Genomic DNA, 144179 nt, shown 5'->3' on the forward strand with positions numbered 1-144179 from the left:
GTCTTTCCTTTTCCAAAAGGGCTTACTGTATTTCTTCTTCTGATTATAATTATTATAATTAAGGTCTTTCCTTTTCCAAAAAATTAAGACCTTACTGTATTTCTTCTGAATATTATTATTATTAAGGTCTTTTCTTTTCCAAAAGGGAAAGACCTTACTGTATTTCTTCTTTTTAGTATTAAGGTCTTTTCTTTTTCTATAAGGAAAGACCTTACTGTATTTCTTCTGATTATTATTCTTTTTGCTCCGCCAAACTTTGACAAAATTTCCCTCCGTAACCGTAAGCCATGTCGCTTTCATGTTCACACTTTGTATCGGTGTCATAAATACCTATCTGGAACTCACCCTGAGTCGTAAAATTTTGTCGGTCAGGAGTTATTCCTCCGAAACCTAAACACCTTGTTATCATTCAAACACCGTAACCGTAATAGGTACAAAAAAACCGAAGGGTGAAATTTGTTCAGGACCAGACCCTGGTTCTTCGGTACATTTGGATTGAAAAGATTCAACGACTCATTGGTAGGGTTATGCCCTATGAAAATTAACCGATGTCGGTTGGACACAAAAACTGAAAAACCGTATGTCGTAGCCACCTAGGATCTTCACCAATGATCATCAATTAATGTAACTTTGAAAATGCCTCAAGGTCAAATTTGTATGTTGACCTTGACCTTTGACCTTACACCTTGTTATGGGATAATCCCAGAAACCATTATACTTACAGAAGTTTTGAATAGTGGAAAATGTTTGGGTCAATAAGGCGCAACTTTGTTACATTTGACCAAAGAGATTTGACCTTTCTGTAAGGGGCATAACCCTGTTTTAGGTTTCTGGAAAGGCAAAATCAGCTTTTACTATATAACCAAAAGCCCTAGACCCATGGGGTCTTCAGCAATGACATATGGGACCAATGACCTTGACAAAGGTCATAAGGTCAAAGGTCATGGTCATGTCCCAGATAACGAATTATGTGTTTTTGACAATATTTAAAGGATTTTAGTGTGTTTTAAAGGTTTTTAGAGTTGACCTTGACCTTTGACCTTACAAATTTTTATAAGATATCTCAAAAACAGTTGATCTTACAGAAATAGTAAATAGTGAAAAATGTTTAGGTGACTGAATCGCAACTTTTTTACATTTTGACCGAAGAGATTTGACATATTCGTAAGAGGCATAACCCCTGTTAACTGTTTCTGGAAAGACAAATTAGACTTAACTCTTGAACCAAAAGGTCTAGACCCATAGGGTCTTTTAAATTGACATTGTGTTCCAATGACCTTCACAAAGTTGACAAGGTCAAAAGTCAAGGTCATGTCTTAAATGGCGAATTTGTTGTTTTTTGTCATATGATTACAGTTGTATGTGTGTTTAATAATTTTAAAGGTCTTTCCTTTTCCAAAAGGGAAAGACCTTACTGTATTTCTTCTGATTATTATTCTTTTTGTTCCGCCAAACTTTGACAAAATTTCCATCCGTAACCGTAAGCCATGTCGCTTTCAGGTTAACACTTTGTATCGGTGTCACAAATACCTATCTGGAACTCACCCTGTGAGTCGTAAAATTTTGTTGGTCCGGAGTTATCCCTCCTAAACCTAAAAACCTTGCTATCATTCAAACACCGTAACCGTAATAGGTACAAAAAAAACCGAAGGGTGAAATTTGTTCAGGACCAGATCCTGGTTCTTCGTTACATTTGGATCGAAAAGATTCAACGACTTATTGGTAGGGTTATGCCCCTATGAAAATTAACCGGTGTCGGTTGGCCACCAAAGCTCAGAAACCGTAAGTCGTAAACACCTAGGATCTTCACCAATGATCATCAATTCATGTGACTTTGAAAAATTCCTCAAGGTCAAATTTGTATGTTGACCTTGACCTTTGACCTAACACCTTGTTATTGGATAATCTCAGCAACCCTAATACTTACAGAAGTGCTGAATAGTGGAAAATATTTGGGTCATTAATGCGCAAATTTGTTACATTTGACCGAAGAGATTTGACCTTTCTGTAAGGGGCATAACCCCTGTTTTAGGTTTCTGAAAAGACAAAATCAGCTTTCACTATATAACCAAAGGTCCTAGACCCATGGGGTCTTCAGCAATGACATTTGGGACTAATGACCTTGACAAAGGTCACAAAGTCAAAGGTCAAGGTCATGTCCCAGATAGCAAATTATGTGTTTTGACCTTATTTAAATGATTTTTAGTGTGTTTTGAAGCTTTTTAAGGTTGATCTTGACCTTTCACCTTAAAACTTTTTTATTGGATATCTCAAAAACGATAATACTTACAGAAATCATAAATTGTGAAAAAATGTTTAGGTCGGTTCGGAGTAATCCCTCCGAAACTTAAAAACCTTGTTATCATTCAAACACCGTAACCGTAATAGGTAGAAAAAACCGAAGGATGAAATATGTTCAGGACTAAACCTTGGTTCTTTGTTACATTTGGATAGAAAAGATTCAACGAATCATTTGTAGTGTTATGTTCCTATGAAAATTAACTGATGTCGGTTGGCTACTAAAACTCAGAAACCGTAAGTCGTAGCCACCAAGGATCTTCACCAATGATTATTAATTTGTGTGACTTTGAAAATGCCTCAAGGTCAAATTTGTATGTTGACCTTGACCTTTGACCTTACACCTTGTTATGGGATAATCTCAGCAACCTTAGTACTTACAGAAGTTTTGAATAGTGGAAAATAATTGGGTCACTAAGGCGCAACTTTGTTACATTTGACCGAAGAGATTTGACCTTTCTGCAAGGGTCATAACCCCTGTTTTAGGTTTCTGAAAAGACAAAATCCGCTTTTACTATATAACCAAAGGTCCTAGATCCATTGGGTCTTCAGCAATGACCTTTGGGACCAATGACCTTGAGAAAGGTCATAAGGTCAAAGTCAATGTCATGTCCCAAATAGCAGATTATGTGTTTTTGACATATTTTTAGGGTTTTAAGTGTGTTAAAGAACATTTCAATGCATTCTACGCCTATTGAAACATATATTTTACATTACGAAAAGGAAAGACTTCTTAATTGTTCAAGAACAATTGACATTTTAATTATTATTTTTTTTTCCTTCCGCCTAATTTTTTTTACTTCGCTGTTTGGTTGTTTCGCAATATGTCGCTTAGATATTTTTTATATGATTTCGAACAGTTAATACGCTTTTGAAACTGACACCGCTTAACCGATTACTTTTCTATGTAAGAATTTTCTCCCCGAACACTGTTTTTCTTGTTATTTCAAAAACTTGGCAACTGTATAAGAATACAACAAATTTAATTTACCAAATTGCTCGTTATATCCTCAGAATATTTTGATGAATTTTGACGGAACCTATCTGAAGACTCCATATGAGAGTTATTCCACCTTATGCATTTGATATAAGTGATTCGCATTTCAAACTGGTAAACCATAAGTTATAGAGACCTAGGGTCTTTTGATTCGAAGTCCTTGGTCAAAAAAAAGAAAAGAAAATAAGGTCAAGGTCAAAGGTCAAGGTCATGTTCTAAATTTTGATTTTGGCTTGTTCTCACTTATTTTCAAAAATTGTAAAAGATATCCACAAAGTATTTTTAAGGACTTGTCAGTTGCGACATGTCGTAACTCGTTAATTTTATTTGAAAGGGTACGAAAACATTTAATATGAGTTTTTGCTCCGTTTATATCTAATATTAGTTGTATGGTAATATAACTCATTAACAATATATAGAAGAGACCTAGAGTCTTTTGATTTGAGGCCCTTGTTTCATGACCTTGAAATTGGGGTCAAGGTCGAAGGTTGATTTGACGTTCTAGATTTTGACCTTTGCTTTTACTTTTAATGTATGCATGATAAAGCTATGGGACTTTGTGCATTAAGTTGCAAGCCATATGACCTTGAAAAAATAAACAGGAAATGACCTTTCGTAAGCCGGAAGTAGTTATTTTTTGTACTTATTTAATTTAAAAGTGCATAGAACCATATATTTTAGGAATCAGTGTCAAGTAAACTATCAAATGATACCGTAAGTGACATTTTTCAAACCAGAAGTAACAAATTATCTCCCTTATTTCAAACAAAAATGTACAGAATCAATATATTTTTAAATTCAACATACAATAAGCTATATTTGACACTGAGAATTACATTTCTATCCAAGTTTTAATATTTTTCACATCAATATATATCGTTTCCGGTGGAAAGACCTTCAATTGTTCTCTGAACAATTGGTTTTTAATTGTTATTATTTTTTTTTCTTCCGCCTACTTTTTTTTCTTTCGCTGTTTTTTTGTTCCGCAAGATGTCGCTTAGACATATGGTATATGATTTCGAACAGTCAATACGCTTTTGAAACTGACACCGCGTAACCAAAAACTTTTCCATGTAAAAGTTACCTCCCGAACACTGTTTTTCTTGTTATTTCTTATACGTCGCAACCGTATAAGAAACCAACAAATGTATTTGACAAAATTGCTCGTTATATCCTCAAAATGATTTGATTAATTTTGACCGAAGCTGTATAGAGATTCCATATGAGAATTACTCCCCTTTTGTATTTGATATATGTGAAATTTACTTGTAGCTGTCAAACCATTAGTAATAGAGACCTATGATCTTTTGATTTGAGGTCCGTGGTCCATAAAAATGAAAATGAGGTCAAGGTCAAAGATCAACGTCATGTTCAAAATTTTGATTTTGCCTTGTTATCACCTATTTTCATAAATCTTATAAGATATCGACAAGTTTTTTTTACAGAATTGTTAGTTGCGACATGTCGTAACAGGTAAATTTGAGTTGAAAGGGTACGGAGACATTTAATGGGAGTTTTCTCCCCTATTATATTTAAAATCACACGTATGGTGATACAACTCATTTATCATATATAATTAAGACCTAGGGTCTTTTGATTTGAGGTCCTTGATTTATGACCTTGACATCGTGCTCAAGGTCATAGGTAAATTTAACGTTCTATATCTTGAACTTTGCTTTTACCTCATATTTATATATGATAAAGCCATGGGACTTATTGCATTAGGCTGCATACCATTTGACTTTGAAAGAGTCAACCGGAAGTGACCTTTTGTAAACCGGAAGTAGCTATTTTTTGTACTTATTTAATGTAAAAGTTTATAGAACCATATATTTTCGGATTCAGTGTCAAGTAAACTATTAAACAATACCAGAAGTGACATTTTTCAAACCGGAAGTAACAAATTATCTCCCTTATTTTTATTTTTTGTATAGATACCATATTTTTTTTAAATCAGCGTAGCGTACAATAAGCTGTCATTTGACGCTAGAATTGACCTTTAAAACCAAATTTTAATATTATCATATCAAAATAGATCCTTACTGGTGGAAAGACCTTCTGAACAATTGGTTTTAATATTATTTTTTTTTCTTCCGCCTGCTTTTTTTTCCTTCACTGTTTTTTTGTTTCGCAAGATGTCGTTTAGACATATGGTATTTGATATCGAACAGTTAAAAGGGTTTTGAAACTGACAACGCGTATCCAAAAACTTTTCCATGTAAGAGTTACCTCCACGAACACTGTTTTTCTTGTTATTTCTAATACGTCGCAACTGTATAAGAAACCGATAAAGGAGTAGGTCCAGTAAGACCCATTTTGGTCCCAAAATAAAGCAGTTTTACAAAATTGTTAGAATGTAAACTTTTAGCTATTTATTGGAAAGTAGAATTCTTCTTTTACATAAATATGGGCTGTTTTTGACAATACAATGCACATGTATCGGGTACTAGCATCATAAAGTAATGCTAAATTACTGAAATCTTCACAATTTTAGCATTTGAGTTAAATTTTAGACGGTTTCCGTCTTAAATGGAAGTGGCCGCATTTGTGTTCATTCTCAATATTTAAATGTAAGTTGTATTTGATGATAAAACATAACATATATAAAGGTTGAGAATGAACACGGATGCGGTTACTTTCATTTTTGACAAAAACCATCTGAAAAGTGACATATTATGGCATATTTGATATATTTTTAATATTTAAGCTTGAATTTGAGCGTCTTTAATGACTAAATCTGTTCAAATCTTTCACATAAGCTAATTGAATCGACTGAAGTAGACACTTAAGTGTTTAAAAAGTGTTCAGAATCTTTCATCAGATGAACCTGAAGTTTGAGGCCAAAATCGGTCCTTACCGGACCTACTCTTTTTATTTTACCAAATTGGTCGTTACATCCTCAGGATGATTTGATTAATTTTGACCGAAGCTATCCGGAGACTCCATATGAGAGTTATCCCCCCTTATGCATTTGATATAATTGATATGCATTTCTAACTGGTAAACCGTAAGTGAAAGAGACCTAGGGTCTTTTAATTTGAGGTCCTTGGTCCAAAAAAAGAAAGAAAATAAGGTGACGTTCAAAGGTCAAGTTCATATTCTAAATTTTGATTTTGTCTTATGTTCACTTATTTTCAGAAATTGTTAAAGATATCCACAAAGTATTTTTACAGAAATGTTAGTTACGACATGTTGTAACATGTAAATCTTTGTTGAAAGGGTACGGAGACATTTAATTGGAGTGTTCTCCCCTATTATATTTAAAATTACACGTATGGTGATAAAACTCATTTATCATATATAATTAAGACAGAGTGTCTTTTGATTTGAGGTCCTTTGTTTATGACCTTAGAATTAAGCTCAAGGTTATAGGTAAATTTAACGTTCTAGATTTTGACATTTGCTTTTACCTCATATGTATACATGATAAAGCCATGGGACTATTTGCATTAGGTTGCAAGCCATTTGACCTTGAAAAAGCCAACCGGAAGTGACCTTTTGTAAACCGGAAGTAGCTATTTGTTTGTACTAAATTAATGTAAAAGTATATATATATATAGGAAGATGTGGTATGAGTGCCAATGAGACAACTCTCCATCCAAGTTAAATATATATATATAGAACCATTTATTTTCGGAATCAGTGTCAAGTAAACTATCAAACAATACCGGAAGTAACATATTTCAAACCGGAAGTAAAAAATATCTTCCTTACTTATATTTTTTGTATAGAAACCATATCTTTTTGGAATCAGCATACAAAAAGCTGTTATTTGACGCTGGATTTGACATTTAAAACCAAATTTTAATATTTTCATATCAAAATAGATCCTTACTGGTGGAAAGACCTTCAATTGTTCTCTAAACAATTGGTTTTTAATTATTATTTTTTCTTCCCCTTAAACTTTATTCCTTCGCTGTTTGTTTATTTCGCAAGATGTTGCTTAGTTATTCACTGTTGACAAGCGGATGATGGTAACTGAAGTTACCACGATCCAAATATGGCGTGGAGGAATCCCCATAAGATCTTTCCCTCTTAATTTCTTTGTTTTTACATAAATGTGGCTAACATTACTCAGCCGTCGTTTGGTTATTAAAATTTGCAATGAGTCTGTAAAATATTAACCTTAAACAGCTGTCCGTTACTGACAAAATTGAACACAATAAAAATGCGATGATGATGGTAACTCCAAGATGGGATGATGGTAACTGTCGATCAAAATAGTTAGGAGATGATGGTTATTTTATATTACTCGAGGTTTCTTTTCGATCATACAGTGTTTAACATCACTATACATGAAATGAAACACAATAACACATCTTAACTGACACCACTATATTGGAGTATAGACCAATACTAGCACAAGAGATAAAAATGTGTCGGGGGAAACAAATTAAAATGTTTTGTAAAATGAAACATTCTTTAATGCAACAATTTCACAAACAGTGTTGTTATACCAACTAAAAAACTACAAATGAAAATTCAAAAGACTAAGCCTTTAACAGATTTATTTGCAATTCCTGTTTTTTGTCAAAAATGAATAGATAGATATAGTTTTATAAAAAAAAAAAAAGGTTTTAATTTGAGGTTATGAAGGATAAATCAAAAGTTAAATCTATTTCAAAAAATGCTAGCCATAAGAGTATGGCTTCTTAGGGCATCACAATATGGGGTGGGGACTTTTTCGGGACTCCGAGATTAGGCGGTTTTAAGCTCAGAATTTCGGGATTGATCCTTTTGGGATACGTGAATTCCTATTACAAATTTCAGGATGTCGGAATTGAAATTTCTTTAAATTCGGGGCCTCAAAATTTTTAGCTTTTAAGCTCGGGATTTCGGGATCAGACCCCATCCTCCCCTCCTCAATATAGTAGGTTTGGGAAACAGAAACAGGAAATAAACATATAATTGTGTTCGGCTTTAAAGTGAAACCAGAGAGGAATCTCTGGAAAACATTTCATACCATTCAAACTTGTCAGACACATATCCTTTAAATCGACATCATATTAATTACAATTATTAGGCATATATGTCAGTTAAATTCGCAAATTCCTGAAACAAAATGTAAGCCCCCAATCATTTCATATTTTTTATTTTCTAAAATCCTTGCCGGAAAGGTATTTTTTCCCCTATTGATATCTCAAAATCACATCTCCACACATCCTCATTTATCAAAGCATATAGTGAATAGAAGGAATCGTTTACACATTTTATGTTTTACAGAAGTAAAACAGAAATTCTAGATGTTCTGTAATGAATATATTAAAAGCAATTATCAATTTTAAGGACTTTAATGGTGCAAATAAATAATTTTAAATGAGTGTAGACCAGTGTACAATATATTTTTTTTTTACCACAATCAAGCTTCTTTCACTTTCGTTGGTGACTTCCATAGTATTGTCTTTTCGATAATATACAAATAATTCAATGGTGAATATATATTATGAAATTGGTTATATATAAAGATCCAGAGCAATACTCAGTGGCGGATCCAAAAAGGGGGGTGCCGGGGATTAACTTTGTCTTTTTCATGGGACAAATTGACAAAAAATGTTAAGTAAATAAAGTACTAGCACCCCCTTTTTTCTGAGAAACCCTGGCCAGCACACCCCTCCTTTTTTCACAGTGTCTGGATTAGCCCCTGATACCGATACGTAGTACTCAACTATGGGTCATTATATAGGACGTAATACGTAACGTTAATTAATTTAAGGCATTACGTTTGCGCGCATTACCATTACATTTGCGCGCAAAAATCATTACTTTTGCGCGCAGTTTTTGATAACATTTGCGCGCATTTATTTGACAAGTAAACTCAGGTAAATACAGGTAATAATACTTTATATATCCATATATCACGGCTACTTTAATTTAGTTTGTCGTTTTATACAACCTTTTGGCAAGTTACCACAATCCCAGAAATCAGTTACCACGATCTTTCAAAAATAACATGAACAGTTACCATCATCAACGTACTTTTTTCACTCTCTATTTTCTAAGTAATGGACAACTGTTTAAGGTTAATATTTTACAGACTCATTGAAAATGTTAATAACAAAACGACGGCTGAGTAATGTTAGCCACATTTATGTAAAAACAAAGAAATTAAGAGGGAAAGATCTTACGGGGATTCCCCCACGCCATATTGGGATCGTGGTTATTCAGTTACCATCATCTGCTTGTGCACAGTGGTTATTTGGTCTATAATATCGCAAAATATAAATTGTACTTTTTTATATTAAGTTTAATATATTAATTAAATAATTAGGTCCAAGAAATAAATCTAGATAGCTGTGTTCATATCAATATTATTTTTTATAAATTACCCTCCTTTTTGAGTATACAGAGTTATTTCCCTTGCATGGACAACTTTTGGTTTAGTTTTGATTGGAAATCAGCGTGATAGTTGAAGACTTTTGCATTATACAGCCAGTTTATTGTTATTTAAAGATAGTTTATCCACTTGCCATTGCACATCAGATAGTAAGGATACTGAATAATGAGGTTTAACAATAATCAATATATGTATTTTCAACTAAAAACATACATAGGAATCCTCCATGCAGTAGTGGCAGTTCACTTCGTCTGCTATTCACAGTTAAGGTTTTAGAAAAATAACAACATGGCAATTAATTCCCTTGTCATCAATTCTTCCCTGTCTTCCATCCCATATTGATACAAGAAGATTCCCCTACCCCCTTTCCCTGACTGCCACTTTCCAAGTTGAAAATTCTATTTATTATTAGAAAAATACTATTACTATAACATAATAATATACTATATATATTATAATATAACTTTCAAAATAATATTAATATGACCCTAATTTTCAGACTGTATTTAAGTTAACTCTAAAGATATTGTATACATATTTGTGTGTGTGTGTGATCACATTAATTGAATTGTTGAAATTTTCCCCACATATATGTTCTAAATACAATGGTATAGTTAAACACGTGAACGTAACGGACACTACAGCTATCTACACATAAAGACTGTTAGAGGATTATCGAGCAAAAAAACTTGAGATAATACCGGAGATGGTAAGTCTCAAACCATATTAGTTCTGTTCAAGATTCGTTTTGCATGAAGTTGCACCGGAAGTGCAATTTTTTAATATGATTTCAGCATGATCATGTATAGGAATACATGAACTAATCAAGTTTACCTTGGAGCTTACCACATTCTGTATTGATCAGTATTGAAGTAAATTCATGTAGAGAAAAAAAAAACACTAGCAAACACCATGCAATGTAATAGATATCATGAAATAATAATTATATTATATCTGGTAAGCTGCAAGTCATACTAACAACTAATGCTTGATACAGCGAAACCTGTCTAAACCAAACCCTGAATAAACCGGAAGCCATGTTCTAAAGTCCCTTCATCTCAGATTCAATGAATTTTGAACTTCAGTCCTGAATGAGATTGGTTTACAGATTTCACTGTATAAATATTGTAACTGATATACAGATATGAATTTACTTTACTTTTATACATACAAGTATTTACAGTGATCTGACATAATCATTTTGTTTGAAATTTCTCAAATAAAGATAAGGTTATATTTATTTTCATTGTTTTTCAGTGCAACAGGTATTTTAGACCTATAGTATAATTGTTGGAAGGTTGTTTTTTATTTTTATGTATAAGCATTCACTATACATGCTATATAAAAATAAGCATATTTCATTAAATAGAATGTTAATGAAAAGGAACATTCTAAAATTATCATGATTATACAAAGACAGATGACATATTTCAAAACTTTTCTCGTCTCTTATGGTACACACACATATACATTTGTATATAAAGAGTAGTATTCATATTTATATTTCGTTTCTTTACATTCAAATGTTTATAAAGTTTTACTTTACATTTTCAATATACCAACTAATGTTCTGAAGAAAGGAATTGGGTGCAATATATAAAGGTATCGTCATGTTATGTGACTTTGGACGATAGAATTTCATGTGAGTGGTTGACATTTCATGCTTTATGCTTCTATTTCGACCAAAAAACTTAACACGGAGGATTGAAATTGACTAACAAGATGTTAAAGAAGCAACAAAAACAAAACTATAACCCAAATGATTAAACAAATATGTTTTATTATTTTATAAAGAGAGGAAACAGTTTTTCTAGAATAGTAAAAAGTTACCTTTTTGAAAATTTGCTATTTCTTCGTTGTTATGTGTATTGATAAAAGTGAAACTGTTTTGAAAATGTCTTCACAATGCCTTTAAAATGAGGTAAAGTTTTCTTAGATCAGTTGATTTAAAAAAAAAATAACTTTCCGTACCTGCTATACATAATAATTTATAAACTACAGTCTACAGCCAAGAAGGCTAAACACAAACACTTGTTTCTAATTTCGGATGTCGACTATCCATATATAATAAAATATAGTCGACCTCTCAATGGACTGAAACAACTTTTGAGAACAGAAAAACCCCCCTTTACTGGTACATCGATATGCTCAAAACTCGGAAAAAAATATTATAAACCGGAGAACTGATAAATGTTACCCATAAACTATTTTTCAAGTCTAGGAAGATCTAAACTGGATCCATGTTGTGTTCACTTATCACTACATTAAAATCAGGTACTGCCTAAATCCCTTGGTCAGCTTTCAGTCTACATGATTTAATAATTGAGACAAGACATCACTTGATGTGTTTATTATGTATTATACTGACAATGCAGCCTTCGCGGGGTGCAGGTAGTTTCATAACCTGGTCGTTTCGTACTTAGTCGATTCGTAACTAACTTGGTCGTTTCGTACCTAGTCGATTCGTAACTAACTAGGTCGTTTCGTAACTGAGATGTTTCGTAACCGTTTAACAATATATAATAATATGAGTTGTAGGTTACAAAAAAATGTTTCAATTAAAAATGATTAAAAGATTTATTGATGTATATATATATGCGGACCTGTTTCTGTATTGTGTTGAGTTACAATTTATGACTGTCTTAAATCAGCAAAGACCCATCGAAACAACATCTGATACAAAAATTTAACAATACTTTTAGATATTTGGATGATATATTGGCTCTCAACTCTGAAATATACACAAGAAACTAAAATTAAAAATCACACAAGACTAACAAATGGCAGAGGCTCCTGACTTGGGACAGGTGCAAAAATGCGGCGGGGTTAAACATGTTTTTGACCACTTCAGTATGTATACTAAAGAAATTTATCCTGTTGAACTAACTTTGAATAAAGCTACATTTGGTAATACTAATAATGAACACTGCCCTTTCCTCGATCTTGATATCTATATCATTAACGGGAAACTCAATACCAAAATTCATGATAAAAGAGATGATTTTTCATTGCCTATAGTTAATTATCCATTTTTAGATGGTGACGTTCCCTTGTCACCATTTTATGGTGTTTATATATCTCAACTTGTAAGATTTGCCCGTGTATGTAACAACGTATTAGATTTTAGCGAGAGAAATATGTGTATTACTGAAAAAGTATTACACCAGGATTTTCGATAGCACAAACTAGTTAAAGATTGCATATTTTGGCTTCAATATTAATTTACTTATAGGATCTTTGCATCGGAAATAAACACATTTATTATAAAATCAGTTGTTGGCATGATACGGCTTATGTTCTTCTCATATATTTTATGATGGTATAATACTAAACCCCTAACGGGAGGGATTGTACTTGATATTCATATGATGAAGACATAATCTTTCAATCAGTTTAATTGAGATCTGGAGCTGGCATGTCAGTAACTGCTAGTAGTCCTTTGTTAATTTATGTATCATTGTCATTTTGTTTAGTTTCTTTTGTTACCTATTCTGACATTGGACTCGGACTTCTTTTGAACTGAGTTTTACTGTGCGTATTGTTGTTTGTTTGTTTTTTCTACATTAGCTAGAGGTATATGGGGAGGGTTGAGATCTCAAAAACATGTTTAACCCCGCCGCATTTTTGCACCTGTTCCAAGTCAGGAGCCTCTGGCATTTGTTAGTCTTGAATGATTTTTAATTTTAGTTTCTTGTGTATATTTCAGAGTTTAGTGTAAAATTCGGCTGTTGTCTGCTCTTTGGTTGGGTTGTGGTCTTTTTGACACATTCCCTATTTCCATTTTCAATTTTATATCTATATTTATTTGTTAAATAATTGTTTGCACATAATTTGACACTTTACAAGTACAGTTTTTAACACATACGAATAGAACAGAAGAATTTAAATTTTCCAATATCAATTAGATGAACCCTGTCTTTATCAGAGTATTTAGTCTTTTGCCAAACACCACCTAGAGTCCTAACCGAGGACAACTCTGATTTATATTATTGTTATTACAAATCAACGTTGTTACGAATCGACCAGGTACGAAACGACCAGGTTACGAAACGTCTAGCATTCCCTTCATGCTTAACTTTTGAGTTCACAAGCCAGAAGCTCAATTTATTGAAATTTTAGTTGGATTCTGTTGGCTTGTAGAGAAGAATTTAACAAGCCTGAAAGCAATTTTACAAGCCAATGCCGAAGGACTTGTGGTAACTGGTTAAGAGTGAAGACTGTGACAGGAACTAAAACAAGAAATTAGCACATTCCTATCCCTACTGAGTTCTCAAGGAAGTAAAAAGATACCAGCTGAATTTGTCAAGAATATGATGAACACACTCGTGGAGGCATTTATCAGTGCTGCCACCATTGATTTCATTAACAGATAATTACTCCAACTGTCAATAAGTCAACTGTGACCGCCTATAGGGACAACTCAGAGAAAGTATTAAGAGGATTTGAACTATATAAATTATGAAATGATATATTTTACATGGCAACTTCATTTCGGCATGTTACTGAATTCTCAAAACATAATAAGATAAATATTGTATTACATGAATACAAATTTTTATTTATCTTTATAAATTTATTATAAAACTTAAATGATGCAAAAAATAAGTCTAAGTTGAATTTGCTTTATTTTTTTTTAATTCTTTATCGGACCTTCCATAATGCCAACTATAACTAAGTATTTACATAAATTTTGTGCTGTTTATATGTTCAACATCAGTAATGTAACAAAACAAAAAGGGAGAATCTATCATAACATTACGAACATTATTTTCTCATACAGCTTCAAACATCAGAAATAAAAATACAACACTTATTTATCGATAAAGATGTATCTTCATAGAACGACTGAGTTGTCGTTATTTATATACTCGAAATTGACATTAAAACTTTATCAGAGACTTCTCATCTGACACATTCTTTTTCCTTAAATCATTTATTTCTTCCAAAGTCTAACTGTATATACTTAGTCTGAGTTGTCATTATATATATAATAATGATTACAGACAGTCTGAGTAGTCTTTTTTGGTGACGGTCTGAGTTGTTTCCAGACCTACTTGTTTTGCAATCTTTATTTACATATATATATATATATATATATATATATATATATTAACAAAACGCATTTGACTAACAGGTCGAACAACAAATGTTCTTAAACCCTGCTGACTGCCATTGGCGATTGCCAAATAAACGGATCACCGATGTAATAAATGGATCTTAATTGTAAATTTAACACTAAACAGAAAACAATAAACTTGCGGAAAAGATGATATACCGCAAACAAGCAATCGCCAATTCACCGTTTAAAGTATTTCACAGCTATAATGATTCACAGCTATTAGTCATTTGCATGAGATCAATTTATAAGCTATATGAATATTCACTGAATTCATACACAAAGACAGTCAAGATTGCTTATTGGGCATTGAAATCTTGTGTAGCAATGCAGTTTGCATCTTTATTGGGTGGCAAGACATTGAATCAAGTAATTGAATAACTTATTTTTGGTAATTCCAAGAATTATTTGTTTAGAGTGTTAAGGTGCTTATAATGCGTATGTATTAATTCTGAGCATAATCCGTCTTGAATGTACGTGAAATATATGAATTCGGATGTAAACTTATATTTTTGGCTCTATAAATATTTACTGCCCATTTGAAAGAACATAGTGGCATATTACATATAGAAAGCAAATTTGAAACTTTGTTTTATTGTTTAGGAATGAAAATACAAACTTCTAATCAATACGCTTAAAAGAATAGTAGCAATTAATAAATCTTTACCGTTTTCATTGATTATGATTAATGCAGATCATTTTGATTACATTGTTTATTGAATTCTACACATTTCTTAACGGATTCCCTGATTTCTTTATTCTGGCTGAATTAAAATAGATGGTGAGTAAACTAAGAATTTGGCATCTGTAATCCTTTTGCCTGTGCATTCATATTCAGTTAGGAATTCGCCATTCACAGACAGACTAATCAAGTTTTCTGCTAGAGGTCTAACTTTCAGCTGGGTTCATTCACAAAAAAAGTTTCCTAGACGCTGTTATCCACAATCTTTTTCTCATGACCCCATTTTTTTTGATTGTTTTCATTTTGAAGTGTATTCAAAACAAGAGACTGCGATGGAGCTCTTGGATTGAAATGCAAAATAATGCCGTTCTGTTCGTCTTTAGTTTGCTGGAAGTTAATTGAATATCCGCTAAAATGAAAACAAAAAAAAATTCAGAAGGGCTCTTTGTATATATATATATATAATATCATGATACTCATATGAACGTAAAAATGTTTTACAAATTAATCCAGTTTTTCTCGATGTTAAAAATTCATAAATACACACTGGAAAAATACAATAGCATGATATATGAATTTCAGCTGGAGAAACAATTAAAGAAAGAAGCAGTATATTCCAATTCGTAATTAAAGGGTATAGAGTTCAGCTCAAGTACAGCATGATGCGACGACTCGATTTCCTAAAAACGTCCTATCAAATAAAATCAAAACACGCTGTACGTTGTACACAACAACTGCGTATACTTACTGAATTATAATACAAAGTCTTAAAGACCGAATTGGTCACCCGTCGTACCGAAGTTTTCAAATAAAGAGTTCGAAATTTCTTCCTTACCTTTTTGGATACATATGATGAATTAGAATTATATGATGAGGCATTTTATGAACTGTGTGCCATGAAATATGCTGTTACACGCAAAAGTGCCACTTCGATCTGTCTTTCCGGCGAATCGGTGCAGGTAGTAAGTTACAATTTACGTCCCTTTGGTGACACTTTGTACACATTTGCACTAATATTATGTCGGTCCTATTGTGTTTGTGCACTATGCTGTTATTTACAAGTAAACATCATTAAAATAGTTATATATCTTTTGCTAAATATAATTGATTATGTCTTTATTCTTCTGGTATATGTAAAACATTTTGATAAACTTATTTGCTCATTTTTAAAAGAGTTCCGGGAAATAGGGCTATGCAGCTACACTTGTACATAATATGTTATCCCAAGAGTCCCTTAAATTTTCTACATTTCTTTTGACAGTTAAAAATAACAATAATACCGAACTTTCAAAGCAGAAATTGCAAAAACTCAAACAAATGGAAAACAATAGTCATATTCCAGATCTGGTGCAGTCTACACAAGACTCATCAGTGACGCTCAGATCAAAATAGTTATAAAGCCAAATATGTACAAAGTTAAAGAGCATTGAGGACCCAAAATTCCAAAAAGTTGTGCCAAATACGGCTAAAGTAATCAATTCCTGGGATAAGAAAATCCTTAGTATTTCGAAAAATTCAAAGTTTTGTAACAGGAAATTTATAAAAATGACCATATTAATGATATTCATGTCAACACCGAAGTGCTGACTACTGGGCTGGTGATACCCTCGGGGACGAAACGTCCACCAGCAGTGTCATCGACCCAGTGGTCTAAATAGTTGTCAAAGGTACCAGGATAATAATTTAATACGCCAGACGCGCGTTTCGTCTACACAAGACTCATCAGTGACGCTCAGATCAAAATAGTTATAAAGCCTAATAAGTACAAAGTTGAAGAGCATTGGGGACCCAAAATTCCAAAAGGTTTTGATAAATATGGCTAAGGAAATCTATTCTTGGGATAAGAACTTCCTTAGTTTTTCGAAAAATTCAAAGTTTTGTAACAGGAAATTTATAAAAGTGACCATATAATTGATATTCATGTCAACACCGAAGTGCTGACTACTGGGCTGGCGATACCCTCGGGGACAAAACGTCCACCATCAGTGGCATCGACCCAGTGGTGTAAACAGTTATCAAAGGTACCAGGATTATAATTTAATACGCCAGACGCGCGTTTCGTCTACACAAGACTCATCAGTGACGCTCAGATCAAAATAGTTATAAAGCCAAATAAGTACAAAGTTGAAGAGCATTGAGGGCCCAAATTCTAAAAAGTTGTGCCAAATACGGCTTATTTAATTTATTCCTGGGATAAGAAAATCCTTAGTTTTTTGAAAAATTTAATATTTTGTAACAGGAAATTTATAAAAATGACCATATAATTGATATTCATGTCAACACCGAAGTGATGACTACTGGGCTTGTGATACAGCGGGGACGAAACGTCCACCAGCAGTGACATCTACCCAGTGATGTAAATAGTTATCAAAGGTACCAGGAGTATAATTTAATACGCCAGACGCGCGTTTCGTCTACACAAGACTCATTAGTGACGCTCAGATCAAAATAGTTATAAAGCCAAATAAGTACAAAGTTGAAGAGCATTGAGGCATCAATTATATAGAAAATGGCGGTTTCATCCTAGATTTATAGCTACAATGATCTTTCACTAGCTTGTATTGCAGTCGCAAAATATTTCAATATCTTGACAATAATGTATTTAATCACCCTATGGGCAGAGAACATGGGTAAAAATTAACACAGAAACTGCATAATGTCATGGCTAGCAAAAATATCCATAGACACTGGAGCTCGACAGGGTTAACATGTAAATTGTAATGGCAAAACTACTTTGTATATATTCAAGTGCAATAATAATCAAAGCTTCAAGAATTATTTTTAATTGATTAGGAATACTCATCTTCTCAATTCATGAATATAACTGATGGGTGCGTATAATCATTATGAATGTGTACTTCCGGAATGAAAGCTGATCAGCTCTAGTTAAAGGGTTGGATATATGGAAATAGTTCATAAACACACATCATGCAAATAGCAAAATAAATAAATGAATAATTCTAGATAGATAAAATGATCCAAGTAGATTAAAAGGACAGTGAAGTTGACTATAGAATATAATTGTAATTGGCCATTACGTTTTAATATCAAAGCAATTTTAAATCTGTACTTTTTAATCACAAAATCAGCATTAAGATATGCATACCCTGGTTTCTCCGCTTCTTCTATAACTTTGCAACGACCCTTTATTATGAAGTCCTTGTCTACATCTAATTTGCGATTCCAGTGTGCAAGTTCCGTCTGAAAATAATTCATATATAAGTTATCGAACCAAGCAGAAAGAGAGAGAGAGAGAGAGAGAGTAAATTATTGCTATTATAAAAACATGTCAAACAGATTTAAAACACGATCACTATAAACGTAATAAAATGTGTAAGGGTAACGCTTTTTTACAAACATTATTTTGAAATGAAGTCCTTGGTGTACATTGAAATTGTCCATAATTTTGTTGTTGTCGTTATTGTTGACATACATTAAATACAATTTTGTCATAATAATGAAATGCTATTGTATTGCTGTTGAAATTGTGGTTTTCTCTATTTATATTGTTGTTATTTCACACTGATTAAAACAGTGATTTATACGTGCTTTCTCTTGTAATAATAGAAATAATCAGCCAGTTCTGGTTCAAAAATGAAGAACGCTTATATTACACTGATTCTAAAGGCATATGGTTTCTATGAACTTTTCGTTCTTATAAGTGTGATAATTAGTTGCTTGCAGTATAAAAAGGGTAATTTCTGGTGTCATTTATTTTTTGTTACTGTATGCTGATTCCACAGATATACTTTCTCAGTTCTTTTCTTTTAAAAAAGGGCCTCTTCTTGTGTTCAAGTTTGTATGATATGTCACCTTACCCTTTGCTGAGGACCCAATAGCATTTCCATGTACCAGTATGCAATATAATCAATAAGCATTAACATAACATTAAAGGGGCTATAACACCTGTAGGATGTCATCAGATAGCTTTGGACCGAATGTAGCATTTCCTTCCTTCAAAAACCCAAACATTTTGCATCCGTTTTTTTTGTACGGAACTTTTACAGTTTGAGGGAGATGCAAGCAAAAACAAAGGAAAACAAATTATAGATTACGACCTTGACCTTTGAGTTGACTTTATTTTTCAACTTATGACTGAAGGATTTTAAATTAAAGACCTGAGGTCTTTTCGACTTACTGTTTATGATAAACGCTATCATACCAATTCAACAGTGACAGGCAGATAACTTATGTAAAATGTCAAAGGATCGCTTCGACTGAAATAAACCAAAGCTGAAGAAGGATATAACAAACAATTTGGAAACAAATGTGTCTAAGATGAGATGCAAAACCACTATTATCATAGTATAGGGAGATAACTCTTACAAATATATTGGTCAGTTAAGCATGATCAGATTGACAGAAACTGTAAAATTCAATGTAAAAAACGTCTCAGTGACATATTGCGAAAATTTAGCAGAAGAAAAAAACCTTTAGCATGTAATTAGGGATATAATTAGCTACTTTCGAAATAATGCAGAGATGCACTTACTAGGAAAATAAGTTCTTAGATATTTCTTTGGAAGGAATAACATCAAAGATCAAGTTTAGCTTAAAACATTCTTCATAACACACATTAAGTCCTTAAAATAAGATTAAAAACACATCATTTGCTATCATGGACATGACCCTGATCTTTGACCTTGTAAACTGTCAAGGTCATTTGTCAATGATATCATAGTAAACTACTACATAGGTTTTGGACCCTTTGTGTAAGAGTAAATAATCTAATTTGCGCTTTCATAAATGTTAACGGAGGTTATGCCATATACTGAAAGCTGAATAATCAAAACTTTGCGGTCAAAATGCAAGTTGTGCCTTAACGACCCTGACATTTTGCTTTTCTCCTTTATTAGTGAAATGATTTCAGAGAAATCTCATAACTAGGTGTTTGGTCAAAGGTCAAGGACAACCTAAAAATCTTTTAAAACACACTTATAACCCTTATAATAGTGTCATAATATGTAATTCAGTATCAGGGACATGACTTAGACCTTTTACCTTCTGTTCTATATCAAGGTCATTGTTCTCTAATGTAATTGCAGTAGACCCTAGGGTAAGATACTTAAGTTTAAGGGTTAAAAACTGTAAACAGAGGTGATGCCCCTTACGGGAAAGTATTAAAGTCACGCCTTAATGACCCAACTATGCAATATTTCTGTGTCTATAAAGATTACTGAGATAATCCCATAACACTTGCAAGGTATAATGTCAAAGATCAAGGTCAACGTTTACATTTGACCTTGAGATATGCTTAGGTGACATGATTGATGACGATTGGCAAAGATTAAAGGTGTCTACGACTTACGGTTTCTGAATTTTAATGATCAACTGACATCAGTTAATTTCAGTTTAAACAGTGTTTATTAATAATTAAGAAAATGATAACAATGGTGTAGTACAATTTTACATAAAATTCAGACATGGATACTACCCCGAGCGTTTCATCGTACAGAAATTGTCTTGTAGTTATCTTTGTACCACCTGTCACAATTCTTACTGCTTCTAGTGGCAAATGTTCTAAAGTTGTTGTCAAATAACCAGGGATATTATCGTCGACAATATCACCATATTTTAAGACTGGCCGTATAAAAGATAAAATAAATAGTTTCTGAAACCATTCTTTTGAATTTAAACCTCAGCTCCCGGAAATAATTATGGAATAGATTTAACAAAAATCATTTTTAAATGATTATTCTAGATATCGTCGTATTATCATAACCCATAAATGTTTGTGTGATTCTTTTATGCTATTTTTATTCATATAATCTGATGGATGATGAGGTTAATCTTGCTTTTTTAGATGTTCATTATTTCTGTTTTGTAAGGGTTAGAATTAACAAGCCATTGATTGGACCAAATGTATTCTATATAATTTACTATGTCATTTATAAAAATTCGAGAAAAATAAAACCTAGCGTTTTTTTTTCTACCTGTTATTGGTACGGTGTTCATCCCATAACAAGGTTCGTAGGTTTTGGGCAGACTCTGGACCGACCAAACTTTACGACTGACAGGATGACACAAAGTGTGAACATGAAAACTAAAACTCACATTTAATATTTACGCACCCTTTCAACCAAAATGTATGTGTTATGACATATCGCAACTAACAATTTAGTTAAAATTATTTGTCGATATCTCATACAGTTTCTGAAAAGAATCGAAAATAAGCCAAGCTCATACTTTAGAACATGACCTTGACCTTTGACCTTGACCTTTTCTTTATTTGGACCAATGACCTCAATTCCAAAGACCCTAGGTCTCTAAAACTTATGGTTTACAAGTTACAACTACATTTTTCTTATTAAAAATACAAAAGGAAAATAACTCCCATATGTAGTTTTCGGACCGCTTCAGTCAAAATTATTTCTAAGATCCTGAGGATATAATGAGCAAATTGGGAAAATAATTTTATCGTAATCTTTAACGGAGATTTGTACACACGAAAAACAGTGTTTGGGAAGATAACTCTCACAATAAAAAGTGTTCGGCTTAACAGGGTCAGTTTCAAAATTGTAATAACTGTTCGATATTATATGCAAAAATCTAAGCGACATGTTGCGAAACAAAAAAGCACCGTTACAAAAAATGTGGCGGACGAAGAAACAAATAAAATGATAATAATATAAATAATAATCAGAAGAAAACCAATAGGTTTTTCCACAGAAAAGTGGAAAGACCTAATAATAATAAGAGCAAATACCGTTTATTCTTTTCCTTTTGGAAAAAAAATTAATAATATAATGAGAAGAAATGCAATTAGGAAATCCTTAATAAAAAAACCAATAAGTAAGGTATTTCCGTTTAAGAAAAGGAAAGACCTAAAAAATATAATGAGAGGACACACAATAAGGATCCTCTTTGGGAAAAGGAAAGACCTTAATTATATAATGAGAATAAATATATAAAGGATTTCCTTTTGAAAAAGAATAAAAAAACCTTCATACGAATCAGAACAAATACAATTAGGTCTTTTCCTTTTGGAAAAGGAAAGACATTAATAGTTCTATGAAAATCAATGCAAGAAGGTCCCTTATGGAAAAGGAAAGACTTTGATAATATAATAAGAAGAAATATTGTAAGAATTCTTTTCTGGAAAAGGAAAGACATTCAAAATGAGAATCAGTACAGAAGGTCTTTCCTTTTTGAAAAAGGAAAAACCTGAATAATATAATGAAAAGAAATACAATTAAAAATACAATATTTCTTTCCACCCATAAAGATCTATTATGAAATGAAAATATTAAAATTTGGTTTAAAATGTCATTCCCAGCGTCAATTGATAGCTTATTGTACGCTGATTCCAAAAATATATGGTTTCTATACATTTTTTTTTAAATAAGGGAGATAATTTGTCACTTCCGGTTTGAAATATGTTACTTCCGGTATAATTTGAATGTTGACTTGACACTGATTCCAAAAATATATGGTTCTATATACTTTTATTTTAAATAAGTATAAAAAATAGCTACTTCCGGTTTACACAAGGTCACTTCCGGTTGGATTTTCCAAGGTCAAATGACTTGCAACCTTATGCAAAAAGTCCCATGGCTTTATCATGTATACATATGAGGTAAAAGCAAAGGTCAAAATCTAGAACGTCAAATTTACTTTTGACCTTGAGATCAATTTCTAGGTCATTAACCAAGGACCTCAAATCAAAAGACCCTAAGTCTTAATTATATATTGTTAATGAGTTATATTACCATACGCGTATTTTTAAATACAAGAGGGGAGAAAACTCTTATTTAATGTTAGCGCACCCTTTAAACCAAAATGTATGTGTTACGACATGTCGCAACTAACAATTTAGTAATAATATGTTGTCGATATCTTATACGGTCTTTGAAAAGAAGTGAGAATAAGCCAAAATCAAAATTTAGAATATGACCTTGACCTTTGACCTTGACCTAATTTTCTTTTTTTTTTTACCAAGGACCTCAAATCCAAAGACCCTAGGCCAATATCACTTATGGTTTACCAGTTAGAAACGCATATCACTTATATCAAATACATAAGGGGGAATAACTCTCATATGGAGTCTCCGGATAGCTTCGGTCAAAATAAAAATCCTAATCCTGAAGATGTAACGAGCAATTTGGTAAAATAAATTTGTTGTAATCTTTTACGGTTGCGAAGGAGTAGTGGCCACAAGAAAAACAGTGTTTGGGAATATAACTCTTACAACGTAAGGTATTTAGTTACGCGGTTGTCAGTTTTCAAAGCGTATAAACTATACGATATCATATTCCAAATATTTAAGCGACATCTTATGAAACAACAAAACTACGCAAGAAGAAAAATTAGGCGGAAGAAAAAAAAAATAATAATCAGAAGAAAACCAATAGGTCTTTCCACAGAAAAGTGGAAACACCTAATAAAGATTCTCTTTTGGAAAGGGATGATAAGAAGAAATACAGTAAGGTATATATCTTTTGGAAAAAGATACGACATAATTAGAATAAAAATATTAAATACAGCAAGATTCCATTTTCTAAAAAGAAAGACCTTAATAATAATCAGAAAAAATACAGTTAGGCCTTTACCTTTTGGAAAAGTAAAGACCTTAATAATATAATATATATATATATATATATTATTATGCTTGTTGCTTATGTATTTGAATCAATGCGGTGCTTTATAAAGTAAAATTCTTCTTTGAAGCAAGACATTTTTAGAGGAGAAGGCTTGATTCGTAAATGATAAAGTGCTATATGTTGGATTAACAGTTTGCTTTGAAATATTATACTTTAGTTAGACATTGCAAATAATAATTATTTCATTGCAATGTCTAACTAAAGAACCACAATTATATTTTAACAAATACCGGTACAACATAGTTGTTTTAAAAATCTTTACTCAATTAGAGAAAAGAAAAATTATCCACAACGTCAGCTTACATAAAGAGTCTTTAACTTGTGTGCTAGATTTGTAATGCTCTTAGTCCTGACCTGACAACTTTGATCCATTCAGATATAGTTTTTTTGATTTGCATCGTGATATTTCATGCTCTGGCATAGTTCGTATATGCATATATCCGAAAACTTGACAATAATTTGGACTTTTCGTTGACAATTCTCTAAATCGTTAATTGTTTACAAAGAAAGGTCCAGTTATTTCGTGATCAGCCGGACTCTGTTTGTATGCGGATGATAACAGAAGGCAATCTAAAATATATTATGCAGTAACAACCAGCTGCTTTTAATGATGGTCTTTAGATATTTTAAACGATATGCATAAAGATATACTTACGAAAGACATATCTATTCTATCTTGCTCCTGTAACAATAAAAAACTTTTTAAACATCATTGATCGATCTAACTTCAAGACGAAGACAAGCTGAAATATTTGTTTTTAAAAACCCAAATATATTGTTGGATAATTACAGAATAAACGTAGCACATGTTACAAATACCTATATATTGATGACAATTTCATGACCATCCCATCGCAATTGACTCATTATACAATTTTAATTTTATTTTATCCAAGGCATATAATGCCTTAGTGGTACAAAACGCGAATGTTGGGCTTCTTTCTTCTTTTTTTTCGGGGGAGGGGGGAAGTCAATGGTACACAATGCTCTTAAACTTCGTATTTGTCTTCAATCTTTGTTTACGTCTAGTGCGGATGAGTCTCATGGAGCTAATCGTATAGTTTGATCAAACAGATCTGATTTTGCTGCATAAAACTATTCGACTTTTAAGATATATTTAAACTGTTTTCAATCACTGACATGCGCAAACATTGAGCAGCATGTGGGATTTTAATTCATTTTATCAAACAATTCCAAAAATACCTGGCAATATCAGTTTCTTATTTCATGTACACATTGCTGCAGATTTAAACTTGTTATCCAATGCATATTGAGCATACTTCAGTAATGAAAACAAATATATGAAATGTGCTTATTGATCATTCTGAGAGGACCTTGCAGAACCGGGTTTTTGTTGATTTAAATTCTTATTTAGCATGTTTAGTGTCGGTTATTTTTTTTTTAAGGGGGTGGGAGTTTCTTGTTTGGGGATTAATGGCAATGATCTATGTTGGTAATTTGAAATTCGAAAGACTTATTTAAAATGTCTCCAATTCTCATTGCAAATAAACAACAATTCCACTAACATATCTAATTAAAAAAAAAAATAATGTATACTCAGAAAATGATGGTTCATTGAACATTACATTAGTATATGACAAATAATTAAGTAGAACAATGTGTTGGTTTTATAGGTAACTGGAGTAATTGACACATACAGTTTTGGTTTGTACAGATAACTTTAATTGTATTGTAAAACGGCTGATACATGGCGTATTATATAATATGTGTATTAATGGTCATTCTTACCATTGGCACACAAACTGACAATATGCATTGTAACTAGGGTGCATTTAATGTGACATTCAGTTACTAAGTCAACAATATGGGTTTTGTCTGGGGTTTGCAATATCAGCATTTACAATATTGGTGTTGTATCATCAACATTTGTGACCCCAAGATTAATGACGGTTTAAGCCAATGTTTTAATTTTAGGACCAACTCACGGGTGACTATCATGTGACTATATTCATGTTGTCATATTTGTCGTTTTATTTCACGAAAGAATACACCTTTCCACTTTCCTGTCAATCATCAGTTAATTGACAAATTACATGTGTTTAATTTACCACATGTGTAAACATTTGGTAGCAGCACGTGTTGTCGGCCATAACCTCGTTCAAACATTCGTATCTAAACAGTAAATTTGATCTGACATTTCTTGAAATTTTCACAATTTAAACGTCCAGAATATAGTTTTTGGGAAAGGAATCAATGTAAGAGGGTAGGGGAAGGTCAATTTGTCAACTAGAAACAAAATAAAAAGATTGTTCCAAAGTATGAAAGTTATTTATAACTCAATTAAAAAGGACTATAATGGCAGTGCGTATTGCCTTTAAAAATATATATTCTGAAACACGAGATTTCAATTGGTGTACACATTGAGATGAAATTGATGTTTGTTTCATTAATTTTTAAAGATTTATACAATAAAACATGCAAGTTAGTATGGATAATTTCTGGAAATTACAATTATAATATAGTAAAGATTCAACAAAAAAGTAATTGACACCTTTCCAATTTCAATTACAAAGAATCATGAATAATTACTTTATTCAAATATTAAAATATTTGTACCTGGAAGCAGTATAAACTGAAAACTTAAGGGTGTATTTATCATCTTTTGGATTGACAGATTTACAAAATTTTCCACATCATATTTGTATAAGACCTATTTCATGTTCTTTAACAATCAAATTATTTTAGAGGTAGTTTAAGTTTACCTACCTTAAATTAATCTGGTTGAACAGTTATATACAACCTCATTGGAATGAGATGGAAATTAAAGTTACTGATATGAAAGTCTGCTTGGAATGAAATGATGTAGTGAATTATGTTTTTGTAATCTTTGTGTGTACAAAATGTATAAAAATGAAAGTATTGATGTTTGTAATTGCTAGCATTTTGTTATAAGACAGAGGGGAAACTCCAATAATAATAAAAAAAAATATATTTCAATAGATGCTATGCAAAAAGTGAGAAAATGTTTAATTTTGATATGACTTTGGTCTACTGTGGGAGTATTTGCTGATTGTACTTGACCTTCTTCAAATGTTTAATATAAATTACAATAAACGGAAAGGAAGTGAGAAGTACCGGATGTATTTTATTTTCTGAATTTGAAAAAAATGGCGAGTACAATGTGCAAGGATTCCTGTTAAAAACAAGAGTTGTATATAAATTTAAAACAAAGACCAAGTATTCATGTATTAAGCATATAATAAATTAATTTTCTTTTGTTCTTCATTTCTTTACTTAGTGATAGGAATTTTGATAATCATAAGTTATCTATGGATATACAAAAAAAAAACATGTTTTCTTGTAATTTCATAAACGTTCTAATAACTTCTGGAGCAATGATGCGTGTTTTACAAGTTGCTCCATGCTGCGTGTGTTTACACAATAAACACGCTTATCAGCATTCATCAGCCATGCTTACTTAATCCTGTAATTTATCATATCAATTTATCAATGAATATCAATCATGCAATGTTATATTATACATATAGTTGTTAAACTGCATTTTTAGGGGAATGAGGGTAATCCAATAGCTTGAAATTGGCAATAGTTCTACTACTGTTTCTTTTTATTCAGTATACATAGACATAATTTCATCAAAATGTCATAAATTTATCTCTCAATTTTCATAATTACCGCCATGTTGTTGATTAGCTTGACCTAGGATACTGGATTGCCATGTGTTGCTAAGGGGGCGGAGCATACCAGTAGAAAATGGAAAGATGTATTAGCCATGAAAAACGATATAATACATTCCATTTATCCCCCTATATCTGGAAAATCATGTTTGGAAATATAGTTAACTCCAATAGCTAGTTCAACTTGTAAGTCAAAGGGAAACAACTATAATTCTTCAAAATTTCCATAAAAATTACGAATTCAATGATATTATGGGGTTCGCTCAGTACCTCGAATGTAAGATGGCTAAAGTTTTCAGTCCTGAAAATATTTGTTTCTCATTGTAACTGAAAACATGCATATAACTATGGACTGAAAAGGTATGGGTAAGAATTGTACTGATTGGTGATATTTTTTTACAATTAATGTACGTTAAGTGGCATTAAAAGTACATGTAAACGCTATGTAAATTCTGTTAATGTTCCTATATGGAGTTATTTTCTTACAGGACGACAAGTCATTCTTTTTAAAAACTACCCGGACTTATCAAGATTCGATAAAATGTGCTTCAAGGCATAAAATAATGACCTTCGTCGGGTCATTATTTACCCTGATTGAAATGAAGAGTACTTAAACATTTAATTCGAGTGTAGTTGTCAATTGGGGTTTTACAGTACAATTTCCATTCAATTACTGCACTTATAATATTGTTACTGGTGTGTGATATCAAACGTTTATATCTAGATTAATACGTGAGTTGTATTTCACATTAAAAGTGACCTGAAGGCGTTTTTATACCTGAATGCTTCACAAATGAATATCCCATTTCTATGAGATTGAAAAAATAGGATACATTACCTGAAAATATTTGCGTAAAATAATATGTTAATAAATAATGCATATCTTCAGGTTTGTCCTGTCGTATAACACACACCGTGGTGTCAGATCTGACCTAAAGAAAGATCTCCCTATTAGTTACTTTTTCATTTGATCGATTCTGACACCATAGGTGTTATACGACAGGACAAACCTTAAGATATGCATTATTTATTACGTAATCTATGTATCACTGGTCTTAACATTAAGGGTACAAAATGTACTGCACCGGATGCGCATTTCGACAATTAGTGTCTCTTTAAGGTAGAGAAGGACACTGTAGGCCAAAAAAATCTAGCCAATGAACTTTCTTAAATTTCCCATATATTGTTCATTGGGGTGTACCTAACAAAATATCAAAATTTGAGAATAGGTTTCCAGGCTATTTTTAGAAATATTCTTTGAAAAAGTTACCTCCCTTTGCAGTCCTAAAAATGTCATTTTTTGGCCATTTTTAAGCTATAAAGGTACCTGCAAAAAAAGATATATATATTTTTTTTTACTTTTTCTCAGAACAATATGATAAATGAATATTTTGAAATATTTTAGACATAATATTTAAAAAAAAAAAAATATTTTTTTCAAAATGGCTACCCTTTTTTGTAATATGCCTGTTGCCGTCTTGTGTAAAATTTTGCTAAAAAAATATTTTAAAAGTAAAAAAAAAAAAAATTGTGTCAATGAATTTTTTTTTTAAATTGGTATATAAAATACTTTATATCCATGCTACAAGTCATAAAAAAATAAAGATATGTTTCCAGGGAAAATAAAAAGTTACGGGGGTAGAATGACACCCTGTCACACTCCCTTTTATGCATATTTCATGAAAAATATCAAAATTTTTCACTTATTTTTTTAACTTCCTTAACTAAAGGTGGGATTATTTCTTAAATGAGCATTGGTTTTGCAGCATCCATGTCTTTGCAATATTATTTTATCCTTTCAATTAACCTTAAAATAAAACGACATTTTTCCTGTACATTTTTCAATACAGACGTTCCTAAAAACAGTCCCGCTGCAAATGTTTACACCTGTCCTAAGTCAGGAATCTGATGTACAGTAGTTGTCGTCTGTTTATGTAGTTCATACATGTTTCTCATTTCTCGTTTTTATATAGATTAGACCGTTGGTTTTCCCGTTTGAATGGTTTTACACTAGTAATTTTTGGGGCCCTTTATAGCTTGCTGTTCGGTGTGAGCCAATGCTCCGTGTTGAAGGCCGTACCTTGACCTATAATGGTTTACTTTTATAAATTGTAACTTGGATGGAGAGTTGTCTCATTGGCACTCATACCGCATCTTCCTATATCTACATAGACTGAATAGTGTGATGTTTGATCTGAATGATTGTTGTGAAAGTCTTGGAAGTGTAAAAATCAACATACTCATTAATCACTGTTCATGATTATAATGATGCAGCAAAAAAGAATATATATATATATGTAAAATAAATTTTATTTTTACATCATTTTTTTTTATGTAATTACCATCCACATTCATAAATGTAAACAAAACTCAAGAGCAGACATTTTACAGACACCAATTGATTTTTATCTAGATGGACCATGTCTCAATGATATAAAACAAACCACTGTAATTATCAAAACATTATGATAATATAACATCAATTTACAAAAAATATCCAGAATGAGAATGTGGATGACACTTGCAAAAGTGTATATTCTCAAAAACAAAAAAATAAATATGGGGCAGATTCAGTTTCCAAGGGACTCACTGAAACGTTTAATTTGTCCAATTTCATGAAAACTACAATCTCTGAAAATATATTTGCGAGTGACTTGGTCCAGTTTATACACCAATAAATTCCTTTAAAAAAGTGTTTAATCATATTATTCTTTAATTTTTTACCAAAAAAATTATTTTTCCACACTCGTAATCATCATCATACGTCAATACATGTAGTATATGTGTGTCATTGAATTGGCCAGGCGTATGAATTTATTTGTTGGTTAACGCAAAAATATGTACTCCGTGTAATTTGTTATCTGATAAAAAAATAAACTACAAAAAGTCTTATTTTCATTCAAATGAATTTTTTGTGTTTGTATTCAATTTAAAGATTAATGCAAAGTGAAAATAAATAGTTTTAACATTGAGTCGGATTGTGTTACTATCGCCTCATTGATTACAAAAAGAAGTTCGGTCAACATCGTCTATTGAAAAATAAACAATTTCAAGAACAACTACCCGAGGTCCTCTTGACCAATTATATCAAAGTATTCCCTAATATGCAAATCATATAAGAAGCATGATAATATAACATCAATTTACAATACATATCCAGGATGAGAATGTGGATTAAACTTGCAAAAGTATATATTCTCAAAAATAAAAAATAAATATGGGGCAGATTCAGTTTCCAAGGGACTCACTGAAACGTTTGTCCAATTTCATGAAAACTGCAATCTCTGAAAAATATTCCATTAAAAAAACTTTATATAAAGCAATAGTCTTGCCCTTAGATCAGATTGCTACAACAAATCTTAGAAAAATGTGGAAAAAGGGGTGGGGTAGGGATGGGCAAGATGGTAAAACTTTGGAACTGATACATTACTATATTGTTACTTTTATTCAACCTTATGAGTCCCCTCATTTCTGATTTATGGCCTAGCCTAATGCTTCTTATGTTGGTTCATGTAAATGAAGTGAAGTTATCTCCCCTTTATTAATATTCAGTTGACTTGTATTGTGAAATAAGCACCTACTTTTGTATAAAAGTTCATAAAAATCTGTTGAAAAATTTGTCAATCAAAATAAAAATCTGTAAGAGAAATAATCCTTCAGGCTTCAGAAAGTTATCCACCAATATTGACTAATTGGAAAATATTTATATGTCATGTGATACTTATTGTTGCGTATCTGTCGAGGCAAACTTGGGTTATTGTACAAAATAGGAAACTGTGACAGATGTACATACAGAGTAATTACTAAAGGATGCTGCAATTTTATAACAGATCCCTAATTCTTATATATTTGAAGTGTAAGTACTCTTTGGTTACTCAAATTTTAGTAAAAACTTCAATTTATTCATAATCAACTTTTAGCAAGGGTTGTTTCAAAGGGTTAGATTTTTAGATAGGCAGAACCAATTTTTCTACTGAATTATAGCATATAAATATCAAATTTTCAGTCTTTAACCACATATACAGTCTATTCCTCTTTTTCAGAAAAAAACTTCTTGAACACATTTGCCGTTTTCCCTTTCAAACCATGTTCCTGCATGATGGATTTTACGCCATCTTCATTGTTTCTTTTGTAAGCAAGCTCCAAGTGATGAAGGCTGAGACCTGTGCAGGAAAGTTTCCTTGCAGTGTCTTTTGAAATAACTTTTTTAACAATGACACTAGAAAAACCCTCTACAATTGACAAATAATTAAACGGAAATAAATCCTTTGCAGAACATGTCTGTTTCAGTTTAAGATGGAACAGTTTGTATAAACTTCTTACATCCTCCTCAGAATTATGAGCATCATAAACAATCTCCAGAAACTTTTGAACTAATGTTTGTTGCTTATAATTTTGAACATCAGCTTTTGGTATTTCACGTTTTGCAATTTTCAAAGTGTCAATGCATCCATAAATAAGGTTATCAAAAGAACTCAGCAGATTAAACTCTTGTAACAAATTTCTTAGTACAGGTACATCATATGAATGGATGTTATGACCAACAAGCACAGGACGAGATTTTTTCTGTATCATTTCAATTAGTTGAAGTAAGGCTTTTCTTATACATACGCTTTCAACTGGAACACCATGGCAATACATTTGGTTTCTCTCAAAAGAGAAAGTAATGCCGGTAACATCACTGGCCTTTGATGAAATAGGTTGTCGTGGAGACACATAAAGATTTAGCATGTTGGTCCCATCATATGCTGATATTTGTGTTATATCAGAGGTTCTTGATAACCCAGTTGTTTCTAAATCAAACACGACATATTCGTCTATGCCTTCCAAAGAATATTTAGTTGGAATCTTTTCAATGTCTCTTACCGTCACATTTTCTTCAATTTGTGGTTGATATGTTTCTCCTTCTATAACTGCTGCTTTAATTTGTTGAAAAGTTTTCTTATGCTAAAAAAGACAAAAAGAAAATATTCAGAAAAATCTTTTGTTTATACCTTAATAATTTGATTTTGGATGTAACGCGTCTTCTGATTGGCTGACGTTGTTTTGTTTATCAGCTCATAGACATAATTTTGTCATGTGACCGTGACGTCATCAACGTTTTTTCATGATTTACTCCGGTTTAAAATGGAATTTAGAACTAAATTATAAGAAATGACTGTAATATTTTTTCTGTCTATTCGAAATAACATAAAAAATGTGGTGCACACTTTAAAATAACCCGCTACACGGGTTATTCAGTGTGCACCACATTTTTGATGTTATTTCTTCATAGACAGAAAAAATATTACAGTCCTTCCTTAATTGTGTTGTTACATGTACATTGTAAAATAAAGGGAATATAACTCTTTATAACCATATTTTTCTTTTGAAATGTCATCATCTTGTTTTCTCTCTATTTTTGGCCAAATTGCAATTCATATTGTCTTCGGCAATTTATATTATAGTTTACCAATTTAACAATTTAACATAATTCATGTAAGTTTCACCATGTCCCTGTGCTTATTAATATGTTGGTCTTCTAGTCCAGTCAAACTAATTGCAACAGAAAATGTTTAAGTTCTAATCTATAGCATTAAGCCCTAAATATACACAGAAAAATCTAACTTGAGGAAAACTCAAAATCAGCATTTTTTAAAATTTCCTATGGAAATTAGCATTGGAAGGGGAGATAACTCCGCAAAAATGAGTCTTCTTTTGTCAGTTTTTGGTTGATTTTTATTAAAATTTATGTAAAGGATGATACTTAGATGGGGTTATAAGTTTATATTTGACTATATTATATAATCTTCTGCTCATGAAATGTACAAAACCGAAGTGTTATGGGTATTTTTATTTTTTTTGGTGCATTTTTCATTAAAGAAATTGCAAATTTGTTGCTTTGTGACCATTTTGAAAAAAAAATGTGAAAATTTGGTATTGTTTATATCTGTATATTATATTTGTTCAGCATCTACCTTGTTTAAAGAAAATTTTATCAACAAAAAGAAGAATGTATGCTTAATTATTTTTATCAAATTTGACATTCTTTACCTTGACATGTTGAAAAATTCAATAAATGGTCAACTAATGAATTATGAAATCTAGATTGTAGCTTGATAAAAGATATGAAAACACCTTTAGAGTTGTTTGTTATACTCTAAAGACGGCTAAAATATCAAGAATCAATACATTTTGTTGAATAGAAGCGGTAAAGTTATAATTTTTTATCAATTTTCATTGATATTTCTGCCTTTTTTGCAGAGTTATCTCCCTTTTCAATGCAAATCTCCATAGGAATTTTAAATCGTGATTTTTTTAGTCTTCCTTTAGTAAGATTTTATGGGACTTTTTTCTGTGTATATTTTGGGTATAATGCTGAAGATTAAAACTTAAAAATCTTCAGTTGCAATTACTTTAAGGTTAGGGTCAAATTTATGCTAGATTGACTGGACTATTCTGTATTTTTAAAGTTGTGGTGTAATTATTCTTGAGATAACTTCTCTTATATATGCCACATCATGCTTTCAATTGTAAGACAGTTGATACACTAAAATCTAAATAAGACACACACCACCTATTCTTGGCCCTCGTTCCTATCCACATTGAAATTTTCACTTCAAAACATTTCATGGAAGCGAGATCAATAGACCTGTATTTATACAGCAGAGGGTACTGCACTGGTTAATAGAATTTTGGATACACCTAACAAGGCACTTCATATCTGAGAAACAGGCTAAATATGCCTCCAATTTTAGAATTCAATCATATACTTCTGTATTATTAAAAATTATCACTAAATTGCAGTGAGGTGAGACTTATATATTTCTTCCTGTTGAGGCTTTAATGTGACTTTGAGATGAAGAACCTCAATAAAAGAGCTGTTCCTTTTCTTTTTGTGTGTTTTTTGTTGTACATGTACTGGATACCCCATATCCTTTGTTTTTTCTGTTATATGGCTGTCACTAAATTGACAAATTATATGCCATGAAGTTTTACCTTTCTTTTAAATCTGTCACGTTTGAAATGAACTGAGGAGCTATTCTTCTTTTGCCAGAGTCTCTTTCTGTCAAACCTCTGTCCAACTCTAACAGAAATTGTGCCTGGTGACAGCAATGCTTTCTTGTTAACCTAAAACAAGGTAAACTAGTGAGAAATGTTTTAGATGACAAAAATCATAAACCTTCCCTTTAAATTCTATATTCGACCTTTGGATAAGGTCACATGAAGGTCAACCACACACTGCTTTATATTCAAACAATTAAAAACCAAATTAACATCATTTATGGTGTGGACAAGTATTGCTGAGAAAAAGTTGATTAAAAAAACACAATTAAGTCCAATTTGAACTTGATCACCTTTGTAAGGTCATTCACCTTTGTATATAATTTGACAACAAGAGGCTGTCAGAGTGACAGCAAACCGGATTTTCCTGCAGAGGTCGAACCCTGAACAGTTGAGCAAGTATGGACACTACATTTAAGCTTAAAACAGCTCTGAATTTGGATTGTGATTGAATATTTGACACAGCATAGGTTTGTGACACAAAATGAATGTGGTTTAAGAACTGAAATACTTGAAATTGGACATTTAAATACCTATTATGGTCCAATAGCAAAAATCTAAGTACATATTAGAATCAGCATATCAAAGAACCCCAAGAATTCAATTTTTGATGAAATCAGACAAAAGTTTAATTTAAGACCCTTTGGACCTCAATGTGGACCAACTTGATAAAGGAGCCCACAATCCAAAATCTCTCAATACATGTTAGATTCAGCATTTCAAAGAACCCCATAAATATTTTTTTTGTTGAATCAAACAAAGTTTAATTTTGGACCCTGATTTGGACCAACTTGAAAACTGGGCCCAAAAATCTAATATTTCAATACAGGTTTAGATTCAGCATTTGAAAGTACCCTATATATATTTAATTTATGTTGAAATGAAACACAGGTTAATTTTATCCATAATATTTTCTGTGCAAAGGGAAATAACTCAAACTGGATAAATAGTTCTCTAAAATAAGATATGATGCAATTTTTCAAATTATAACCAATAATATGATAACAACAACCAGTGATGACTAAGTTCTCTAAAATTAGATATCATTTATCACTCAAACATTGCTAGAATCAGCATATCAAAGAACCAAAGAATTCAATTTTTGATGAAATTAATCAAAAGTGTAATTTAGGACCCTTTGGAACTCAATGTGGTATTATCTTATTAATAATGAAAAGAAATACAGGTTTAGATTAAGCATTTCAAAGAACCCTATATATATTCAATTTATGTTGAAATCAAACACAGTTTAATTTTGGACCCCAATTTGGACCAACTTGAAAACTAGGCCCAAAATCAGAAATCTAAATATATGTTTATTAATAGACAATATAAGCTTAGTTTTTAAAGGAGTTTACTCCATCAAAAAAAAAATATATATAGCATTCAGAAAATTAGTTTTTCCAGAATAACAAACAAACTTGCCACAAAATTCTACAAACAATTTACCAAAGAAAAGAAGAAAAAAATCCAAAATTTTATTTATCATTAATACAATTTCATTTCAAAATCTATAAAACTTATCAGTAACAAGAAATAATTGTAACAGAATGCTGTTACTAAGTCTCCCAAACAAAGCTCCAATAATTCGTCATTCCCATTGTCCCTTGACATTGGGCAATGTCCAGTACAAATTGGTTTATGATATGCATTAGTGACGCCTATGGATTGACCCTGTATGTCATTCAAATCTTCTTTATTTTTTATGGTTTAGGGGTGGAGATCCCGACCGTTTACAAGTTCATATATGGTTTAGGGGTAGGGATCTTGACCATTTACAAGTTCTTAAACAGGAGGGGGTGGGGTGACCCCAGGGGACTCGCCTTATATTTCATTTGATTTGTTTTATTGTCCCATTCAAGAATATATATGGTTTAGGGGTGGGGATCTCGACGGTTTACAAGTTCTTAAACAGGATGGGGTGGGGTGACCCCAGGGGACTCACCTTTTATTTCATTAGATTTGTTTTATTGTCCCATTCAAGAATATATATGGTTTAGGGGTGGGGATCTCGACTGTTTACAAGTTATCAAAAAGAAGGGGGGTGGGGGTGACCCCCATGGACTTCCCCTATATATCATTTGATTTGTTTTATTGTCCAATTCTAGAATATATATGGTTTAGGGGTAGGGATCTTGACCATTTACAAGTTCTTAAACAGGAGTGGATGGGGGTGACCCCAGGGGACTCGCCTTATATTTCAATTGATTTGTTTTATTGTCCCATTCAAGAATATATATGGTTTCGGGGTGGGGATCTTGACCGTTTACAAGTTTTCAAAAAGAAGGGGGTGGGGGTTTCCGCATGGGGATCTTGACCGTTTACAAGTTTTCAAAAAGAAAGGGGGTGAGGGTTACCCCAGGGGATTTCATCTCAATTTCATTTGATTTGTTTTATTGTCCCATTCAAGAATATATATGGTTTAGGGGTGGGGATCTCGACTATTTACAAGTTATCAAAAAGAAGGGGGGTGGGGGTGACCCCCCATGGACTTCCTCTATATATCATTTGATTTGTTTTATTTTCCCATTCAAGAATATATATGGTTTAGGGGTGGGGATCTCGACGGTTTACAAGTTCTTAAACAGGATGGGGTGGGGTGACCCCAGGGGACTCGCCTTTTATTTCATTTGATTTGTTTTATTGTCCCATACAAGAATATATATGGTTTAGGGGTGGGGATATCAACCGTTTACAAGATAAAAGCACATTCTCAAATTGAAGGGGGGTGGGGGTAAGAATATATATGGTTCAGGGATACTTAATTATCTACAAAATGTCTAATAATGAACAGTAAATTTCAAATTTCATTTATACAGTCCTACTAGTAAATTTTAAACTTTATATATACAGTCCTACAGATCTTATCAGGAAACAGAAAATTTTCAAATAAATCTGTCACTCCAATGATATTATATGTTAAGATATAACCCAGATCTAATTAATAATTAATAATGTAATTAACCTCAAAATGTCTAATAATATAGCTTATCATCATTACCACTTAGGAAATAGATAATTTTCGAATAAATCTGTCACTCCAATTTTTATTGTGAGATAAGACATTATGCTTAGTCATAAAAAAGATAACAAGAGTAAAATATTTGAAAATTCCACTTTTGGATTTTAAAAATGGCTAAAACACAAAGGAGATATACTTATATCTTGAAAACTGAACTAGACCTTCATTAAGTCCCAGGAAACAACATATTTAAATTTGAAAAAAAATTGTTAAAGCGTTTTCATGTTATTGTGCTGACACTGTTTGGCAGCCGCCCGTAGGACCGCCCAGCCGCCCGCCGTACATCACCATTTTAATAACCAATATTTCCTTCCAAAATCAGGTTAAAAATCACTGTGTCAGTTTTCAAATTATTGTTTAGAAACCTAAAATGACAGGTCACAAACATTATACTATGTTTATGTTACATGGGGTAAAATAAAACAGGAAATACACAGTATTTATAATATATAAGCTGTAACACAATACCTTGTTAACCCAGGTATAACCTTCATTCTTCTGAAGAACTGCAGCTGAAACTCTTGCTTTTAATGAGCTGGTTCCACCATATGATCTACAAAAAGAAATTTCACAGTTAATATTGTAAAGCAGCTGTCAGAAGATTAAACTAGCTAAAATTATTATAAAACTGTTTCAGGGGGAATAACTGTTCAAACATTTTTGAATTGTTCACTTTTGTTTCATAAGATCTCATATTAGTTTTTAAAATTTTGAAATTATATCTATAAAAGTTTTGGAGTTGAATCACAAAACCTTTGCCACCTGTCGTCTCCTAGGCCTGCCCCCCTCATATCAAAAATTTAATTTTATAAAGTGAAACTTAAATTCATGTTAAACTGTTTGCACTGTTGGTTATTTTTTGTTTATACAGTGATATCAAAATGAAGGATTGTTTTTTAAGAATATGCTAATGATCATAGTTTAAAAAAGAATTCTGCCAAGTCAGTTTTCAGAGAAAAAAATTCTGAAATAGTCAATTTTCTAATGACAGATAAACAGCAATCATCTCCCTTTGAAATTGAAAGAATTCTATTTTGTATTGCTATGTTTATATTCATTTTCTTTGTGTTTGATGTTGGAATCATTTTGGGATGTTACTGAAAGGTTATAATCAATGTTTTTAGTTACTGACCTATTTTTTGGAGCCTTGCTTGCAACTATATTGTTGAAGTTTTCATTGCTCTGTGTTGAGCCTAAATCTACAAGTTGGCTTGATCTTTTCTTGTAATTTTCTGTCACTGTCTCTAACTGCTTACGCAGGTTCTCATTTGTCAATGGTTCACCTTTTGGGAGATGTTTATATCTGAAATGATATCAAAGAAAATAGTTGAAATGTCATACATTATATGAATGTTGATTTATGGGAATGTTTCAAATTGATCTATACTGTACAATTTTATTTACCTGTCCATTTAGTTAAATAGCTTGCTTGAATATTCCTAAAGAGGCTGAACTGTGTTATTCATTATGTATTGTAATGCGTTTTTTTTTATAACAAGGATTTTGATTGGACAACATCACATATCTTCAGGGGGTAAAACTGATGATGTACCTGTTGGATGAAATTTTTTGCGCTGTGCCAGATGACATTTCCAAAATATAAAAACAACAAGAATGTGTCCCAAGTACATGGATGCCCCATCCGCACTATCATTTTCTATGTTCAGTGGACCGTGAAAATGGGACAAAATCTCTAATTTGGCATTAAAATTAGAAGGATCATATCATAGGGAACATGTGTACTAAGTTTCAAGTTGATTGGACTTCAACTTCATCAAAAACTACCTCAACCAAAAACTTTAACCTGAAGCGGGACAGCCGAACGGACGGACGAACGAACCGACATATGGACGAACGGACGCACAGACAGACCAGAAAACATAATGCCCATAAATGGGGCATAAAAATTTATTGAGAAAATAAGACTTGTGCATAACAATAACTGTGTTGTATTTGAATATTTGCTGATGGTTTTATCTTACATTTTTTAGTCACCCGAAAACTCATTTGGTGATAGTAACAGCACAGATGGAATAGTCCATTGGCAAGTATTCAAATACAACACAATTATTGTTCAATTCCAGGAAAAAATGTTCTTCAATTAACCATTACAAGTCTTTTTATTGTCTGTAAATTATTTTGGTACTAATGATCCTATAATTGTATTTACCTGGAGAAAAACCTTTTGTTTTTGTTTGTTTTATAGAATGAGAGGATGTACTTGTTTTATTGTATATTGTTTTTTTTCTGCATTTATATGACAAAACTGGTTGTCAGCATTTAAAATAGCAATAACAGCTCCCAAACTTAACTTTTGTTCTGGCATATATCACTCATAATAAAAATATAAAAAAAACGTTCATATATATGTATAACATCCTTCAAATTTAAAAAAATTCAAACCTGTATGTTGATGGTTGCTTGGAATATGTGCACCAATCCCCAGAACAGCCTGAATGGTCTCCAAAGAGGTGTGGAACTATACTGTCTAATCTTTCACAAAGTTCATCCTCCTTTGACTGTTTTGAACTTATAGCATACATATAGCATCTAAGTATGTAAGGAATAACTCCTTTCCCCTTCAGCTCTCTGTACTTATTTGCTGCTGCATACAGTTGTTTCGACAGATTTTTCTTGACATGGTTCTTGTCGTCTCTTTTTTTAATTTTTTCAAATTTTTGCTTCAGCCTTGATGTTGTTGTAGAGTCATTATCTGCGTGAATAATGCCAACTGTGCACCCTCTGTCGTCCATCCTTGTAACCATGGATAAAGCCATGTCAGGCTCCATGCCTTTACTTGACCCTGTAACAAAAAAGGACATTGTAATTAATACAATTAATTACGTGAGAACTGTTTTGGATGACTGAAACATATTTCATCTCCCTTCTTATAACTAACACAAGAGTGGACACACTGAAATGTCTCGCCTTCTTTACTAATCATTGATATTATGTTGATAGTCCTAAATATAAAGCTTTATTACAACTGTCACATAAACTTAACATTAACCAAGTAAACTAAACATTGACCAATGAACCATGAAAATGAGGTCAAGGTCAGATGAACCATGCTAGGCAGGCATGTACAGCTAACAGTTCTTCCATACAACAAATATAGTTGACCTATTGCTTATAGTTTAAGAAAAACAGACCAAAACACAAAAACTTAACACTGAGCAATGAACCTTGAAAATGAGGTCAAGGTCAAATAAAACCTGCGTGACTGCCAAATAGATCATAAAATATTTCCATACACCAAATATAGTTGAACTATTGCATATAGTATTAGAAAAAAAGACCAAAACTCAAAAAACTTAACTTTGACCACTGACCATGAAAATGAGGTCAAGGTCAGATGACACCTGCCCGCTAGACATGTACACCTTACAATCATTCCATACACCAAATATAGTAGACCTATGGCATACAGTATAAGAAAAACAGACCAAAACACAAAAACTTAACTAAAACCACTGAACCATGAAAATGAGGTCAAGGTCAGATGACACCTGCCAGTTGGACATGTACACCTTACAGTCCTTCCATACACCGAATATACTAGACCTATTGCTTATAGTATCTGAGATATGGACTTGACCACCAAAACTTAACCTTGTTCATTGATCCATGAAATGAGGTCGAGGTCAAGTGAAAACTGTCTGACGGGCATGAGGACCTTGCAAGGTACGCACATACCAAATGTAGTTGAACTTTTGCATATAGTATTAGATAAAAAGACCAAAACTCAAAAACATAACTTTGACCACTGAACCATGAAAATGAGGTCAAGGTCAGATGACACCTGCCCGCTAGACATGTACACCTTACAATCATTCCATACACCAAATATAGTAGACCTATGGCATACAGTATAAGAAAAACAGACCAAAACACAAAAATTTAAGTATAACCACTGAACCATGAAAATGAGGTCAAGGTCAGATGACACCTGCCAGTTGGACATGTACACCTTACAGTCCTTCCATACACCGAATATACTAGACCTATTGCTTATAGTATCTGAGATATGGACTTGACCACCAAAACTTAACCTTGTTTACTGATCCATGAAATGAGGTCGAGGTCAAGTGAAAACTGGCTGACGGGCATGAGGATCTTGCAAGGTACGCACATACCAAATATAGTTATCCTATTACTTATAATAAGAGAGAATCTAACATTACAAAAAATCTTAACTTTTTTTTCAAGTAGTCAACCATGAAAATGAGGTCAAGGACATTGGACATGTGACTGACGGAAACTTCGTAACATAAGGCATCCATATACAAAGTATGAAGCATCCAGACCTTCCACCTTCTAAAATATAAAGCTTTTAAGAAGTTAGCTAACGCCACCGCCGCCGGATCACTATCCCTATGTCGAGCTTTCTGCGACAAAAGTCGCAGGCTCGACAAAAACTAAATTATTTGACATTGTAGTCTAAGAATAAGGTAATTTAAAGGTCATGGTGGTACACAACACACATACTTGATTTGTAAGTGCATAGCCATAAGGCGGTGTTATGACTATGCAATCATAAACCAAATATCATTGTCCTTTTTTCAAGGACCAAAACAAAAAGTTATGTTTTTGTAACTGTAATAATTAAAACTAGACTCATTGAGATGGAAGCCATCTCTGTGGGCCTCGCTGTGAATAATGTGTGGAAATTTGTTTGTATCTTTACCATTATGGTCATGTGATTGTCAACAGAACCAAAGTTTTTTTACCTTGACCTTTGACCTGGGAAGTTGTACATACATAAAGACACACCCTCTGGTGTTGGTTAATATACATGTTAAGTATAAACTTTGAAATCATAATGGTTCTGAAGATATAGAGCAGACACAATCTTCACCATAGGACATGGGTTGTCAACTGAAACCCAAGTATGAAATCATAATGATTTTCTAGATATAGAGGGGACACAACTTGTTACAGACGGACAGACTGGTCACTATAGGGCAACCTCCATTCGGAAAGATTGCTATAAAAAATTATTTGTTACAAATGTATGTGCTAGCTATAGTTACAACTTGTGATATTCTTATTGTTGTCTGGATAACTAATTTGCATAAACTAAAACAGATTGTGGATATGGTGACGTTTTCACAGAAGGCTGGATTTACCTTAAATCTTTGGATTTTGCTGGAAAAAAACGTTTAAAAAAAATTGTTGTTTGTGTACCTTGCCAATTACTGTTGCATTGATGATTTGGAATTGTTTCCTTTCTTCCCAAATGATGCTGGCATATACTGCAAAGTTTAGTTCTTATATCATAGTCTAGAATTTTCCCTGTCTTTACACCAACTAGACTGGAATGTCCTGAAATATACGAAGTCCGTGTCCTTTTTAGTCACATAAGAAAAGGTCAAAAACAGTTTCTGATAATTATATTCAAAATAGAAAAAAAAGGACAATGTTTGCAAATATAACTTAAAAGGTTTATCTATATGACACAGATGTAAATGTGAGTTTTGCTTAGCTTTTTTTGCTGTTTAGCCATAAGTTACAAATAAACCTAAAAATTCCAATGTCAGGTATCTGTTCCAATATCACAATCTACCTTATTACCAAATTTCATTGAAATAAAATAGTAGCTGAGAAATGGACCTTTAATTAGGCCATTAGTTTTCTTGTTTGAATTGTTTTACATTGTCCTTTCTGGGCCCTAAATAGCTGACAATGCGGTATGGACTTTACTCATTGTTGAAGGCTGTACAGTGACCTATAGTTGTTAATTTCTGTGTCATTTGGTCTCTTGTGGAGAGTTGTCTCATTGGCAATCATTATGAATCATACCACATCTTCTTTTTTATACTCAACACATTACTGTAGGGTAGAATGGCCTACTTTTTAGTGAACCCCAATGTGCAGTACTACTAGTTATTCATATGGTATATCTATTGATCAAATATCATTGGTCTACCATGTACAGTAGGTGAGATATGGACTTAAACATAAAAACTTAACTAAAATTGGGAGGAAAGGACAGATATACAGAGGGACAAGGGTAAACCTAAATGTACCTATGATTTTCATAGTTGGAACCTAAATAGTTATTTTGGACGAGTTTATTGATGTGTAAACCTGACAGAATTAAAGACTAACATGCATATTTTAATTTTTACATAAAGTCCTTCTGACTTGATTCAGTTTATATGCAATTCGGTAACCTAGTGAGCACACATCAATAAACTCCTCCACTTTTATTTCTATAATATTACTGATGTTGACATGATACCTGTGTTACTGTTATATTGCCAACCAGAGCCTCTTGTTTGCCAGCCAGCATCAAAACTGCATTCTAATTCATCACTTGGGGAAATAGCTTTTTCTTCTGCACTAGCAGTTTTACAGGAATCAGATGCCTCATCCATAAGTGACAATGCTATACATTTCTCCTTCTTTTTCAGTGTCTTGGGATCAGGTGGGGGTATGTTACATGTGCTGAGAAAATTCACAACATGATCAGGACCCATTCCAGAGTGCATCATTGCTGAAATCATTATGATTTACTATGATTATCAATTTTTACCACCTACATACTGCATATATATATATCTTTATCAATTAAATTAATTACAATTCAATAATAGAGCTCAGGTGACAATTGATAAAGCTACAACCTAGTGAGCTCACAAAATTCAATGTCAAAGTTCATTATGACATTTTTAATATTCAAGCAGAAATACATAGAAATTATAACTTCCTAGCTTACTTAAATCAATTTAAGGCCATCTTTAATAAATTATTGCTTTGCTGTTTACCAACTAGTGTGGGTATAAAGATAAGATTTTTTTTTCTTTTCTGAATGATGCTTAAAACCCTCTTAATTCAAAATAGTGTTATAAAAAAATAGAATAAAAATTTTCATCCCAGGAAATGAGAAAATCTTTTTCTTAGTTTACTTAGGCAAGTTTTAAATTAGAAAGAACAATATATACATCCCCTGCAGTGATTTGTAATAGCTACGCTGTAAGCCATAGACATATTAGCAATCCTTGGTGTAAGCAACACTGTAAATAATAAATTACACTACATAGTACACAAATTTGAACACCCCATACCCATGTCATGAGTTTGAAAGAAACTACTTTAAAAAACATTAAACGTGTCAGAATGATAAATAAAATAGAATTAATAATCTAACTTTCCTACTTTTTTTCTTACAATAAAGCTTTTTGCACATACCAAGAGCAACTTTTGAGTTGATATCAAATGCTCCTTTTTCATTCCGCTTGCCTGTAGATACCAGTTTCATACCAGAGCATATCTGACATACCACCTCCAAAAGACTTCCTAAGCCGTACCTGTAAGATAAAAATTTAATATACTGAAAGGTAGCTGATATCATTTTGTTTTATCGTGAGGCCAAACTTAAAATATATGTTGTTTCCCCTTTTTAGACCCAAATTTTATATAGTGGGTAAGTACTGGGTAGGTACATGTACAAAAATGTACCTGAAGGTTCATGTAGGAAAAATATCTTATTTAACATTTATGAAAGGAAATTTACAAAAATGTCATGAAATTTATATTTTTTATTATTTATCAAGAGACTTGAAAGAAAACAACTACATTTTGTATTTCTATTTAGAATGTCAAAACAAAACTTTTTGAGTAGGGACATTTTTCTTGTGTAGGTTGCATTATATAAGGGGAAGGGAAAAGAAACAAAATTCAATATATATAAGATGTGGTATGATTTCCAATGAGACAACTCTCTAAACAAATCTCAACAAGAGACCAAATGACACAGAATTTAACAACTATCGGTGAATCAGGGCCTACAAAAATGAGTAAAACCCATATCGCATAGTGAGCTAAAATGTATAATAGGCAAAGAAACAATCGCTGTCCTGTTAGTATTGATTTCCTACAAGGGTTTGGATTGAGAGAAAAATTGTAAAGATATCTGCCAGCAGGACATATTTTAAAGTGAATTGCAATCATATTCCTACAAACTTCACATGGTTTTGATAGTTTGTAAAAAATGAAGGGGTGCTAAAAATTATTGTTTACCTCATTTCACCTACTATATCCTTCAGATAGAGTGGGGTGTTGCATCTGTTGCAGAAGAGTTGTTCCGCTAGCACTTCCAACTCAACAACCCTCCTGCCTTCATTCCATAAGATGTTTTTACTGTGTCCGATATCAGTTGAAACAGTAACATTGGAGGCTATGTTCTCAACTGATACCGGTGTCTCTTGAATCATTGTCGGTTCTAATGGCAATTCTCCCCTCGTACCGTAATCATGGTCTCCCCATTGAGTAAATTTATCTCTCTCGTTCAAAGTGTTCATCCTTTTAGATTTTTTGAATCTGTCGTTCTTAATAAACCGACCGCGAACACGAAGGCGGTCGCAGTCGTCTGCCATTTTCTTTGTTTACCTTGTCTACCGATTGCGTAAAAAAAGAATCGGAACCGATTTTAATTACGCAAAATGCACGTGCTATAATAGGTCATGTGATACCCGTCCGTCTCTACCTTAATCATGTTTGAAACAAAGTATTTTAAAGTCAAAAACTAATACAAATAGAAACATCATTAAATTTCAGTCACGAGTTCTCAAAATCCAAAAAACTGGGTCAGATAAAGTCGCATGCTTTATATTTCTAAGGAGAATATCACATAGACAAATGTTGATCACAGTATTTTTTAATTGTTATTTGTGCATTTTTTAAACAGTTTTCAAAACGTATTATTTAGTTATGTCATAGCTTTTCAAAGAGTAACAACTTAAAGTAGTAAAGGACATACAAATGACAACAATGACGTACTTTAAGTGTCTATATTATGCATTTGCATCATGAATGTATGTAGATATATATACGTCATAATAAATGGATTTTCTTAAGGAATTTGATTCACACACTGACCTATAATGGTTTTCTTTTACAAATTATGACTTTACCACATTTTCTAAATTCTTTTTTCTACAATATTTCTAACATTTAGATTGAGTTGAACCTGGTTGGTACAGATGTGATACATTCTATTAATAACAATTCGTGACTTCATTTCATGACGAAGTATGAGAATCAAGATTCTAGATTCCTTTGCGATAATAGTTTTTGTAACTTAATGAACATGATAATCAGTTGACGCCATATGAAGTGTCTGGTGCGAGGAATGTTTTTATTAATTTGTATAGCAATATAAAGGTGTCACTGTCTTTTGTTTAGAAGGACTCAATTACCCTTAGCCAGTTTAAACTTCGTTGTCAATAATCTTAACATCATAGGGGGAATGCAGGTGTGGTTTTGTTATTCGAGTCAGATTAAATTATTAATTGTATGATAAGTAACCGCAGAACGTTTTCATTGTTGTTTCAGGTGTAATGATACTGTTTATTTGATTCTAGTCTACCACACATGATTAGTCTTTGTAACGTCAAATTACCCTTTATGTGAAGATAAAGCATCTGTCTAAATAATTAATTTTCCAGTATCAACTCATTCCTTTGTCAAACAATCTAACCATGGGGTATGCAGGTGTTTGTTTTTCGTTTCAGATGATTCTCTGAAATGTTAGACAGTTAACCACATAAATTAAAAATCTTTCCAGTTTCTTTGTTGTTAACCAATTATTTACAGATTCTAGTCTGCAACACAATAATTTATTTTGTAAATGCATATTATCATTTACGCAACAAGATAGTATCATTTCCTTTAGTGTTAAAGGGCGCATTTTTTCTCAATTAAATTAGTTATCAATAAAATTATCTTACCATGAAGTATGCAGGTGCGTTTGCTCTGAACACTAGACTTTAAATCGTTAGGACTAGACTTTACGTCTTTGTGCCAGAATTTACATCTTCACTACTAGACGTTTCATCTTCGGTATTGAAAAGATTGTGTATTTTTTTTTAATTTCATCATACTTTATTGAAAACTTTACATTCGGTAGCTAGATACAGCAAGTACCGGTACCTTATCACGGCCTCGTTTAATATCAGATTATATTATTAAGTAGAACTAGTTAGTATTTGTGAGTATTCTAAATTCTGAAATATACATTAGGTATATTAGTATGTATCCATTGTTTCCATAGTATAATTCAATCAAAAGAGAACATAATTTCAGAGGGAAGGAAAATAATAGAATAAATAAAAAACAAAAACAAAAGCAAAATATAAAATTTTTCAGCCCTGTTTAATTTACTTGATTTTCACATAGTTTTCTATATCAATATATATTTTGATAATAGTATTATTAAATGTTTTATTTTATTATTTTTTCGTTATTTTGAATATGTTTGCCTTACTTCGCAAACTTTTGCGGCATTTCGCAAAAGTAAGCGTTATTTCGCATAGGTTTGCGTGATAAGAAATATATCAGGAAAAGTATAAAATTTCAAAGAAAGTGTCCGATCAACTTTAAAATAAATAAATAGCAGAATTTGTTTACTAACTAGGCCGTAGAATTCGAAAAATCGAAAAAAGCAATGACACTATCTTAAGTGAACCTTTAAGGGAGATACTACATGTACATAATGTTATCAAATTTCACTGAAAAGAAGTGTCATAGAAATAACCCGCAACCTGCATCCCACGAAATAGTGAAATTTTATCCAATTTTTATGATGGGTTGTTAACAAAAAGTAACGTAATTTGGTTTGAACGGTTCTGATTATATTGTGTAATTATATTATATTATTTAAATGGTAATATTTGTATTACAGTGATATTGCAGTGTAAACGTTCAAGATTTGAGATCGATTCAAATAAAGGTCAGTTTAATTGGTTGAAAGAGTAAGCGAGGTCATAATTGCTAACTTTTAGGTCATGTTGTCTATGGTGTAAATATGTCGTCTCTTTGGCAATGCTACCACGTCTTCTTATTTATGCAAAAAGTCTTAACTATACTTGTTTTGTATTTTATTAACAAGAATTATTTATAATAAATGATATTGAGTGTTGACAGCGAAAAACTGTATTAGGGTGGCGAATTAAACCAAAGAAACATTTAAATTCATAAGTCGAAAATAAACTGAACAGATTACAAATAATTCTAAATACTTTGCCCTCCTCAAAAAGAATATAAATAGTATAACATTACATATTAACAATTTGAATGATAAACATATGAATTTTTATTGTTTATGCTTGTTTATTTTATCATGTCTTTTTTTAAAGTTATTGACATCTGGTTATTTTTTTATCAATACAAGCTGTTTACATCTGATAACGTCTATTAAGTGGCAAATGTAATGCAAGGGATAAACGTACCGATTGAACCTCTATTCTGTGTTTAAGTGTTGACACACTTAACATTACTTCTGCATATTTTATTGTGTGCATAGGGAGTGCACACTTAGGAAGCAAATCAATGGATTACATTCGGTTTTTTTCACATTCAATAAAAATGACGATTGTTTTAGTTAAAACAATTAGGTGCCTTGTGTCAACAGTAAACCGGTTATTGATCAAATCGAGATCTATGGTATTTATCTTAATGATATAAATATAAATATTATGAAAACAATCAGTTTGCATAAATCATACATGTAGTAAAGTTTTGTATGTTGTGAAAAATGTATGCAAAGAGTAATTTGTTAATTTTTATGATATATAAAAAGGTTTAATTTCTTGTTATATCATCTAATCACTGCAAGCATTAATAGATGAAAGTAGGCACTCACTCCACCGAGTTTCGAGTATAACAGTAGAGTTCTATTTTTGTGCTTTGTATCGTACAAAGAGTTTTTTCTTTGGAAGACAATTGTTGCATTAAATTTCTTTTAGTTTACTACACAATGAACAAGAATTTTTTTCTGTATAATTTGATTATTAGCTAATATCATTGTTCATACTTACACACTCTTCAATGTTTATAGTAAGTTTTATATTTTAAAATATTCTGGCTAATTCAATTGTTAAAATTCGAATCTGGTGCAGTAAAATTGGTACCATTTTTATTATTGTCAAACTTTGCTATACACGACATTTTTGACACCAACTTTAATGACGGTTTAAACCAATGTTTAATTTCAAGATCAACTAACGGATGACGATATTTATGTTGTCAAATTTGTCGTTTATTTCAAGAATGAATAAGCAGTCAAGAAACGTGATAATAATTTCATTTGTCTCCCTTTATTTTGAAAATAGTGTTTGAACCTTTAATTATCTATTATCGCTAATTCTACTTTTAAGTTAAAGGGAAACAGCTATAATTTTTCAAAATTTCTATAAAAATATTATGTAGTTCGCTAAGTGCCTCGAATGTAAAATGGCTAAACATTTTAGTTGTGAAAACATCTTTTTCTCAACATTACTGATCACATGCATATAATTATATGTATTGAAAAGGTATTGGTAAGACATGTACTGATTGGTGAAATTTGTAACCAATAGTGTACATTAAGTGGCATCAAAAATAAATGTAAACGCTATGTAAATTCTGTTAATGTACCTATATGGAAATATTTTCTTTCAGGACGACTTGTCAATTTTTTTAAAAATAACCTTGACCTTACGAAGTTTCGATGAAATGTGCTTCATTGCATAAAATACCTTACATGTACGTTGGGTCATTAGTTACCCTGGTTGAAATGCAGAATACTTAATTATTCAGTTCTTGTGTAGTTGGCAATTGGTGTATTACTGTACAATTTGCATTCAATTTCTGTACTATCAATATTGTTACTGGACTGTGATATTAAACGTTTATATCTAGATTCATTAGTGAATGTTATTTCACATTAAAAGTGACCTTACGGCGTTTTAATACCTAAATGCCTCACAAATGAATATCCCATATCTATGAGATTGGTAAAATAGGATAAATTTCCTGATAATATTTGCTTTAAATAATATATGCTGACGGTATATAAGCAAAATAATGTATATTTTAAGGTTTTTATTGTCGTTTAACACACCTCGTGATGTCAGGATTGCCCTAAAGAAAGACCTTTCTATTGGTTACTTTTTCCTTTGATCGATCATGACACCCTAGGTGTGTTATATGACAAGACAAACCTTAAAATTTGCATTATTTATTACATAATCTATGTATCACTTGTCTTAACATTAAGGATACAAAATGTACTGCACCAGATGCATATTCCGACATTTACTAATGTCTCCTTAGTCATGGTCGAAACAAAATATTTAAAAGTCCAAGACCAAATTCAAATGAAAACTTCATTAGATTTCAGTCAAGAGTTCCGACAAACAAAAACCGGATGAGACAAAGTAGCATGCTTCACATTTTCCAAACAAAATGTCACGTAGAAAACATGTTGATCACAGTTTTATTTTATTGCTATTTGATGCATTTTTGTAAACCAGTTATCAAAACGTATTATTTGGTTATTTCGTAGCTTATGAAGTAGTATCAACTAAGTAGTAAAGGACATAATTTTAAGTATCTTTATTATGCGTTTGTATAAGGAAGGTATGTAGATACGCATGCGTCATAATGAATGTATTTTCTTAGGGAATTTGATTAACAAACATATTACGATATTTCTAACTTTTAAATTGAGTTGAACCTGACCGGTACAGGTGTGATACATTGCTATTAATTACAATATGTGACTTCATTTCATGACAAATATCAGAATCAAGATTCTAGACTCCTTTTTGCGATAATAGTTTTTGTAACTTTATGAACATGAGAAATCAGTTGACGGCATACATAATGTCTGTTGCGAGGAATGTTTATGTTAATTTGTATAGCAATATAAAGGTGGCACTGTCTTTTGTTTTGAAGGACTCAATTATCCTTGGCCAGTTTAAACGTCGTTGTCAATAAACTGAACATCATAGTGGGAATGCAGGTGTGGTTTTGTTATTCGAGTCAGATTAAATTGTTAATGGTATGACAAGAAACAGAAGAACTGTTTTATTGTTGTTTTCTGTGTAAAGATAACGTTTATTTAAATCCTGTACCGTGAAATTACCATTAATGTAAAGATAAAGAATCTGTCTAAATAATTGTATTTAATAAACTTGTAGTACAGAAGCAATTTGTCACTGCTTTTATGTTGACATACGTAAATAATTATCCAGTATCAACTCAGTCTTTTGTAAAATAATCTTACCATTGGGTATGCAGGTTTTTGTTTTACGTTTTAGATGATTCTCTTAAATGTTAGACAGTTCACCGCATAAATTCAAAATCTTGACAGTTTCTTTGTTGTTAACAAATTATTTACAGATTCTAGTCCGCAACACAATAATTGTTTTTGTAAAGTTATATTATCATTTACGCAACAAGATAATATCATTTCCATTATTGTTAAAGGGCGCATTTATTCTGTATTAACTCAGTTATTATTACAATTATCTTACCATGTATTATACAGGTGCGATTTTATATGTATATACATGTAGGTAGAAACTTAATGGACAAATATATAAACGCTATAAATCACTATTATACAGTTACATAAAAACTAATGAAACTTTATAGTGTATGTTAAAATACCAGGTCACTTTGTAACTACATGTACTTCATTGAATTAAAACTTTATTAAAGCTGCAGCTATTGATTTTATTTGTGTCTGATTACATTTTGAAGATAATTTCTTCAAAATTGGAAACGAATATTCAGAATAATTGTTTTCTCTCTTTTGTCGGACAATACATTAATGTTTTTTAAAAATTAAGAATCAGGATATTAACCTTACACCACATTTAGGACTGTTCTCCTGTAGATAATGAAAATAGTTGGCAAATTGATTATGAAAATAAACACTATGTACTTGCCTTTATTAAGCACAAAATCGTAATGTTCATGAAACACCAGACAAGAATGATGAACCAACAACATTATATATTATTTATTTATGAAAAGTGCTCCAATATTAAATTTCCCCATAATGTCTTTTGATGTAGCGATAAACAATATAACAGCAGATTCTTTTTTTCGAAAAATATAACTCTGATGTAACGACGTTTTTTTTGTAAATTATGTGTTTCAGTCTAATTAGCATAGGAAATTATTGTTTCTACTTAAAACTTTTAAATAAAATGAATGGTGGAAATTGTACAGTTAAACCATTACTTGCAACAGCACACGATTACTATCAAATACAAAAAGTTCTATCATACTGCATTTTGCGTTTTAATCAGGGTAAATAATGACCTTACACAATGTCCCTTGTGTTAATTTGTAAAGAAAGGTATGATAGTTTAGAATTCAACCTGTGGATAAGGAGTAGTCTGTGAATTTGTAAAAAAACAAAACACTTTTTGATACTATCTGTAGTAGAAAAAACAATATATCTATCTTCATTTGTCCATCCAAGTTAATTGCATGACTATTTCCCTTTGTTGCAAACCATATCAAAGTATCAGACTGCAGATCTGAGACAACATTTCAAGGATAGTCTTTGTAACTTTATAAACAAGATAAAACTGTTGACGTCATATACAGTCTCTAGTTCGAGGAATGTTTATGCTAGTTTGCATTGCAATATCGAGATGTCACTGCCTTTTGTGTTGAAGGAATTATTTATCCATGACCAGTTTTCAATAAAATCAACATATAAGGAGGAATGAATGTCTGGAGTGGTCTGTAATCTACTAAAGTTTTTAATATGCAATTGGATTAAAATTTCTTAAAAAAATTGCCTAGTGCCGTTTCATTTATAAATACCAGAGTCTTCTTTTATATCAAAGAAAGATTTGAAATCAGTTTTAATCATCGGAAAGGTTGACGGATGCTATCTGGATTTTTCTTTAAACTAATAAACTTATCAAATTTAAAAAGGGAACAGTTATTCTAGTAACCAAAATCTAGAATAATCGGCCGAAATGGTTTAACAAATATGCAAACAGTTTGAACAAGCTAGAAAAAAACAGGAAAGAAGACTAATTTTATTGAATGTTTTGTTACTGATTTTACTCCCCGTCAAATGAATAATTTTGTTTCTTTCAAACTAATTTAAGACAGCGGTCGAACGGTGCTAAAACTGCAGGGAACTTATTTAATGGCGCTTTGGGCCGATGTTTATGAATCTTCTTAGTCACACAGTCAACACAAGACTTGCACTAAAATTCGACATCAGAATACATTCCTTTCCAATAGATTTTAAAAATGTATCAATTGATAATCACTTAATTTAAAATTTACTGTAGAGATGCATAACAATATTTTTCCGTAGAAGCTTTTATCTCTTTACTTCAAAGATTTTTTGCATATGATATCGAACAATTATTGCGCTTTTGAGACTGACTTTGTTTAGTGTAAGACTTTTTATTGTAGGAGGTATCTCCCAAAACACTGTTTTTTTCTGGTGAGATCTTCTCCTTAACCATAAAAGAACGCGACAAATATATTTTACCAAATTGCTCGCTGTTTACTCTGGATGTTATGTCCAATTTTGACGGAAGCGATAAGGAGACTCCATATGAGAGTTATTTCCAATAATGCATTTGAAATAAGTGATCTGCATTTGTAAACCATAAGTGATAGAGACCAAGGGTCCTTGGTCCAAAGAATAGAGAAATAGGTCAAGGTCAAAGGTCAAGGTCATATTCTAAATTTTGACTTTTCTTTTTTCCGTGATCTCCGCTGTCTTTTGTCATGCTTTTGAAGATATATATAACAGAACTAGTGCAAAATGTTTGCTTAACTGTGATTAAGATATGTTACATTTGGTCTGAAACAATCCAATGACTAAGAGTTATTGGACCTGAAATTATTCAATTTAAGGCTAATTAATTATTACTCCAACTTGGTAATTGATAAAGCCATAGGGTCTTTTGCAAACTGTTGGTTAACATGTGACCCTGAAACAATTAACCGGAAATGACCTTGAGTAAACAGGAAGTATGTATTTTTTGCACTTTTTTCATGGAAAAGTACCTAGAAAATAAATATTCAAATATTAACCTATCATTTGAGACCTGAATTGAGTTTCACCAAAGCGGAAGTACCTAATATCCCCCGTATTACAGGCAAAACCGAAAGTTGACAATTTTCTCCTTTATTTCAGGCAAAAATATACAGAAACATTTGTTTAATGAATCAGTATGATAAAACCTATACTTGAACGCCAAAGTAACTTTGAGTAAACTTAAAGAAGCTTCCCATCAATAATTTATGAAATTGATGTTGAATTCCTTCATTTGTTCTCTGAACAGTTGGTTTTTAGTTATTATTATTATTATTCTTTTTCCGCCAAAACGTTAGCTGCCTTAAACGTAAGACATGTCGCTTTGAGGAATTTCACCAATGTGCAATTAGCTTTAACTATTAAAATAAAGGTCCTAGACTCATGGGGTCTTAAATGATGACATTGAGGACTAGTGACCTTGACAAAGGTCAAAAGGTTTATGTCCCATATAGCAAATTATGTGTTTTTGAACTATTCAAATGGTTACAAAGGTGTTTTTTTATAGCTTTTTCGCGTTGCCTTTGACCTTTTATCATACTACTTGTTTAGGGATATCTTGTATGTAATCGTCAATAGTGAAAAAATGCTCGGATCATCAAGGCACAACTTTTGTACATTTGTCCGAAGAGATTTGACCTTTCCAAAATTTGGCATAACCCCTGTTTCTGTAAGGAACAATTAGTTTTAATTCCTAAAAATTATAAAAGACAAAGGACATAATGTCAAAGGTCTAGGTCATGATCTAGATCACGAATGTTATATTTTTACCATGTATCAAGGGTTTAAGTGTTCTTTTTAATGCTTTTCAATGCGTTTTACATCTATTTAAACATATATTTTACATTACGAAAAGGAAAGACCTCAAAATTGTTCATGAACAATGGAAATTATATTATTATTATTATTATTATTATTATTATTATTTTTATGATTATTCTTTTTTTTCCACCAAACTTTGACAAAGTTTCCCTCCATAACCGTCAGGCATGTCGCTGTCAGGTTCAAAATTTTTATCGGTGTCACAAATACCTATTCGTACCTTACCCTGTGAGTCTTAAATTTTTCTAAATTCTGAGTTATCTGCCGAAATATAAAATCCTTGTTAATATTCAAACCCCGCAACCGTAATAGGTAAAGGGGAATTTGTTTACGGCCAGACATTCGTTATTCGTTACATTTGGATCGAAAAGTTTCAACGACTCAATGGTAGGGTTATACCCCTTTGAAAATTAATCGATACTAGTTGGCCATTAACACTCAGAAACCGTAAGTCGTAGCCACCTAGGATCTTTAGCATTGACTATCAATTTATGTTTTTAAGGTCAAATGTTTACGACATTTGACCTTACAGCTTGTTATCGAATATTCTCAGAAGCTATAATACTTCCAGAAGTCTTGAATAGTGGAAAATGTTAAGGTCACCAAGGAACAACTGTGTAACATTTGATCGAAGATATTTGGCCTTTCTGTAAGGGACATAACTCATGTTAACGGTTTCTGAAAAGACAAAAGTCCTAGAACAATGGGGCCGTTTTGCAGTGATATTGGGGACCCCTGATCTTGACAAAGTTCACAAGGTCAAAGGTCAGGGTCAAGTCATAAATAGCTAGTTTGCTGTTTTTTGACACTATTTAAGGGTCGTATGTGCGTTTTAGAGCTTTACAATTGAATGCAGTTCACGTCTCTTAAAACATATAATTAACATTACAACAAGGAAAAACCTCTCAATTGTTCACGAACAATTCACATTTTAATTTATTTGTTTTTGTCTGATTAAGGTGTTGATTTAGCTTATAATTACATTTTCTTAGCGTTTTATCTTTATTACTAGCAAACATGCATTCTTTGGCTAGTGATATACGACAATTGAAATCACTCACATGTTACATTATTTAAATAAACCTCATTATCTTTTAGTTAAAATAACATTTGTTTCATTAATGCAGTTTATGATGTCTTACGTGTACTATTTGATTACTATTATTATCATGTCTTTCCTCCTTTCCGTAGAAAGGCCTTTAGGATTTGTTCTGATTATCATTATTATTATTGTTATTATTATTAGGCCTCTCTACTTTTCTGTTAAAGTCCTTTTGAATTTGTTCTGATTATTATTTTTTGCTTTTCTGTAGAAAGACCTATCGATTTTGTGCTGAATATTATCACCAGGTCTTTCAACTTTACCGTGGAAAGACCTTTTGACTTTGTTCTGAATATAATTACATGTGCCAGGTCTTTCCTCTTTTCTGTGGATTGACCTTTTGATTTTAGTTCTGAATGATGTTACTAGGGCTTTCCTCTCTTCTGTGGAAAACCTATCGATTTTGTTCTGATTATAATTGCTAGATCTTTCCACTTTTCAGTGGAAAGTCCTTTCAATTTTGTTCTAATGATTTTGACCGAAGCGGTATAGAAATTCCATAAGAGTGTTAGTTTACCTTCTGTAATTAATATAAGTGAAATGTTTTTGTAACTGGCAAACCATAAGTAATAGAGACATATGGTATTTTGATAAGAGGTTTGACCACTTAAACAAAAATGAAGTGAAGGTTGAAGGTAGACGTTACATTCAAAATTTTAATTTGAGCTTGTTATTACGAATGATCAGAAACCGTATCGACTAAATATAATTACTGAATTGTTAATTGCGAGATGTCGGTACACAGCAATTTTGGATGATAGGGTATATTGACTGTCAACGACAGTTTTCTTCTATCTTATATTCAAAATCAGCCGTATGATGATACATCACATTAACCATATTTATTAGAGACCTATGGTTTTTTAATTTGAGACCCTTGCTTTATGACCATGAAATTCTTGTCAAGGTCAATGTTTAATTTGACGTCCATATTTTGACCTTTGCTACAACTTCTTATTGGTGCATATTTAAGTCATAGGATCATTTACATTGGGTTTCCGACAAATGACATAAAAGAATGTATTTCGGAAGTGTTTTTTGTTGGCTTAACTATCATGTAAATGTAAAAGTCTCAAAATTTTATATTTTTTCGAATGAGTGTGAAATAAGGTTTGAATGAAACCGGCAGTGGAATTTAATACACTGGAAGTATCTACTTATTAACAAAAGAAGGTAGAAATCATATATTTATGAATCGCTATCAACTGACAACAGAATTGACATTTCGGATTTGTTTACAATATGTACATTTGGGATGGAAAGACCTTTGAATGTTCTCTGAACAATTGTTTTTTTCCCTTTTTTTTCTTTCGCCTAATTTATTTCTTTTGCATTTGGTGGTTTTGCAAGTTGTTGCTCAGATATGCTATCAAACTGACATCGCTTAGCCGAATATTTTTCTTGTAAGAGTTATTACTCCGAACACTGTTTTTCTTCTTATTTCTGATACCTTGCAACCGTAAAAGAAACCAACAAAATATATTTCCAAATTGCTCGTCATATCCTCAGGATTTTTTGTTAGATTTTGACCGAAGCGGTTTTGAGATTCAATACATATATATACGAGCGTCATTTTCTCCTTCTGTGTTCGATATAACAGGCAAACCAAAAGTGACAGAGACCTATGTTCTTTTGTTTTGAGGTCATTGGATCACCAACACGAAAATGAGGTAACAGTCAAAGATAAAGGTCATTTCTATATTTAAATTTTTGCTCATTATCACGAATGATCAGAAACCGTATAAGATTTTTTTTTATCAAATTGTAAGTTACAACATGGCGTTACATTTAAATTTTTGTTGAAAGGGTACGTTTCCATTCAATGACCATGTGATGACAGTTTTCTCACCTCTTATATTTAGTACTAGCTGTATGGTGATCAAGCTCATTAACCATCTATAGAATAGACCTATGGTCATTTGATTTGTGATTATTGCTGAATGACCTTGTAACTGAGGTCAAGGTCAAAGTTAGATTTTAGGAATTAACCAATTTTTGCAGTTTTTTCATGTAATATTTGTTAGAACTTTCATATTTTCAGAATCAGTGTCATTTAAGGATGAATTGAAAGTACCTAATTTACCTACAACGATTTTCTTAACGACCTTGATTAACAAAATAGACGTACAATGAGGGTCTTACAAGGTCGGGGAAGTACTTACATATCTCCTTCAGTTCAAGTAAAAGTATTAAAAAACCGTGCATGAAGGAGTGTAAATTAAGCTATTTTTGACCCTAGAATTGAAAATTAAAACCGGAAGTGAATATTTTTTTATCAAAATATATACATTTGCGGTTGGAAGACCCTCAATTATTCATTAGCGATTCATTTTTAATTATTAATATTTCGACTTTTTGGTCCGTTAAATTGTGTACTTGTGTCAATTTTTTGTTGTGCAATATTTTTGTTTTATATTTCAGTTTATGCGGTTTTCAATCTGACCCTTCTTAATCGAAAACCATTTTATTTGCAAAAGTAATCTCCCTGTGCACTGTTTATCTCGTGTGTACATCTCCTCTGAACAATTACGTAATGATGTTTCAGAATTTGATTTTTTACTCTACGTGAAATGTTCGTGCTAGTATTTGATGTGGTGGTGTCATTCTTAGATGTTGTTATCACATTACTTGATGAGATAAAACCACGTGACAATTTGGGTAAAATAAGTTCTAAAACCGACTTCCATGTTTATTTGCCTCGGATGAATGTGACATTCCATCGAGTTCGAGTTCACAATAAAGTTCGGTTTACTGTTCGATTTAAACTTCGAGTTAGTCTTCGATTTACGCGAGTGATTTTTGATATCGAGTTAGTATTCAAGTCATAATTAGAATTTAAGTTCGCGTAAGCTCTGAGTTTCGAGTTGAACTTCAAGGTTTAGTTACCTTTTGATGTAGAGTTCGAGTAAGACTTCAAATTTGAGTCTAATTTAGATTAAGATTCCGAGTTGAAATTGGAAATATCTAATATGAGTTTGTATTTAAATTTTTTATTGCGGATCAATAACTTTTGCTCGGATTTCCGAAAAAAGGATTAATTGGTATGCGTACTAAAGATGAACCATGTTACAGTATACAAAACAACACAAAGAAATCGAAATAAAGTAAGAAGTGGTGTGATTACCAATAAGACATCTATCCACCAGAGTTTTAATTCAGTGGATGTAAGCAATTATAAGCACCCGTAACTAATAAATAAACAACCTCCGGAAAACAATTATAGCACACATGAAACAACGACAACCATGTATGTACAGGCTCCTGACCTGGCACAGGTACATACAGAATATGCACGTTGCGAAGTTAAACATGTCTGTCGCTAAAACCTTACCCTCCCATGGGTAAATAGTGTTACAACACAACACAAGGACAAAAATGAAGCATAAACTGTAAAAATCGGATGCAATTGTCTTAAGGTTACACGATACCGAATGACGTTACGCCACGAGTTATCGTTCCTGCTGTTGTCGACATCTTTGAAATTGACGGCAAACGTAAAACCTGATGTTTTATAATAACTTAGAACGAATTAAACAAACAATTTGCCTCAGTCTAGTATACAATAGTTGAAAGATAAATGTTTCTTTATTTCAAATTTGCAAATATATATGATTATATATTAAAAATACCTTCATTTTAGCGTCGCTTTCTAAACGTATCATATTCAATCACAAAACAAAATTCTCTGCACAATTACGATTCAAATCAAAGACCAAAAATGTGGGAAAAAAATCTTACTTAGGTGAAATATAAATAGCAAATAATAACCTTTTATTTTTATTAACATTTTTAATAGTAATTTTGCATAGATGCAGAATGTCGAGGGATTTGATGCAATACGCTATTTGACATTGATTGCTTCGGCGTCTTCCTCCCATTCTTCTTTTCATTCTTCACATTTAAATATATACTTTTTAAATGTTCTGATTCTATTGATAAGTAAGCATTTGTACGATTTATTTATATATGTTCTGTTGCATTACAGACTGAGCTTTTTATTCTGGGTTGGTTTTTTTTGTAATACATTCTTATTAAGGATGCACGCCGTTTTCCGATGAAATTTTGTTTTGAAAGTAAAAATCCAAATTATAGAAACGCATGATAATGTATGAAAATACGGGGAATTGTACCACAATTAATGCAATTCTGCTAAGAAGCCCATTCGTTTTTAAATGGTCACCGAAAAACGTCGCTAGCAAAATAGAATCAAAGTACTGAAGTACTGAACATCGGATGACCGCAACGTTCTTGTGACTTGTCTCAGAAAAAAAATCACATCTCTCTACCTGAAAGTGAGGTTAAGGTTCATAGATATATTTTTTTCTGAGACAAGTTCGTGCGTGGATGATGAATAAATGACAGGGAATTCAACATCACCGTAATAACTATTATACAGTAGTGATACAAATCAGTATACTCTGGTTTGTTGTTATATATTATATTAATATTTGTATATAACAGTTACATGACTTTGTATATATAATTTTCATCCATTTTTATATCATTCTATTCTACTATTCTAATAATAGTGCGGTGCAAGTGCATGGTGGACACTCTTCTGTAATAGTTCGATTTTTCTAAAAGATGGATTTAAGTAGGCATTCATATTTTCCCGCAAAACGTTCTTGAGATATTCTTCCGCATACGTTTACACACATTTTGTGTATTCTTGATTTGTTATTGATACACATATATATATATTTCTCACGAGAAAACATTTTCATATCATTTATCTTTGTTCTTAAAAATTATTTTCATAAATATTTATTGATGAAATTGATATATAACAAGCGATAAGGAATGTTATTTTGCGTTCGGTTATCAGTCAAAAACGAAAGTCACGTGGGTAGAAATGTCTGTGGCAACAATACACCGGAAATTTATTTGGAAAAGAATACCGATAGAATTTAGCGAAAAAAAGCACCATGCAACCAGACGTACAAACTTAGACAGAAACTAGTTTATTGGCATGGAATGAAAATAGAAGAGTAGCAAAAATTGGATATTTGGCCGAACAACTTTCCCTTTACTTCAAGTATAAACAGTCTTTGAAATTCATTGGACTGTACAGAAGAAATCCGATATGGTTTCGGAAGCTTCTTTAAAATAAACTAATAGCATTGTAATCTTATAAGCACAGTCTAAACAGGACAGCTACATCGGAATAAGGAGAAAGTTAACAAAGGCTTAAATATATGGGATGTCAACACTAAATGTGCACTCGGTTAGGTCGAAATAAAATTTAATCATTCTGATCCCGTTACATTTTTTTCTTTCAATTCCATTCTGAAATAAATTATTTTCTCAAAATTTACAATCAAACGATTAATTAAAAACCTGTGGCCCCACAATGAATGAATGATCGTTGCTTCAATGAAGGTAAATCCAGAAAAGCACTTCGAACGCAAACAAACTACAAAAAGATATTTTCAATAACCTATTTTATTCAAACGGCAAAAACAAACTGATTAAAAGAACAGTTCCAATGCCCCCTACCCCACGCCCCTCCAGCGTTGTACATATTGTATCTGGCCATTATAACTTAAAACAAATTGTGTGTTCTTTGATTTTATTTTTATAAATATCGTTAATAGCGAAATGCAGATTTGAGAGCAAATGTAATGCAATTTCCGATAGAATTATTATTTCCAAGGGGCATAACTCTTTTAAAAAATATTTGATCAGCACTGACATTCGAAATCATCCAAGACAATGCTGATATAAACCTTTAATATAAATTATATAAAGATCTGGCAAAAATTGTACTCGTGAGAGCGCTTAAAATTGCAATTTTCCATTTATTAATTATTATATCTAAGGGGTATGACTCTTTTGGAAATAATTGATCGGCATTGATTTTCAAACTTGTCAGCGAAAATGCTGATATAAACCTTATATATAAGTTTTATAAAAATCAGGCAAGAATTGTACACGTCAGAGAGCTAACAAGACCGGACAGACAAACGGGCGGACGGAAAGACGGACGCCCTGTATTTGTTTGTCCAACACAACGCGTCACACGGGGGACAAATATCCAACGAAATCTTAAAATTAATTTTATTTTAGATTCATATTAGATTGCACTTTGTCTTCGGGTAGGGGTGTGTTTTTGATGTTTTGAGTTGGACATGATGTACAGGTACAGCTGATAAAAAACGCCTCTTTTCACAAAATGGGGAGACAAAATAACTCACGGTTGAAGGCCGTACGGTGACCTATAGAGTTGTTAATTTCTGTGTCATTTGGTCTCTTGTGAAGAGTTGTCTCATTGGCAATCATACTACATCTTCTTTTTTATATTCACAGACGATTAACAAAGGTGCCTTTTTTGGGGATGGGCATATTGCTCACATAGTCGTCGGGAAAAGCCCGAGATACTTCGCAGTCTTAAAAGGACTTTTTACAACAAGTATACAAGTGTTTATGTAAATTGAAAGGGTTGTTTTTTCTTTGTGTGCATAAATGGAAATGTGGGATATACAATAAAACAGCAAATGACAATTAACGACACACAAAACGAAAGACATCTATATAACACGTGACTAATGCAGGATAGACGAGTATTTCTTTACTGCTAATTTGTAGTTTTAGTAAAGATTCGTTGGTCCCTTGAATTGGAAAGTTAATAAGTATATTCAGTATGGCAAGTATAAAATCTATCAAATTATAACATCACATGTTCACAACAAAAGTCAGATTTTAACTATAACAGCAACATGTGTCAGTCTCCTAATACGTATTTGTTAGTCTTTAAAATTCTTGTATTTCAGGAGAAAACTCAATCGCTTATGAATAAGGAGATGTGGTATGATTACCAATTAGCAACTTTCCATCAACGACCAAATGACGTAGACGTTAGCTTGCTTGCGTTGCTACATTTGAGATCTCCATATTACCATTCCACTATGAACTGCTTATTCAAAAAGATATTTTGTCACCAAATGATTTATAAAATAGAACATTATCATATATGATAATATCTATTCTGCTCCCTTGACAAAATGCTAGGAGCATATTGTTTTACCCGTGTCCTTCGACAGTCCGTCCTTTACATGGTTAATAGGGCTTATACGGCTGATGTTTTAGGATTACAGTTTTGAAGCTTTAACTTTTATATTATGTACTTGGTGTTAGTACATATACAATACGCGCATCTTGTCAGATTTTAATTTTTTTATGACAGGTTTCTGAATTTGGCATTTTGATAATATTGCACCAATTTTTTTACCTATATTGAGGGTGCATGTATATTCTCAGGATCACTTTTGTAATAATTTTTTGGCATTTTGATAATATTGCACCAATTTTTTTACCTATATTGAGGGTGCATGTATATTCTCAGGATCACTTTTGGAATAATTTTCCACGAATGACAGAATGTTGAACTTTGTCTATTCAAGTGAAATTTTGCATACAGTTTGCAAGGTTTGTACGACTTACTACGCACACAACCCACACGTTTACATCATACAGAGTATACTATATTTATAGAATACGTATTTTATCAGGATGTTGATTTTCTTTATAATTTTCACAACTAACAGAATGTGTAACCTTTTTTGACGGCTGCATCAAATGTGTCTTTTAGACATAACTTTTCAAATTGTATTGAATCGTCCTGAAAATCCATGGAATATTTGCCACTGGACATTAAGCAACCATCAATCAATCAATTCAAATTGTACTTCAACATCACTGTTTACCAAATCAAATTTATTTAATTCATGCATAGATACATCGGTGTCATCAGCATTGTCTAGTTTGGTAGGTTAAGTTGAAGATTCAGTTTTGAAAGCTAAAAGTGCACCCAGTTAGGACGAAATAAAATTAACTCAGTCAGACGTTATATTGAATTATTAGGAAATTTCAAACACCATTCAGATCCCGTTACATATTTTTTTTCAATCCCTCTGAACAAAAATAACGTTATTCTGTATTCCGTAACGTCACATATGTTTGTCAATTTCTAAGCGTATCTGTCATCTTTGAAGCGATTTGTCTAAAACAACAAGGATGGTGACATATGTTTTTTTTATACATGTATGGATTTGGTATACAATCCTGGATATTATGTTAGTTTTTAGTCTTTCTCCGTATATGAGAAAATAGCCATCCATTGAAAAATCTAGAAAAGTAAGTCGAAAAAAAACATTTTCCCTAAATATCTATGAAAATTTGGCGCCAATATTGACAATTACTCAAAATTACAAAAAAACAAGAATGGTGACCCCCATTTTTTATTTCATATTCCGATGTAACTCGAATCAAAGTAAAAGTGTGCCAAAAATTTTAGAAATCGGGAGATATGTCATTCGGTATCGTGTTACCTTAACTCTATAGATCGGTATGACTGGCCAATATCAATCCATCAAAATCCTTGGGTGACCTCGGGTGCTCCAGAAGAGTGAGCAGATCCTACTTAAAGTGTGGTACCCGTCGTGTTATTCTTAAAAGTAAAAACCCAGTGATTTGGTCTAATTCGGTAGGGCACATTCGAGGAAAAGAGGACTGGATAGTTGTTACGACAACTTAAACATATCTGTCGTCACCTGCGTAACAGTTATTAATAAAAAGTTTTATTTTTTTTTCAATTGAGTACGAGGTATATCAGAGAATGGAATTAATAGCATATATACTAAAATATTTATATTCGTATATGTTCAAATGATAATACACGCTAAAAAAATAGAGAATTCTTATTTCATAGAATTGATTCTTTGTCCGATCCCCTCATTTCCCTGTAACTTTAGTGTGAGTTGATTTGAAGTGTCTCATTTGTTGACAAGAAAGTACATGTCATTTGATGTGTGTCAAGCCTGCGATATTAATGTCGCGGAAGTGAGACACAACAAATCTATGTTCCGTCGTCGGCGTCTTCATCATTCAGATCGTTCGGTTACTCGTTTAAATTATTCTTACATTTGTCATTTCTAGACCTGTTATAATAGCTTACTATGTGGTATGGGTTTCGTCCGTTGTTGAAGACCATACAGTGACATATATTTGATAACTGCTACGTCATTTGATATGTAGTGGAGAGATATCTCATTGACTATCAAACTACATCTTCTTATATTTACATGAAGTTCATTTGCATTAAATATTAACAAATTAAACTATGTATTCACGAATTTATTGTAACACTGTATCCATTTGAGATCTAAGGAAAAAAACGGTTGGACTAAGTGGTTTTTGGATATCTCCCTTATGCCCGAAATATAGATATTTCTTTTGTACTTTTTTTCTTATTTTTGTCTGCCGTTCCCCTTTTTCATATCAAAGAACTCTGGACACTTACTTGAACTTTGATTTGAACTTTAACTCAATGGTTAGCGACACTCATCCGAAGCACATTCAGGAAACGACATATGGAAATCGGTCTAAAAATAGAACTATATTTTTTTCCAAAATGATCACATCAAAAAATTACAGGACCACATCAAAAACAGGAACAAACCCATCATGTTTTTGGAAAGAAGTGAAAATAAGCCAAAATCAAAAATTTACAATATGACCTTGACCTTTAACCTTGACATAATTTTAATTTTTGTGGACCAGGGACCTCAAATCTAAAGACCCTAGGTATCTATCACTTATGGTTTACCAGTTAGAAATGCATATCACTTATATCAATTACATAAGGGGAAATAACTACTTATATGGAGTCTCCGGATAGCTTCGATCTAAATGGTCATCCTAATCCTGAAGATGTAACGAGCAATTTGGTAAAATAAATTTGTCGTAAACTTTTACGGTTGCGAAGGAGTAGTGGCCACAAGAAAAACAGTGTTTGGGGAGATAACTCTTACAACATAAAGTGTTCGGTTAAGCAGTGTTAGTTTCAAAAGCGTATAAACTGTACGATATCATATTCCAAATATATAAGCGACATCTTATAAAACAAGAACACAGCGAAAGAAAAAAATTAGGCGGAAGAAAAAAAAAATATTAATCAGAACAAAATCAATAGGTCTTTCCACGGAAAAGTGGAAAGACCTAATAATAATAATAATTAAAAACCATTTGTTCAGAGAACAATTGAAGGTCTTTCCACATCAATTTTCAAATTTGTTAATAAGAAGATAGTTCCTGTTTACTCAAAGTTAGAATTGGCATCAACTCATCAGTTTTTTTCAAACTGATGCGATAAATAAGTGGTTTCTATATACTTTTGAGTGAAATAAGAAAGATAATTAGCTACTTCCGGTGGAGTAAATGTCACTTCCGGTCTCATATGATAGCTTCTTTCACACTGATTTCAAATATATATAGTTTGGTATACTTTTGCCTGTAAACCAGGAGATAATTGGCCACTTCCGGTTTATCGAAAGTCACTTCTAGTCTTTAGTGATAAGTTAATGTATCTAAATTACAAAATATATGGATTCCGAGTACTTCTTCATGAAAAAAGTTCAAAAGTATACGTCCGGTTTTCTCAAGGTCACTTCCGGTTGTCATTTTTCAAGGTAATATGTCACCCAACCTTTTGTAAAGGTTCATATGGCTTTATAATGAACCATGTTGAAGTAACAATCAATTAACCTTATAATTAGACATTCCAGGGACACAAACTCCTATAAGATGCCATTAGATTGTTTCAGACCAAATGTAACATATCTTCATTACAATTAAGCAAACATTCTGCTCTTGTTCTTTTATATATATCTCTGAAGGTGTCTGAGAAAATGCCAAAAACAAGGAAAAATCAAAATTAATACATTACCTTGACCTTGACCTTGACTTCATTTTCTATGTAAGAACCTAGGGGCCTTGAATAAAAAGATTGCAGGGTTATACGATTAACGGTTTATGAGTTAAGAAAACATACCGACAAATTTATTTGGTGAAGGTAGATAACTCCCATAAAATTTCATCGAATCGCTTCGATCCAAATAAACCAAAAATTCCTGAGGATGTAACGAACAATTTGTAAAAAGAATTTTGTCAATATCTTTTTTGTTACGAAGGAGATGCACACCTTGGATAAACAGTGAATAGGGAGATAACTCTTACAAAGAAAAATTATTCGTCTTAGCAGGGTGAAATTTAAAAGCGCATAAACTGTACGATACAATATAAGAAATATCTTAGCGACATATTGCGAATCAAAAATTTTTAAATTTTGCGGGAAAAAAAAATAATCAGAACAAATACAATAGGTCTTTCCACAGAAAAGTGGAAAGACCTAATAATAATAATCAGAACAAATACAATAGGTCTTTTCACAGAAAAGTGGAAAAACCTAATAATAATCAGAACAAATACAATAGGTCTTTCCACAGAAAAGTGGAAAGACCGAATAATCAGAACAAATACAATAAGTCTTTCAACAGAAAAGTGGGAAGACTTAATAATAATCAGAACAAATACAATAGGTCTTTCCACAGAAAAGTGGAAAGACCTAATAATAATAAGAATAATAGTAATTCTTTATTTATAGAGGGTTACACACTTAGCTATAACACTAATCTTTCCTTGGGCCCTTGTGTTATAAAAAGCAGATTGATATTGAAATTGTCAATGTTTAATAAATAGATATATTTTGAAATATGAATAAGGATGCTGACATTTTACACAAATCTTTTAATAAGTAATAAAGCTGCTAAGAATAAAAACATATCAATTTTCAACTAAAATTGTCAATATCGAAGGGCATCATAAAATTGTTTCCTTAATTAGGATATAAACAGATAAATTTAAAAAAGGTCTAGATCAAAAGTTAAATTTGAAACGTATATTTGAACACTGCAAGTTATACAGGTAACAGTTTTATCAGTATTTTTACATAAATATTTAGTAATACATTCCTGTTTTAAGTAAAAAGAAATTACTTAAATTTAGTAGGATATTTAAAGAACGACACATATTAATTGTTCTTCCTAAATAAAACTTCTTATTACTAAGTAAGCTTACATGTAGGAACTACACAATTTCGTTTACTTGCATGAGATTTAATCATTTTTGATAATAAATTCTTCTTATTATACAATTGCAACATATGTATGTTGCACAGTCTGTAAAGTGCATAAATTTGGATAACTAACAATTTTATTTGGATAATACTTTGAAATACTTTAAAATTTGCATTGGATTACTTGGTATTACTTAGAATTTTACTTCCAATGACTAAAAATCTTAACTTTAAATTACTACCCATTACTTAAATCATTTTCATATTAAAGTCATATGAAACCTCAAATTAAAAAAAATGAGGCATATGTTTTTTATAACTAAATGGACAGTTTTCATTATAAAACTTATGTACATATACTTTTTTCTGAAGAAAATTCTTTAATTTGTCCACAATTAGAAGAAGTTTTTTTTTAATTGCTTGCTTCCAGGAAGCAGTTCGCCGACATAATTTCGGTATGCAAGTGATCTCAGCGTGACCCTTCTCGTAAAAATTCGGTGATCGCAATACACATGGGTCTGTCATTTAAATAAACTATTATCTGATTGTACATGTTATACACGTGCTCAATATTCATGCTTCTTTGTTGATTGTTTACTATAAGTTAACAATCAGTAAACTACGGTTTTAAAACACAACAATTGAGTAGTTGATATATTTTCACACAATAACAGACAGAGAGGAAAACAAATTGACGATTATACGAAATGTTTGCGTAAAAATAATAAAATCGTGCACAGAAAACTAAGTTAATGATATATACATGCATTTGTTCAAGAATTGGATAAACATTATTTTTCACCAGTCACTCGTTTCATATGAATTAAAGGAAGTTCGCTACTCAGTTTCGAAATAACAAACTTTTCATAACACTAGTATATATTGATAGGGGATTAATAAAGAAAACAAAAGAGCAAAAAAAAAAAAAATATATAGGTCAACGTGTTTGTTTTGGATATATTAGCCATTGAAATTTTGGCGGGTAAATGTTCTCTCTTGATTTTTCATAGCTTTTTCATTTACAAGTTTAAGTTCTCAAAAATAACAAAGAGTTTATGAGACTTTTACTTATGGCTTATAATTGTACATGTAAAAGATTTATAAAAAGAAAAACGGGGGTCAATGGGCAATTATTTTTAAGGCATTCAAATGGATAAAACCAGAGGATTCCGATAATCTGACAAAATTTCCAAAACCAGACAAGCGAACATCCTTAAAATATCTTAAAGCTAGTATTTGTCATTTTTCATATATTTGCTATATTATAAACTTGGTCATACTAAAATTGACACCTGTTTCCTACCGATAAATCAAATAAAATGTACAAAATTGTATCTTATTTCCAGTATTTAAGAAGTAGTTTTTGCTTTGAGGATAAAAAATTTTTTAGCCAATTAAAATTAAGCTTTCATTTGACTTTGGTAACCTATTTTTGAAAAATGGCTAGAACTCATTAGATTTGAATTTGAACAAAAAGTATACTGAGTTTGCTGGAATACCTTCATGATTTACAAGCATGAGAGGAAATGAAAATTTCCAAAAAGGACACTTTGTGGATACTCATGTTTCCGCGGCTACTCTTAGTGTATAATTTCAATTAAATGAAAATGTCGCACAAAGAGTTGCTGGGGAGGTAGCCTATGTTAACTTACAACAAACTAAAAAAAAATGGATTAAAACAAAAGATATACAATGACGCATATGATCATTCTTTGAAAGGTATGTTACTTTTTAGAATTATATGCATTTATAACAAAATAGCGTAGAATTTTTATTCAGTTCGAGATCTAGATTTACATATATATATATATATATATATATATTAACAAAACGCATTTGACTAACAGGTCGAACAACAAATGTTCTTAAACCCTGCTGACTGCCATTGGCGATTGCCAAATAAACGGATCACCGATGTAATAAATGGATCTTAATTGTAAATTTAACACTAAACAGAAAACAATAAACTTGCGGAAAAGATGATATACCGCAAACAAGCAATCGCCAATTCACCGTTTAAAGTATTTCACAGCTATAATGATTCACAGCTATTAGTCATTTGCATGAGATCAATTTATAAGCTATATGAATATTCACTGAATTCATACACAAAGACAGTCAAGATTGCTTATTGGGCATTGAAATCTTGTGTAGCAATGCAGGTTGCATCTTTATTGGGTGGCAAGACATTGAATCAAGTAATTGAATAACTTATTTTTGGTAATTCCAAGAATTATTTGTTTAGAGTGTTAAGGTGCTTATAATGCGTATGTATTAATTCTGAGCATAATCCGTCTTGAATGTACGTGAAATATATGAATTCGGATGTAAACTTATATGTTTGGCTCTATAAATATTTACTGCCCATTTGAAAGAACATAGTGGCATATTACATATAGAAAGCAAATTTGAAACTTTGTTTTATTGTTTAGGAATGAAAATACAAACTTCTAATCAATCCGCTTAAAAGAATAGTAGCAATTAATAAATCTTTACCGTTTTCATTGATTATGATTAATGCAGATCATTTTGATTAAATTGTTTATTGAATTCTACACATTTCTTAACGGATTCCCTGATTTCTTTATTCTGGCTGAATTAAAATAGATGGTGAGTAAACTAAGAATTTGGCATCTGTAATCCTTTTGCCTGTGCATTCATATTCAGTTAGGAATTCGCCATTCACAGACAGACTAATCAAGTTTTCTGCTAGAGGTCTAACTTTCAGCTTGAATTCATTCACAAAAAAAGTTTCCTTGACGCTGTTATCCACAATCTTTTTCTCATGACCCCATTTTTTTTGGTTGTTTTCATTTTGAAGTGTATTCAAAACAAGAGACTGCGATGGAGCTCTTGGATTGAAATGCAAAATAATGCCGTTCTGTTCGTCTTTAGTTTGCTGGAAGTTAATTGAATATCCGCTAAAATGAAAACAAAAAAAATTCAGAAGGGCTCTTTGTATATATATATATATAATATCATGATACTCATATGAACGTAAAAATGTTTTACAAATTAATCCAGTTTTTCTCGATGTTAAAAATTCATAAATACAATAGCATGATATATGAATTTCAGCTGGAGAAACAATTAAAGAAAGAAGCAGTATATTCCAATTCGTAATTAAAGGGTATAGAGTTCAGCTCAAGTACAGCATGATGGGACGACTCGATTTCCTAAAAACGTCCTATCAAATAAAATCAAAACACGCTGTACGTTGTACACAACAACTGCGTATACTTACTGAATTATAATACAAAGTCTTAAAGACCGAATTGGTCACCCGTCGTACCGAAGTTTTCAAATAAAGAGTTCGAAATTTCTTCCTTAACTTTTTGGATACATATGATGAATAAGAATTATATGATGAGGCATTTTATGAACTGTGTGCCATGAAATATGCTGTTACACGCAAAAGTGCCACTTCGATCTGTCTTTCCGGCCAATCGGTGCAGGTAGTAAGTTACGATTTACGTCCCTTTGGTGACACTTTGTACACATTTGCACTAATATTATGTCGGTCCTATTGTGTTTGTGCACTATGCTGTTATTTACAAGTAAACATCATTAAAATAGTTATATATCTTTTGCTAAATATAATTGATTATGTCTTTATTCTTCTGGTATATGTAAAACATTTTGATAAACTTATTTGCTCATTTTTAAAAGAGTTCCGGGAAATAGGGCTATGCAGTTACACTTGTACATAATATGTTATCCCAAGAGTCACTTAAATTTTCTACATTTCTTTTGACAGTTAAAAATAACAATAATACCGAACTTTCAAAGCAGAAATTGCAAAAACTCAAACAAATGGAAAACAATAGTCATATTCCAGATCTGGTGCAGTCTACACAAGACTCATCAGTGACGCTCAGATCAAAATAGTTATAAAGCCAAATAAGTACAAAGTTAAAGAGCATTGAGGACCCAAAATTCCAAAAAGTTGTGCCAAATACGGCTAAAGTAATCAATTCCTGGGATAAGAAAATCCTTAGTTTTTCGAAAAATTCAAAGTTTTGTAACAGGAAATTTATAAAAATAACCATATTAATGATATTCATGTCAACACCGAAGTGCTGACTACTGGGCTGGTGATACCCTCGGGGACGAAACGTCCACCAGCAGTGTCATCGACCCAGTGGTCTAAATAGTTGTCAAAGGTACCAGGATAATAATTTAATACGCCAGACGCGCGTTTCGTCTACACAAGACTCATCAGTGACGCTCAGATCAAAATAGTTATAAAGCCTAATAAGTACAAAGTTGAAGAGCATTGGGGACCCAAAATTCCAAAAGGTTTTGATAAATATGGCTAAGGTAATCTATTCTTGGGATAAGAACATCCTTAGTTTTTCGAAAAATTCAAAGTTTTGTAACAGGAAATTTATAAAAGTGACCATATAATTGATATTCATGTCAACACCGAAGTGCTGACTACTGGGCTGGCGATACCCTCGGGGACAAAACGTCCACCATCAGTGGCATCGACCCAGTGGTGTAAACAGTTATCAAAGGTACCAGGATTATAATTTAATACGCCAGACGCGCGTTTCGTCTACACAAGACTCATCAGTGACGCTCAGATCAAAATAGTTATAAAGCCAAATAAGTACAAAGTTGAAGAGCATTGAGGGCCCAAATTCTAAAAAGTTGTGCCAAATACGGCTTATTTAATTTATTCCTGGGATAAGAAAATCCTTAGTTTTTTGAAAAATTTAATATTTTGTAACAGGAAATTTATAAAAATGACCATATAATTGATATTCATGTCAACACCGAAGTGATGACTACTGGGCTTGTGATACAGCGGGGACGAAACGTCCACCAGCAGTGAAATCTACCCAGTGATGTAAATAGTTATCAAAGGTACCAGGAGTATAATTTAATACGCCAGACGCGCGTTTCGTCTACACAAGACTCATTAGTGACGCTCAGATCAAAATAGTTATAAAGCCAAATAAGTACAAAGTTGAAGAGCATTGAGGCATCAATTATATAGAAAATGGCGGTTTCATCCTAGATTTATAGCTACAATGATCTTTCACTAGCTTGTATTGCAGTCGCAAAATATTTCAATATCTTGACAATAATGTATTTAATCACCCTATGGGCAGAGAACATGGGTAAAAATTAACACAGAAACTGCATAATGTCATGGCTAGCAAAAATATCCATAGACACTGGAGCTCGACAGGGTTAACATGTAAATTGTAATGGCAAAACTACTTTGTATATATTCAAGTGCAATAATAATCAAAGCTTCAAGAATTATTTTTAATTGATTAGGAATACTCATCTTCTCAATTCATGAATATAACTGATGGGTGCGTATAATCATTATGAATGTGTACTTCCGGAATGAAAGCTGATCAGCTCTAGTTAAAGGGTTGGATATGTGGAAATAGTTCATAAACACACATCATGCAAATAGCAAAATAAATAAATGAATAATTCTTGATAGATAAAATGATCCAAGTAGATTAAAAGGACAGTGAAGTTGACTATAGAATATAATTGTAATTTGCCATTACGTTTTAATATCAAAGCAATTTTAAATCTGTACTTTTTAATCACAAAATCAGCATTAAGATATGCATACCCTGGTTTCTCCGCTTCTTCTATAACTTTGCAACGACCCTTTATTATGAAGTCCTTGTCTACTTCTAATTTGCGATTCCAGTGTGCAAGTTCCGTCTGAAAATAATTCATATATAAGTTATCGAACCAAACAGAAAGAGAGAGAGAGAGAGAGAGTAAATTATTGCTATTATAAAAACATGTCAAACAGATTTAAAACACGATCACTATAAACGTAATAAAATGTGTAAGGGTAACGCTTTTTTACAAACATTATTTTGAAATGAAGTCCTTGGTGTACATTGAAATTGTCCATAATTTTGTTGTTGTTGTTATTGTTGACATACATTAAATACAATTTTGTCATAATAATGAAATGCTATTGTATTGCTGTTGAAATTGTGGTTTTCTCTATTTATATTGTTGTTATTTCACACTGATTAAAACAGTGATTTATACGTGCTTTCTCTTGTAATAATAGAAATAATCAGCCAGTTCTGGTTCAAAAATGAAGAACGCTTATATTACACTGATTCTAAAGGCATATGGTTTCTATGAACTTTTCGTTCTTATAAGTGTGATAATTAGTTGCTTGCAGTATAAAAAGGGTAATTTCTGGTGTCATTTTTTTTTGTTACTGTATGCTGATTCCACAGATATACTTTCTCAGTTCTTTTCTTTTAAAAAAGGGCCTCTTCTTGTGTTCACGTTTGTATGATATGTCACCTTACCCTTTGCTGAGGACCCAATAGCATTTCCATGTACCAGTATGCAATATAATCAATAAGCATTAACATAACATTAAAGGGGCTATAACACCTGTAGGATGTCATCAGATAGCTTTCGACCGAATGTAGCATTTCCTTCCTTCAAAAACCCAAACATTTTGCATCCGTTTTTTTTTGTACGGAACTTTTACAGTTTGAGGGAGATGCAAGCAAAAACAAAGGAAAACAAATTATAGATTACGACCTTGACCTTTGAGTTGACTTTATTTTTCAACTTATGACTGAAGGATTTTAAATTAAAGACCTGAGGTCTTTTCGACTTACTGTTTATGAGAAACGCTATCATACCAATTCAACAGTGACAGGCAGATAACTTATGTAAAATGTCAAAGGATCGCTTCGACTGAAATAAACCAAAGCTGAAGAAGGATATAACAAACAATTTGGAAACAAATGTGTCTAAGATGAGATGCAAAACCACTATTATCATAGTATAGGGAGATAACTCTTACAAATATATTGGTCAGTTAAGCATGATCAGATTGACAGAAACTGTAAAATTCAATGTAAAAAACGTCTCAGTGACATATTGCGAAAATTTAGCAGAAGAAAAAAACCTTTAGCATGTGATTAGGGATATAATTAGCTACTTTCGAAATAATGCAGAGATGCACTTACTAGGAAAATAAGTTCTTAGATATTTCTTTGGAAGGAATAACATCAAAGATCAAGTTTAGCTTAAAACATTCTTCATAACACACATTAAGTCCTTAAAATAAGATTAAAAACACATCATTTGCTATCATGGACATGACCCTGATCTTTGACCTTGTAAACTGTCAAGGTCATTTGTCAATGATATCATAGTAAACTACTACATAGGTTTTGGACCCTTTGTGTAAGAGTAAATAATCTAATTTGCGCTTTCATAAATGTTAACGGAGGTTATGCCATATACTGAAAGCTGAATAATCAAAACTTTGCGGTCAAAATGCAAGTTGTGCCTTTACGACCCTGACATTTTGCTTTTCTCCTTTATTAGTGAAATGATTTCAGAGAAATCTCATAACTAGGTGTTTGGTCAAAGGTCAAGGACAACCTAAAAATCTTTTAAAACACACTTATAACCCTTATAATAGTGTCATAATATGTAATTCAGTATCAGGGACATGACTTAGACCTTTTACCTTCTGTTCTATGTCAAGGTCATTGTTCTCTAATGTAGTTGCAGTAGACCCTAGGGTAAGATACTTAAGTTTAAGGGTTAAAAACTGTAAACAGAGGTGATGCCCCTTACGGGAAAGTATTAAAGTCACGCCTTAATGACCCAACTATGCAATATTTCTGTGTCTATAAAGATTACTGAGATAATCCCATAACACTTGCAAGGTATAATGTCAAAGATCAAGGTCAACGTTTACATTTGACCTTGAGATATGCTTAGGTGACATGATTGATGACGATTGGCAAAGATTAAAGGTGTCTACGACTTACGGTTTCTGAATTTTAATGATCAACTGACATCAGTTAATTTCAGTTTAAACAGTGTTTATTAATAATTAAGAAAATGATAACAATGGTGTAGTACAATTTTACATAAAATTCAGACATGGATACTACCCCGAGCGTTTAATCGTACAGAAATTGTCTTGTAGTTATCTTGGTACCACCTGTCACAATTCTTACTGCTTCTAGTGGCAAATGTTCTAAAGTTGTTGTCAAATAACCAGGGATATTATCGTCGACAATATCACCATATTTTAAGACTGGCCGTATAAAAGATAAAATAAATAGTTTCTGAAACCATTCTTTTGAATTTAAACCTCAGCTCCCGGAAATAATTATGGAATAGATTTAACAAAAATCATTTTTAAATGATTATTCTAGATATCGTCGTATTATCATAACCCATAAATGTTTGTGTGATTCTTTTATGCTATTTTTATTCATGTAATCTGATGGATGATGAGGTTAATCTTGCTTTTTTAGATGTTCATTATTTCTGTTTTGTAAGGGTTAGAATTAACAAGCCATTGATTGGACCAAATGTATTCTATATAATTTACTATGTCATTTATAAAAATTCGAGAAAAATAAAACCTAGCGTTTTTTTTCTACCTGTTATTGGTACGGTGTTCATCCCACAACAAGGTTCGTAGGTTTTGGGCAGACTCTGGACCGACCAAACTTTACGACTGACAGGATGACACAAAGTGTGAACATGAAAACTAAAACTCACATTTAATATTTACGCACCCTTTCAACCAAAATGTATGTGTTATGACATATCGCAACTAACAATTTAGTTAAAATTATTTGTCGATATCTCATACAGTTTCTGAAAAGAATCGAAAATAAGCCAAGCTCATACTTTAGAACATGACCTTGACCTTTGACCTTGACCTTTTCTTTATTTGGACCAATGACCTCAATTCCAAAGACCCTAGGTCTCTAAAACTTATGGTTTACAAGTTACAACTACATTTTTCTTATTAAAAATACAAAAGGAAAATAACTCCCATATGTAGTTTTCGGACCGCTTCAGTCAAAATTATTTCTAAGATCCTGAGGATATAATGAGCAAATTGGGAAAATAATTTTATCGTAATCTTTAACGGAGATTTGTACACACGAAAAACAGTGTTTGGGAAGATAACTCTCACAATAAAAAGTGTTCGGCTTAACAGGGTCAGTTTCAAAATTGTAATAACTGTTCGATATTATATGCAAAAATCTAAGCGACATGTTGCGAAACAAAAAAGCACCGTTACAAAAAATGTGGCGGACGAAGAAACAAATAAAATGATAATAATATAAATAATAATCAGAAGAAAACCAATAGGTTTTTCCACAGAAAAGTGGAAAGACCTAATAATAATAAGAGCAAATACCGTTTATTCTTTTCCTTTTGGAAAAAAAAATAATAATATAATGAGAAGAAATGCAATTAGGAAATCCTTAATAAAAAAACCAATAAGTAAGGTATTTCCGTTTAAGAAAAGGAAAGACCTAAAAAATATAATGAGAGGACACACAATAAGGATCCTCTTTGGGAAAAGGAAAGACCTTAATTATATAATGAGAATAAATACATAAAGGATTTCCTTTTGAAAAAGAATAAAAAAACCTTCATACGAATCAGAACAAATACAATTAGGTCTTTTCCTTTTGGAAAAGGAAAGACATTAATAGTTCTATAAAAATCAATGCAAGAAGGTCCCTTATGGAAAAGGAAAGACTTTGATTGTAAGAATTCTTTTTTGGAAAAGGAAAGACATTCAAAATGAGAATCAGTACAGAAGGTCTTTCCTTTTTGAAAAAGGAAAAACCTGAATAATATAATGAAAAGAAATACAATTAAAAATACAATATTTCTTTCCACCCATAAAGATCTATTTTGAAATGAAAATATTAAAATTTGGTTTAAAATGTCATTCCCAGCGTCAATTGATAGCTTATTGTACGCTGATTCCAAAAATATATGGTTTCTATACATTTTTTTTTTAAATAAGGGAGATAATTTGTCACTTCCGGTTTGAAATATGTTACTTCCGGTATAATTTGAATGTTGACTTGACACTGATTCCAAAAATATATGGTTCTATATACTTTTATATTAAATAAGTATAAAAAATAGCTACTTCCGGTTTACACAAGGTCACTTCCGGTTGGATTTTCCAAGGTCAAATGACTTGCAACCTAATGCAAAAAGTCCCATGGCTTTATCATGTATACATATGAGGTAAAAGCAAAGGTCAAAATCTAGAACGTCAAATTTACTTTTGACCTTGAGATCAATTTCTAGGTCATTAACCAAGGACCTCAAATCAAAAGACCCTAAGTCTTAATTATATATTGTTAACGAGTTATATCACCATACGCGTATTTTTAAATACAAGAGGGGAGAAAACTCTTATTTAATGTTAGCGCACCCTTTAAACCAAAATGTATGTGTTACGACATGTCGCAACTAACAATTTAGTAATAATATGTTGTCGATATCTTATACGGTCTTTGAAAAGAAGTGAGAATAAGCCAAAATCAAAATTTAGAATATGACCTTGACCTTTGACCTTGACCTAATTTTCTTTTTTTTTTTACCAAGGACCTCAAATCCAAAGACCCTAGGCCAATATCACTTATGGTTTACCAGTTAGAAACGCATATCACTTATATCAAATACATAAGGGGGAATAACTCTCATATGGAGTCTCCGGATAGCTTCGGTCAAAATAAAAATCCTAATCCTGAAGATGTAACGAGCAATTTGGTAAAATAAATTTGTTGTAATCTTTTACGGTTGCGAAGGAGTAGTGGCCACAAGAAAAAACAGTGTTTGGGAAGATAACTCTTACAACGTAAGGTATTTAGTTACGCGGTTGTCAGTTTTCAAAGCGTATAAACTATACGATATCATATTCCAAATATTTAAGCGACATCTTATGAAACAACAAAACTACGCAAGAAGAAAAATTAGGCGGAAGAAAAAAAAAATAATAATCAGAAGAAAACCAATAGGTCTTTCCACAGAAAAGTGGAAAGACCTAATAAAGATTCTCTTTTGGAAAGGGATGATAAGAAGAAATACAGTAAGGTATATATCTTTTGGAAAAAGATACGACATAATTAGAATAAAAATATTAAATACAGCAAGATTCCATTTTCTAAAAAGAAAGACCTTAATAATAATCAGAAAAAATACAGTTAGGCCTTTACCTTTTGGAAAAGTAAAGACCTTAATAATATAATATATATATATATATATATTATTATGCTTGTTGTTTATGTATTTGAATCAATGCGGTGCTTTATAAAGTAAAATTCTTCTTTGAAGCAAGACATTTTTAGAGGAGAAGGCTTGATTCGTAAATGATAAAGTGCTATATGTTGGATTAACAGTTTGCTTTGAAATATTATACTTTAGTTAGACATTGCAAATAATAATTATTTCATTGCAATGTCTAACTAAAGAACCACAATTATATTTTAACAAATACCGGTACAACATAGTTGTTTTAAAAATCTTTACTCAATTAGAGAAAAGAAAAATTATCCACAACGTCAGCTTACATAAAGAGTCTTTAACTTGTGTGCTAGATTTTTAATGCTCTTAGTCCTGACCTGACAACTTTGATCCATTCAGATATAGTTTTTTTGATTTGCATCGTGATATTTCATGCTCTGGCATAGTTCGTATATGCATATATCCGAAAACTTGACAATAATTTGGACTTTTCGTTGACAATTCTCTAAATCGTTAATTGTTTACAAAGAAAGGTCCAGTTATTTCGTGATCAGCCGGACTCTGTTTGTATGCGGACGATAACAGAAGGCAATCTAAAATATATTATGCAGTAACAACCAGCTGCTTTTAATGATGGTCTTTAGATATTTTAAACGATATGCATAAAGATATACTTACGAAAGACATATCTATTCTATCTTGCTCCTGTAACAATAAAAAACTTTTTAAACATCATTGATCGATCTAACTTCAAGACGAAGACAAGTTGAAATATTTGTTTTTAAAAACCCAAATATATTGTTGGATAATTACAGAATAAACGTAGCACATGTTACAAATACCTATATATTGATGACAATTTCATGACCATCCCATCGCAATTGACTCATTATACAATTTTAATTTTATTTTATCCAAGGCATATAATGCCTTAGTGGTACAAAACGCGAATGTTGGGCTACTTTCTTCTTTTTTTTTCGGGGGAGGGGGGAAGTCAATGGTACACAATGCTCTTAAACTTCGTATTTGTCTTCAATCTTTGTTTACGTCTAGTGCGGATGAGTCTCATGGAGCTAATCGTATAGTTTGATCAAACAGATCTGATTTTGCTGCATAAAACTATTCGACTTTTAAGATATATTTAAACTGTTTTCAATCACTGACATGCGCAAACATTGAGCAGCATGTGGGATTTTAATTCATTTTATCAAACAATTCCAAAAATACCTGGCAATATCAGTTTCTTATTTCATGTACACATTGCTGCAGATTTAAACTTGTTATCCAATGCATATTGAACATACTTCAGTAATGAAAACAAATATATGAAACGTGCTTATTGATCATTCTGAGAGGACCTTGCAGAACCGGGTTTTTGTTGATTTAAATTCTTATTTAGCATGTTTAGTGTCGGTTATTTTTGTTTTAAGGGGGTGGGAGTTTCTTGTTTGGGGATTAATGGCAATGATCTATGTTGGTAATTTGAAATTCGAAAGACTTATTTAAAATGTCTCCAATTCTCATTGCAAATATACAACAATTCCATAAATGTATACTAACATATCTAATTAAAAAAAAATAATGTATACTCCGAAAATGATGGTTCATTGAACATTACATTAGTATATGACAAATAATTAAGTAGAACAATGTGTTGGTTTTATAGGTAACTGGAGTAATTGACACATACAGTTTTGGTTTGTACAGATAACTTTAATTGTATTGTAAAACGGCTGATAAATGGCGTATTATATAATATGTGTATTAATGGTCATTCTTACCATTGGCACACAAACTGACAATATGCATTGTAACTAGGGTGCATTTAATGTGACATTCAGTTACTAAGTCAACAATATGGGTTTTGTCTGGGGTTTGCAATATCAGCATTTACAATATTGGTGTTGTATCATCGACATTATATATTTTTAATAGTTAAAACAATTAAAGCGATCCCCCCTTTTTTGTTTCCATGGCAACAATATTTATTGTTTTTACTTTTGGTTCCTGTGATTTTATGCAAAGAATGGGTCTTTTTCATGAAGAATAAATACATATGGTGTACAAGATTGAAGTACTCCTCTAAATTCAATTTTGTCTTGATAAAAAGCTTTTTCAATATCATGAGTATGTTGTATGAGATAATGACTTTTCGATATTTACAATTATTACATATTTTTGGATGGAATATTTGAATAAAAGGTTAAGGTTTTCCCTGTTTTTAATCTTATTTTTCTTCTGTATTCTGTATATAATAAGAAAAAAGAAACAAAAAGAAAATGTCCAACCAATGTGTAATTTCTGTTTATGGTCAACTCAAAATCATCAATTTTTCAGTATTTGATAAACAAATCTCCAAATTTGGATTCCAACGAGACAATAAAAAAACATATACAGGAGACAAAATCTTTCAACTATGTTTTATTATTGAGATATAATATTTAAATAATGTAATGTCATGCAGGAAAATGAGAATAAGTGTTTTATTTCCCTAGTATACTCCTGAATTTGGGAAGAATTTTTTTGTGCCTTTTCAACCCAAAATAATTATCACTGTTACAATGGAAACAACAATATCAACGAAGAAAATTACTAATGGATTCTTAATATTTTATGATACTACAAAGAATAAATTTATAACTATGCGTGCCATGCCTCTTTTTTGATATTTCGATATATATTTTTACAGAGAAATGGTACTATAAAGGAAACGTTTGGTTTGGGCTGTTCCTAGATACAAAGATCAATGACTTTTTACTTCTACTCATTTTAATAAATATTTTCTCTTCAAAATTAGTGTATCTTTACGTTCTCAATGATAAAGGATCATATTATTGTTACTAGTTAAACAAAAAAATACATTTATGATCATTTATTACGTTTTCATCTTTCTATCTTTCAGCAGATATTGTAAGTTTCTACATTATAGTGACCCAACATTTGTTTTTATTATGTAGTACAATTAAAATACGACATTTTAATATTTATCTAATTTAGATCTTACCTCAAGTTAAAGCGTCGTTTGAAGATTTATTGAAATAGTTAAGTGACTAACGATTTAAATATGCATCCTTCACGTTAGTTACATTGATACAAATAAAGGCTATCCAATAGCTAAGCCTCATACGTTTATAGGATGTAACTATGTGTTATTATTATGATAATGTGTAAATTATATTGATTTGGTTTATTTAGAAATTAGCTCACTGAAGAAAAAAAAAAACAACGAACATTTCACCCAATATGTATAATCAAAGTATTAAATGATTTTTTCCATCTGTCTTATAATGTGAATACTAGAAAAGAATGATAGCTTTAATTTCATGGACTCTTTGCTTTGGACAATTACTTTATTTTTGTTAATGTAAATACATTTTAAAATTCTCAATGTTTTGTTAATAATTTAGAAACAGGTTTCGTTGAGCATTTGGAAGACCCAGCAATATACTGTTGTTTGTAAGGACACTTATGTAGTTTAGGTATCCAATACAGTGATGGCAGATCCAGTTCTTCATCTTTGGTTGAAATTCCAAAGGAACATAGAACAGACCTGTGATTATCTAGGATTCCCTCTTTGGTAAGTGTCGTGAGGGTATATGTTGAAGTTCCAAGTGAATTGTCAATACCTAATTCATTTATCAAGCAGTTTATGTAATGAGATTTACACACATAATCAATGTTGTTTGGGGCTTTATCTGCGGGAACAACAACATATTTATCATGGAGGTAGGGCAAGTGTTTTGCAACATTTGGGTCTTCAACGATTGACGTAGCATGGGTTTTGATATACCTATTCAGTTTCTTAATTCTGATTTGTATCAACGACCTCTCATCCTTTATCCATTTGGAAAGAGTATCTACGTCTTCTTTCTCGCGTTTAGCTCATAGCCTGGCATAATCCTCGACTGAATCCATCAGTATTTATAAGTTGTATTTCCAATTGATATATATAGGCTCACGATATTTCGGACCTTTGGATAGCAAACATCGCAAATAAGTGTTATTGACAGTGTTGAGGCCTCCAGTAATAACGTGGCCAGCCGGATTATATGTGAATTGGGAACTAGCACAGGTGCAATCAGGAGGTTTAGACTTCAATATTGAGATCCTGCAAAACGTGTTTGTAATTGAAAATTTTAGTTGCAATAGGTTTGATATAGGTATAAGAAATGATTTGTACAGACTGATCTTTGAAATATGGAGGTATTTTTGTCTGAACTATTTTATGATGAAGGATATTTCTAAAGTTGATGCCATCGAGACCTTTGTTGGCAAATGAAAGTTAAAGAAAAGATCTTTTCTCATCTTCGTCTTTTCCAATGCGAACTGGGTTAAAAAGTCTGTGACTTGCAATATCCGAAATGATAGCTGTAAGTTTGTATTGGTAAGAGAACCAGTAATTGTTTCTAACATTTTCCAGTTTTAACGGGGCTCGCGGATTTATATTAACGCGCCTACTGGATGTTGCGCAATGATATCGTAAGTCATACCTATTGTCGTAATTGGCTAAAGTAATAATGCATGTTTTTTATCTTAGAGAATCTTTTTTTATTTGAATATGTTTTCAAAGAGTTTTGTAATTGAAAACTGTACTTTTATAAAATTTATTATTGCAATTTTCATTGTTGCAAATGCACTTCTTTTTGGGGGAAACAATTATAGCTTGTTTTCTTGATGTTGAGGAAACAGCCCAGATAATTCTAAATTATAAGACACGTTGGATGCTTTTCATGATAACTGACACACAGATCGAGAATAATAAATAACGATCTTCATTTAGAAGCTTATGAAGCAGTTTCTTAAAGGTTACGAATGCATGACTTCAACTTAACCATTTGGAACTCTTGGTTTAATAGCTTCCATTAAGCTGTGTTAAGTAGGGACAAGATTTATAATTTAGCAACAAGAAGAATAATTTAGGAACATGCAGAATTATTTAGCGACAAGACAACTTATGTAGGGACAAGAAAACAAATTAAGCACCAGGAAATCTAAACAAAAATAATTTCCAATAAATGAATAAAGAAACATGCATTAAAGTGTGGTTTTAAAATACGCGTATTATAATTATTTTATTATACTGATAGAAGAATATAGAAAAGTTTTTTTTTATAATCGAGGATATGTTATTGATAATATATTTACAGTTTACATTATATATATAATGTATAAGTAAATGAATAAATGAAAAGAGGGGGAGAGGGTGGTGGTTATTGCCTTGTTCTTAAATTTTTATGTTTTCCTCTATTATTGAGATTTTAATATTGTACAATTAAAGCCTTTGTATGAGGTCGATACAAGGATATGTTGACCTGAAAGAAGTATATTGACTGAGGACGAAGTCCGAGGTCGATATACTTCTTTGGGTCGATATATCCTGTATTGACCTCATAAATAGGCTATAATTGTTATATTATTAATTTCCGACCATATTTGTATCAAAATAGTCATTTGATTTTGTTGGAATTTTATAGATATCATATTGTCTCCTAGACAATAACAACATACATGACATATTAGTTGTTATTTCATTTACTTTTTTTTTTTTACAATGTATGTATTTGAAGATTTTTTTTCTTCAAATAATCGATCATTGATGTTTTTTTTTATAAAACTTTAAACAATATCATGAAATTCATTACATGACGTCAAAAAATATATCGGTTTTTAGATATTCTAAAAATAACCGTGCACTATGCTTTTAGCTGCGCAGTATGCTTTTTGCTATCCACCGTTTTCTATCAACCTTCGAAAATATAGTTTAACATGTGACTATCCCTGAACGAATCAAATTAGTTAAACTATACGAATTAATAATATAATGAGATATCTACTAATGTTAAAATAATTGCCATGTCCTTTATTTTCATAATTTGTTGATCAAGGTTACTTAACTCTTGTGGCACAATTATGATTCCAGGATTGTAACAATATGTTAAGATTCATAAAATACTTTGAAATGTTTGTTTTAGCAAGAAATCACTACATTCATGACATACAAGCTGGCATAGCTGCTACTAAATGTAAACAAATATGGATCAATTATTAAAATCTGTAATGAATTGTCTTTTTATATCTATATATAATAGCTTAAATTTACATAAACTTTCTTATCGCCTAATTTGTTTTCTGATGGCTTATTTTTATTCGTGTCGTTATGCCTAATTAGTGAGACCAAAGTATAGACACATTTATCAAGATCTGACCTCAAAAACATGTGCGCTGCCATTAAGGCGTCACGTGGTACGTCAGCCATAACAGTAGTGAAAGATAAGAATGTAAAAAACAATTGATTTTTCCATTGCCGACAATAGTAATGTTTCTTGCTGTACTGATTTTATTGAGTTGATTTTTATTATAAAACCTTTTTTAAAATAAAGAATATTTATTGTGTTAACATTTTTTATAAAAAAAATGATATGGTCGCGTTGCTTTTCTAGGTGTAATTTACAGTTGTCAAGGGTGACCGTCAATCTCGCACAAAAATAACAGTAAAATTTATGCATTCAACAACAGGAAGAAAAAAAATTCTCAACTACTTCTGAAGGAGGAATCAAATTTTATTTTGTCATTGCTACAACCAAGAATCCATAAGGTTTCAGGAAAAAAAATTATTATTTGTGGCATACTCCACCCAATCAAAATCAGCCATGTTTTTGTTTCTGAATACCATGTTATGCTCATTTTCGACTGGTCCCAAAAGAGCTAATGGTAGATTGTAACCTATAGAATCAAAAAAAGGGCCCAGAATCTAGCAAATTTTAGGCCAAATGAATATTTGTTATATCTAGTAATGGAAAAGTTGTAGGCAAAAGATGTCGATCACTTACAAGCGAAGAAAAAAGAAAAGTTCAACATGTACCCCAAATGACGGCAGAGGAAATGTGAAGCTGAGAGTTGATTTTTTTGCCAAATAAAACTTATTTATTTTCTTATTAAATATACAAAAGCAATAAGTCTGTGTGTTTTATCAATAGACTAGTGGATATGACTTTCACATAAAACACTAACATCAGCTGTCAGATAATTGGGGTAGATTCTACCCAAGAATTGAAAACTACAGGAAAAAATGACAATTTTCTTAATTTTGAAGTATTAAAAGTTTAATCTGAAACAACTTAATGCACTAAAAAACCATAACCTTACACCAAACAGATAAGACAGTGACCAGAGATGATGAATCAATTATCTTATCATATCTGTCACTGCAGCTGTAAGAATTAAAAATTTATATCTGTACTGCTATCTCTCTCTGTTTATGAGAATTTTTTATGAGAGTTCTGTTTGGTGCCTTTCTTTCAAATTAAAGATGCAAATTTTAACCAAATTTCCAATATAAAAGTAAAGACAGAATCCCAAACTTTCACAAACTTTTTCCTTAAACAGTTACATTCACGGATTACAAATAAATTCTACATATTAAAATGACCAAGTTCAGAAAGGGAAATAATTCAGGTTTTCCAACTGGAACTGTGCCTTACAATAGACAAAAAAAAACTGTAAAACCAAGTAAAAGTGACACAACACAAACAGTTTATAAAAGACTTACCAGAAAAATGACTTCTCTTGTGCAAAATATTCCATATAAGGATACCGATACTCAATCAATAAATGACACCAAACCTGCTGTTCTGTTGCGACCAAGGGATGCTGCTCCTAAAATTAAAAAAACAATGAAATCAGCAAAGAAAAATCAAAGGTAGGTTAAATGATAATTAAAGTAATAACATAAAATATCGAAATACCAGTTAATATGAACATAGGTATTATTTAACTCTATTTTAAATTATTTTTCTGAAAGCGGATTGAAAATGCCTATCAGTTCTTTAAATCTAGAAATTTCCCTTGAAATAATATTTTGTTGTTGTCGTACCTTCTTGAATTAATAAAATATATGCTTAACTTAAAGAAAATATTGATACTTCAACCTGCTTAGCTTCATAATACCAAGAAATTCTATTTTATATTTGTGCCAAAAAAAATTGTGATCAAAGGGAGGTAATTCACAAATATTTTTAAGTACATTTAGAAACTACTGTTACAGGTAGAAAAACACTCTCTTATGGCATTCTTTTCTATTAAATTTTAGGTCTGAAGATTCATCTAATAGAACAGTAAATGTGAGACTGAATGCAATAATGTGGAACTCTGTATTTGGAGAACACCAAAGACTTCATCCCAATTGTAATGGATTTTTACAGTGGAATATGGAAAGAGAAGAAAAGTTTGGATTTGTTAATCGTGAAGAGGCAATGTGTGACAAATGCACCTATCGATCGAGAAAGTTCAAACTCTATGAAGAAGTGCAAACCAAAAAACCAGGAAGGAAGGCAGCCAAGATAAATGTATCCGCCCAAGCAGCATTAAGTCAAACACCACTTGGATATACTGGTTTGAGGAAAATAGTACTTGGCTGTAACATGCCAGCTCCATCCACTTCAGGACTACAAAAGAGGGCAAATAAAGTGCTACCTGAAATAGTAAATATAAATAAGAAAGACATGAAAGCGCGACGCAAGCAGCTGATTGAAATTAATACACTCAGAGGAAGAAAAGATCCTGGTTCTGTAAGTCTACAGGCTGACGGTGCATACAACAATGCAATATATTCCGGCATTGGAAAAACCCCATTCCAGCCTGCTACACAAGTGGTGTATTCTGTTGCAGAAGCTGAAACAGAAGATAAAAGCATTATAGGAGTTGTTTGCAAAAATAAACTTTGTTCAGTTCATCCAATCAGATCAGGTGAAAAGTGCACTTCTGCATGTAGTTCAAATTTAACATTCATGAAAAGCATAGGAGATGAGTACACATGGGCAAATGAAGCTCTGCAAGATCTTGCAAGTGATGGTATTGAAGCTAAACATTTAACAACAGATCCAGATAGCTCTGCTTATAGAGCAGCAGATGACTTGTATCTTGAAAATACAACATCTACAGAGCCAGAACATTTTCTAGATACCAGGCATTTTTTAAATAATCACAGAAAAAACATCAAGAATAATAAAGAATTGGGAGAAATAATGCCCGGCAGAACTAAAAAAGACCGTGAAAAGCTTTTGAACAATTTCGCTCTGGATTTAGCTGAGAGATGTCAGTCGGAGTTTACCCAGGCCATGGAAAAATATGGCGGTGACTTTGTCAAAGTGAAGAATAAAATCTCTTTCACCGTTGATGCCATACCTGCATGTTACACAGGCAATCATGAACTTTGCCGTAGGCATTCCTTTGTTTGCAAGGGTGGAAAAAAGTTCTGGTTGTCCAACAGAGCTTTCTTACCGAACAGTTTTAAAATCAGAAAATTGGACGAAAACTTGAATGCCATAAGAAAGTGTGTGTTATATCGTCTCAGTCCGAGCGCTTTAAAAAAGACGAGATTGAACCTAAATACTCAAAAAGTCGAGGGATTTAACAGATCACTGCGTAGATCACTACCAAAAAATGTTACCTATACAAAAAACTTTGAAGGTCGTGTCCATTCAGCTATTCATAGTGTAAATCTTGGTCCTGGTGAGTCTCTCCTAGTGATCTGTAAGCAACTTGGGGCAGAAATCAGTCCTGGGTCTGCTGCTGAAAAAGAACTTAAAGCTATACAAAAAACAGACAGAATGCAGAAAGCTTATAAAAAATCAATAAAATATAAAAAGGAGAGGTCTGATACCAGGAAACATTTGTATAAAATTTATGAAAAACATCAGGAAGAAAAGTGTTACGAGAAAAACAAGCTTATGCGGCCAGTGAAACGTACAAAAACGCAAGCCGAGGACCATCCCTATGCCAAAAAACAACGAGTTGCAGTGACAAAAAAGTGTTAATTTGTAAATAAAGCATACTTTCATATAAGACAATGTGGTTCATGACATTTTGCACATAAATTTTGCCCTTTACAATGAATACGTTCCTGGTTTGTAGCATGGGACTCAAGTTTAATATGCTCTGAATTGACACAGGTCTTATTATGGCACAAGTGACTAAATTCTATGCGGTTGTTGTTTTCATCAAGTCTTGGCATATCATTGTGGCTTATTCTTTCCTTAATCATATATGCTAGTCTGTGTGCTCTTTCTTTTTTTGCACCCTCCCTTGGCCAGTTTACATTCATGACACCGTATCCTAATTTATCAACATAGCCGTCCCATGCTACACAACCATGAATATTGCCCATTTTTTTTGTTTTTTTTAGAAATCTCTCCTCTAAATCTTTTTGAAAGTCCTCCATGATGCTGACACAATCACAAAAACGTTTTAAAAGAAGTCTGATTCAGCAACTTGCTTTTCCAAAATGAAAGTGAAAGTAAATTTCATCCCAATATAGAATGTAAAAAACAATTGATTTTTCCATTGCCGACAATAGTAATGTTTCTTGCTGTACTGATTTTATTGAGTTGATTTTTATTATAAAACCTTTTTTAAAATAAAGAATATTTATTGTGTTAACATTTTTTATAAAAAAAATGATATGGTCGCGTTGCTTTTCTAGGTGTAATTTACAGTTGTCAAGGGTGACCGTCAATCTCGCACAAAAATAACAGTAAAATTTATGCATTCAACAACAGGAAGAAAAAAAATTCTCAACTACTTCTGAAGGAGGAATCAAATTTTATTTTGTCATTGCTACAACCAAGAATCCATAAGGTTTCAGGAAAAAAAATTATTATTTGTGGCATACTCCACCCAATCAAAATCAGCCATGTTTTTGTTTCTGAATACCATGTTATGCTCATTTTCGACTGGTCCCAAAAGAGCTAATGGTAGATTGTAACCATAACGCACGTGCATCAACAACAACATTATCGATCTTTTGTTTACATTTTTATTTTATCCGTTTTTTCTTTAATTAAGTAATGGATAGTGGGAAAAAATATAAAAAAGGTGGTGGAAGTTCTTGTGCAGTCAATGGTTGCTCTAATAACCGTCGAAAATTAAATTTATGGAAAGAATCAATGTGTGAAATACACGGACAATTTCACGAAGACTGTGCGTGTTTAATTCCATATAAATTTCATCTAATGCCGTCGGATGGTCCAATTAGAGCAGAATGGACGAAGGCAATCAATAGAAAAACTTTGCCGAAAACAGTTTTCGTTTGCTCGGAACATTTTCTAGATGGATTGCCGACGGAAAGAAATCCATTTCCAAAACTTAAAATGGGTTATGAAACGAAAGTAACACCTGGCCGGCGCAAAATTCATAAACATGAATCAGATGTTAAAAAACGTAAATTGATTGACTGTGATGATGACAATTCAGATTTTGAAGAACTTGATTTAAGTCTTGAAGTAACTGACCAATCTTTACCCGAAGCCGTCTGTAGTTTTAACGTTGTCAACCCAATAACTACATGTGCGTCAACCCAATATGAAGAAACTGACTTTTTACTCCACAACGACCATTCATATGCACACGCATGGACTGACTTACAGGATAAATTTGCTCAAACAAACCTTACATTAACTGAGGAGAAAGGAGTGCAAATAAAATTAGATGGAGGTACAATGTCAGCTACCCGACATATTGTGACTGATAGTGACTCCTTACTTTATACTGGTGTAACGAAGGAAGTTTTTTTCACTTTGGTCGAGTGCATGTCCCAGTTTAACACTTTCAGCTTTCAACTCGATATTGCCGATCAAATAATGTTAGTTTTAATGAGGTTAAAACTTAACTTGATATATCAAGATATAGGCCGTAGGTTTGGAATTTCTGATAGCCTAGCATGCAAAATGTTCAACTCTTGGATCCCATTGTTGGCAGATAAGTTGCAAGCTCTTATAATTTGGCTTCCAAGGGAAACATTAAGAGACTGCTGCCCAGAATCTTTCAGAGAAAACTACCCTCGAACAACGTGCATAATAGATTGTGCTGAGACATTTATCCAAAGACCTACTAATTTGAAAAGTCGGGGCGAGACATATAGCAACTATAAATCGCACAATACGGCTAAGTACATGGTAGGGATATCTCCTCATGGACAAATTATGTTCATATCAAAAGCGTTTGGTGGACGTGCAAGTGACAAATTTATTGTTGAAAAAAGTGGTTTCCTTAATTATCTGTTACCTGGTGATGAAATAATGGCTGATAGAGGCTTTACAATAGAGGATTTACTTTTCCCCCGAAGGGTTAAACTTAATATTCCGTCCTTTACTAAGGGTAAGCCACAATTGAGTGCTGAGGACGTCACTTCTACACGGAGGATTGCACGTGTTAGAATCAATGTAGAAAGAGCAATCAGGCGACTGAAAGTGTTTAAAATCTTGAGTGGTACAGTACCTGTGTCTTCACTAAAACTTTTTGACGACATTCTTATTGTTTGTGCTGCACTTGTGAATTTAAAATCTGATCTCATTAGAGATACATGTACAGAGGAGGACACTGAATAAATTATAGCAAAACCAATGTTGTACCGTATATAATTTTCTAGTAAATATGACTTCGTCCAATTAATTGTATTGTTTTGTTTTTTGTGTATAGATATAGTTGTTTTAAAATTTTTCGGTACTTGCACATCATATACATGTACTACAAATGACTAGTGTACCAAACATTTTTTAAAAGATGCATACATGTGTGTAATATGTACCAAATAAAACAACCACTGTGTGGATAATAATAATGAGCCAATTACCAAAAGATAAAATTTCAACTACAATATTCTCACCACAAGACACCTTAGATCTTAGATATTTATGACATAACATGACATAATAAAATGTTACTTGTAAAACTTATACTTCATCATCCCATGATAAATATCAACACTGTGTAAACATTGTGTACCATTTGATCTCCAAGATAAACATTATTGATCTACATGTATATTCTTACATACTCAATTATCAATGGAAAAACAAAATGCCATGATTTTAAAATTGCAACTTGTATGAAGACAAATGGAAGAATATAGACATCTATTCACTTAGAAGATGCAAATTTTGCATTGTTCAAGAATTTAAGATACCATGAATAACCTAGTGTTTAGTTGATTGATTTATTGATTGTTGGTTGCTTAACGTCCAGTGGCAAATATTTCGTGCATATTCAGGATGATAGCTTGATTGGTATCTTTAGTTGTGTTAACTGGGGGCAGTTCACATTAGAAACTTGACTACTGTAAAATCAGATATTAATTAATGTTTTTATTTATTTTAAAAATATTATTGATTAAGTAAAGCAACTTTAAGATACATATACATGTATATTTAATATTGAAATTTGACATGACAAGAATGACTGCACTAATTAATTTCTGAATTTACAGTATTAAATGATTTTCCTGATTAGCAACAAGAACACTTTGAGGGGGTTCATATATTTTTTTAATTCTGAGGATTTTCATTATCAGCATATCTTTTCATTGAAATAATTAAAAATCATACATGTAAATAAATAAGAATGTTGTATCTACATTATACATTTACATGTATATTCAAGCAAAATATAGAAAAGAACTTGGTATTAATGTTCTACTTGATTAGTAAACATAATGAAAATACTAAATGACTTTAAATATTAAAATCCTAATGAAATGTGTATGATATTACAATCGCATAAATTTTTTAAAAGCTTTGCTGAAAACTAATCTATCATCTTCAATTTCATCAACAATAATATTCATCATTTTCTTGAAATAAAATGTAATCAGTCTAGCAACATGCTCACGTACATATTGTTCATCATATGGTACTTCAATGAACTTAAATTCATCAGGATTTAGCCAAATTAAAAGTTTACATTTTCTTAGTCCAGTGCAAAACATAGTTAACTGAATTTGCATAAAAAATCCTCGATTCCCTTTCACTTTTAAAACTAAAATACCATTGTTATTCATATGAACATCATATTTTTGACCTGTGAATAGTTCATTCAATGTTGTCCACTTAACAGAAGGTACAGGACTTTTAATTTCCAGCAATGTGTCGTCATTTAAAATGCCATCCGGACTTGCAGATAACCAGTTCTCTTCTGATGATACATACGTTCCCTTTTCAACGACATGGTATCCATTTGTCAATAAATACTCCTTAGCTGCAATTTCACCTTCTTGGCCGTGCTTTGTGAATTTGTTACCTACAAACTTTGGATGAAGATGTTCACGAATAAAGTTAGTACAGTCTGTAGTTTCCTTAATCGGAACTTTGCTTGCGCTGCTTGCAGTTATTCTAATTTTTCTTGCGTCTTTCCATAGAACACTCTTGCTCTGGTTAATAGTGTCAGTTTGTAATTTTTTAGTACGGGCCAAGTCGACCGCAAGATATTTAGAATAAAAGGATGAGCACCTTTGACAAGAACTTAATGAGTCATGTTCACCATGGTCTTTAGGAATGTTCTCCTTAACGGCTGGTTTGCTGACGAAACTTTTATTAATTGTTGTTCCTTTTAGTTTGAACAAGGGGAGAAGGGGAGACTGTTCTACAGCTGTTCTAAGTTCTTGGGAAGAACAATACATTGGTGTGTCACGAACACCTGGAGCATTTACATTGAAATCTTCTAGTAAATTTTCACCCTGCTTTGGTTTTTTGAACACTATGTTTGACAAAGGCCTTGGCTCAATGTTTCTCTTGGTACCTCTGTTCCACATGGCATTGTCATCTGTACAGCTAGCACCAGTCATGTTATTCCTGACTGCATGTTCAACCTTCCAAAGCACTGCACCTACATGGCTACAGGATAGCCCTTGTCCTGCCATACAAGTACACCATCCTTGTTCAACGGTTCCGTCCATGGAGCAAATTACATAGGCTTCGTTCACCCTACTTACTGTCTGGGAAGCACGAACGTCTGCTTTCAAATACATTCTGCCATCCGAGAGAATGTTATGCAAAACTTTGTCAACATTGCCGCTCTGAAAATAGTTGTAGCTTTGGAGACTTTTAAAGTTTTTCATTTCTGCACCATCCACGGCTTTTGACGATATCAAATAATTAAAAATGTCCCCGTACATGATGTTTGGGCACTTTCTCATGTCGTCAATCCACTCCGTTACGTTATTTAATTCTGAGGGCATTGATCTTTTCATCTGAGTAGTCATAATACAGGTAATAATCCAACAATTTTTACGCACTGATTCGCTTTGTTTACAATTTCTTTCACTAGTGCAATGGCGGAATGCTATCGTGACGCGCAAGCGGTAGTTATCTTATCAAAGGGCGATAATTGAATAAATCCGTCTATATATAAAAACTATTTAAAATTTTGTTCTATTTCAATTCTATGTCAAATTCCTGAATTAATACAGTTACACCAGGTAACCAGTACGTGTTTTACTAGAACAATATACTTTTCATGAACATAATTTAAAATTAAACTATGGGGATTAATTTACATTAGCACATTCTTACAACTTCTCGTCCAATCAAATGCTTGAATTTGCCTTCTGATTTTCATAGTAAATACTTTTTCCGTGTACTAAATAACTACGAATGAATGACCACAAGGGTAAGATTTCATTGTATCGTAATCAAGATATCAAAACAAAAATTGCCACTGGCTGTTTTGTACGGAAGCCGGTTAGTGTCAGGGTTGAGTTTTATTTTTAACTCGTTATAACGACTTAGCTAACTTGTTAAAACGACTTATTTAAGTTGTTATAACGACTTGGCATATTTATCTTGTTATAAAAACTTAGCTAACTTCTTTTAACGACTTAGCTAACTTGTTTAAACAACTTAGATAAGTCGTTTAAACAACTTAGCTACTCATTAAAACGACTTAGCTAACTTGTTTAAACAACTAAGCTAAGTTGTTTAAACGAGATAGCTAAGTCGTTTAAACGAGTTAGCTAAGTCGTTATAACGAGTTGGCTAAGTCGTTATAACGAGTAAGCTAAGTTGTTATAACGAGTTAGATTAGTTAAGTCGTTATAACAAGATAGCTAAGTTGTTTAAACAAGTTAGCTAAGTCGTTTTAACGAGTTAGCTAAGTTGTTTAAACGACTTAGCTAAGTTGTTTAAACAAGTTAGCTAAGTCGTTAAAACAAGTTAGCTAAGTCGTTATAACGACTTAAAAATAAAACTCCAACCTGACACTAACCGGCTTCCGTACTTTTGAAATAAAATGCTGTGTTCCAAATTAAATTAGGTAGTTTGTAATTAGTTTTCATATTGATTTTTAAATATCCTGTTATTTTATGTTAGGATCTAAAAATGTTTTTGACAATTGCAAGTTTCTTTCATCAATAAAGAGTACAAGGCAGCACTTGCACCTGCAAAGTGAAGGGATTAATATAAGTTGCAATAACTTGTTTCCCAATCCACTATAAACAAATATGTTTACACTAAATATAGTTTGCTATACCTTGGATAGAGTACAACCGCATCTTAAAGTTGTAATCATTTATCATCCATGAAATTACTTTGTACAAAAAAAAGTGTGTACTATGAAACCTTATGAAAGGCAACTTGATCTATTTCGTCATGAAATGATTGATTATTGGTAACTTAATATCCAGTGGCAAATAGTTCAGGCATGTTCAGGCAGATGTGAGTTTAAAAAAAAAGTGATAATGTCTGAAGAGAACGTGCCACCTATATATAGCATATAAACACATATTCTGATAAGCCTTTTAGTATTTACTCGGAAATAAAAAAAAAAAGAACATGTGCCGTAGTATCTTTGATCTATTGGTAGTTGCTTTTTAACGACTATCCGCTTGACTAACAATGGGTACATACCAGGGGCAGATCCGGTCGTTTTTAAAAGGGGGTTCAAACCAAGAATAAAGGGGAAGGTCCAACTATATGTCCCCATTCAAAAGCATTAATCGTCACAAAAAGGGCGTTTTCCAACCTCCGGGACCCAATAACCCACCTCACCCCACCCTTTGGATCCGCCACTGCATACTATCTATATGGATCAAATTTATTATAGCTTTAGTTTTTCTGTGAAATTGAAAAATGTTTTCAAGATGCAATTTAATTCTCTAAGCCCTAATCTGGGGCCGTGTCAATGAAACTATCCTAAGATATGTCCTAAGACTGGTCATAGGACATTATTTAGGATGGTCTTAGGACGTGTCTGAGACATGTCTTAGGATGTAAAACAAAGCTATCTTAGGACAGTCCTAACTACTATGGTCCTTAGACCATCCTAACACATTTATTTAATTGGCAAAATTATGTAGAGAATTCTATGACACATAATTTATTGTATTTCACTATATTTGTAAAGGGGGAGGATGACCCTTTAACGGAAAACAATTTACGCAAAATAAAAGTTTTAACGTAATACTATTAGATACGTTATTATACATGTTTAAAAAAATGTAAATGAATTTTATACGACATCAAACCTAAATAGTAACATAACATAAGTTTGTTAAATGCGATATTCGTACTGCAATTTAATGTTAGTATGTAAATTAGTTTTTTTTTTTGGGTCCACTCGATTTCATAACATGTATATAATATGGATTAATTAAAGAAAGTAAATTTTTCCACAATTAAATTAGCATTGCACCGTTTGGTTAGGTGCAAAAAAATGTCACGCATGATGATAGGACAGCACCACTTTTTCTATATATGAGCGCAACAATATGACATCGTCTTAAACATACTATTTGGAGAGTTACAATTGAAGTCCATTTCATATAAATTTGTATATAGAAATGCAATTTTAGTTTATAGTAAAGCACTTCACCAAATGACTACGCAATATCTCAATGTATTTAGATATTTTCATCAAGTTAATAGTTCTAGCACACCCACACAAAATTCTTGACACATGCCTATTATTCCAAAAACTCAAACTGATACTATAAACACTTTTTGTTGATATCTTGAAGTATTTTAAAGATCAAATTTGACTACAAATTGAAAGTAATGTAACAAAATTGAATTAACAAATTTTTGAAAAAATATTTTGTTTATTAATTAGTTTAATTCTTATCACTTTTTAATAGTTTAATATTGTATTAGCATTTTTATTATTGAGTTAATGCCATATTTGTTGATTTTATTTCGTTTTAGGACATTTTAACTTTTAGGACTATCCTAAGACACCTATTTATATATCCTAACTTTAGGACCCAATTTAGGAGATATCTTATTGTAGGAGACTTTCGTTAACCTGACTTAGGACTACGACGTGTCCTACGACCATCCTAAGACATGTTCTAGTCCTAGGACAGCTTCGTTGACACGGCCCCTGGCCCGGTCGAAAAAGCTTAGGGAATTAAAAAAAGAGTTGACAACAATTTCAAACAAATACAGTTTTTGTTACAGACAATATGGCCAGTTTTATAATTTAGCTTTGGGGTGTTATTTTGACATTTAAACTAACAATTTCAGCTATCAAAATTTAGGATTAAAACAATTAAATATTGCAAACATATGGTCTTTAAATGCCTTAATATATAATGAATGTAACATGTATTTAAAATTCTTACAAGATGTTTTGATAATTAAAATTTATATATGAACCTGTGGCTGAACATATAAATTTCCAAATTACGGCTTTTACTGACAATGTATTTTTTCTACCGACTAAAAATGTTTACGTTTTTTTCTATGTTTAAAAATTATTAAATAGAAAAAGAAATAACTTACTTTTCACCAAGTTGTAGTTAAAGAGATACATTGTGTCTTAAAATAGATGTTCTAAATTATATTTTTTACATTAAAGTCTCTATCAAAATCCATAGAATTTTTTAATAATTTGTCCAAGAAAAAAAGTTTTTATCATGTATTTTTTCAAAAGTATTATAAAAAGTATGGTTCACAGGACTTTATTTCAAGCTACAGGTTGTGCAAAATTGTCAGATTTTGTATAGATTATGCATGGAAAATCTGATTTTGTGGGATAAAAAGAAAACTACGCCATAGAATTTTAAGATAAAATGTGCGAAGATAGCTCTTATAACATGCTTTCAGATAAGAAAAAGAAAAAATAGGATCACCGAACTTGTTTTTGTAGCATATTAAAATAGGTATATTCACAACACTTTCTATTATAAAACTACTTTATCTGAGTCATCTCCCCTTCTGTCTGAGTTTTCTCCCCTCATTCGAAAAAGTTGAAAAAATGAAACAAACACAAATATGGTGTTTTTTTTTCAGTCGTAAATATGATAAAACACACAATTTTCTTTATTTTCATTTAAAGTCATACACATGGAGGGGGATATTTGCAGAACAGGATAAAACACTGATGCATTGTGAAACGTTATAGGGTTATATGAATTGTATAAGCCTGTAAAGTTGGCCTGCTGCAAATCAAACCATGCTTTTTAACACTTGTATTTGTAATGCAATTGTACTGCAAGGTCTGATGCCACAGAAGACAGAAGATGAATTGACAAACTAATAAAAAATATCAACATAACGCATCGAAGCATAAAAACAGTTTGAGAATCACGAACCTAAGCTGTATCACCATAAACATTACAAGAAGTCTCAAGCCACGCTTGCGCGGTTTTTTCTAGTATGTATTTAAATAAGATGATGCAGTATTATTGCCAGTGATTTTTTTCTGTTTTTATACATGAACCAAGGGATTTGTATTGAACGCCGTAACTGTCTTATAGTGTGAAAATTTAATGTGTTTTGTCGATTTGTCTTTTATTACATCCTGTGTTTTCTTCTTCACATTATGTGTAAATTCCTTTATTTCCTGATACTGCATATCTGTATTATGTTAAATTAATTATTGTGAATACCTCTTAAACTGTGTGATCAACCACCTCTACGTTCTTTCACGTTTCCACTATGTTGTGTCTATTCTTCCTTTAAGTAAGTCAGTTAATAATTGCGTCCTGACGCAAATTTGATTGTTATGTTGAACGTTTTAAACTTTTTGTTTTGATACATCTTTGTTCCATGAAAACCTCATGATATTATATCTTAATGCCTTTATGTTGTGTTTATACATAATGTTTCTCCTGTGAAAAATATCATATCATGGTATTGCTTATATGCGTTTTTCCGAACAATTGATACTCCTTGTTAACATGCATTACGTTATGTACAAATGCCTACATTATGTGCAAACACTTATTACAGTATGTGCCAATACCTACTACGTTATATATGCAAATGCCTATTACATTATGTGCAAACACCTATTACGTTATGTGCAAATGCCTTTGACACTATGTGCAAACACCTATAACGTTATGTGCAAACACCTTTTACGTTATGTGCAAACACCTATTACATTTTTTGCAAACACTTATTACGTAACGTGCAAACATCTATAACATTAATGGCAAACGCCTATTACGTTATTTGCAAACACCTATTACGTTATGGTTAACGCTTTGTTAACGCAGATTAAAATAAAACGCATCAATGATATATAATACATTTACAGTATTAATCGAAACTTAGGGAAATCAAAAGAATGTACAATGTTAAAAACAAAATGCGTGAACGAAGAATAAATTGATGCTCTTTTTCACGTCAATCAACCGAGTCATTATGTAGGTCGCCTTAGTTTGCATAATACTTATATGTATAACATATGGTTTTGGAAGGCACTTTATTATATAAATATATAAGACAAAAATGACTGCAGTGCCATTAAATTGATAAAACATGTACATGTACATATCATGTATTTGCATATTATGTGTATAGATATAGAAAGATGTGGTATGAGTGCCAATGAGACAACTCTCCATCCAAGTAACAATTTATAAAAGTAAACCATTATAGGTCAAGGTACGGCCTTCAACACGGAGCCTTGGCTCACACCGAACAGCAAGCTATAAAGGGCTTATATACCTTCATTCCTCAATATGATTTTAGTATAACTATTTAACATTTTCACAGTGACGAAAGGGGGAGGGGGGATTGGGGTTTGTGGTCTCAACATGATTTTTTGGGTACAAATGTGCAGCCGGGATTTTAAAAACACCCCCATTCAAATTTTAAAGTCTTGTTAAATCACGACCAATACAAATATTTCGTGGCAATATATTATTCTGAATGACATTCCAAAGACATGCTGGTACTTAGTGATTCCTCCGTCCCTGACGAGAGAAAAAAAAACCACGTCTGTCATCAGAGGCGTTTTGAGACCGGGAACGTGGGAGAGGGGGCAGGTGACCCGCTACTCTCATCTTGGACTTAAAATAAACTGGGAGTTTTGGCATAGGTATAGATATAGAAGTTAAATATAGAAAAAAATATAAGGATGTTCGCCTCTCAGTTTCAAAATAACAAGTTTTTCATTATTCTTTTATTTTTTTGTGGGGGATTGATAAAGAATAAAAGAGCAAACACATAATATAGGTCCGTGTGTTTTTTCCAGATATTAGCGAATGATATTTTCGCGGAAAAAAACGTTTCTCTTCATTTTTCAGATCTTTATCATTGACACGTTTTAATTCTAAAAAAGTTAGAAAATACAACAAGGGTTTTATTTTTTTTTACAAATGTCTTATTATCCTCGTAATATTTTAATTCTTTTTAAGAATTAAATGCGTGTCACTGATATGATTGTACGCGTAAAATAGTTTTGAAAACTGGGAGTTGACGGAAATATTTTTGTATAGCACTTTGACGGATAAAACAAGAGGATTCCGAAATTCTTTCAAAATTTTCACAACATGTCATGCCAACTTCCTTAATTTATACTTTTTTTTTTATCTTCATCCTTAATTTATAATCAGGAGCAAAAAAATGACAGAAGAATTTAGCCTTTCCTTTCGTCTTTAGAGTCTGTCTCAGTTTTCCTTTCGTTAATTAGGTTGATTTTTTAAAAGAATTTTGTAAAAATATTTCCTCGATTTTAAGGCGATCCAGATTTCATCAATTTATTAAGAGGGATTCTGCCTAATTAGGATAATTTGGATAAATTTAAAATTTAAATAAAGTTCATGCCTCACTAGCTATTACATGTAATAATGTTTTCAAATTTTAACGACAACCGAGGAAAGGGGGCCGATATTTATAAAGTTGGCAATTTTTAACGGAAACTGTCAAAACAATGCATATTTTAGAATGACTACATCTAGATCCAATAGAATATACTTGTGTGAAAATGTATTTTCCTTGAATTAAGATTTCTCAGATGTGCAGGAAATCCCTTAAATAAAAAGTGTCTAAAATGTGTGTCTAGCTAAACTTATCAACCATTCGCGTTCATAACTTAACGCATTGAAACTAACATTTAATACCGTATACGGCATTAATATTTATCAAATATATGACTATCCGTTTGGAAAAAATACCTAGATGTATCAAATTTAAACAACGATATTTGTTGAAATGATGAACAAAAAGATAAATGCATATCAACGACGGTGGAATAATATCTTAATCATATATAAGCGATTTATTTAACTGTTACCTTTTTTCTAAAAACTGGTGAAAAAATAAAAAAAAAATATACTAGCTGACTATGCGGTATCGGTTTTTTTGGTTGAAAGCCGTACGGTGAGCTATAGTAATGTTGTTAATTTTTGTGTCATTTGATCTCATGTGGAGAGTCGTCTCATGGACAGTCAAACATCTTCTCATTCTTATCTATACTACTAAAGGAAGAGACTGATTTCGTTGATCGTCACCTCCTCTGAAACCATACAAAGTCGGAAATATTTGTTTTATGACGCGTAAATGTAGTGTTTTGTACTTCCTAAATTTGTCTTTAAAACATTTTTTCCACAGAAAACGCCAATTGTTTTAGATTTCAAATTCGGACCGTTATCGATCCGTGTCTTTTACGCTTTCGCGCATGTGCAGTCGACTTTTTAGTCGCTTTGTCTCAGAGCCGACTATCATTTGAAGTACTATATAATAATAAATAGTTAGTGTATGTAATTACTTTATAACTTAAGTTAGCAGACGGAAATGGTTTTATATTCAATTTGTCTTGAATTTATGACAACTCGACCCACTCAAACACTCTCTCTATTTTTACAACTTGAATCACATCAAGGACTTTCTATACTAGTATAGAAAGTCCCTGATTACATTTGCAAACTCGCACCACTCAAATAAAAAGAAATATAACAAACTCGAAGAAATGTGTTTAATCATTAAATTGGTTTTCTTCTGCTCTTAGTATATTCCACTTTTCTCGGAGCATCCATGTCACACCGTGAGACAACTCCTACTATTCGAAAAAATAATTACTACAAACTCGCAACACTGAAGAAATGTTTTAAATTATCAGAGAGTTCTAGATTGTCTTATATTAGTTATTTCCTTTGTTCTTGGAGCATCCATAGCAAACAGTGACATAACTTAACTCGCACCACTGAAAAATATTCTATTCATCAGTGTTCTAGGTTGTCGTCTCCTTTTCTGGGTTAATTCCTGCGTTCTTAGAGCACCTGTGTAACGCCATCAAGAAGCTATTAATTGGACATTCATACTCCAATGGAAAAAGAACTCACAAACTAATCAAAACTATCAGTATAATGCATCAGTGCATAAAACAGTTTGAGAAACACGAACTAAAGCTGTGTATCACCATAAACATTTCAAGAAGTATTCAAGCCGCGCTCGTGCGGTTTTTTTTTCTAGGAGTCAAAACATTGTCACTCGTATCAATTCGTCTCGTCAGGAACACAGTAAGTGTTTGGAAAATTATCCAGAATAATATACACGACTGTTATGGGAAATTAACGGCAATACAATCTAAATTCTTTGAAGAAATCCTTTACTGCTACATAAATCGTAGGAGACGTCATTGCATTAAACTGGTACACGTTTCTACATAGCCTACTGGGATGTTAATTTAGGGACAATAATCAATAATCCTAAATACTAAATTATCCTGACACCCGTTATATTTCTAGTCCGGGAGTGCAGTCGGGAGAAACAATGGGAACTTTTATTTGTCCTTTCGGCTGCACTTCTTGGAAACTACTGCAAAACATTTACCAGGATAACGTATAGACATCCAAAATTAATAGTAGGATTTCACCGAGAAATTAAAAAAAAAAAGGGGACCTTTATTCTAATATTTTATCATGATATGCATTAATTTTAATATTAAATCACGCACGACACAAGGTGTCTACATGATGAACTTTCTAAACAATCAAGAAATATCTATGAGTCACTCTTTTATAAGTGAAATATATCAATTGGTTGTGATTTCACCTAGGTAATATGTCAATGGGTCAGTAATTTTCATGTTTCGATTAAATTTTTGTACAAATCTTGATTCATCGTTTAAAATCAAGTTAAAATTTAAAAAATTGAAAATGTAGTTATCGAGGAATGGGTACTGGTTTTGCCATGAAATATTTGTATTCGTCGTGATTTCACAGGACTTCAGTGTATGAATGTGAACGAAACGTGATAAGTGTTTGCACATAATATAATAAGTGTTTGCACATAATATAATAGGTGTTTGCACATAATGTAATAGGTTGTCTAGCGTGTCGGATACAGAGCAAGGCGATTTGGTGTCACGATATCTCAGTAGCATGAGTTCGAATACCGGCGAGGGGAGAACGAAAAATTTGCGTATTATATAATTCGTCTAAACATCAGCCCAACGATGTTAGATCTGGAAATTTGCTTTCGTCTAAACATCAGCCCAACAATGATAGATCTGTAAATTTGCTTTCGCAAATTTTTTGTTCATCCCTCACCTGGATTTGAACTCATGCTACTGAGATATCGTGCGAAAGAAAATTTACAGATCTAACATTGTTGGGCTGATGTTTAGACGAATTATATATATACACAATGTATTGTCAGCCTTGTATCACCATCACTGCTGGTGATCCAATTAATAAATCTGTTAAAGAGTTGTCACTGGTTCAGACGTACTTATATATATATATATATTTATAGTTAAGATCCATTTATTACACCTTGTGATCCGTTTATTTGGCAATCGCCAATGGCAGTCAGCAGGATTTAAGAACATTTGTTGTTCGACCTGTTAGTCAAATGCGTTTTGTTAAAATATACTTTTTCACTGTTTTGGTCTTTTGGAAAATGTTGTTTGTGCTGTATTTAGACTCCTCTAACAAGAAATTGTTTGCATGCACACGTATAAAAATTGCGGTTTTTATCCAACGCAATCATAGGTTTGAACGTTGTTTTCAATTTAGACTTGTATATATATATATATACCGTTTCGATTCCTAACATCACTGAAGAGACATTTATTGTCGAAATCCGGATATGGTGTTCAAAAACCTTTGCACCTTTTGTTTGCGGTATAGCATCTTTTCCGCAAGTTTATTGTTTTCTGTTTAGTATTAAATTTATATTTGAGATCCATTTATTACATCGGTGATCCGTTTATTTGGCAATCGCCAATGGCAGTCAGCAGGGTTTTAAGAACATTTGTTGTTCGACCTGTTAGTCAAATGTGTTTTGTTAAAATATACTTTTTCACTTTTTTGGTCTTTTGGAAAATGTTGTTTGTGCTGTATTTATACCCCTCTAACAAGAAATTTGTTTTGCATGCACACGTATAAAAATTGCGGTTTTTATCTAACGCAATCATAGGTTTGAACGTTGTTTTCAATTTAGACTTGTTTATATTTTTTCGTTTGGGCTTGTATTATATTTGCCTTCGGGTTTATATGATCCGTTCATCCTATTTTGACTCCTCAAAATTCAAGAGTCTATCCTAAATTGAGGTAAATTGTATGGCTTTCCAAATACCGTTTCGATTCCTAACATCACTGAAGAGACAATAATTGTCGAAATCCGGATATGGTGTACAAAAAGCTTTGCACCTTTTGTTTGCGGTATATCATCTTTTCCGCAAGTTTATTGTTTTCTGTTTAGTATTGAATTTATATTTGAGATCCATTTATTACATCGGTGATCCGTTTATTTGGCAATCGCCAATGGCAGTCAGCAGGGTTTAAGAACATTTGTTGTCCGACCTGTTAGTCAAATGCGTTTTGTTAAAATATATTTTTTCACTTTTTTGGTCTTTTGGAAAATGTTGTTTGTGCTGTATTTTTCTCTAACAAGAAATTTGTTTTGCATGCACACGTATAAAAATTGCGGTTTTTATCCAACGCAATCATAGGTTTGAACGTTGTTTTCAATTTAGACTTGTATATATATATATATACTATACATATGCAATTAGTCTAAATAACAGCCCAACAATGTTAGATCTGTAAATTTGCTTCCACACATTTTTTGTTTTGCCCTTGCCAGGATTCGAATTCATGCTTCTGAGATATTTCAGTTGTAATGCATATCAAACTAACTGCCATATTCCTAACATAACCTTTAGATAAAATTTACACAAGCGCATTGGACACTGTCTGCTTCTGATTTTTCAAGAAGAAAAATTTGTCACTGTTACATGATAGCAGAGTTAGTGTCAAATATGTGTCTTGCATAGCAAGAAGCGTTGCGCTAAACTCAATGGGTCCAATATAAATCAGATCTATCAAAAAAAAAGTCTCTTGTTGACGATACACTTCAAATAAAGGCACCAGTAGTATGCCGCTGTTCAAAAGTCATAATTCGATAGAGAGAAAACAAATGCGGGTTTCAAACTAGATACAACTGCCATATTCCAGACTTGGTACAGGGCATTTTAAGAAAAAATGGTGGGTTGAACCTTATTTTGTGGCTAGCCAAACCTCCGCGCTTATGGCAATGTTAAATATACCGATAAAAGGACAACAATACATGACGGAAATACAGTACAAATAAATGCAAGAACACCAAAAACAGATAAATACCGAAATAAATAATATAATAGTATATTTAGACATGTTAACCACAGAATACCAACGAATAACTAAAATTAATTTAGAACAGTACACAAAAACAGTTTAAAAGAATAACGAAATGTGTGTCTGTAACACGAATGGATCAACGCCACCAAAAGTAACGTCACAGATAAATTAAAAAAAAATGGATAAAAATCAAGATTACTAGGTTTCTTATTATGTTATTTGATGTATTTTATAATAATCACAAGAATAATAATATAGAAGTGTGTTATAATAGTGCTACTAACTATGTCGGCCTTTCTTCAAATCAAACTGTGTAAAACAATTAAATCCTGTGCAAACAGTTGCTTTAAAATATTTTTTTAAATCATACAAATGAACTGGGTGATTAATTATCTTTACTTTTACATAGTTAGAATCACAACAATAAACGATAAGACACAAAACAATATCCGATCAGAATAACAAATAAAACTTCGTAACTAAATACATGAACGCTGGATAAACAAATACCGAGACACGTCTTATAGCAATGCGAATTCACACTCAGTAAAACAGTTATATTCGGGAACAGGTCACGTTCAGAACATAAAAGACCAGACGACGTAAATGGTAAACCAAAATCTAAGACGTTGTATTAAAATGTGTATAATTGCATTGTCATAGAAAAAAAGCACACTTATGGCATAACTGTAATTCAGCTTCGAGTTCGCTTGGTATAACCAGATAACACAGAGATATGACAATTCTGATTGAAACTTCAAAGATGAGAACTGGCGCAAAATAGCCCAAGCACGATGTGGTTCTAAAGAGTTATGAATAAGTTGAAATATTTGAAGTGACGATCACTTTTTAGGCATTGATTAAGAACGTTCTCTGCATACCCATAAAAAGCGTTTTTTAACTATCGATTTCTATTTTTTCTACACAGGACATATAGGTACGGATATCTGACAAGTACAAAATAAGCGAAAAATTAGCGCAAACAAATTGGTACGCGAATCTCCTGTTTTGAATGGACACTGCTTTCTGTCTCTATATTGCAAAAAAATTGAAAAAAAAAAAATGAAAATAGCAAAATCAATAAAAAGTAAATGTAAATAAGAAATATATGCATTATAGGGACAGAAGAATGCGGTCAACTGGATAGTATACCGATAAGATATTTACCCTGAAACCTCGAGGAAACGAGAAAAAATATATCAGCTTGATTATAACAAAAACACGTATTCAACAATTACGAAATCTTTAAAACAAAATGTTTATCAAATATAATAATCCTGCGACATTATGGATCGGGAGGTAATGTCCTGCATGAGAAGGACCATTAAAGAATGTGTATGAAAAAAACCCCAATTAAATCCAATCGGAAAGATAAAGTCAAATTCAGACTGGATTAAATGTCACACTTCAATTCATTGTTCTCCTTTTATGAGTGGCTACTTGTTCATGTTTTTAGTAATCAACTTGACAACTCTGTCTATGAACCTATGTTTCCTTCACGTTTTGACAAAAGCTGGCAGGCGAACATATGTTTGTAACCTAGATACGTGTCTTGAACGTGTTCACCTAATGTATATGACAATTGTAAAATATCTGGTTTAATTTTTTTTTTCAGAGAGAGAGCCTTCTTTGGCATACTGATCTCGGAAACTGTATACGGAAATTCTATTCATCCTGAATGCTATGGCAATTTTGAAAACTAAGTCATCTCAATTTTTTACTATTTTCCAAGTTTGCACACGCTTCTATTGTTTCTTGTTCATAGATATCGCTCGATAGACTTTTATGGTAAATACCAAAATCCGTATCATTATTTTCTTTGCTGCAATGTTTACAACTATTGATATTTGCTGCAATGTTTACAACTATTGATATTTGCTGCAATGTTTACAACTATTGATATTTGCAGCAACCTGTCAATTAGCAGGACTGGGTCAGAAAAGAAGTTTATTTTTTCCGGGATGTGATATTTCAAATTTTATATATCTATAGTATTATAATCATTATTATTCATATATTTTTGTGTGAATAAAATGTTCGAATGATATAGACAATTAATATACGCCTGTTGTTGTATCCTTTTGTCGACAATGGCATTTACAATAGACCACTTTCTAGTTTTGTCCTTCACCGGAAAAAGTCGTCAATTATGCGCGCCTTTATGACATCATTTACCAGATAGAGGGGTTTGCCTGTATCCCTGCACTAACAAAGTTCATCAAGCGTCTTCGTGATCGTCATTGTGCAGGATAAACTAGAAATAGTGTTTGTTCCGTACGTACTTAATCATAATTTCCTAATGACAGCAGTTCTGATTTTCAATGATAAGAATTTAATTTGCCGGATAATTCGTGCAATATCATAAATAGCATAATATTTTTGCATCCGCTCGCTCAACATGGTAACTGAAGTGACGATGCCCCTTAACGCACGAAAGATGTTCACTAAAACCAAATTTTTTTGACGGAAATGCAACGAACTCGAAATTTTTTTTTGTAATTTTTTTATTTTTCATGATGAAACATGTGAAATTACATACTACAGTATTAGATACACATTATAAAATATTAAGCAATACATGAAAGATCAACCAACTCATAAAGATATAATAAGATATAAATATAAATATAAATATTACAATTGATTTTGTTAATTAATTAAATAAAAGCTGCTTCTAACAAATACCATTTCTGATCCATTTTTACTTTTTGTACAGATACAGAGTATTTTTCTATATTAATCCAATATTTTAAATATTCTATCCCACCATATTTTGTGGGGATATGTTCTTACATCTACATTTGTATATATAATATTTGAATAACAACAAAATATTATTAACTGTTTTACTGTTGACAAAATCCTCAGACACACCTAAAATGACTTCTTTTGCACTGAAAGGCAGGAGAATGCCATAATTTTTAATTCAACCTATAACGGAAAGCCAGAAGTTTTGTGTTACATTACATTCCCAAAAAATGTGAAAAATATTTTCTTTAATTTCTGAACAAAATGTACATAGTTCAGTTTCTTTTAATTTACATTTCAATAAAAATGAATTACGTGGTAGAATCCTATGAACAATCTTAAATTGAAAGTTTTGTAAAAAAGAATTTCTGGTTATAATGAAGGGCATGGAATAAATAGCAATCCAATCTTCAATCTGCATATTTAAATCTATTTCCCATCTATTACGGGAAGTTAAAGATACCACTTTATTATCCTCCAAAAATAATTTATAGAAAAATTTACAAGATTTTGGTTCCTTTTTAACTTTAACTATTAACTTATTTTCAATACTATCCAGTTTTGAACTACCTTCTATTATACTTTTCCATCTATTTGGAATCGCACTTAAAATACCATAAAACTCTACAGAATTAGTATTGATATCATACTTTTTTTTAAATTCATCATATGAGAGTAATGCATTATTATCTGTCATCAGATCATTAATAAAGAATATACATTTTTCAATATAATTGAACCTCAAAATCATCTTGCCATCCATTTTGATGTTTGGGTTCAGCCATATGGACTGGGCCAGTATTGTTTTCAGCTTTTAGCTTATTTTTTAACATGGAAAAAATTACCAGGATATCATGCCAAAAGGGATTGACTTTTTCAGCTAAGTAAAGCAATCCCTCTTGACTTAAGTGTAAAATTTTGTCCCCCCCAAATTTTTGTATATAACTAAGTAGCAAGAATTTCCAAGGAGAATAATTTTGGGGGTCTAATAATTTATACAGCCAAGACATTTTTACACTATAGCAAAAATAATAAATATTAGGCATCTTAAGACCACCATCACAGTGTTCGGACATTTTCACTGCCCTTTTCACTTTATCAGGTTTTCCTTTCCATAAAAAATTAAAAATATATATTCTGAATCTCCTTCAAAACCCCTTCTGGGGGATTAGGAAGGACAGTCAGAACTTGAACCAAAATGGGAAGTGCTAAAGTTTTAATAACTACAACCCTTCCAATATATGTTAGTTCTCTATAAGCCCAATTATTGAGCAATGACTTGATACTGTTTATCTTGGCTGTAAAATTACATAGAGTCTTATCCACTTTAGCAAGCTCAAACCATATAACTAATAGTTTAAACCTACCAGAATGGTTCCAAACAAGATTTTTTTCTGGCAAAAGTTTTTCCATACTACCCTTTTTTGACCCAATCCATACGGCTTCGGTTTTGTCAACATTACACCTAAGTCCAGCACATTCTGAAAATTTATCAAACAAATATAAACACTGATTTAGGGACTTTTGGTCACCATCCAGGACTACGGAAGAATCGTCAGCGTATTGACTCAACAAAAATTCAGAGTCATTAATTGTTACACCAGCAACATCAGGGTCATTTTTAATAACTCGCACTTAGTAATTCAAGCACTAAAATAAATAAATAAGGAGACAGAGTATTCCCTTGACGGACCCCCCCTTTTCAATGAAAAAAATTCTGAAATATAGCCATTATTTAACACTGCACTAGAGGCAATATAGTAGCATGCCTTAATCCAACTTATAAATGTATGGTCAAAGCCATAAAACTGCAAAGCCTCTAATATAAAAGACCACTCGACTGTGTCAAAAGCTTTTTCAAAATCGACTAAAAGTAAAAGTTCAGGAATGTCGTCTTCTTCCATCTTTTCCATCAGATCATAAATAAATCTTGTACATTCGCCTATATACCTACCTTTAAGAAAACCTTTTTGTGTTTGACCTATTATGTTTACCAAGACCTTTTTAAATCTATTTGCTAGACTTGCTGTAGCTATCTTATAGTCTACACACAGTAGTGTGATAGGTCGCCAGTTCTTTAGATATAATTTTGACTTACCCTCCTTTGGTATACAGGTAATGAGTCCCTGTCTTTGAGTGATAGAGAACTTTCCATATTCTAAAGCCTCATTTAAACATCTTACCAGTGGTATTTTAATATCATTCCAAAAGAATTTATAAAACTCAACAGTGAATCCATCTATACTAGGTGATTTAGAGTTCTTCATAAGTTTAAGAGAAGACAGACATTCCTGCACTGATAAAGGTCCCTCACAGGAATCCACCTCTTCCTCATTAGGTTTTGTAATAAAAGGATTGTCATGCTGAAGAAATGTGTTCCTGTGAGTTTCAAGTAACAATGGGTTAGAACTAGTATACAATTTTTTATAAAATTGTTTTTGTTCATTTCTAATAATACATGGATCTGTTATCTCAGATTCGTCCTCCAGAATATGTTTGGGAATAATTTTTTCTGTGTAATGTTTTTTTTTTCCAAATTACAAAAATAGTTACTTCCCTTTTCCCCCTCTACTTGCCATCTTGCTTTTGCTCTTGTAATTATTCCTTTGACATTTTTTTCCCTTATTATTTTTAATTCTAGTTCCAACCCTTCCCTTTCTTGGTGTACCGATGGCAAGTTATTCTCTATGAGTTTTTTATCTAATAATAATATCTTATATAATAATTATTTTTCTTTTTTATTTTGTTCCTTCTTCTGAAATAACGAAAAAGAGATTGCAGATCCGCGAACTTTCATCTTAATCATATCCCATAAAAGCTGATAGCTTATATTAAACTGTTTATCCTCTGTCTCAATATCCATAGATGGATCAGACTCATATTCCTCGATGACAGTTTTGATGTCCCCTTTAACTTTTTCAATAAATTCAGTTTCCCTCAAAAGACTGTTATTAAATTTCCATGTACCCCTCCCTCTAATCTGGCTTGAAAATTTTAAATTTATAAGTACCGGAGAATGATCCGATCTATAACTAATCCCTATATCTGATGAAATTACAAATGCTTCTATATCAGAGGTAATCATGAAGTAGTCCAAACGACTTTGTTTGCGATTTGGACCCCCGCCATGAGTACCTCTTTTCAAAAGGGTGTTGCAGGCGCCATATATCTAATAAATCAAGGTCATGCATTACCTCATGTATCTTGGCTTTTGACTGGGGGTTATTTTCATTTCTATAATATAATGTGTCCATCTCATAATCTTGAACAACATTCCAATCTCCCACCACCATAATTGACGAATTGCCATAGTGGGATATTTTGTTTTTTATGTTCTCAAAAATACTGGTTCATCATTATTCGGTCCATATATTGCTGCCAAAGTTATACGGTAGTTCTGAGTGGTGATATCTAATATAATAAAATTACCAGACAGATCTATAGTTTCCCCATGGATTTTAAATTCAAAAGTATTTTTGAAAAGAATAGCTACCCCTCTACTTTTACTAGAATAAGAACTAAATTTCCCCACATATCTCCATTCATGCAGCCATTGTTTTTCTTTTTCAGATGTGCTATGGGTGTCTACTATTATAATTATATCATACGAGTCCTTATATTTTGTAAATATATCAATTCTTTTAACTGTTTCTGATAAACCCCTGCAGTTTATACTACCAATAGTTATAGTCGACATAATATATCAAGTGGTTAAACAAGAATAGCTTAAATAAAAATAAATATAAATATCTATAAGCCCAATATATCAAAGCCGTATTAACAAAACATACACATGTGCATCTATCATGTCTATAGTTAAAAGTGTTTTCACAATGTTTCAATTTTTTACTTAGAGTTACCCCCAACCCCCAAAAAACTTTTGTCGAGAGCATCATAGTATAAATAAAATGAGCAAATAATTTTTGTGCTAAGGTAAAACTAAAAGATATATCAAAAAAGTTCTGTGAAAACTTCATTTTGTACTTCGATTTGCACGTTTTAATTTTTAACTTTGTGTATTGTTTGTTTTTAAAGAGAAGACATACCAAAAAATAGTATATAATAATAATAATCAACATGCTAAATAAAAGAAAATAAAGTAACTAACAAACGAAACAAAAAACATATGATCAACAACACCGCATATTTACCAACACACATGCATGTATTCATACAATTGTAAACAACACACATACAAATATACACATACACATGCACCCCTACATGCTGATACAAGATCAATCATCTATATATACAAATGAATCAATATTGCTGAGCCCAACTTGAGTGTACATTCACATCTCTCATTTCAGTGTTATTTATCCAGAATGAAACTACATGTATCACTTAAATATTGTCTGATAAAATGTATTGACAAGGGTTTCATTTTATATGTGTTTGTTAATTAATCTCACGAATGTGTGCATGGATTACTCTTAAGTATGTACCAGGGCAAATTTATAGTTAATAATGTCTTCGAAATACATTTTTAGCGGTGCATTATTATCGTATAGAACAAATAAGATTTGTACTTCTGTATCCAAGAGGAGACGGTGTTCGTTGTATTTTTACATATCAGTGTAGTGTCAAAGAGGCTTTTAAATCGAAGATCAGATTAAAAACCGACTACTTCTTACCAATATTATTAAAAAATGTGTATTTCAAATGTGTTGTTTTTGTTAAATCCTCTACCGGAAGTTTTGAAACGGATAGAAATATTAAAGACCAGTACGGAAATAGACCTTAAATTCCGGAAAAAAAATAAATTAGGTACGCCACTCCCAGATAATACAGGCTACAATACAAGGATTCATACTTTCAGCTTTGGTGTTGAACAATTCAAAAAAAGAACGAAATTTCTACAAGAATAACAACAAAGAATAAACGACAATAAATAACTTTGAATAAATGTACAACAAATGTTAAAACCGGTCATTATACGATTTATTCTTAAGAGTTGAGTTTCTGCCTAATGTTGTCATAAACGTCAAAACGATGACGTTCCCCCTTGCCGTCAGTGCCATATATGTGTCCGTTGAAATACCACGCACTGGTGACATCCTCGTGCAAGTATAACATATTAAGCAGCCCTTGGTTCAATTTTGTGACAGAGATGCGAACTTCTAACTTCTTATTGATAAGTTTTCTATTTCGCATTATAGAGATTTTTGATTCCATGCGCATAAATTTCACAAGAATTGGTCTAGGTTTGCCGTGTTTTCCTGGTATCCTGTGTGCTGCTACAATCTCTGATGGATCAATTTTTACATTCAGTTTACTAATCTCATGAAAAAAGCTATGAGGCAATCTTTCCCCCTTTTTTTCTGGAAAGTCAAATATTTTAATATTTTTTTTCCTTGAGTATTGTTCATTCCAGTTTGACAATTGCATTGCTTCGGTTGCACGTCTACCCGTATTTTCAATCTCTTCTTTCAAAAGCCTGTTTTCTTTGTGAAGGTTTGCGTTTTTTTCTAAGATATTCGCATTGTCAAATTCTACACTGTCTATTCTTTTACTTAGCCTAGATACCTCTGACTTAAAGTGCTGTTCTACTTTCTCTTTATTAGTTTGAATTTCAATCATCATTTCTTCTTTAAGTTCTTTTTTCATCTCTTTTTCCATTTGGGAAAGTAAGCTTGTAACTGTTTTAGTGACAATCATTTTAACATCTTCTTTTTTCAATATGTTTTTCATTGAATTTCTTATCTCATTTAATTCAGTTTCGATGCATAGACCATGGTCGCCATCGCTAGATAGATATGTATTCGGGCGTTTTGCGTTTTTAGAACTCGAAAATTGTCTATTTGTCTAAAGATTGAATAGATATTTTAATAGATTAACATATGCCTCTGTTTTTGTGTTCTTTTTGTGTGCAACCGAACATAAAGCATTTCTTTTCTACACAAAGCTCAATGACACAAAACAGAAATATTCTATGGGATGTAGGTTTGCAGCATCCAGTCATTTAATAATAAAATCGGAACATAAAAACAACATGTGAACAAAAACGTAGAATGGCATGTGTTACTCAAAAAACAGTCCGTATCACATTCTCTTCACTAGACGTATTATAAACAGCTTGCACAATCTACAAAATACAATTACAAACTATAAGAAACATTTCATAACTATATGAAGGAAATAAGAAAATTGAATAAATACTGTAAATTGGGCAGTGTACATGAGCTGTATATATAATTCACACATGTACCATGGGGATACTTCAGGATTGGCCTTTAATCATATATCAATTAGGTTTTGACCACTAAAAGCATTCCATTTCAGCAATTCTAAATATATAAAGAAAATGCACACCCTATGCATCTAAAATCACATCTGGCGGGAGATTTTATATCATTATTGACCTAGCTGTAAGTCAGTTGCTACTGATATGGTCAAAACTCCGCCCACCACGATAAACCTTTACTATTAATGATCTCAGCAGTTTAATTACATGTTGCATTTACTTTTTTTCACTATGGATTTTATTCATTTAGTACATAAAAAAATATATTTTGTTTTTTGATTAATACAAAAAGTAATTTATGCATGTATACACAAAATGATCATTTGGTCAGTCTAGACGATCCTTATGGGAGATTTCTAGAATTATAATTGTATACAATGACAATATGGTGTTTTACACAAAGTAAATTTTTTTTCGTTTTTGCAGTTTGAAAATGAAATATCTAATTTGTATTTTTTTTTTTAAAAGAATTCATATTTAAACATTCTCCTCAAGAAATTCTAGTATAAACATCAGAAACATTAATTGTTGTACAATTACATTTGTTTAATATCTTTATACATTTTTATTTTGATTCCCTCTATATCTCCAAAGTGTTGTTTTGTTTTTTCTCCTGGCAACTTCAATATAGAAATATATTTTTATTTGGAATTCATTATCTTCATTATCTTCATTTTTCCATATATCCCTAATCCACCTCGTTTTCATAACTGTTATTTTAATTGCTGGTCAGTGGTCATAAAGTTATCAAATGATTCTATTGATTAACCACAAAGTACTGCCCCATATGTTTTTTATCTTGTATCAGGCAGGCACGTGTATTTGTTTATAAAACTAATTATCATCAAAACTCATAAAGAGTGCAAGATATATTAATAAATTTTTCTTCTGTGGTTTTGGAATATTATGAAGTAACAAAAACAGCTGAAAATGAAATTTTGATAAAATTTAGTTGCTTTTGTATTGTGCTACCTTAAAACAGATATTTCATATTTTTTGGATAATTTTGCGGTGTTTCGTAAATTATATCATAGTTTTTGTTGAAATCCCTCGGAAAACTTACTCGACTACGTTTCGTGCGTTTATTGCCGGGGGTTTCAACAAAAGCTATTGTATAATTTACGAAACACCGCAAAATTATTTAAAAGATATGAAATATAATAACTTGTTCAATATTAAACAAAATTAAAAAAAAGTCACACAGACCTTTGCAGCAATTAAGGTCGTGTTTGATTACAAAAAGTCTAGTCTCGGTTACCCAAAATATTCATAATGCGTCTGGGTGACCGAGACTACAAAAAGTCCGGAATTGGGTATGAAAATCAACATGTTATTTTACAATAAACCAACACCGGAATTTTTCGGATTCAAGAAACGGTGTTACATGCAGGGGCGTATTTTTTGTTGTTCTTCGGTAGTGAACCAGAAGAGGTTCATTTCAGTTTTTCTGCATTAGGATGACCTTCTGGCTGTCTTCTATCTCTTCTTCTTAAATAGGTAGTTTAGACGGCAGAGGAACATAAAAAAATGTCAAATGGTTTTCCCCTTTTCCCCTTATTATACACTGGTTTAAATTGATTGGTTGTTAGTTAGCTCATTTTTAACGTCCACTGACAAATAGTTCATGCATGTTCAGGAAAACACGAGTTAAAAAGTCAGGAATATAATATAAAATAAGGAGATGTGGTATGATTGCTATGGAGGCAACTTACCACAGGCCTGAGTTCATATGAAGTGGATGTAAGCAATTATAGACAATCAAACGGCCTTAAACAATGACAAAAACCATACCCAATAGTCGGCTAAAAAGGGCTTCGATATGAAAAATTAACGGACTAATTATTTATGAAAAAATTAAAACAATTTACAAAACAAATCAAATATGAGTCGACAAAAGTGAACCAACAACTACTGAATTACAGTGTCTTTACATGGAACAAGCAGATATGACAGGGTTAAACATGTTTGTGAGCACTCAATCTTACAATAAACTGGAACATTAGTGTAAGAGTACAACATAAGAGACGACTGTAAAAAAACAGTTGCAATTAGAGTAACTCAAAAGATCGGCAAGAGACACAAAAAACAACTAACATTAAAACAATAGACACAAAGCACAAAAATAAGAGCATTTGCAGTTACTGAAAGTTTTTTTAAAAAACTAATTACAACTAACACTGAAATCAATCTCCCGGACTATTTTTAAAAAAGTATCAATCCTTACACAACCAACAGATTTAGTCATAAATAGTCTAAGAAACGCCATGACAATGTATACCTTATATGCATGCATATACAATTAAGGTTTTCGAAAAGTTGTGGTCAGAAGGTTGTGACCATCAAACGTTTTATTCCGAATACATTTTTTAGTGAAGTAAAATATAGCCTCGCAAACCAGTGTAGCGTTTGTAATTGTCTTTGTAGAGAAAGTAAGTGGAATGGCCGTCGGTTGCTGAATCTGCGATTCGTATAACTTTGACAACTTGTATACTATAAAAACTGGACTGAGAGATAAGTCTTTTTTATACGCTGCCATGATTCCTAATACAGAATGATTTACCCGAACTTGCTGATGTGCTGAAATAGAATCTCCAATAAGCGGTAAAACTTACACACGTATATCGAAAAATTTTTTTTTTTGGACAGCTGTATATTATGATCATATTTTATATAGGAAAAATGGGGTGAAAATAGCTTATTTTATATTTCATAAAGCACGTTTTATATTGATCTCGCAAAAAGAGAATCTACAAGACATTTGTTTAGCCTCCGCCATTTCTACCCGACGACAAGTTGTTATTTGAAAAAAAATATGTAATTTGCCGCCAAATGAGTTATTTTGTTCACGCGCTCGTTCGCATTGTGTTTTGTGTTTTTTTTTTTTTTTTTGCCAACACGCAGTTTCCCGTAGGAAATGAGGGTTTTTTTAAGATATCCATTTCCCTTTCCAGTTATTCTGCCTACGCGCAGTTACCCGCGAGAAAGAGGGGTTATTTGTGCTGGTTTTTTTATTAGTGGATAGGGACTAGTCATTTCTAAGCTGAAAAGGGGGGGGGGGGGGAAATAAGGGTTTTTTTTTCAATTTTTCAATACTCAAGAATTGGGGGCATTGAAACATTTTATTGACAAAACCCCCATACCCCATACAATTAAATGTACCGGTATACATTTTTGGTACAAGACATCAATTTTATTTGCTTCGCTCCCCTCGGCTCTACTTTTAAGATTCAATTTAGAAACTAACTTTGCTATATATATGACTGTACAGTTATCATAACTTATGATTCTACATCCTGTAGATACTGCTTACTTTTATTTTGGCATTGCACGAGGTTGTGCATTTCTCAGACTGTTTATGATGTTTTTACACTAAATCTGTTGGATGTGTACTGGTTGACACTTTAGTTAAGGAAAAGATGGTTTATTAGTTGTAATTGGCACTGAAATAGCTTATGTAACTTCGTTCTTTTGTTTTGTATTGCATCCCACCGATTTTTAAGTTGCAAATTGTAACTGAATTTTACAGTTTGTTGGTATGTTGTGCTGTAACACCGCTGTCGCAGGTCAAGGGAGGATTGAGCGCGCCAAAACTGTTTTTTAACCCTGCCATATTCTTTATATGCCAGTCCAAATAAAGGCATCAGTAGTATACCGCTCGAAGGTCATACATCGATTGAGAGAAAACAAATCCGGGTTACAAACTAAAACTGAGGTAAACACGTCAACTATAAGAGGAAAACAACGAAACAACAGAAACACTGAAGTGCAACAAAAAAACAAAACGACAATGCAACACACACAGAAACGAACTATAAGATAACAACTGCTATTTTCCTGACTTGGTACAGGACATTTTAATAAAAAATGGTCGGTTGAACCTGGTTTTGCGGCTAGCCAAACCTCCTGCTTTTACGGCATTGTTGAATATAACACTAAAATGATAACATTACATGACAAGACTACAGTACAAATAAATGCAAAAACATTATGGACAGAGAAATACACAAATAAACTTTACAGTAGGACATTTCGACATGCTAATTTTAATCAAAGGTACCAGTCCTACAATCTAATATACCATACTCGCGCTTCGTCTTCATAAGACCCACCAGCGACGCCCAGATCAAAATAGCAAAGAAAGCCAAAAAAGTGCAAAGTTGAAGAGCACCGATGACCCAAAATTCCAAAAAGTTGTGCCAAACACGGCTTATTTTATCTATACCTGGGAAAAGAAAATCTGTTGTATTTAGAATAATTCGCACCCTTCGAACAGTAAATTTATGAAAAGGATTATATAATTGATTTTCATGTAAACACCGAAGTGGGGAATAACCACATAATAAAACGATCACGTGAAAAACCCTAGGACAGCACATAAAACAGCACAAAAAACCCTGCATTGTCACACGATGATAATGCTACAAAAGTGACGTCATAGGTAATATCAATATTTTTTATATTGTTCAAAATCAGGTTTGTAATTATGGTATTTGATGTATAATATAACAATTACAATTTTATTAAATATAGAATTGTGTTAGTAATTAGATAATTGATTGTATTATCTAGCTAAGTCGGTATTTCTTAAGTTGATCCAAACTAAAATCTTATAAATAAACTGGGTGATTAATTATCTTTACTTTTACACACAAATAGAATATCAAAATAATAGAATTACAAAGGACAACACATTTAACAATATCCGATCAGAATTACAAATACAACATCATAACTAAATACATTAATTTTAGATAGCCCTGACACGTCTTTTAGTAATGCGAAATCACACTCAGCAAAACAGTCCAATTCTGGAATAGGTCACGTTCGGTACAAAAATGTCCTTAGTTAGTTAAGACAGCGACACATCGTATGGATCAACCAATTCGTGATGGTGTCCATAAAATTTACGGAGTGTCATATTCAATCGTTCCTCCTCATAACTTTGTTGGGGCAGTTTCAGCGTAAGGAGCACACTCCTGTATATGAAGTTCGTATAGTGTGAACATGCACGAGCATAACGTATCAACTTAGATATGTAAACACCATGCGAAGAGGCAGAGGGTATGTTACTGCTGAGAAATGGGAAATTGATAATTGGGAAGTTGAAATCGTCCCGTTTGTCATAGATTTTAGTGTGAAGTCGTCCATCTGTGTCAATATTGAGAAAGATCAAGGTAGGAAGCAGTCCTTCTGGTATCAGTAGTATCCTTAATTTCAAGTTCACTTGGATATATGAGATGTAAGTTTTGGCTGAAATATGGGTTATTTCAGTGATATGACATCATCAAAATATCTGAAAGTAAAATTAATGAATTTCGCTAGGTGCTTTTTCTTTTTGTTTTTTAGAAGGTTCTGAATGAATTCTGCTTCATACGAGTACACAAAACCCTCTTTGTTCTTCCAGCAGCAATAAAATTAATTATTGTATAACATTTAAATCTTCACTGAAAAAAAAATCAAGCACCGGATAACTTGAAATATCCATATTCATTAATTTGATTTAGAATATTATTTGGTCGAAATCAACGAAATCAAACACTGAATCTAAAACCGGTGCCGTGTCAATGAAAGTATCCTAAGATATGTCCTAGGATATGTCTAAGGACCTTATTTTGGACGGTCTTAGGACGTGTCTGAGGCATGTTTTATGGTGTACAACAAAGCTATCTTACGACAGTCCTTACTATCGTTGTCCTAGGACCATCCTAAATCATTATTTTATCGATAAAAATATGTAGAGAATTAAATGACTTATATGTTATTGTATTTCAGTAAATATGCAAAGAGAGAGAGGTTGCATCGGTTATGAAAGCAAAAATATTAACGCAAAATATTTTTGTTAACTTAATACTTATATATACGTTATTGTAGGCTATAAAATATACAAATGCATTTCATACAACAACAAAAACTAAAAAGTCACAACACTTTGTTAGAGGCGATATTCGTGTTGCAATTTTATCTATATAAACTAGAGTTTTGTACTAAGGTCCACTCGATTTCAGTACATGTATTGAATCAGCCTAAGTTTCCACATGTCAAATATTATTGCACAATTTGTAAACACTGTTGCTAATGATGATAGAATTTTCAAGCTTCCAAAAGGGCAGCACGAACTATTTTTAATGAGCGTTGAAGCACTTCGTCAAATTAATCCAGAATATTTCAATATATTTATATATTAGCACCGTGTAAGTTCTATAGAACACCCCAGACAAAGTTCTTGTAATATGCTTATTTTAAAATCAAACTGAATACTAGAAACGCTTTTTGTTGGTATCTGAATTATTTGATGGATCAAATTTGTCTACAAATTTAAAATAACGAAACACAATTGAATCTTTAACATATATTGAAGAATATTTTGTTTAATTAGTATAATTCTTATAACAGTATAATAGTTTAATATTGTATAAGTATTTTAATTATCGACTTTATGTCATATTAGTTGTTTTTATTTCTACTTAGGACATCGTTACTTTTAGGACTATCCTAAGACACCTATTTATATATCCTAATTTAGGACAAATTATAATTAAGGAGACTTTCGTTAACCTGACTTAGGACTAAGACGTGTCCTAAGACCATCCTAAGACATGGCCTAAGACCACCTTAAGACAGCTTCGTTGACACTGTCCCCGGTTTTTAATTTTAACATTTGATTTCATTTGTAAGCTTTTGAAAAACCAGATTATGAAACCGTATCTTGTTTTCTTGTAATCAAATATAATTATAACATACAAAGTAACCTACAGTTGGACATGTTAGATTGGTCATGGTACAGGTTAAATAGTTTAACAACCACATTCGCGGTAATTGGTTCTTTTGTTTGTACGGGTTTCGCCAGAATTCTTTTCCCCCTTTTAAAACAATGTTTGACAGTGAACTCCAACAAGGGTTTTATAACAACAAATTCCTGATACCATTTAATTTCGTAAAAGTTAGAATTAAGTACGGACACTGAACAAGCTGATTGTATTAAATCTGTGAGGCAAGGAAACCGTAGATATATCCGCCGGCAAAAACCGATAGAGGATTAACAAGAAAGGAGCAGTGCTAACTTCCTTAGCGACTCCTGTACTTACCAAAGCTGCAATTGCACGTTTAACTTTGTGTTCAAATGCAGATCTATTGTTATTCAAAAATACACAAGGAGGTTTATCGGTAAATTTTTTAAAAAATAGCGAGATTAAAGTATAGGTATAACTAATGTTTTTAAACAATCAGCCAATAAATGTCTTCTTTCCAAAATTATAATATTATATAATTGACCTTTAACATTATAAACTTGTACTGACTCGTTCTCATACTTTTTTGTTGCTACACATACGTTAAAGTCAATCAAAGATGAAACTTTATTTGGAACTGCTGGTGTTGTTAGATTTGTTGCCCTTTTCGGGACAGTTATATGGTCGTTTTTATAAATTTTCTGTTTACAAAAATATGAATTTTTCGAAATACTAAGGATTTCTTATCCCATGCATGGATTACTTTAGCAGTATTTGGCTCAACTTTTTGGAATTTTGGGTCCTCAATGCTCTTCAACTTTGTACTTGTTTGGTTTTATAACTATTTAGATCTGAGCGTCACTGATGAGTCTTGTGTAGACGAAACGCGCGTCTGGCGTATTAAATTATAATCCTGGTACCTTTGATAACTAATTAGACGACCATTGTCCTGTTGCTCCACATTAGTATCAGATGTATACTGAAAAGATGAGTAGATGATCATTTCTGTACACTTATTAATACTGCGTGTATTGTGTCAGATGTCCTTGTTTAATTTCTACGAGAAGGTAACACCTCCCGAAACGAAAGCTGATTTTTTGATCAGGTATATGTAGAGGAGGGGATAAGGCGTCTGCGCAATGCTAGGCGGTGTTGTCGTAGAAATTTGAAGTGGAAAGTACAGATTTCAACCCCGGCCGTGGAGGAAGTAAATAATCAAATCTACTCTAATAAATTCGATGGATATATATATATATATCCTTTGCACCTTTTGTTTGCGGTATAACATCTTTTCCGCAAGTTTATTGCTTTCTGTTTAGTATTAAATTTATATTTAAGATCCATTTATTACATCGGTGATCCGTTTATTTGGCAATCGCCAATGGCAGTCAGCAGGGTTTAAGAACATTTGTTGTTCGACCTGTTAGTCAAATGCGTTTTGTTAAAATATACTTTTTCACTTTTTTGGTCTTTTGGAAAATGTTGTTTGTGCTGTATTTAGACCCCTCTAACAAGAAATTTGTTTTGCATGCACACGTATAAAAATTGCGGTTTTTATCCAACGCAATCATAGGTTTGAACGTTGTTTTCAATTTAGACTTGTTTATATTTTTTCGTTTGGGCTTGTATTATATTTGCCTTCGGGTTTATATGATCCGTTCGTCCTATTTTGACTCCTCAAAATTCAGGAGTCTATCCTAAATTGAGGTAAATTGTATGGATTTCCGAATACCGTTTCGATTCCTAACATCACTGAAGAGACATTAATTGTCGAAATCCGGATATGGTGTACAAAAACCTTTGCACCTTTTGTTTGCGGTATAACATCTTTTCCGCAAGTTTATTGTTTTCTGTTTAGTATTAAATTTATATTTAAGATCCATTTATTACATCGGTGATCCGTTTATTTGGCAATCGCCAATGGCAGTCAGCAGGGTTTAAGAACATTTGTTGTTCGACCTGTTAGTCAAATGCGTTTTGTTAAAATATACTTTTTCACTTTTTTGGTCTTTTGGAAAATGTTGTTTGTGCTGTATTTAGACCCCTCTAACAAGAAATTTGTTTTGCATGCACACGTATAAAAATTGCGGTTTTTATCCAACGCAATCATAGGTTGGAACGTTGTTTTCAATTTAGACTTGTATATATATATATATATATATATATAAATATAATTTTGCTACATAGGCAGACATATACATATATTAATTTACAGTGATTGTATGCATCTAAAATAGATTAGCATCCTGTAATTATACTGAAGAAATGAGTAAATGATAATTCCTGTACACTTAAAAGTACATTGTGTATAGTGTCAGATGTCCTTTTTTAATTCCTACTACGAGAAGGTAACACATTCCGACACGAAAGCTGATTTGTTTCAGCTATATTTAGAGTAAGAGATAAAGCGTCTGCGCAACGCTAGGTGGTGCTGTCGTAGAAGTAAGAAATAAAAAGTACAGGTTCCAGGCCTGCTTGGGGAGGAAGTTAAGAATCAGATCTACCCTACCATCTTTAGTTGATTTTCTAGGCACTTAATATGTATATTTAAACATATTTTGCAACTGATTTCCTTACATTTTGTTTAAAAACTTATGCAAATATAAGTATTTGATTTATATTATTACTTTATTATATAACAAAACAAAAATGTTGCCTTAATTTTTTTACCTTGTATTGTTTTTATCTTCATGGTTGAACTTCTCTTATTAAATCTAAATTAGAACGATTACAATTATGGCTATTTGTTCTAATTTAAAAAAAAATTTAAATGTTCAAAATTCTTATTGTTTTTTCGGAAAACAGTTTTATTTGTAAAACATCTATATGCAATTAAGTATTAATATATATAATATTTCAAATATTAGGTTAATTTCAACTGCTTTTGATTGTTAAAGACGTAAGTAAATAGAGTTTTTTAAAGGTGTTATGTGCAAAAAATGTCCATTAAGTATTTCTTCTTCTTTTATCGGATATGAGTAACCAAAAATTATGGAGATTTAATAAACACTCATATGAAAAAAAAGGCACACTGTTCAAAATATCTTGTTTAAACAATCTAATGTCGTGTCTTTGACGACCTCGGATAAGTCGAACTTTGAATCGGTTCCTCCGACTTCGGCTTATCGAATTTCGACTGTATATTATCCCATACAGCTTGTAGATTAGATCGAAGCGTGATAATGTTATCAAATTTATCTTTATAGTCATCAGTCAGCAAATCCCAAACACATCTCCATTTTTTTGTAAAGTCATCTTTATCAATTATTGCCCATGTTTTATTTGATCGTACCAGTCCTAGTTTCCAGCGAGAAATTCCGTCCACTTCTGGTGGTCCCCCTATCTTGGTAAGAATTTTATCAACTTTATAATCCTCGTGTTTTTTATACTTTCCTTCAGAGCTATCATTGGAATCCTCATACGCAACTGATGCGGAGGCGGAACAACTCCAAAGCATTGCTGACAAAGAACCTTGTACACTTTTGTTGACTAATTTTAGAGTAACCGTTTGATCCATCGATTCTTTACTGCGACATTGTACCGACCTTTCCAAAATCCCGCCAAACTTGTAGGTACCAGCATAATAATGAGAACCAAAATTGTCAAAAAAGGGTATGTATCGGTCTGTTTCTTTATTCTTTTTTTCCAGAATCTGTAATTCTTCAATAGCTTCATCAGATATAGAGTGTTTGACATCTTGTAGAGAAAATGAAGCTACTTTAACGACTACCACTTCTTTGACTTCGGTAAAGGCATTCAAAGTATTATTTGTTTTCTTTATATTAGATGTATTGTTATATCGACCATCTATACTAACGGAAGCAATTTTCACCGTTCCTGTTTCTAACGAAGCTGCTGCACTTATACCCCAATGTTTGATAACGTGGTCAAAAGTCTGTGATTGGTCTTGGTTGAAAAATTCGAATGACGTATATTTTTCTGATGTTGATGGGAGCATCAAGGATATAGGATCCTGGTGAATAGTGATTAGCTTTCTTCTAGGCATTACACAGATTTTCATATTAGGATCAAGTAAGGAACCACGTAAAATTTTTCCAGATGATACTTGTCTAACAAAATCCAACTCGTTCAGCTCTTTTCTTTCAGCTAATTCATTGCCCATAGTGTTCCAGTTGGCTAGACCTTTGTGCAGTTCCTTGTGACTCAGAGCTTCATTAAATCTTGTGTCAAATCTGCTCATTCTCTCCTTTTCATCAATTCTGTCTTTCAATTTGGCCATTTTGTCTTGGACGCTTTTAATGTTTTTTTCGAAGTTTTTTTTATTGTCAGCAGGACTACTTTCGACTTCCTTTACTTTAAAGCATTCGGCTAACGCCCTTTTCTCCCAATCGTTTCTACTTTTACCTTGGAGGTCATGTATGTTTTTTTCACTTGCATATTTGAGTTGTACACATTTTGTGACTCCTATTTTACCTAACTGTTCATTCCAGAAATCGCCATCTAATCCGTATTCATTCAATTTATTTTTTAAACTGTCTTCATCATGTTCAACTTTGTTCGTCTTGTTCTTTGCCGATGCTGTCTTGATATCATCTCCGGTCTCCATTGTAACACGGGTGGGTTTTTATTCAAAACTGCATCTAGAAAACAATTAAATGTAGGTAATATAATGATATTAATACTATTCAAGGTATGACTTTTTGGCCTCAATTCATTACCCGGAATAAAGTTAGACACTATTATTCAAAGTGCTTTATTCACTTACTCATATTTTTTCTTCTAATAATTAAAATACAAATTATTGCGATATTACTGTGAACATTTGACGTATGTTCATTTTCTTGTTGTTGAAAAAGATGTTCCTCAACGACGTCATTATTGATGTATTTAAGACGTCATACATTTAGATGAATTTTGTTTACAATTTTTTGGTATCATTTGGCAAACGCAATGACGTTTTTTTTTTAATAATTAACAGTGGCGCCACCTATCTACACTTATGTTTACTGAAATTTTCTTTATACACCATTATATCATATTTGCAACCAACATTGCAGTGGTGCCACATATGAAAGTATGAAAAAGAAGAAAAAACTGACAATTTCTAGAAAAATGGACTCAATTGAAATGCTAGACTACTATATTTATAAATATGAATACTTCAAAAATAATCAATATAGCAAGACAGACACATTTTCCCAAAATTGAAATTTAAGAAATACATCTTTAATGGACCTTGTTTTCTTTTATTCCTGACACTATTCCTTTACAACTAGACCGGTCAATGTTTAAATAAGACGTGTTTCTTTGAGTTCTCCGTCTAGTACATAGACAAAATACACGTCAAATCCAAAATCAGTCTTATTGGCAATCATACCACATCATCTTATATTTATAAATCCTATTAATCGTGTTCATGACCTGATGAAAACATTGTATCATGTTCACTTGTGAAGTCAAATCTAGACAAATGAAAATTCGTCAAAATTTTTACTGCACTCAACATACTCAAGTTAACTAGTCACCAGGTACTTTGTTAATATGCAGTTCCAAATCAAGACAGGTTAGATCTGATGAAAGCGATGATAGGTTGACATCTAAATCTACCAAACATTTTATTGATATCATCTTCGGTATTAATTATTGGAATAAGTGTTCTTATTAACTTAACCAGCCATTTTGACTGGTCAACAAAGTTAACCTGCAAAAGGTTTAATTATTGGGTCGATTGAATCAGTCTTGTCATGAAGTTTAATTTTGCTGGTCTGCTTCGCATTTATATAAAAATGGTATGATTGCAAATGAGACAAATATCCACCAAAATACAAATAAGTGGATGTAAGCAATTATAAACAACCGTGCAAAAAACAATACTGTATAGTCGGCTATAAAAGACCTCGACATGAATGAAACAATTCAATTGCAAAAACTAACGGCCTAATTTATAACGAAACAATTTACGAAAAACAAATAATACAGATGTGAATCAACGACAACCCGTGGAGTACTGGCTGCTGGAACAGGCACTTAAAGAATGTGGCGGGGTTGAACATGTTTGTGAGCGCTCAAACATCACCCAATCTGGGACAATGGTGAACCAGCATAACATGAGAACAAACTATAAAAATCAGTTGAAAAAAAATTAACTCGTCAGATCGATGCAAACAAAGAAAAAGAAACAGCATGAAACAAAACAACAGACAGAGCGCGGCAGGACATATATCTATCCCTTATCCAATTCATTAAAAAAAGGCACTAAGTACATATATTAACCCATTCGGCACGCAACGTTATTTCAACATTGAAATGTTGTTGACATTTTGTCATGACGTTGCTTCAACGTTATTTCAACGTTGTTACAGCAACGTCGAAGTTATATTTCAGAAATTAAGTTGAAGTTAGATTGAAATATATATGCTGTTTCAACGTTTAATGTTGATTGACATGTCGAATATGGAGGTTCGTTGAGAAAAAAGATTATATGCATTGATGTAAAAATTATTCACCATCAGTATAAAAGAGGAATCATTTTGGTTGTATATCGTTTAATATTGCATCAACAAAAGTTTATAAATAAGGATTTTGCTATCGAAAATTGTGATCAATGTCGCCTTTTATTATTTTTTTTGTACCATATCTAGTAAAATCAAGAATATTCCAAAGAAAGAGAATCTAAAACCGACGTATAACCCGGAAGTTTGTCAAGATCATGATAGTATACAAAAATATAAATTATCCTTCATTGACATCTACAAAGGTGATACCCAAGGATTAGCACTTCCAAAAATCTATTGATAGAATTATCACGTGACATCATGCTGATTAATATATGACTGCACGCGTGTGACCGCATTTTTCAACGCGGCAGCGATCATCAAGTGTGATACAAACACAAGTGATAGTATAATTTTCCTGAAAAATATTTAGGACCGTTTTCATCAAAGAAAAATTCACAGAAATGTAAGTGTTTCTTTTAATCATCATCCGTTGCTGTATTAATTGTTTTTTAATACTTGTGTGATGTTAACCATGGGAGACTATATAATGCACAAACGTGTAATATTTTGAAAATCTCTCCAAATTGCATTTTGCAGAGATACCATTACAGTGTATCCATCGTCCTTTTTGTTGTATATTCCAATATGATCGCACATCTATATAAATCGAGATATAAATATGTACTACAATTGGAAACGGTATTCTCAGCTTACATGAAGTTTATTTTTGTTCTTTATTGCTGATTTTTTAAAGAAAGGGAAATTTTGCGAAGTAGGATTATTATCTCTCCTTGTTATCTAAAATTTTAAACCGTCATCCATAATCACATTATTATAATTATTGTCAACTATGCTCTGAAATTTTTTTAGATTTTTTTATTCATCAATAGAGTTTTAAAATATAAAATGTCGCATGGCGATGATGATCGATGTTATTCTTATTATTTATACAGGTATTATGGACAGAAAAGTAAGAGTTGTAAGAAAATTTGATTATGAGAAAAATTAAAAGAAAAGATATAAGGAAAGAGGTTATAGCTGTCAAGGTATGTTTTTTAAAAAAAATTTTTTTAACATTTTTTAACAGTATGTATGTCAGATTGCAGATACGGTTTGTGAGGATACCGTATGCACTTTGAAATTTATGTTGATTTATATGTTCTGTATGGGCCCCATTTAATAGGAATTTGATTAGTATTAGTATTTTTAAAATGTGTATCAAATTTAAAACATAAACAGCAATCAATATGACGAGTGGCATTGTTACAATAGATCCTGGTGCTCGAGATGGGTGGCATTTTACAATAGAACCTGGTGCTCGAGATGGGTGGCATTGTTAAAATAGATCCTGGTTTTCCAAAAAAGGTGGCATTGTTACAATAGATCCTGGTGCTCGAAATAGGTGGCATTGCTTTAAGTACATGAGCAAAAAAAAAGGTCAAAACGGATGCGCGTTTATGTAAATAACTATCAAAGGTACTAGGCTTATAATTTGATACGTCAAAAGTGCGTTTCGTCTTCATAAGACTCATCAGTGATGCTCAGATCAAAATAGTTAGGAAGTAAAACAAGTATAAAGTTGAAGAGCCTTGAGGACCCACAATTCCAAAAAGTTGTGCCAGATACGGCTAAGGTAATCTATACCTGGGATAAAAAAATCCTTAGTATTTCGAATAATTCATACTTTTGCAAACAGTTGATATATAAAAATTACCATATAATTGATATTCATGTCAACATCTAAGTGCTGACTACTAGGCTGGTGATACCCTCGGGAACAAAACGTCTTCCAGCAGTGGCGTCGATCCAGTAATGTAAATAGTTATCAAAGGTATCATGCTTCGTTTCGTCTTCTTAAGACTCTTCAGTGACGCTCATGTAAACCAGTAAGTTCATAAAAAAACTGGCCTTATATAACATTTTATTCCCTGCCTTTACGTTCTACGGAATTGTTAACTTATGTTTACAAAATTTATTTGTGTTTTTATTTAGGAAGAGTAATGGTTGGAGGAGTTTGGAGACTACAATTCATTTTCACGAAAATATTAAAAATGAATTGAGAGTTTATTTGTATTCATTTACCAGATTACCATATGGCTATTTGAGCTTTTGTCATAACTTGACATCTGTTGTACTGTTTTTTTTAAAGATCAAATCTTGCTGGCGTCCTCTGTATAGTCTTGTGGCTTCAATATCTGTGTGTGGTTACTTAGTATTATGGATATAAGGAGATGTGGTACGATTACCATTTTGACAATTATCCACCATAGTCCAATTGACGTGGAGGTCACTAAACGACCTTCAACAATAAGCAAACAGCACACCGTATAGTCAAAAGACCTGGACACAGTTTGTTTTGAAACAATTCAAACGAGAAAAAACAACCGCCTAAATTTGTAATTACAGACAAATATGAAAGATGAACCAACAACAAGAAATGGATTGCTTATTACAACATGAAACAATGTTGTTGCAATGATGGGGTGACAATGTTTCAATGTTAAGTTTCAACCTATTTTCAATCAAAAATCTTCGTCGATACAATGTTAAAAATATAAAGTTGAGTTAACGTCTGATATTCAACGTTGTTCTAACCTTTCAAAACTAAAATCTTTTCAACGTTACAGATCAACGTTCATTCAACGTTGTTTCAGCGTTGAAATGTTGCAACTTATAAAAATAAAGTTAAACTATGATCAGGACCGCTTTGCATCGATTGATAAATATTCTAAAATGTCCTTGTTTCTGAAAATACAAAAATGCAGTCTGAAACAGAAACGATACTGTTAAATCGTTAACACAAATTAGGTACATTGTGTATTTTTATTATGATCAAATCCGTCAGGTCATTCATATTCTATATAAAAGGTTTTGATCCGTTTTGTAAAATTGCAGTCTGTGTAGATTAATTATGTTAAAAGCTGAGATATAACAGCATATATAAATATGTATGGCCACATGTATACTTAAAATAGAAATATACATATGGTATGATGGCATTTTGAATTTGGTAAGTTTAAAAACATACTAAATGACAGCAAAATTGGTATACAGTTAAAACATGTAAAATATATGGTCGAATATAATTCCGATCGAGTGACAACATCTCTGCTTTTTATTCAAAAGAGGGAACCGTCACTAACAACATTGTCTTAGTGCATGCATCTCAAGATGGTTTTTATACCAAGAATGTTTTGCACGCATCAATCAACAATAGCCATAATTGTGCTTCATAATGACAATAGTATGCAAATATAATAAATTAGTATATTTTGAAAATCAGAAATGAAATTATAATATAAATGACACCACTTGTCAGGTTGAATTGTGCAAACATTTACTCTTTTTATTCCAAATACTGAACTGTAGATAAAATGCAGAAGTTTTGGTGAACACAAATGATAAAGGAATCTTTGCTATTTCAGTATGGTCTGCTCATCAAAACATTTACCTGTATCAGTCAATCCCTTTTCATATTCGTACTGTATTAAAATTATATGGTGGCATGATAAATCAGTAAATTTGGTAGTCAGGACGGGTTGCAGTAGTTTTGACCTCTCCTGATTGTTTGTATAACAAAAAATGTTTGCTCGCATAAATCAACAATGACAATATATGTACCTTACATTTAAAATTGTATGCCAGTATCATGAATCAGTTCATTTGGTAACTCGGGATTGTTGTTACATATAAACACACATGACAGCAATATTGGTACACACAACTACCTTTTGTCGGGTTAAAATTAGAGTGTCAACATTTCTTATTTTTATTGAAAAAACTCGAATGGTCAGTTGTCATGGTACATCCGGAAAAATTGTAGAGGATCTCGGAGCAGCAAGGGCCCTATAAATGTAGTATATAGGCCCACCGGCGTGTGGACATGCCCTTACATCTATCAAGCTTGCCCCAGCTATGGGTCAATAGTTGGTCAGATAAAGATCAGATCATAGCTCTGTTAAAGCAGTTAATCTTAGAGGAGGACAACTCGATACCAAACCAATAGACTGATAGGAGTTATAAGCTTTGTCTAGCAGCTCATCCAGATGATGAATAAATCCCTGGCCCTCCTGGTAAGGGGATTGTGCACTGGGATAGATGCTCAGTCACGGAAAGAAACTTATGCTAAAGACAGAAACAAGGGAAAATCGTTTAGTTCAGTGTAGAGAGATGGAAACCTCTGCAGGAATGCAGCCTATGACGAGCGTCAAAACTATATATATGAGAAACTCTGTTCTGTCTCTTAAACAAACTTTCAATTTTGGTTGCTGGAATGTAAGAACTATAAACAAAACAAGCAGAACTGCTCAAACTATTGAGACAATGAAGAGATTCAAACTTCATATATTGGGTGTTAGTGAATGGAGATGGAGTCAGGAAAGTTTACACACGATTCAGGTACAACCATTTACTATTCAGGACGTTCAGATGGTAGACACCAGGAAGGAGTAGCTATTCTATTGAGTTAGAGAGCAATCAAGTATGTTGTAGAACTGAAAGAAGTAAATGAAAGAATGATAAACATACGCATGAAGACCAAGTCTGGGCATATGACTGTTGTCCAATGCTATGCCCCAACGAATGATTACATTGATAATGAAAAAGAAAATTTTTAAGATAGATTAAAGCAGGTGATAATGTTTACACCAAAGCACGATGAACGAACCATCATTGGAAATTTTAATACAAAAGTAGGTTCAGATAACACAGGTTCAGAACAAGTGATGGAAAAAATATGGGCTTGGAGAATTTAACAACAATGGTGAAAGAATAGTAGAGATGTATATTATGAACAATCTGATAATTGGGGTCCAATCTTTGAACCTCTACAACCAAAAACAAACAAAAATATCAATATCGAACTGAGGAACGGATTTGAGGTCTTACCACTTAACGACAATGAGGTTGACATTAACTATGAATGGCAACATATGAGTGATTTAAAAAAAAAACAAGTGAACACATCTTAGGTTACAAAAATAAAGATTGAAAATAATGGACATTTGATAAAACCTGGGTTCTAACTAAAGAAAGAAAAGCATTGAAATAAAAAAAAAAAAACAATCAAGCAACAGGTAAACAACTAGAGGGAATCAAAGAGCTGTACAATAGTAAAGAAAAAGAAGTGAAAAAACAAAGCAAAATCAGACAAAAGGGCATTCATAGATAATATAGCAGAAGAGGCTAAAAAGCATGATATACCAGCAGAAATACGAAAAGCATACATAAATGTCAATGTGAACATCCTACGTGATTTATTGAATGAAATATGGGAAAAAGAAATACTACTTACTCAGTGGAAAGATGGTATCATCATAAAACTACCAAAAGGCAACCTTACAAATGGTAAAATCTGGCGTGGAATAGTTTTACTATCAGTGCCTTGAAAGATACTTTGTAGAATAATTCTAGAACGAATCAAAGACAAAATTGATAAAATTCTACGGGAAAAACAAAGTAGATTTTGAACAAACCGTGCATGTATTGATAACGTCCTTATATTGAAAAATATTATAGAACATGAACTAGAATGGAGATCATCTATATATATAAATTATGTGGAATTTGAGAATGCGTTTGATAGCGTTCATAAAGAGTCATTTTAGTACATCATGAGTATGTTTTGAATTCCACGGCAAATAATTAACATCATTATGGATATGTTTATAGTTTAAGATGTGCAGTCAGACATGATGGAAAACTATCAGACTGGTTTTACATCACAATATGTTGTTTTATTATGATTTGTTGGACATTGCAAATACGGTGTTCTTACTTGTTCGTCTTTCATTACTGACAACATTCATGAAATTTTTAATGAAATAATTGTTTTTGGGAATACGTTGATTTATCTATGCTTACAAGATACAACTTGTCTCGATTTCAGGAAATTGCAAAGTAAAACATTTAATTGGTGCACACATGTAATAGGAAATGATGACACCGATTAACCCTAGATCGAATGATAAGTAGATTAACAATCATCAAAGGTGTTAATTGGGCCTTAAAACATGTCTTCCAGAGAAAACGGTTACATATAAAAAATGCAACATATGTACTTTGAATTCTAGAATTAACTCTCATATAAATGGGTCAATTTTCTTGACAAATATGCTATTTATTTTTTTCGTTTAAGAATTATGAGAAGACGAAATGAACACTTCCTCATCGCATCTCCTGACAGGAAGTCTGACTTTCCCCGATGAAAACAATTTTTTCATAAGAATTGAAAGATTAAAGTTTTACATATTATGTCTGAAGTTGTAGTATGTAGATCATAGTGCATTTGATGATGTTCGATGCAATATCTTGATTAAACATGTTGGACACTTAAATTAGTGGATGTAGTCATTCACGAAAATCACAAAAATTGGTACCCTACGAATAAAAGTACTTTCATAATATACTTCAAATTCTTATTTGAAACAAACTTTGCAGTATTTACATGGGATAAAAGTGGACCTATACGAAGACACCTGTACAAATTTATAACCAAAATGGTCGGAATCTTTAAAAAAAATATATATTAATATTTTTAAACATTTTATGTGTTTTTTTCATTATTTGTTTTTATATTTTTCTACTTAGTTAATAACATAATTGCAGAATAGATATGCTCATAATTCTTCACTGTCAATTATTATAAACAGAGATGAAATGTTATCATTTGAAATAATACCCTAGTGTGCAAAATGAATTTTAATACCACTAGATGAGTTAGTTTTCATAGAATGTAAATACTATAACAGTTAAGATTATCAAGGCTTTATTTGTGTTGATTATGAGTTCATTTGCTTTTTCTTTTCAATGCAAATCGCGTTTATTGCATTATATTCTAAAATATGAGATAAGTAACTAAAATTTTGTTTACATTATTTAAAAAAAAGATGATATTTATTCTTTTCATTAAAATTACTTCACTTTGATTTGCAATCAGTAATTTCAAATGCCTCTAGATGATTTTTTTTTTATAAAATTTGAATAAACTGTTCTAACAATAATGATGCATAAACGTATATGTACTTTGAAAAATAGTACTTTTGAACATCGGGATATGGCCTTTAAAATATGATGAATATCAGAGAAAAATAATACATATATCTACGCATTGTTTCAAAATGAAAATATTTCTTCTTTCTAACAAAAATAGTACAATGTTATTTGCAATAAGTCATTCTTATTGTGTTTATAAATATCAATATTTTAAAGATGAAATTATTTAAACGTATGTGTGTTTTAATAAGGGTACAATTCATCTTTCATTTAAATGAAAAAAAGTAAAATAACAAAAATACCGAACTCCGAGGAAAATTCTAAAGAAAAAAAATAGCAACTTTATTAAGGGCTTCCCCTGGGTCAATTTCTTTTTCACAAACTCTTTCGCCAAAGCAATATATTTTTTGTCATTTCATATTTTTTGGCCAACTAAATTAAATATTTTTCGTTTAAAACTATATCCAAAAAAAATAAATCAGTTAGCCGAGTTGTTGTCTATTATATATCTACATATTTATTTTTTAATCTACATTGTAGTAAATAAAGACTCAATAATAACATGCATTTTCTTTTTAAAGATATACTGTTAAATTGCAAAATAGAATTACGAAACCATCCTTTTTTGATTTCTGGGATTCATCTTCAATACGTATATTTGAAGAATAAATACTAAAGGCAGAGATATTTCTTACGTTAATTATATTTCTTCATGACTGCATTTTCTTTTCCGGACCATCGTCAAAAGAAAAAGTGTAGACGTAAAACTATACTTAGCTTAAAAGCCATGTGTCGCTAATACGATTGTAAAGTTGATACCAACTTCAAAACAGTTATTCCTATAAAAATTAAGGAAATAACACCCAGTCTTCCAAACAACCATGAAAAACAGTCCACAAGGGAGGTCATTAGATTTGATTGAAACTATGTGTGCTATTGATTTTCCCCTATTAGTCGTTGTTAAATTTGCACTTTTCAAAAAATTGTGCAGAATTTATCTTTGTTTCAAATAAAGAAATACTTGGCATGAGTAAAGTTTTATCCTGTAAAATACTATAGAAAAAATTTCACATAACATTGCATTGCATATAAGAAAATAACCATCACTAGAAGTTAACCAATCAAATTTCTTCCCTTATTAAACCTGTGTACAAGCTTTAATAACCATGTAACCTGAAGTTCATAAAATACTCTAAAGAAACCCTAAATAAAAACAATAATGGTGCTTTGAAATACCAAAGACATATGTTTATGACACAGAAATGTTTTTATGCAATAAAATGTAGAATTAATTACCTACAACTGTCAAATTCAAGGGAATATTTTTTTTCGTCCTATTTTCGTATACAACCGGATGTGACGTACCATAATTTGGTGGTATTACACCTAAAGAAGACATTATTGTTTAATAAACTGAACGTGACTTTTTTCCTTTGTAATACCGGGTACTGGTTATTTCAAGCATTCCTGTCAAGTTTTGTCATAATCAGTTCAATAAGTTGAGAAAAATCTAGTATAATGAAAGACGACATCTACAGCGATTCGAGCAAAATTTCTTCGACAAATCCAAACCAAGCCGCATCAAGATAGAATATAGTGTGGACCAATAAATAGTCAAATATTTATCTCATCTGCCTACAAACAGTTGAATATGATACACACGATGATGTTAGGAAGATATATACCACTAATGGACTTCTTTGTCTTCTTTATAAGGTCTCTTTTGGTCAATTTATACCTCTCATTTCCTCAACATTTCAACTTTTCAGGCCAATAAATAAAATTAATGGGGTAACTTTCACTCATTTATCATAGAAATGTTATAAAAAATGAGTAATTGAAGTATGCAAGCAGAATGAACAATACATATAAAAGTTTACTGTCTCCAAGAATGTTTCAATAAGTCCTTACGTTAAAATTAAATTTACGTCGCGTTCCAGAGAGGGACATAAATGGCTCCTCTTCCAGTGAATAATTTGTTGTTACAGCATTAAAAAAATTTCATTTACTTATAACTATATATTTATTAAAGTATTTCCTAGGAAAATGTTTTATCATAGCAGAATATAAGAAATAAGGAGAAAAAGCTCCCCAAAACACTAAGTATGGTTTGTTCTGTCAACTGAATATTCAAGGTTGAGTCCTATTTCAAAGATATTTTCTCATAAAATGTGTTTTGGAGACTCAATCCATTCAGAATATTTAATTTCTTGTAATATTTCACTTAAATAGCAAGAAATTTTAACACATGAGAGTACTTACAAGGTCAAAGGTGCATGTTCAGATTCCCATATTAGGTGTCATACCACCATTGATTTTCCACTATTAGTCTTTGTTAAATTTACACTTTTCAAAAAATTGTGCAGAATTTATCTTTGTTTCAAATAAAGAAATACTTGGCATGAGTAAAGTTTTATCCTGTCCAGTACTATAGAAAAAAATTCACATAACATTTCATTGCTATAAGAAAATAACAATCACTGGAAGTTAGCCAATCAAATTTCACCCTTTTTTTAACCTGTGTATAAGCTCTAGTAACCATGTAACCTCAAGTTTACAAAATATTCTATAGAAACCCCAAATAAAAAAATAATGGTGCTTAGAAATACCCAAGACATATGCTCATGACACAGAAATGTTTTAATGCAATAAAATGTAGGATTAATTACCTACAACTGTCAAATTCAAGGCAAAATTTTTTTCAACCTATTTTCGTATACAACCGGATGTGACGTACCATGATTTGGTGGTATTGCACCTTAAACAACATTTTAAAAAAGACTATAAACAAAATATTTCATCTGGTTCCCATGTCTTTCAGCTAGGAGGTGCTGTGATGTACCTGGAACCAGTTTTCCCATCACTACTAAAGTCTAAAAGTCTGAAAAGACCAATTTTTGTCTTAATTTGCATGAATTTTTACTCGACATTCTCAAAAAGTATGACTTGTGTCTTAATTTTTCTTGACAAATTCTCATTTATATTAAATATGTATGAAATTTACTCGACATATTCTCAACATTCTGAGTATGGTCTTAAAATTTCTTGACAAATTCTTGACATTTGAATACTGTCTTGAAATTTCTCGACATATTCTCGACATTCTTATTTTGTCTCAGTATGGCTTGACATATTCTGAACATTTTGAATTGTGTGGTAAATTTACTTGACAATTCTGAGTTTTACAAATCATGACCAATATTCATGATATAACTTTTGTCTTTATTTCTTTTTATGTAACATACTGTTGTTTCAAGTTACACTTGTTACAACATAAATAAAAGTTGGGCATGTAAAATAATTGACTATGAAATCTAAAGTATTAACAATACAAATGTGGGCATGTTAATATAAAACAATTTACATGTGGGTTTTTTAATAATTACTAATATTGATTCCTAAATCTTATAAATAATTACTAAATGATTAAAACCCATCATACTGAAGACATATTTCATTCTACTTCATAATATCAATATTAATATGGTAAATAATTATTGTACCACAATGTGGTTTTTATAAATAGCAAAGTATGATGGTATCCTTATTCTTCCAAGGATTTGTATAGTCTTACTTTACAAATCCTTGATTCAATAGAAGAAAATTTGTGTAATGTCATCTGTTGTAATATATATTAAGTATTACACGTGGACAGGAAGTTCCCCAGAAAATTAAGGTATTCCACACCCCAGGGTACACGCAACTGTCATATGGAAAATAACTGATTTACCTGTTATCAGCCATACAACTTATCAGTTGACCGACCATGCCACTACAATTTGAAAAGTTTGTTGATAGATGAAAATGGAAATCATCATTTTAATCAAAAAAAATTGAATTAAAATGGATTTTCTCTATCAGATTATAAAGTTGATTATTTTAACATAAAAACAAATTGGATAATTTCCAAAAGATTAAAAGAAAATTATTATCTACTCTGGGAATAATACAAAAAAACAACAGTATTTATAATGGGTCCCATCAATGATTTCTATAGAAATCATTGGTCTTAAGAAATGGATCTCAAACAGACATGCATAATATAGATCTAAACATTTTTTTTCTTTTCAGGAAGGAATTATTACAAATATTTAGTTTTGAAAAAAAATTATCTAATCCAACACTCAATTTTGAATAAAAAATGTTTTTGGTTGTTTTAAAAAATGAATAAGGTTTTTGAATCAAGATGGGAACAAGTTCTTTGACCTAAACGAAAGCCTCCCTTTTTTAGCCACACAAACGCAAAAGATGAATTGTGGGGTCCAAAACAGACACATGGTCACATTTTAAAACTGCCTCAAGTCACATATTTTAGTAAAGCAAATTTGACTGGCAGTATTGCGAACGGCAAAAATCTAAATGCTATTTGTCTGTAACTTTGACATATATTCCAAGTGAAAACAATTAATTAAACGTTTAATTAAAATAAATCAAAATTAAACTACATGGGGGGGGGGGGTGGGGGGGGAGGGGGGGGGGGGGGGGGTGTTATTCAAGTTATTCCAACTTAGTTGCACCCAAAGGGTATCTAACTATACAAAATTAATCCTGGATTCTTCAAAGTTTAGTTTAGCCATAATAAAATGGAGTATATAACAGCAATAGAAAGTCATAAACAGTGCAGAATGAGTCTGTACACATTTCAGGCGAAATTTATACTGTTTAGATAGTATCAAGACATATTTAAAACTGTCAAGAATGTGTCGAGATATATTCAGACAGCTTTAAGACTGTCAAGAATGTGTCAAGACATATTCAGACATTATTTAGAATGTCAAGAATAAGTGAAGACATATTCAGACATTATTAAGAATGTCAAGAATATGTCAAGACTGATCGAGACAAATTTAAGACAGTCAAGAATAGGTCGAGACTAATCCAAAATCTTATCAGATGATACAGGAAGTGTCGAGAAATTTGCAGACAATGTTCATACTGTCAAGACACTTGTCAAGAATAATCAAGAACCTTATTAGACAAATTCATACTATGTTAAAATTTTAAAAAAATCTTTAGACAAATAAAGAATGTTGAGTAAAAATTCAAGCAAATTCAGACAAAAACTGGTCTTTTCAGACTTTTTGACTTTTGTAGTGCATGTTTGAGGCAGTATTTGTCTATAAAAATGACAAATTTCAACACCCTAAATCTTGTAAATGCGGAAAACAATGAGATAAAGAATAATGAGTTTTTGAATAATCAAGTGTTAAAGCTTTAGAAACTCAACAGTACATATTTTTTTCAAGAAACAGTTTGTTGATTATTCCAAGGGAGATAATCCAGGAAAACAATATTTTCAGAAAATCATAAAAGTACATATTTTTAAAACTATCCAGCCTTTGGTCTATTAAAAATATAAAAAATCACTTTGTTTTATTAAGTGGAATACTAAATTATGCATTTAAGCTAAATATTGTTACAGTCTGGGGTTAAAATTCTAACACATCAATTACTTTGCCATACTTTCATACAATTTAATAAAACTTTTGCAAAATCTTTTTTATGGTTAAGAGATAATGTCTGAAGCAAACTTTAGAATTTTTTGTTTTTCATTTAAGTATTTTCATGATAGATGGAGTTAGTTTTTTACAGTTTACATTTAAAGACAGTCATGGATTGATTTTTTTTTTGACATGATGAATTTGTAAAACTTCATGGACAGACGCTAATCTTCAAGACCAAGAAATAGCGTCTTATAACATTTGATTCTTTTTTTATTCTGTATTTTACTAATATATGGACTCATTTTTATGTCAATATTCCACTTTTACACTGACAGCAACAATCACAGGCTAGACACAGGGTTCTGAGGAACCCCTTACGATTTTTTTGGTAAAGTTTCTATCTATTGGAGAGTTTAAAATAATATGCAACAAGAATGTGTCCCAAGTACACGGATGCCCCATCCGCACTATCATTTTCTTTGTTCAGTGGACCGTAAAAATGGGATAAAATCTCTAATTTGGCATTAAAATTAGAAAAATCATATCATAGGGAACATGTTTACTAAGTTTCAAGTTTATTGGACTTCAACTTCACCCAAAACTAATTCGACCAAAAACTTTAACCTGAAGCAGGACGAACGGACGAACGAAAGGACGTACAGACGAACGAACGGACGGACGGACGAACAGACGGACGGACGGACGGACGAACGGACGCACAGACCAGAAAACATAATGCCCATAAATGGGGCATACAAATTTTGTCATTTATGGGCCAAAACTCCAACAGGAGTTCGTCTGACAATTATGACGTAAACTGACAGTGGGGTGATCTCAACATTTTCTATCTTGTAGTTTTCAAGATAATAGACAAAACATGCATCTTACCCCTCTAAGTTCTATTTTTAGCCGTGTTGGCCAAGTTGGTTGGAAAAAGAAGAAACAAAAAGGGGGGCGGGGCGGAGTCATTGCTCACAATTCTTAATACTCGATACCCCAATGATGATTGTGGCCAAGTTTGCTTAAATTCAACCTTATAGTTTCGGTGAGAAGATTTTTGAAAAAGTTTATGGACGACTGATGCCTACTGATGGGAAAAGCTTGCGTGGCCCTTTGTTAAATTGTACTTTCAAAAAAATTTCAGAGACTGTATTTCTATAGTTGGGCAATCTGTTCCATTAGATAAAAAGCTGGTGTTTACAAAATTAATTACACATAATTCTTAGACTGTCAAACTTAAAGTTCAACTGCCAGACTTGAAGGTACAGTTCATGCTGGATCCAAGGACCAAACACTCAATATTTGGCAGTAGTACATCATTGAAGTCTGAATTATGTACTACATCTGCTTCATCAATTGTTCCGCTTTATTAGAATTGTCCACCAATTCATTTGTTTTCTTTGTGGTAAAGTTTCGAAATAAGCTTCTGATCTGATTTGATGATAACCATTTTTTTGGTTTAAACATTTTACTGATATGAGGAGATGTTTTTTAAGGCGATCACAAATGCCTTCATAACGAGGTCTTTTTCAGTTTGTTCCACCTTGCTCAAAAAGCATACAATATAAAAATAAGAATATGTGGTATTATATTTAGTTCTCTTTTGATTTTTGAGGACATTTTACAACTTTCTTGGGCTTTTCAAAACCAAGCCTTTATTTATCAAATCTTCATGGTTTTCTTAGTTTATTTGGGAAATCAAACAAGCTGACTTTTACATGTACAATGTATGTCCAAACTTTCTGATAGGGACCTTCAAAATATATTTCGGTAAATTCAAAATTATTGCAATATGAATTACACAAAAGATTTTCAATGTCCCCCACCTACTAAAGTTTGAACAGGGCTCATTTTCAGCCTTGACCGGTTATCTATATAATGTTAATGCTTGAATGTTATCAAAATTAGATAACGATTAATTATGCTAGAATCCGATGCTCGAACGGACAGATGAACGAACAGCATTTATATTTCTTCGGCCGCAAATACTAAATTTCAATCCTGGTTTCTGTGATGAGTTTATGTATATATGTCGATCCATAAATGAGAAATTCAAAACCCTTTATTTTAATTTTGCAAGCATTTAGAATGACAAAAATTCAATGTGTATTCACAAATTCACTTAAGAGTATAGTACTTTCTGTATTGGAAAATAGAACAATATGATGATCCTTCATATAATCAAATTTAGGTCTGATTTGAAAATTGGTACTCACGGCATTCAATTAGTGAAATGCAGACCTGTACTCTCAATCAACTTTTCTATGGATTAGGACTGCACCCCTCTGTAACTAGCTTCGTCATTAAAACCTCCAGAGCAAATAATGTACTAAACAAAAATATTTGCCTCTGATGGTGTATTGTTGATTACATTGTTTTAAACAGACTTTACAATAAGCTGTTTGTATGTTTTTAATTAACATCTGAAACATTGGGACGGGTTTTGTTTCGCAAATACACGTTTTGAAGTTTGAAACCATTATTTGTATGCAGCTTATCCTGGAATCGTAATAATTATCTAAGATCAGTGTTCTTTGTTAATCATTTACAACATTAAATGCATGACGTTTGTAAGGTCTGGTTTTATACTAACTGAATTGTCGTCTGAGCCACATAAATATATGTGTGCATGGGGAGTCCTTATATTTGCAAATCAGTTAAATACACTGTTTTAAATTCATTTCATACACTTAATAATATTGTTGTCTATTCCTTACGTTTATTTCATTACTTAATAAGTTAATGTGTATTCCTTTTTCACGGCATACTTGAAAGATCGGAAACGAAATAGTAATTGGTTTGTTAAATTTATCCAAATAAATAAAATTATCTCAAAATCGAAAAATAACACCAATCGGAAATTTAAAGGTCTAAATTCGTATCTGGTGCAGTCAAATTGGCACTTAAAAAGTACCACATTGTTTCACTTCGTAGACTACTAGTTCATAATAAAATAACAGTAGCCAGGTTGTCGGTGCCAGCATGGTCATCCAATTACTGTGCCTTTTGAAATTCATTTCAATAAAGGAATATCTCTTTTTTTGTGCACAGCTCTGATTCTTTGTTGCTTTTATTTAAGTATATGTGGTTTACTCAGCTACTTCACATTCGAACTACGTTAGCGTCGAACATCATTGAATAGGCACAAATTGTCGATTAAAGCATCTCACGCAGTCAACGGTTAACGGTAATGTAACTTAACTGGTATTCCGTCAATGGGTGGTTCAAATCTATTTAGGTAGTTGTCACATTCAGATATAAGTAGGACAGTAATTATTTTTACGATATATTTATTAAAGCATTTAATTTACAATCTTTGTAATTTTATACTAATTCCCTAAAATTATTCCTTTTAAATTGGAAAACTTATAACGATTTGGTTCAAAAGCAGTACAAAAAATCAATGTTAAAATTACTCGAATCGAAATCGTAATCGATCTAAAAGATTGGGCG

The 144179-nt window shown here is 32.0% G+C and overlaps 2 protein-coding genes and 1 long non-coding RNA gene across 4 annotated transcripts in view; all 3 read right to left on the reverse strand.

Annotated features, from left to right (window-relative positions):
• Nucleotides 1–15690: 15690 nt before the first annotated feature.
• Nucleotides 15691–82638, reverse strand: LOC127716204 (uncharacterized). 2 transcript variants are annotated; one of them, XR_007988801.1, is made up of 4 exons: nt 82493–82638; nt 80167–80193; nt 74039–74133; nt 15691–15836 (listed from the first exon to the last, which is right to left on the reverse strand). It is a non-coding gene; the product is annotated as an uncharacterized LOC127716204 (long non-coding RNA). The 2 variants fall into 2 exon arrangements; XR_007988800.1 differs by lacking the exon at nt 15691–15836 and adding an exon at nt 70840–71357.
• Nucleotides 29976–46240, reverse strand: LOC127716182 (uncharacterized). Its single transcript, XM_052222307.1, has 9 exons — nt 45775–46240; nt 44944–45062; nt 43994–44248; nt 42937–43074; nt 40153–40552; nt 38882–39052; nt 38218–38302; nt 34662–34793; nt 29976–32630 (listed from the first exon to the last, which is right to left on the reverse strand). Exons 1-9 carry the CDS (start codon nt 46128–46130, stop codon nt 31710–31712), a joined length of 2577 nt encoding a protein of 858 aa, XP_052078267.1. The 5' UTR covers nt 46131–46240; the 3' UTR covers nt 29976–31709.
• Nucleotides 82639–124452: 41814 nt separating the features above from the next.
• Nucleotides 124453–144179, reverse strand: part of LOC127716190 (interferon-induced very large GTPase 1-like) — a 20618-nt gene continuing 891 nt past the window's right edge. Inside the window, exon 2 of the mRNA XM_052222316.1 lies at nt 124453–126432. Coding sequence (XP_052078276.1) covers nt 124890–126398 — 1509 coding nt within the window. The 5' untranslated portion in view covers nt 126399–126432 and the 3' untranslated portion in view covers nt 124453–124889. The remainder of the gene's footprint in view (nt 126433–144179) is intronic.

This window comes from Mytilus californianus, unplaced genomic scaffold, assembly GCF_021869535.1.
Source record: "Mytilus californianus isolate M0D057914Y unplaced genomic scaffold, xbMytCali1.0.p SCAF_9, whole genome shotgun sequence".
Taxonomy (NCBI): domain Eukaryota; kingdom Metazoa; phylum Mollusca; class Bivalvia; order Mytilida; family Mytilidae; genus Mytilus; species Mytilus californianus.

Coding starts and splice junctions, on each gene's coding strand:
- LOC127716182 (XM_052222307.1), bottom strand. CDS start 46,130: ATGGCAGACGACTGCGACCGCCTTCGTGTTCGCGGTCGGTTTATTAAG. Junction 40,553..42,936: donor ATGCAACAGTAATTGGCAAG/GTACACAAACAA, acceptor TTTTTGTTACAG/GGTCAAGTAAAGGCATGGAG. Junction 39,053..40,152: donor AAGCAACCATCAACATACAG/GTTTGAATTTTT, acceptor ATATCATTTCAG/ATATAAACATCTCCCAAAAG.